At 40.5% G+C, this 144,179-nt stretch overlaps 3 protein-coding genes and 1 long non-coding RNA gene across 9 annotated transcripts; 3 read left to right on the top strand and 1 right to left on the bottom strand.

The window, feature by feature from the left end:
* The first annotated feature begins 23,114 nt into the window (after positions 1-23,114).
* Positions 23,115-75,328, top strand: TNKS1BP1 (tankyrase 1 binding protein 1). Of its 6 annotated transcripts, none has more exons than XM_081316607.1 (12): positions 23,115-23,233; positions 30,970-31,108; positions 32,273-33,038; positions 34,447-34,516; positions 36,018-37,436; positions 40,345-42,065; positions 48,794-49,178; positions 49,339-49,480; positions 50,338-50,471; positions 50,763-50,911; positions 57,197-57,275; positions 73,772-75,328. In XM_081316607.1, the coding sequence occupies exons 1-11, from the start codon at positions 23,171-23,173 to the stop codon at positions 57,255-57,257; spliced, it is 5,049 nt and encodes a 1,682-aa protein (XP_081172733.1). In that variant the 5' UTR covers positions 23,115-23,170; the 3' UTR covers positions 57,258-57,275; positions 73,772-75,328. The 6 variants fall into 6 exon arrangements, with proteins under 6 accessions (XP_081172733.1, XP_081172734.1, XP_081172732.1 ...); XM_081316608.1 differs by lacking the exon at positions 73,772-75,328 and adding an exon at positions 60,670-61,058; XM_081316606.1 differs by lacking the exon at positions 73,772-75,328 and adding an exon at positions 59,155-59,589.
* APLNR (apelin receptor) lies at positions 67,483-71,529 on the top strand. Its single transcript, XM_081316665.1, has one exon. The coding sequence runs from the start codon at positions 69,284-69,286 to the stop codon at positions 70,400-70,402; it is 1,119 nt and encodes a 372-aa protein (XP_081172791.1). The 5' UTR covers positions 67,483-69,283; the 3' UTR covers positions 70,403-71,529.
* Positions 75,329-77,942: 2,614 nt separating the features above from the next.
* LOC308660271 lies at positions 77,943-100,754 on the top strand. The gene is made up of 3 exons (XR_014024686.1): positions 77,943-78,314; positions 79,409-79,462; positions 99,686-100,754. It is a non-coding gene; the product is annotated as an uncharacterized lncRNA (long non-coding RNA).
* Positions 100,755-121,981: 21,227 nt separating this feature from the next.
* LRRC55 (leucine rich repeat containing 55) lies at positions 121,982-131,937 on the bottom strand (the record flags this gene model as incomplete). Its single annotated transcript, XM_081314526.1, has 2 exons — positions 121,982-122,481; positions 131,268-131,937. 2 exons carry the CDS (start codon positions 131,935-131,937, stop codon positions 122,246-122,248), a joined length of 906 nt encoding a protein of 301 aa, XP_081170652.1. The 3' UTR covers positions 121,982-122,245.
* Between the last annotated feature and the right edge of the window lie 12,242 nt (positions 131,938-144,179).

Consider the following 144,179-nt stretch of genomic DNA (forward strand, 5'->3'; position numbering starts at 1 on the left):
GTAGGGGTGCTTTAAGATTGCTCCAGCAGCAAATAATCTTTTTAAATTCTCAAACGTGGTTTGGCATTCCATAGTCCATTGTAGTGGCTGACTACAGTGCCAGTTTTTAATAGATCTGTCAGGGGTAAAGCAATTGCAGCAAATGATGGGATGGGATGAATTGACGGTAGAAATTGGCAAACCCCAGGAAGCTTTGTAGCTGCTTTCAAGTCTTTGGAGGTTACCATTCAATTACAGCTTTCACTTTGGCTGGATCAATCTCAATACCCTTATTGGAGATTCTATAGCTCAAATAGTCCAGACGTGTCTGATGAAATTCACACTTTTTCATTACTTCTCACACCAAGCTTACACCGTCTGTCGTATTCTCGGTATATTTATTTATTTTATTTTATTATATTTATATACCGCCCTTTCCCGAAGGACTCAGGGCGGTTTACAGGGTGGTTAAAACAAAAAATACAAAAGTTAAAAACAGATTAAAAAAATTATATCCGTCCCTGAACAAATAAAACCCCAGTTAAAATTAAAATTAAAATTAAAATTCTCAGCCTGGGCCAGAGAGCTTGAAGAGCCAGGCCTTCAGGTCCCGGCGGAACGAACGGAGGTCGGGGGCGGTCCTAAGCTCCACTGGCAGCTGGTTCCAAAGGGCAGGCGCACCCACTGAGAAGGCCCTATCCCTGGGTGTTGTCCGCCGGCAGTCTCTTACCGGCAGTACCCTGAGAAGACCCTCCCTGTGGGAGCGCACTGGACAAAGGGAGCTTGATGCCGGCAGCAGGTGTTCCCTCAGATAAACTGGACCCAAGCCATTTAGGGCTTTATAGGTCATCACCAGCACCTTGAATCTCACCCAGAGGGCAACCGGGAGCCAATGCAGCTCGCAGAGTAGAGGTGTTACATGGGAGTATCGGGAAACCCCCATCACAACTCGCGCGGCCGCATTCTGCACCAGCTGAAGCCTCCGAGTGGTCCTCAAGGGCAGCCCCATGTAGAGAGTGTTGCAGTAGTCTAAATGGGAGGTCACGAGTGCATGAGTGACTGTGCGTAGGGCATCTCGGTCCAGATAGGGTCGCAACTGGCGCACCAGGCGAACCTGGGCAAAAGCCCCCCTGGTCACGGCTCCTATATGGTCTTCAAAATTGAGTCGTGAATCCAGGAGGACGCCCAAGTTGCGAGCCCTATCAACGGGGGGGTAACACCTCACCCCCCATCGTTAGAGGTGGAATAGTCTGGTTAGCCCGAGATGCCGATATGCACAGCCACTCAATCTTGGCAGGATTGAGACGAAGCCATCCAGATCTGGACCGCGTCCAGGCAGCGGGACATCACGGCGAGGGCATCACTGGGTTGGTTCGGGGTGGAAAGAAAAAGTTGGGTATCATCAGCGTACTGATGATACCCCACCCCAAAACCACGAATGATCTCACCCAGCGGCTTCATATAGATGTTGAACAGGAGGGGCGAGAGAACCGACCCCTGAGGAACTCCACAAACGAGAGGCCTCGGGGCGGATCTCTGCCCTCCCGTCAACACCGACTGCGAACGGCCCAGGAGATAGGAGGAGAACCACCGTAAAACGGTGCCTCCCACTCCCAACCCCCTGAGACGCCGCAGTAGGATACCATGGTCGATGGTATCAAAAGCCGCTGAGAGATCTAATAGGACCAGGACAGAGGATCAACCCCTGTCCCGAGCCCGCCAGAGATCATTCACCAGCGCGACCAATGCCGTCTCCGTGCTGTATCCGGGCCTGAAACCCGATTGGTACGGGTCCAGATAATCAGTTTCCTCCAGGAACAGAGGAAGCTGATGCGCCACCACACTCTCAACAACCTTCGCCAAAAAGCGAAGGTTGGAGACTGGACGATAGTTATTTAAAACAGATTAGGATGTCATCAAGATACACCAAAACACAGCCCGACACGGCTGAAGTCATGCTACTAACAAACACTAAGCCAATACATATATAAACAGCTGCCTGGGATAAGGTCTTCAACAGAAAGGAGCCCACTGGAGTTAAGCAGCCAATAAATTGAAATAAATGCAAAGATCTGCTTTGTACCGTGGTGACTTGGCTTCCAACTTTTCGGGATGGCATTGTCAGCCAAGAAGATCTTAAGAGAATGGGGAAATGGAAAGGCAGTGGTTTACCAAGTCTCTATCACAATTTCACAGCTTTTAGAATATTCTGTTGGTGTATCAACTGTCCTGTTGGCTGTCAGCCTTCCTGATCTAGCCATGATTCTCTTGGATGAAAACCTCCAATATTCTTGATTTCAACATATGCAAGATAACCTGCTGTATTCCATATTTCACAGCATATGCATTATATGTGCCCTTCTCTCTTGGCATGCAGTGTTGGATGTGAAGTTTAAAGGAAGACAGGGGAGGCAATTTGCCCTTTCCTCTTTCCTATTCAAGCCTTGAGTGCCTTGAAAACTCTACTTTATAAAAGAGGAGGTGAAGTCCACCCTCCAGAATAGTTTTTTGAAATGGCATGGAGCAAGGGCACATGGCAATTTTGTATCTAGCAGGAGATTTTACTGGATCTTGTTCTTTTCCATGAATTAAAGCAATTCTGGATTCAACCATCTTATGAAAATGCAGGAGATGGCTGCATAAGAAGAATATTAACCTAATATAAATATTCTAATTTTCCAACATGAATCATCATGCGAAGTCACTTGGTCTTTTATTAACATGTGATGATGGCAGTTCAATGCATTTAAGATTGAATTGCCCTCAATCACATATAAAGAAAGTAGGAATGTGCCTTTGCAAGTGCATGAAAAAATTTTTTTTGCACATATAAAGAAAGTAGGAATGTGCCTTTGTAAGTGCATAAGATTGTTTTTTGAAGTCTTGAACTTTTTGTGGGGGTTTTCTTTATGGCTTCTTTTATCTTGAATGATTTTCTGCATCTGGTTTTGCAGTGGGGGGGAATACCTTTGGGGAAAAGGAAAGGAAGACATACACATTCTCTCCCCCCACAATTATGGAATGAATGTAGCATTTTAGTTATCTTCACATATATATTTTTATAGTTACTAAATGTAAATGCCTGTCCAACAATGATAGCTAAACCTACACACTTATTATGGTCATATCTAGTTTATGTTTTCAGCAATTTTGATCAATACGCGTATTTGTAGAATATCATCCAATAAGGGATATACAATATTTGATGGTCCTTAGGATTTGGTCAGTCCTTGCAGAAAAGCTTCTTTTAATGCCTATTTTCCCGTCCGTTTCTCCTGTCATTGCTTTCCATCTCTAGAGGTTTTTTTGTCTCTTGTAACTGCTTGGTGATAATGGATATTCAACCTACTATATCATAGTTAGAACACCTGAAGTGGCTCTGCTTCTTTTTTCCCCTCTGCTAGGATAATACATTTGAGGGGGGGGGAAAGGAGGGGTGTCTCAGAGGCATGATCCAATTAGAGTGGATTACCTGATTTCAGCCATCCATTTAAAAGGATGTAGAAAACCTCAGAGACTCTCTTCCAGTCACCTGCCTGTCAGATCACATTTTCTGCTATGGGATAATTTAATAAGTACTGAATTGTTTTGCTGGAAGCTATCAGGGAAGAGTCTGTTCTTTCCTCTGCTCCTTGGTGAGGGCAAGACTTCAGGGCTGCAATAGCTGGCTTAAGAAGGATACAATGGAAATCAGACACAAATCCTTCGTGGTGTAACTGGAAGCAAAACAAATATAGAATCCCTTCCTCTACCCCAAGTTTGGTGTTTCTTGCATTCATTGGGAATGTACAGATCAGTAGCCAAAAATAAATTGGGACATGCTTCCTTCACCTGCTTGGTGGCTCAATCTAAATGATAAGGTTGGGCAAACGGGAGCTATCAACATCCTATTGCATGGCCTTAATAGCTCTTTTACTGGACTAGCATCTTCATCTTTCCTGTTTTGATTGGCAACCATTTTAATGAAAAGAGTTAGCTCAGCTTGCAGTTGCAAGGCTAGCCTAATTTTGTTGACCTACTGGGGACAGCCCATCCATCTTTTTTTGCATAGGAGAGCAAGACACCTGCCATTTAAAAAACATTCCCAGATAGGCAGAAACTAGTATTTAGTGGAGAAGGGATTATGGAATGGTGTAGACCAGGGGTGTCAAACTTCCAGCCTGCGGGCCATATGTATCATGCCAAAACCATGCCCACCCCAGCTCCGGAAACGGGGGAAAAGGCATGATATGTCGCGACACGTGACTTGGCGAGTTTGACACCCCTGATGTAGACATATTAAGTGGCAAACTTTGCTTCACTTTGCATGCTCTTCTGCCATCTCTGACTGTTTTTATTTTTGAACAAAAGGAATATTTGGTGTCATAGTAACTTAAAAGATAAACTGCATTATTATAGCATGAATTTTTGCAAGTTATTGGTTCATCAAATGCATATCAGAGGCTAAAAATGGTAGGGCAATTATCTGAATTTTAAAAATGCTAGCTAGTAAAGCAGTAGATTGTTTTTACAGGTACCATGTCAATTAGTCCTAAACCTATTCAGGCTCACTTAGCTGTAAAAACACATACAGTTTAGAGCACAAAAACAAGAAGCACAGGTAGTCCTTGACCTATGATCACAATTGAGCCCAAAATATCTGTTGCTAAGTGAGACAATTGTTAAGGGAGTTTTGCCCCATTTTACGACCTTTCTTGCCACAGTTGTTAAGTGAATTACTGCAATTGTTAATTAGTAACACAGATGTTAAGTGAATCTGGCTTCCCCATTGACTTTGCTTATCAGAAGGTTGCAGATGATCACATCATCCTAGGACAGTGTAACCGCCATAAATATGGTTCAGTTGCCAAGTATCTGAATTTTGATCACATGACCGTGGGGATGCTGCAACAACCATGTGAAACAACTTTAACTGCCAATTCATAAGTCACTTTTTTCAGTGCCGTTGTAATTTTGGTCACTAAATAAATTGTTGTAAGTTGAGGACTACCTGTATTGAGAAATAAAAAATAGATCTTAGTACTTGAATATATGAGTAGTCTTGAAAATAATAGGTTACACACGAACTAGGCCACAGACCAACTCATGACCCCCTGGTGTTTTGTATGACATTCCCCCAAAATGATTGTCAACTATCCCTTGAAATTGGGAGTACTGTACTCCAACCATTTCCCCTTATCTTAGTTGTTGTCTTTGAAAACCTCATGTCTCAGTTTGGCTTTATCCCATGATATTTTTCAGTCCACTTACTTGCCAAAACTGGATGTATCCTCCAATTTTTCCCCTAGTAACAAGCCTATCAACTTCTAGGGTTGAGGGGAAACATGAACCAGGATCTCCCAGCTCCCAAGCAACACTTTTATTCCTACACCACAGCCAGCCTTCTATTACAGCAATTCTTTTTTTTTTGTAGCTAATCTCAATTCTTGTTCACAGAATCTTACAACACTTAGCTCTATTCACAAGTGAGACATAAAGTCTGAAGAAAAAGCAGGAATTTGGTGACATGTTTGTACTCCTTGCCATTGGTACTAAGCACCAAAATATCCATTCCACCAAGGCCTTTATAAAAATATGGGACTTTATAAACAATCTTTTGGATTGATTAGAGAATTTTTGTTTGGAATCTAAATAATATTGAAGAGTTGGTGGAAAGCTTTCAATTATTCTCACAGGCTTGCTCACTAGCCAGGATGCAATTGTACATATTCCCTATATAGTTAGGTATTGCTGAATTGGGTTCACGCCTGTTGATTATATGAACAAATGCTCATTCCCTTGGCTTGTCTTTAGTGATAATTTGTAGCTTTTACAAGGACAATTTGGTAATTCCTTTAATCCTAGCAATTCTTCCCAATATACTTCCTTTTTACTTCTTCATCCTGCCAAACATAACATTTTTTTCTAGTTCATCTGTTCACATCCCATGTCTAAAATACACAGCATGATTATCTACTTGCTAATTGTTTCCTAAGGGGGCAGTCAACTATTATTTGGTCCAGAACTGATAAATTTTCCCTGCAATCCATGGTACTCTTATAATAGTTGTCTTCAAATTCATAATTCAAAAGCATTTAAAGTCTTTCTTCCTCAGTGTTCAGCTTTCATAATTATGCATTACTATTAAGCAGACCATTAGTTTAACTATTTTAATTGCTGTCAGTGTAAAGAATATCTTTATTCTTCATGATGTTGTCTATGCTCACCATTGCCTTCTTTTCTAAAATTAAATTTTACTTTTCCAAATTTCTGTGTACCTTTAGAGTCAAAGTTATCAAATACCTTTCCACCATCAAGTGTGAATTCACAAAGCATGCAGGCTGACATTAGTTTGTTCGTATAATGTATAATATTAAGGCAGTTTAATAATAAATTTTATGATAACGTCTTTATTTTTAACTAATGTTAATGTTTCCACTTCCAATTTTGATTCCAGCTGTCATGTTTTCCCATCCTGCCATTTTTAATGCATCCCTTTCTCAGTTCCTGTCCTGTTGTTTTTTTCCCCAAATCCCATTTTTATGGTAGCACCTTCTAAATTAAAAAGATCCCCCAGTAGAATAATCAAGTTTTCTGGTGTATTCATTAGTCTTAATGGGTTCCACATTCTGGCACACTCCACATAGCCAAAGGCCCTGAAGTTGCCCATGAAATTGAAGACAAACCTCCTTTGTATAGTCTCTTGTCCTTTCTAACATCTATCTTAGTTACTTGATTTTGGGTAGCTCTGTTGTTTATAAACCTACCTGTTTGGCATTTTCCCTCCCATTTATTATGATTGCATTCCTCTTAAGCAAAACTCTGTATGAGGAACTAATGATTTGATAATGTGAACATTTCTTGTTGTACCTTCCTGCTTCGAAGTCTGATATACACCATACTAATTTGTCCCATATTTGTTCATACCAAGTTAACATTTTTACACTGTGGTTTCCACAAAAGGGTATCCATATTTCGTTGTAGTTGTCCATATATAATCTATGTCTGTAAACAACTCCTTCATAAATTACAGCTAATATGTTCAATCCATTCAGTAATTAGGACCATAAATACTATGCAACTTTCCAATGTAAAAGGACAAGTCTCTTAGCAGTAAGAAGGACATGGAGAATATATTTCCATTATATGTTGTTCCAAAAAATATGGATGTTCCAAAATATTAAATTTTGTCCCAAAAACAAATGAATATATATCATTACATCTCCTCAGAAGACAAGTTTAGAACATTACAACATGTGCTTTAATGATTATTTTCACTAAATCTCCAACAACATAACAATTTATTCATTTCGTTTCAATACAAATGTAATTGGATCCAATAAGCCCAAAGTATAACTTTTTTGTTGACTAGGACTTAAGTTTATGATTTACTGAAATGTTTGATTCTAAGGTTAAAACAGTTTGGATATTAAATTGATTTATCAATAACAACTTATTTATAGAAATAAATTGCAGGCTTTTTATTTCATAAGGTTCAATGATCACTTCTAATAATTGAGGTGCCTCTAAAATTGAAAATGACATTAGTTCAAATTAAGATGTCAATATTATGAGTGACAATTACGGACAAATGGTATTTATCCTCTGACAAAGAAAATGATTTTAAAAGAATAATCATTGTCCAATAATTGATCTAAAGTTAAAAATCCAAACATATATCTAAATCTATATAATGTACTTTTAACCAACTTTAAAGTCTAGATTTTGAAACTCAAATACTTTGGCCACCTAATGAGAAGGAAGGACTCACCGGAGAAGAGCCTAATGCTGGGAAGGATTGAGGGCAATAGAAGAAGGGGACGACAGAGAATGAGGTGGCTGGATGGAGTCACTGAAGCAGTAGGCATGAGCTTAAATGGACTCCAGAGGATGGTAGAGGAAAGGAAGGCCTGGAGGAACGTTGTCCATGGGGTCGCGATGGGTCGGACACAACTTCACAAGTAACAACAATAAAAAAGTCTAGATTAGCCCATAATGTTAAGTTAGCATGAGAAAAAAGAGTAAAATGCAATTTGCAAGAATATAGTCCAGGATAAAAAGATAAGAGGGAAAGGTTTCCCCTGCCATTGTGTCTGATTCTAAGAGACGGTACTTAACTCCAATTCACAGCCTAGTCCAGTATACCACATTTTTTTAAATCTACAGAATAGTGACGAGTTAGGTTTAATTCATTATACTATATTCTATCATATCGTATTTCAAATACAAAACATTCGAATTATCAAAAGATCCTTTGTGTGTCTGGGAAGGAGAATTATACTATGCAAAGTCTCCAGAATGTAATACTATTCAAAATATATGCATATTTCAAAATTTGAGAAACTGAAACTTCTGTTGACAACTATATGTTTTTCAAATTTATCTTCCAAACTGAAGAATCCTGTAGAAATTTATAGAACAGTATACTGAGTTTTTGAAAATATATCACACACACACACACACACACTTACTTCTCCACAAATGCATTTTTGTAATGTGCAACATTTTTTCCCCAGAACATCATAAATTTAGGTTACTGTAAAACATCTGCTTTAATTCAGTATTTTTCTCAATGCCTCTACAGCAACATGATGTACTTATTACGTTTCTTCACAAATACAATGGGGCCTTTGCAAAACTTCTTTTCATTATTGGTACCATCAGTAAACAGACTACTCTGTGTCTTTAGTCTGGATACATTATCATCTCCAGATCTTCTCAAGTACTGGAGGAGTGTCTTTCCAACTTGGATGGGGCAGTGGTGAGTGGTGTCTCAACATCTGACATCCAAACTTATCTCAATGTTGTAGCCATTGAGCAATCAAAAATATACAATACGAAAAGGCAACATTAAAACAGATTTAATAAAATGCAGCATTAATCATGTCTATGCCCATGTATTTATCTTGATGACAATATAAAAGTAGTTTGTTAAGGCTGCCTTCTAGGCCAGATTTTAGAGTTTCTTTTCCCAGATGTGTTGGCTTTTCTCACATCAGTTGTGGAATCCTTCTGGATAGACTACAAGGTTTGGGAGCCAGGGGTACTACAGGTAATCCTCGACTTACAACAATTCATTTAGTGACTGTTCAAAGTTACAACAGTACTGAAAAAGGTGTCTTACAACCATGTTTCACACTTATGGCCTTTGTATTCAGATGCTTGGCAGCTGGTTCATACTTAAGACCCTTGCTGTGTCCCAAGATCATACGATCACCTTTTGCAACCTTTTGACAAATAAAGTCAATGGGGAAGCCAGATTCACTTAACAACCATGTTACTACCTTATCAACTGTAGTGATTCACTTAACAATTATGTCAAGTAAGGTGGGGCAAACCTCACTAACAAATGTCACAATTAACAACAGAAACTTTGGGCTCAATTGTGGTCGTAAGTCGAGGACTACATGTATTCTATTGTAGTTCTGCTCTTCCTAAATGGTTAATTCCAGCCAGTGGTCATGGAAGGAAAGAGCTTGACTCCACGGGAATGCTAATATAGAGTTCCACAGGGCTCTGGGCTCCACCCGTGCTGCTCAACGTCTATAGAAACTCCTGGAAAAAGGTTATCCATTACTTCATTACTACATACTTTGACACCGCAGGATGAACTGAAGATGCCATAAAAGTCCTGAACCTGTGTCGAAGATTCAAATCATAAGTGTTGTGTAGTGAGTTCTTCATGCAGGAAACGAGACGAGGCAAGTGAGTTCAACAAAGCTCATGGTTTATTGCTTGCAGGATCTGAACTGAGAATTGGGCTGCATCTTGCAGCAATTTATAGCCTGGCCCCTAGGCGGCAGCCAATAGGTTTAAAGTAACCCATTGCCACCTAGGGGCAGCCAATAGCAGCATTGGAGACCTGGAGTCTGGGTTGCTGGAGAACCGTTAGCTGCTCCAGCTTACCACGTGGTGTTACAATGAGCCCAATACATAACACCCCTCCCATCTTAGATCAGACAAACATCATAGCAATAATTGGCAAATAGTACAAGTCACAAAACTCAACATCATAGCAACTTTTATAAAACCGTACAAGTTACATTAGAGTATCAGTTAGCCAGAATGAATAGACTTCCATTATAGCACACAAGACAGTTAACAACATAGCTCCAATACTGTTTCAGTACAGTGACAATTACAGTACATAAAACTTTATAGTTCCTTTATTTTACAACATAATCAGCTAGATAAGAAGGAGGCTTGTGTGCCCTTGTGGAACGCCTTGGGTTCCATTCACTTTCTGGTCTACCAGCTTACCCATCGGGCCAGGTAGACCAATGTCCCTTGATACACTTGAGTCAAAGGAATTAGATGCTCTCTGGCTGGCCTCTCCAGGTTGGCCCACCCCAGAGTCATACTGATGAGCAGAGTTGGCACAGCGGTTGTTAAAGTCTGGTTGGCTTGCTCCTTCAGGGGATCCATGTTGCACTGCTGAACTCCCCTCCTCTACGCCCAGTTCCTCATTGCTTAAGAAGGAAGAGTCTTGAGAGTCCATGTATGGGCTGGCTTGGCTGCCAGCTTGGGGACTTTGGGAGGGACTTATGACGCAGTCCTCACTTAGTGGCCGTTCTGGAAACCATTTTCTGAGTTGATCAATGTGGCATCTGACAACTCGCCCTCCCTCCAGACCCACTTCGTAAGAAAGGGGACCAGATGATTTGGTAATTTTACCAGGAACCCACAGATTCCCATGTCCATAGTTTCTGGCCCATACCCCATCACCCACTTGCAGCCCCCTTGGGGGTTTTGGTTGAGAGGCTTCTGCTGCCACTCTATCTGGATGCAACCTGTCCAGTTTAGTGATCAGTTGCCTCTCCCAACGAAGTTTTGCAGGACTTTTGCCTGTAGCAGTGCAGGGTGCAGAATGTTGGCAGAGTAAAAAATCTGCCAGTCTGTGATGCCAGTCACCTGTTACGATGCGTTTGAGTGATTCCTTAGTGGTCCTCACCATTCATTCAGCTTGACCATTAGAAGACAGGCGAAAAGGGGCAGACGTTGCATGTCTGATAAGATTTGCTCTTAGGAAGGCCTGAAATTCAGCAGCAGTGAATTGGGTCCCATTGTCTGAAACTAAGACATCTGGCAACCCATGTGTGGCAAAGAGTTTTCTCAGCATCTGGATGGTTCTAGCAGTAGTCATGTTTGCAACTGGGATTACTTCCAGCCATTTGGAGTGTCCACCACTATGAGAAAGAGCTGTCCCTGAAAGGGCCCAGCGTAGTCTATGTGAATTCTAGACCAGGGAGTGTGTGTTACTTCCCACCTGTGAACTGGGGCATGTGGCAACAACCATGTACCTGTGCCTCAATGTCCTTGTCAAGGCCAGGCCACCAAAGGTAGCTTCTTGCTAAAGCTTTCATTCTGACAATGCCTGGATGGCCCTCATGTAATGACTGTAAAACCCTGTCTTTCAGTGAAGAGGGACTTATGACTCTGTTTCCCCATAGGATGCACCCCTTGTGAGCTGATAGCTCATGTCTTCTAACAAAATAACTCTGAAACTTAGAGCCTGGGCTTTTATCTAACCACCCAGTGTGCACCCATGAAAGCACTCTACTAAGTGTTCTATCTGTAGCAGTTTCTGCAGCAATGTCCCCAGCATGGAGGGGAAATTCTGGTAGGTCCTAAATGGACAGAATTCTGGCCGCAGGGGCCGGGTCTGGTTCCGTTAGAGGCAGTGGAAGTCTGCTGAGGCCATTAGCATGGCCCATTTCTTTACCAGATTTGTGAACCAATTTAAACGTGTATGCAGATAAGAAAATAGACCATCTCAACATTCTTGGGGAAAGTATGTGGGGGGTTTGTTTGTCTGTTTGTGAAGAGTCCCAACAGTGGTTTGTGGTCTGTAAAGACCGTGAAGTCCCTGCCATATAAATAGTCATGGAATTTTTTTATTCCAGCTACAATGGCTAGTGCCTCTTTGTCAATCTGAGTGTAGTTACGCTCAGCAGAAGACAGTGTCCTTGAATAAAATGCAATAGGAACTTGTGTTCCATTCTTTTCTAAATGACTCAAGACTGCCTCCACCCCATACGGAGATGCATCACATGCTAAACAGACTGGTTTAGACTCCCTAAAATGAGTTACAGTGGATTTAACTGACAATAGTGCCTTTAAGTACTGGAAGCTTTTTTCATGAATGCTGGTCCATTTCCATGGAGCTTTCTTATCTAAGAGCCTGTGAAGAGGCTCTGCCAATGCAGCCTTGTTAGGCAGGAAAGCATGGTAGAAGTTGAGGAGGCCCAAGAATGCTTATAGCTCTCCTTTGGATTTAGGACTAGGAGCCAATTGAATGGCCTTCACTTTGGATTCAGCAGGGTGAATACTGTTAGCATCAATTCGAAATCCTAGAAATTCCGTTGAAAGAACCCCCAATACTACATTTACTCTTCTTTAATTTGAGGCCTGCTTCTCGAAGCCTCTGTAAGACAGCCCTGAGCCTGCTGGCTAACACTTCTGTAGATTCTCCAGCAATAAGTACATCATCAAAATAAGGGCAAACACCCTGAATGCCTTTAAGTGTGCGTTCCATGATTCCCTGAAAAATGCCTGGAGCAACGCTAACTCCAAATTGTAAATGCTTTACTTTGAAAGCCCCCGTGAATCACGATCATCTGAGCCGCGGCTGTGGCCTCATCGACCGGCAGTTGCTGATAGGCCTGTGCTAAATCTAATTTAGCAATAATAGTTCCCCCTTGCAAAGAAGCTAAAATGTGGTTCACCACTGGAACAGGGTAAGCGTGTTGTTTAAGGGCTTTGTTAATTGTACATTTATAGTCTGCACATATTCTGATTTCTCCGTTGGCCTTTAGTGGAGTGACTATAGGAGTTTCCCACTCCCCACCATCAACTGGTTGTAAAACGCCCTGTTCTACAAGCTTGTCTATTTCTGAGTCAATTTTATGTTTGAGGGCAAAAGGGACCCTCGAGGCTTAATCCTAATGGGAACTACGTTGGGATCTAGCTTGAATGAGATAGGCGGGCCTGTGTATGTTCCTAGGGCTGAATCAAAAATGTCTGCAAAGTCCTCACAAACTGACGAAAGGTTTGCAGCTTGTGTCCGGTTGATACCAGTTATTTGAATGCCTAAAGCATCAAACCAATCGAGTCCTATGAGACTCACTCTCTGGCCCCCTACTACTATGACATCCAGGTGCCCATAAAACCCCTTAAATTTTACGGCCAAGGTGGCTTCCCCCTTAACTTTGACTTCAGCGTTTTGAAAGTCAGTTAAAATTATGTCGGAGGGCCTTAGCTTGGCCCATTTTCTACTGCGACTGCACATGAAATTGAAGGTGTCCAGGGAAATAATGGAGACAGCAGAGCCAGAGTCCAACTCCATTTTACAGGGGACTCCTTGTAGCTCTACCTGCAGTTTGAGTTTAGGTTTGAGGGGGCATCGGGCCCCAGTGCGGCATACACTTCTACAGCTTCTACAAAACCCACACTAAACAGACCTTGGCCCCGGTACCTCTCCTGGTCGGATCTTCCGACTGGTGTTTGGGTGGCCGGTCCCTCTGGCGAGCTCTGCAAACTGCTGCGATGTGGCCTGTTTTGCCACAGGCCCTGCACATGGCTGACTGGAATCTGCAATCAGCGCATTGGTGGTTGCCGCTGCAATCTTTACATCTAGGTAAGAGAACTGCCTTGTAAGTGTTCTCTTGCTGTTTGCTGCTGCGGTGCTGTGTGTCGGGTTGCTTGTGAAGCTTGTTGACTTCAGGATCTTCTTCCTCTGATGATTCTTCTGAGCATTTGGCGTCCTCGTGGTGGACTGTTTCATCTTGTTTCATTGTTTTGGCAGGCTGGACTGTTTGGACTGCACCCCCAGTGGTTTCGTCAGCCATTACTTTGTCTTGGGCTTCGATGAAGGTTAAATTCGGTCTGGCAAAAAGTCTTTGCTGGAGCGTTCAGTTTGTAGGCCGCAGACGAGCCGGTCTCGCTCCTCTACGTTGGAAAATTTACAGAGGCGTGCGGCCTGCCTCAAGACCGCGATGTATTCTGACGCTGTTTCACCGGGCTGCTGCATTTGCTGTTCAAACTTGAAATGCCAAGCAATCACCGACATCTTTGGCTGGAAATGCTCTCCCAGCTTTTTCTTGAGGTCCGCGTAGGAAACTGCCTCCAGCGGTGTCGGGGTGAAGAGGTTTTTGGCCAGGTTGAATGTATCCAGCCCATCTACTGTGACTTGGTTTGCCCGGAGGTAGTTTTCTACCTGGCACAAGTAGGAAGGCCATCCCTCTGGATGCTTGACATCGAATTCGCATAGTCTTCTGACTTTCGGCATTCTGTCTTCGGCTGGTTCCTGCGGTTTTCGATTCTGCTTCTCCAAGGCTCAGGGACTGAATCCGCTGAGCATGTGGTCGCTAGTGTGGCTTGCTAGCTGACCGGGGGGGGGAAATGCCTTTTCCCTCCAGGCATGAGCTGCCTCTCCCCCAGTGAACTTCAGCTCTTTTGGAGAAGCAGGATCCCACCTTCGTTGCCAGTGTTGTGTAGTGAGTTCTTCGCGCAGGAAAGGAGACAAGGCAAGTGAGTTCAACAAAGCTCATAGTTTATTGCTTGCAGGATCTGAACTGAGAATTGGGCTGCAGCTTGCAGCAATTTATAACCTGGCCCCTAGGCGGCAGCCAATAGGTTTAAAGCAACTCATTGCCGCCTAGGGGCAGCCAAAAGCAGCACTGGAGACCTGGAGTCTGGGTTGCTGGAGAGCCGTTAGCTGCTCCAGCTTACCACGTGGTGTTACAATGAGCCCAATACATAACAATGAGGATTTGAATAGACTAAAAGAAGTTTGAATTAAGAAGACAAAATTGCATCAGTAAATGTGTATATCACCTCATAACACTAGCTTTAGTAGTTACTCTGGATGGAGTAACTCCCTCTGAAGAATGTAGTTTGCAACTAGGTGTGTGTGTGTGTACACATCTTAGCTCACAGTACAACGCTATCCAAGGATGGCCTGACATTGATAAGTTATACCAGGAGTGTCAAACTCGCAACATCACGTGACGTGTTGCGACGTAGCGTGACTTTTTTTCCATTGCAGGCAATGGGGTGGGGGCGGTTTCGCCATGATGCATCCAGTTTGACACCCCTGAGTTACACCTTGATCGTCACCTGATTATACCCAGGGCTGTCTTTGGAGAAGAGCTGCAGCAGATAGAGAATGGAGTAGTCTGTGGGATAACTGGTGGAACAACTCTCCAATTCTGAAGTCACCACATTGATTGCTAGTAGGTTTCTAGGTTCAGCTGAAAGTGCTGGTTAGCACTTAGAAAGTCTCTTTTTGGTTTAGCACCAGATAATGAAGGTATACCTCACCAGAACTAAATTTGCTGATTTGATCTTTTAAAGAAGACCTGTTGAAAATCCCACCTGAGGAGAATACTGGGGTGGGGTGGGAGGAACCAAAAGACAGCCTTCTCCATGGCAGCTCCACTTCTGGAACACCCTGTTCCCAGAGATGGATACCTCTTAGTTTCTATAAATAAGTAAACACTATTTCAATAAAACTTTTGCTCCAACTGGTTTGATTGCGGGTGTAGAGGAAAACAGAAATGAAGTTGAAGTAGGTGAGAGTTGTTAATTAATAAGAGACAGTAAATAACATTCCAGCTCCTGAGAAAGGAGGGAACATGAGAAAGAGGCTCAAAATAACCCAGCTTTGATTCTGTTGGGATAAGAAGGGGCAAAGGGAAACTCTGGTAGGATTTCAAGATATTGTTATTATAGCCTGTAACAATAAGAAGAGTCCTAGTAGTGTCTGTGGTGTCTGTTTCTGGACCTGCCTTAACATAAAGGGCTGGCAGAGGGTAATTATCGTATGTTTGTTGAGTAGAGGACTTTGCTGTCATTTTTCTTTGTGAGACCCAGCATGCTTTAGAATTAGGGTAGGTTATAAATATTGCAAATAAATAAATCTCACCCTCTTCCCTTTGTGAATTACTTTTAGATTCCACCTGGGAGGCACTGTCAGGCATCAGAGAATTCACATGCAACAGATACAGAGGCTGTTCTGCTTGACAGAACTGCTTACGCTGCTTTTTGCTGATAGGTTTTCCTCATCTTGTGAAAGCATTTGTATTTATGAGGAAAAGAGAATGGAAGACAGTTCAGAGGAATGAGCAAGAAAGTAAGACTAAACAAATCACTGTGCTGATGATAAGGAGTGTAACTGCCAAAATCTTTTAATAGAGGATCAGCTAGATAGTAGTTGCCAGCTGACTTTAAAAAGGGAACCAAGGTCATGTTGTCAAGAAAACATCACAGACACATCTGCCTATGAAATCACCAAGAGTAGAGCCTGACTGAGGCACTCCTTTAAGGAAGGGTTCCTCAAAATGGGTTCTGTGAGAACTTACTGGGATTCTATGAGAGACTCAGAAAAAATAATAATTTACTCAGACCCAGCCAACTTTCCATCACTAGAACTTGGCCTCTTGACTAGGGTTTCCAGGAATTCCAACCTCCCCCCTCCAACTAATAGCATCTGTGGTCTGACAAAGTTTAAAAACCCATTTTAAGGTGTTACGTCTCCATCTGGTGGCCACATTTATACAGTATTATGGCTTCTTAAATACATAGCATCTTCGTATTGCATACAAAAAGAAGGCAATTAGCCATGTGTTTTTCTCTGCTGCTCACAGCATATTTTGAAAATATAGCTGCCAGTTTGTCATATGTAATAACAGTTCACAACTGTAGTGCATGTCTAAAATCATAATCTTTACAAACATATAATATGTACATTCTCCAAACTGCTTTGCAATTTATAGAGGAGGATGTCTTTTCATCCTTGTAACATCAAGCCTTTTACAATATTAACAACATACAGGGTCCATTTTTATCATACGTAATTTAGTTTCCAAACCATGTGCTTTCCTACATATCATCCCTCCTCACAGTCTGGAGGAATGTCCAAGACCCTCCAAGGTCCAGCTGTCATCGTTTGCTTCATGATTTAATGTGGGTAAAGCCCACAGAATCCTAAATGTGCATTTCAGTAGCGTCCATAAGAATACTGAAATATGGCCAAGACCCTTAGGGTCTTCAATAGCATGTTGTGAGGCTGTCTACATCAAGGATTCTGTGATAAAGCAGGGTGTCACTTGTCAGTAGCTCCTTAAAGTAGGTGTACCTTTTCCTGGGATCAAAGACTGCTTTCTGCAGCTGCAATACAATGCCAGGTAAAATGTACTTGGTTTAAACAGCTGCAGACAGATACTATATATGGACTCGTGGGAACTCTGAACTATTTTTTCTCTGAATTTGAAGTGTTGCACAGCCCTAATCTTTTATACCCTTCCAGAGGGAACAATGGGCTGATAAGAATACATGACAAGGAAAGGAAAGGGAGAAAATTATTTTCAACAGCAACGGATAAACGGTATTTTTCAGGCAGATGAGACTGAAAGCCAAGCAATGATTGGTTTCAGAAATGTGAATTAAAGAGCAGTAGATTCCTGCTTCTTAGATCTCTTTCAGTTATCTTCTGTAACTAATTTACACAGTAACAAAACAAAAATACAAGAAAATAAGACATTTAAAAAATATATATCAGGGAAGGTAATTTGGTTCAGCAGCTGTTGTACTACTGAGAGTAGCACTTGCCAGCATGTGCAATGTGGGAGAACGATGGAATGTATTACTTTCCCAACACAACAATTAAGGCTGTGATTGTATACAAACACAGCTAGAAATAAGCATATAACTGAACTAAATAAGACATTTCCCCACCTGTTTCTATAGCACTGTCCTGAAAATATGAATAATTAATGTTTTATCCCTAGAAGAATATAACACCATAGAGTAGGTGTTGGAGATTGCTTCATCTCTTGCTTCTATGAGCTGTTTTGTCAACTGAAGTAAGCAGCAAGATAAGGGGAGAGAGCAACTGTGGTGTAGTTATGACAATGATAGCCTTGGATCCTGAAGACCCAGCTTCTAATTTTCTGAGGCATAGAAACCAACTGGGTGTCTTTGGGCCAGTCACTACCTATCAGCCGTAGACTGGGAAATTCAGAAACATCTACCCACTAACCTGCATTGAACTGGTGTGGCAGATTATAGTTCATAATCTCAGGGAAATAATCATTATTTTGCAGTGGATTGACATGGGATGATAATAATAGATAAGGCTCTGAGACCCTGATCTATTATTATCAGCCCATGTCAACCACTGCAATTTTTATTATTATTTTTGTCCCTGTGCTTCTTGCTCACCTATTGTTAATGAAATGAATCTCTTGTGTTTTAAAGAACAAAGGACCCGTGCTTCTTACTCTTCAAGGTATAGCTGAGATAGGAGTAAGGCTTTTCTATCATTTTACTACAAAGATAATGAACATTTATTAGTATCCAATGATAGACTCAAATCCAAGACAGCCATACTATGAACTGACTTTATTCTTTTTATGGAAGTTCTGCTGCTTAATTACTCTGTATTTTTCTACTACTCTGCTTGGGTTCAGGAGCACTTCTCTAACAATGGCTTCCAATCCAAAATCTCTCAGAATGTTACAGGCCCATATTAACTTCCAAGCTGCAAGCTGCAAGCAGCTGAATAATCCAGAGTAAAGAATTACAGAAGAGAGTATAAGTATCCCTGGAGTAAACATAGAGAAGCAAGACAGACAGCTAAGATGGTTTTAGTTTGATGGGTTGCCCTGCCCTGCCCTGTCCTGCAAGGGGCAAAGAAACAGATTCCAAAAGACAACACATCCCAGACCTTTTTATCTTCATAGATTAGATTTGGGAAGAGTAGGATTATTGTGTAATGTTTTTAGAAACTCTTGAATTATGGCAAGTCCTGGAAACACAAAACATTTCTGCAGATAAGGAGCAACAAGCCTGATAAGGCAAAAATGGGAAAGCCTATCTGCATAACTCTGAATATGTAAGTAGCAATGTGTTTGTATGAGAGAATGAAGACAGTGGTTTAGGTCAAATTAAAGAAAGCTTACCATACAAAGACTATTGGCTCTATTGTGTATCTGACTGAAAGAATGACCTCTTTAAGAATGCGAGCATCTCCTCAGACAAAGAGGCAAATCTCTGAACTGAGCAGGCCATACACCAAGAGAATGATCTAGACCAGGGATGTCAAACTCCCAGCCCATGGGTTGGATGCATCATGCAGAAGCCGCACCCACCCCAGCTCTGACAAGGGGGAAAAAAGTCACAATATGTCGCAACACATCACGTGACATGGCGAGTTTGACACCCCTGATCTAGACAATGATTTTTCAACAGATTTGCAAAAAAGAGATTTACTAAAGTCTCAAAGATAGAAAGAAAAAAAATAGAGAAATCAAATCCTATGATAACATCTGGATGAATTAAAGATTATTAGAAGTATAAGGAGGGAATATACACTTGGATTTGTTTGACCAGGGCTAATAAAAGACATGTTTCTGTGAAGTTCTAATAAAATGTATGGAGTTTTTGCTGATCCTGGGACTAAAATGTTGAGGATTTATGGATTTGCATATAGAGAAGTGATAGATTACGGGAAGAAAAGATGTTTGTTTGTAACCTTATAGGTAGTGAAGATGTATCAAATGTCAGTCCTCAAGAACCAAGAAAGATATGTATAATTACCTCTGAGCAATTTCCTTTATTCTTCATCTATATACAGAAATCTTGCCAAGATAAAGCAGCTACTTGCATAATTAAAGATATACTTTGAGAATTGCTAGGGAAGAGCCTTTTAACTCTCTACCAAACTATCTAAGCTTTACAGTATTTGGCCCTCTGGAGTGCAGTCCCTCCCTCCCTCCTGGGAATCCAGACTATATTCCACCACATCCAATTTGTTTATATTTCTTGTGACGAGGACCGGAAGTCACTTCTTTATGTATTACTTTTCTTTCCTTTTTTATGTTCTTTTTCATTTTCTTTCTTTGCACTTTTTATTGTATTTTTCCTTCTCACTGAGTTTAGTTTGCATTTGCTTTTACTGTTATAATTAAAATCTGCAATATACATGATTTTAAAAATGGTGATGATGTTCTAGATTCTTTTGTCTCTGCCATTGTGTTTTATTGTACTGAAACAAGCAATAATCAAGATTATAATACCCAAAATACATGAGCAGGAATACCTAGTGGAAACAATGACATTCTCCGAAGCCTCTAATTTCTAGGCTAGAGAAAAATGGAGATCACATCTGAGGGCATTTTGACCCAAGCGGGAAAAGTCCTCCCCTAACCCCACCCCCAATGCTTCAGAGATGCAAATGAGAATTAGGGAGAATGAGCCAAGAGGGAGGCTTATTTTCTGAAAGGAAGGCAAAATAGACAAGATGAAAAAGGCAGGACTACCACCCTAAAGGACAGGAAATGACACCTGTTGGGATGAAGAAAGTGATGTCTTCTGTTGTGTACTGGTTTCTTTGTTGCAAGCAGGAGACGAGGCGAGAGAGTTCAGGCAGGAACATGCTTTACTGAATGCAGGAACTGAACTGTTAACCAAGGCTTCTATGCAGCTATTTATACTGCTGGCCACTAGGCGGCGGCCAATAGGTTTGAAGGAGCGTATTGCCGCCCTAGAGCCAACCAATGGTGGTCCTGGAGACTGCTTGTCTGAGGAGCCAGTGACCGTTACCCAACTCCCTGATTAAGCAATCTCAAACAGCATTCAAAGACACATGGTACAGTTCAAGTAAAACAATCCCAATACATTACATCTTCCTCAGATGTTTTACTGCTAGAGACTCCAAAGAGGGCAGCCAACTTAACTCTATCCAGGTAAACAACTAGGATAGTGGAGCAACTGTTCCAATGTTTAAAAACTTTGTTGATCTTGATTCAGGTTGCAAAGGGCAGATTATGGTGGCAAATAGGAAGCAAATATGTTCGCAGAGGACTGGGGAGGCTGGAACATAGACCAGACTGAGTGATGAAGATACATTTTTGTGTGTGGAGGATGCATTGGACTCCCTAGATTTGGACTCCATTTTACTAAGCATGAGTTATATAGTCCTGAAGGAACAGTCAGCTGAATTTGCTAATAGAGGTTGCTCAAGAACAAGTAAAGATGGAGATCCACTTTGGAAGAAACACCGTCGGAATCTGGACTTTTCAGAATGGATTCCCCAAAGGATTGCAAATTCTCTGGCAGAAGAGAATCCATTGAAGTTGGAAAGCTAGCAAAGCAATAAAGGAGGCATTGCCTTGAATTTTGATTCAGAAAATAGGGACATCAGAATTTTGAGCAAATCGGGTTGATACAAAGGGAAGAATCGGCTATAAATTGCAAAACCACAAACTGGAAGCGTGCCAGTCAGCACATATGCAGAGTTTATGGAAGAAATGTCTGAGAGAATCAAATATTAAAATTACTGAAAATATGGAAAATATAGAAAATGTGCTACACAACAGCATTTAGCGGGTAAGGAAATTTAGACTGCCCATTGAGTCAAATGGAGGAAACAGCCATTTTTAAAATTTTCTTGGACTAAAAACAGTAAAGGAACTAGCAATCCAGAAATATACCACAGACTAACACTTGGAAGGCCTTGGGCAGGCTACTCAGATGCCCGGAGGTGTCTATATAAAGATCAGAATTGGGCTAGCAATGGTTTCCCCATGTTGGATTTTGAACAAGCGGGACAGAAAGAGTGTTTAAGTTTTTGAACTTTGGGGCTGCAGAACTTTGGGCTTGCATAGCATGGAAAGCTATGAAAATAAAGAAATGGCTTATAGAACAAATCAATTCAAAACTCTCACTCAAGGCATAAATGATCAGGCTCAAGTTATCATACTTTGGACACATTGTGTAAAGACCTAGCTATAAATCTGGGGTACTAGCAGATGGATGAACTGAGTTACTGTACAAGACTGATGGATCTACTATATGGATCAGCCGAACCAAAGAATCCCTAAGACCGCCCCCACCCACACAGACAGGCTAGTCACCAGAATATAAACTGACAGCAAACAGTACCCATTACTACTCTACCATTGATGTTGTTATCTAATTTGGGTAATGAAACATCTACAAGAAAACAAGCTGAGAGCACCAAGGACCCCACATTTCAACACTGAGCTACAAATATTCTCCTTCAGTGGAGCTACTATTGGTAGACCAGATCGGGGACATATCATACCAGAGATAATCTGGCTACTGAGTCCACACCAACCTGATGGCACACAGCAAGCTGACTACTAAAATTAGTTAACAGAGGCTGAGTTCATGCAACGCAAAGTACTAAAACCCAACGGGCTTAATGTGGTTCAGCGGCCCTGCTAATAGTACGGGGACTACGTTAACAGCGCACATGTACTGTGTAGACAGGCTTTCTCAAAAGTAACTCATATTCCGTTCAGCGGACTTTACTTTTGGAGAATATGGGGTTTAGCCTAAAAGAGAAAAAATAGGAAAGAGTGGCGTCCCAGCCAGTCCCTATCCCAAAATAGTTGCCCGGGCAGGCTGTTATTAATTACGTTCTTCAATCCGAAACCTTCACGTCTCAGATCCCAGAGCAGGAGGAGCCTCACCCACAGAGTTGCGATCATCGGTATCTGGGCGGGGCTTTAAGGAACAAGGGACCGCCTTCCTTTTTGGAGTGGGTGGGGTGCCTGTTAGAATACTGCTTGTTCCGTTTCTGTTGTAGGGGAGAGTGGAAATTAGTTACGCAGTCGATATATATCTATATCTATATCTATATCTATATCTATATCTATATCTATATCTATATCTATATCTATATCTATATGTATGTATGTATGTATGTATGTATGCATGCATGCATACTGGTACTTGTCGAATAAGAAAAGCCGCGCGGGTTGGAGGCTTGCGCGGGCAGGGACTTGCTTTCAAAGTTTTGCTCATTAGTCATAACTACAGGAGAACGCAACAAGCCAGAATGAACATCGCATATTTATTGCGCATACTTCAAATGCAAATCACAGGCTCATTAGCATCCATGCTTATCGGGCGGGGAATCATGTTTGCAGATACGCTTCAGGTTACAAAAGGGAGGCGCATTTGCACAGCCCCACCCTTCAGCCGTTCTCGTAGACCAGTTTTTTCCTTAATAAGGCGGCAGGCAACGGGTTCTCGTCCAACGGAAGCTGAGACTCCCTCGCTAGCCCGGCCTTTCCCTAAGCACTCTGACCTCCTCGCTGTGACACGTGGGGTTGGGTGTCACCGCGGCCATGAATATGAAATAGAGCGGGCGTGGCCAGCCTGGGCCTTGATTGCGAACGTCATGAATATGCAAACAGTGCGAGGATCGTCGGAGCCTCCATCGGGCCCCGGATCGCGGAGCCTGGTAAGAAGGCGTCCGCGGACGCCCCCCCCCCGAGAAGGTGGGGAGCCGCGCGGTGAAATTGCGGCTTGCAGAAAATGGTGGTGGGCTGCCGGAGGCTCTGGGCGGGAGAGGTAGGGGGAGGGTGGAGGCCGGTGGATAAGGGGGGGGGGCAAAAAAGGGGGAAGGAGCCCGAAGGTACGGTGAGCGCGTGTGAAAAGGGGGGGCAGGCCGAGACCACCCCCAAATGTTAAGAGTTGGGGGTCTTGGAAACGGGACGGTTACGAGGGAGGTCGCTTGCGAGCAGTCGAGCCATCGCGGCGGCGATCTGTTCTAAAAATCGTAATTGCTGCGAGGGTTTGTAAAAGGCCTGGTCTGAAGACCTGACCGGCTAACAGTACGGGCAAGGATGGCGGACTGGCTGCAGCGGGAAGGCCAGTGAGGTTAGTGCCATATGGTATGGGGCTGCGCTACTTTGTGTGTCGCCTGGACTCCCGGGGGCTGTTCCTTGCCCTGGTTTTTTGCCGAAATTTGGAACCGTGTGGTGCCTCGTTTTCCTGTAGCTGGGATCCCTCTTATATTTAATCTTTCCTCTTCCTCTTGCCTGCCTGGAGTACTTTGCAACGCTACCTCTTTCCAACCACTCCCTCTCTTGGCTGAGGTTCCAGGTACACACACACACACACACACACACACACACACACACGTCCTTTTAAAACTTACTGAATAGCAATTAGTGCAGACAGTGACCCTAAAATACACCCTCTGACCTGTTCTTGAATCACATTCTTTCCCAGTCCCTGCCTGCCTTGGGAAAAGAATGGTCTGAGTCAGTCTAGGATAATTCTTCAAATGACATTTTGGCATCATCATTTCTGCCTTTTTGTTTACAATGCAGCTCCTTCCCTGATAGGAATAATCTGTTCTCTTTGTCTCCTTGAGTAAATTACTTGCTAGAAATCTTCTATACACCTTCCAGTTTTTAAAACCACGTTCTTATCTGCTTAACTGAATTGTATCCTTTGATACTTTTTTTAACTTTGCTTTCAAAATCTTGTGATAACCTCCTACATCTGCCCTGTTTTTATTTGGATCTGTTGCTGAGAAATTAGTTTGAACTAAAAGAGCCACCAAGTGTTCCTTCCCAGGAAGGAGGGGGGAAACCACAACAAGGGGGTAGTGGCTCAAGAGACTGGTTCCTCCACCAGCCAGAAGGAACATCAGATCCTAAGCACAGTTAGGACTGGAAGTATGGTAACACTTTGGTGGTTCTGGACTCATTTTTAAGCTGAAGGAACAAGAGGCGCATGTTGCTTTGCAAGGGAGAATGTCTGGAAGCCAAGATCAGCCCAGTTTAAATTACACATAAATGCCAGCATATTGCTCTTCCTTTCCTTTCCACTCCCTGTCTCTTGTGTGTGTCTTTCTGGGTTGTGAACTAGTGGGCAGGGCCTTTCTCTTACTTTTGGTGAATGTCAACAGCTTTGGAAGAGAGTTATTTTATTTTATTTATTTTAATTCCATTTATATCCCGCCCTTCTCCGAAGACTCAGGGCGGCTTACAAGCTTAGCAGTATGAAAAGCAATGTTGGAATAAACCCATCAGTCTTTACCATAAAATTTATGCTTGTGTTTTTATTAAGCAATGTTAAAATAAGCCTAATAGTCTTGGGTTTTTATTAAGCCAGTGTGGTTTCATCTAAAACCCCTATTCTTGCAAGTTTTTTAAAAGTCCATCTGCACTTACTTATTCTTCTCTACGTCTCTACCACTGTCCTTTCCCTAAGGAGGCCCCTCTTGGTTAACCATCCCATGACAGCTTTTAATCCTTGTTCTTATAACAATCCTGTGTGTGCTGTGATCAGTCTTCTCTAACTGTGGGCATCATCCAGGTGTATGGACTTCAATTCCCACTAGATTTCTTTTTTCCCCATTTTTTATTAATTTTCCAATATTACAATATTATCTTTAAAAAGCAAGGTGGTGTCTGGGTTACAATATTTCCATTTCAGACAAATACATATTATTACAAATCTCCAAATTGTTGTAACCAATACATCCTCTCTCTTTTTTCCTTTAATACATCTAAATTAACATACTTCTCATTGCTAGCCATCAGTCATTTAATAGTTTTCTTATATTTATCAATACTTTAGTATATTTTAACATTTCATCTTTAAAACATCAAACACCTGATATATTTTTCTAGCTTTAATTTTACATTGATATTAAAATTAAACGTTTTAAATTTCTCATTTTCATATTGCTAAATAACCTTTCCCTTTACATAATTTTCTCCAATACCTAATAATGTAATACACTTCTTATTTATCTCATTTCCATATCACTCCCACTAGATTTCTTATCAGGGGTGTTCTCAATGGAAAAGCCAGAGTTGGTACACTCACATCTGGAAATTCCCCCAGTTCAGGAAGGCTTTTACATATAATAGAGATCAATGCCCTCTGCCAGCATTTTATAAATAGGATATAATGTAAAACAAGAATCCATAAATGGCAAGGGATTTACTTGAATGTATATTATATTTCAGACTGTATTGCATGTTGGGGGCTCTTGAAAGACATGGTGATAACTTTTCTTTCTCTTTTTATCAGTTTATTAATTTAGAGAATTTATATGGCTGCCCATTCATTCTCAGTGACTCTGAGCTGCTTATAAAAAGTAAAAACCCAATTTACAAATAATACCCTCCCCCGCGGACAGCAATTAATCAAACCACTTGGTGGACTCCATCCCACTCTGGGTTCCCCAAGCCCATTGGCAAAACTGGATTTTCAGAGCCTTGCGCAAGAGTGTCAAAGTGGAAGCCAGTCTAATTTCCATGGGGATGCTATTCCAAAGGGGGGGAGCACCACAGAGAAGGCCTTTCTTCTGAGTCCCACGAGACGTACCTCCCTAGGAGAGGGGACCATTGTCATTACTTTCCTTCAATGAAGAAGTAACTTCCTTGCCTCACTCCTTTACGAGATATGTGACCAAAGGACGAATGGTTTTAGATGATGAGATCTACAATTGGTAACCTGGTTGAGTACTAATTGCACAAGATGAGTTCCCACATAATGAAGACTTTTGGAAGAGATAGTTGTGCTGAGAAAACATCACTTATTCTCCACATCTGGAGTACTTATCACTACTATGGAGGGAATCCCAATCCACTCAGCCCTTTCCCTCTAGGGCCTCCCACATGCCTGCTAATGTTCTATGGAAGGAAAATTCAATGTTACCCTTTTTTTGGCAAGGGTTTTCTATTTTTATCTATTTCCTTTTAGCATAGAGTTGCTGAAAGATGTAAATGGGAGTTGGGAAAATGTTTAGTATGTTTACTTCTCTATGTCCATCCACTCCTGAAGAGTGCTTATATAAATAACTTCTAGAGGGGTTCGGATTTTTTAAAAGTACAGTGGAAAAAATATCAATTTTAGTTGTGGTTTTGGAGCTAAATGTATCTGAAATGAATAGAGTTTGTTAATTTCACCCATTTTTCTTGTCGTTTTTAGAGCTTCAAATTCTGGATAGATTGCATTTAGAACACAGTGCAGGGATACTCCTTAGAGTAGTTAGAGGCAGAATTTACACATTGTGAGTCACATTTTCAAACCAAATGGAACAACTAGGTTAGTTCAGTACAAGCTTGTAAGAATTATCTATTGCAATAGGTTTATTTCTATATTATAAGAGATATTTCAGTTACTGTTGATCAGCATTTTTAAATAGTTAAAAAAGAATTAGAATGCAATAATTTGGAGAAACTTGTTTAAATTCCTGGGAGCAAGTAAGGAACAAGCCTTTTTGTTAGAGAAGGCAACTAGCATAAGAAGCATTCTATACAACTGTGTGTGTCAGTGATCGTCTTGGACTATCATACTTTACCATGCTCATTGCCTGTGCTGATTTAGGACAGTTAGAATTGACATCTAAATGACCTGCAGGCCAAATGTCCCCATCTCTGCTCAAGAAAAATGAAACAGTTCTATTTCAATTTGGTTTTGAACTAGTTGATCACTAGTTATACCGGGACTGATGGCCCTGGATGCTTAATCCACCAGTAGTATAAAGAAGGTCTACAACAGAGGTCCCCAACCTTTTGGGCACCAGGGACCAGTTCTGTGGAGAAAGGTTTTTCCATGGACCGGAGAGTGTGTGGTTTTGTGTGTTGCCTGCATCCCACAGATGGGGCTTTGCTTGTTTGTGTGGACCAGTTGCTGGCATGCCATGGCCCGGTACTGGTCCGTGGACCAGCGGTTGGGGACCCCTGGTCTACAAGATACTTATTTGGATTTTTCTGTAGGAGATGTTTTATTGAATATCTTAAAGGTATGAATATTTTATAACAGGAGTTTACGTAGATATTTAACAGTGCCCTTTGGGCATTCTGTCATTTCTGTTTCTTGGCTCAGTTTTTACACTTGCTGCCTTCTTACATGTACATTTTTGGCGTCTCTGTGTCTCAAGTTTCTTTCCTTCTGTATTTTCTCTGCTATTTGCTTGTTCCCCAGGATTTCCTCAATCAGATCCTTCTTATAATCCCAATGGGAGGGGGGAGGAGTTCTTGTGTAATTTAAAGTTGCAGTGTCTCAAATTGTAGTTAAGTGTTGATTCTGATTCAAGTTCTAAGAATTCCTTTTTTCTCCAATTGCTTGTCATGTAATCACTAGATCAGGGGTAGGCAACCTTGCTCTTTTATGACTTGTGGACTTCAATTCCCAGAATTCCTGAGTCAGCATGGCTGGACCAGGACTTCTGGGTATTGAAGTCCACAAGTCATAAAAGAGCCAAGGTTGCCTACCCCTGCACTAGATGATTTAGATGCTTCAATTGAATTTTATGCTTAGCTATTATTTAATTTATCTGCCTTGGGTAAATCACTGTCTCTCTTGTTTTAGTTCCCTAAACAGAAGGAACTAATTTTGTCTTACATCACCAAATTCTAAGAAGTATAATGAACATTTCTAAATTGAAAGCAATAATTACTCTGCTTTAGAAGTAACTTTTTTTCTTTGCATACTGAGCCTTTCTTTGGTCCTTGCAGTTTGCTTGTCATTCTAAACATTTATTTTCCGCTTTTCATCACTGTAGCCCAAGGCTCATTTGGATAATACGATGTATTTCCTTGTCTAAAAATTTTCTTTAAAGATGCATTACAATTAATTTTAAGGAACCCCCCCACCAACATTTTTTTTCTATGAGAAAGTACTTACAGGTAGTCTTCAACTTAAGATCACAATTGAGCCCAAAATTTCTGTTGCTAAGCAATACAATTGTTAAGTGATTCATGTCTCATTTTACAACCTTTTTTGCTATGGTTGTTAAGTGAATCACTAAAGTTGTTGACTGAGTCAAGTGGTCATTTAGTAAATCTGGCTTCCTCTATTGACTTTGCTTGCTTGTCAGATGTTCCCTAAGAAGGTTGCAAATGACAATTCCAAGATCCCAGGATGCTGCAATCATCGTAAATACATGCTGGTTGCATGTATTTGATCATGTGACTGTAGGGATGCTGCAATTGTCATAACTGTGAAAACTGATCATAAGTCACATTTTCAGTGCCATTGTAATTCTGAATGGTCATTAAGCAAATGGTTGCACACTGAGGACTACCTGCATAGAAAAATTGGGGGTTAGAGTTAGGGTTAGATTTTGCATCTACTTGAGAGATTGTAATAGAAAAAAATGGTTTGTTTTAAAGGCTTCGAAGCCAAAATGTGGAACACGTATGAAAGAAAGCCTCTTTCATCCCCTGACCCCCACCCACAGGGTTCTTCCACTTGAAAAACTCTGAGGAAAAGAATTTTGCTGTGATAATTTCTACCTATTTCTACCTATTGAAAAACTCCATAAATTCTTTTCATCGTGTGATATTCTCAGCCAGAGTCCCAGTTCTTTGTTTACTCATTGTGCATATTTTCCCGAAGTATGTACTTCCTCTTTGAAGGGTTACTTCATACTTATTTTATATGGATTTTCAGTGCAGGAAGAAAAGTAAGCCATCTAATAACATGAATGCATTTCTCTCTTTCTCCAAATATGTTACTTTTCAGAGACAGGTAACATTTATGTAGATCAACCTTATGTGCGCACTGGACTGGACTGTTTGATAAAATGCTGTTACATTACCTTATATTTGGAATGTTTCTCAGTTTTACCCTGGTTGACAAATATTTTCTACAACCTGATTCTGTAGATATATTGGGACTACAACCATCATATCTGCTGGGTCCCTTTATGGATCAAAGCAGATTGAGTAGTCTGTATTGGATGGTAGTTCAAGAGCCAAGTCTTTGCATAATTGGAATTAAGATTAAGAAAAGAGAAAAGGGTAGAAAAAATTAGTACAGATAATCCTCGTTTATAACCAGTCTTTGCATATACAGTCTTTGCACGTTTGTAAGGCCAAGAAAAACGTAGGTACTGTGTGGTTTCACTTAGCAAATGCTTCATTTGATGATTGTGTTTCTGATCCCAATTCTGGTTGCTAAACAAGCACTACCTGTATGTGGATAATACAAAGATTCAACTTGAGTCAGTGTTATCCGCAGAAGAGGTTGGCTTGCAGATACAAAGGGGTGAGATGAAGGGCTAAGCAGCAAGCGGAGAGCTGTCAATCTGCTCTTCAGTCTCCTTCATTCATTCAGGCATGGAAGAAGTTGCTTGCTGGTCCCCAAGAGGCAGACTGAGAATGGAGGTGTCTTTAGAGTCTTTCAGGGATACCTTGTTCTCCTCCCTTTGTCGATTGTGGCATTTTTTTTTCCTGACTAAAGGGAAGCTCTTACGAGCCCTTCTTTGGCCTCATTCTGGGTCCACTTCTGCTTCGAATATAGCCAGTTGGAACAGTTTCTGCTACACACACTCTTCGTAATGCTGTTTCCCTTCTTAGAGAGAGTTTGGCCCATTGTTGAAATCTAGTGGGAGGTCGTTGCTGTAGTGATGGGAGCAGGCCCCAGCTTTACCTCATTGAATTCCAGTGGCTCTGCCAAGTGATTGAGAAATCAGGAGAGGGGAAGCACTCCAGATGTTTACTCCTTACCCTGCACAGTCTGGTTGGGAACATACAGCTGGGATGGCGCTGAGCTGGATTTCTCCCATTACTGGGGGTGGGGGGGAGAAGGAGGTAGCTGAAAGGAACTTGGAAGGAAGAGAATGGCTCCGATTAGAATAGCAGCCAAATGGGAGTGCTGTGGTGAAATGACAAGAGCTGACAACAGAAAGAAAGAAAGAAGGAAAGAAAGAAAAAAGAATGAAAGAAAGAAACAAAGAAAGCACAGGAGTGAAAGCATTAAATGGAGAGAATAGCAAGTTGGCAGAGGAGGAGAGGGTGTGACAAAGGTGGTGCAAGTACTGTGCAGAACAGGACAGCAGCACAGGTTAGGAAATCTAAAATCTTGATGCATTGATGGTTTTCTACTTTCAGTGTGAGTCATGGCCTGTGAGAGCTGTGCTCCCTTCATCCTTGTTCCAGCCTGCCCTGGGAGTGGCTTAAAATAATCTCTCCCTCCCTCCCTCCCCCTCTCTCCCTCTCTGTTTCTCTCTGTCTCTCTCTTTGTCTCTCTCTCTCACTCTCTCTGAGAGAAAGACAATGAATGGTACCTCGTATTAAAATAGTAAGCAAAAGTATTGGGGAAATTTCATTTTGATGGTTTAATATCAGTGCTGTGCCATTAGATAAGAAACCTTGGTTATCTCTTGAGAGGATTTTGCAAATTGCCTAATTTTCTTTTTGTGCCTGTGTGTGTATGTCCTAGGGGCTGGCCTTTATGCTGACTTCTGAGTCGCAGCCTGATGTGATGGATTCTAAGCCTCAGTCGCTGTGTTCTTCATTTTCCATCACCGCTGCCAATGGCCGTAAAGACACTAAACTACCATCAAGCAGCCCTGAGATAGGTATATCCCAAACGACAGCAGAACTGGGTTCCTTACCACGTGGCAATCGGCCAGGTTTTCTTTTGCTAATAAGAAAGTGGTTCTCCTAAGAATTAAGTGCTGAATGTTAATATGAAATGGCTCTTTCTGTAGTACTGCAGATTGCACATATGGGAAGACATTTTCTGATGTACTCTTATGCATAATTTTCCTTCCCACCTCTGAAATATTGAACACTAAAGGCCACTTTTTGCTAACATTCTATGTTGTAGGTTCAGGAAGATTTTTTTGTTGTTGTTCCTTCTTTCAGGACACAAATTGGGACTCCAAAATTTCGTTCCTCCTATAGTCTAAAGTAGTGCTCCTTATACCTGGGTAAACCCAACATTAAAATGGGTAAAAATGTATTTTTCTTTGGGTAATGGGTTCATGTGTTGATATCCAGTAACAACAAGGATATTTAAATTGATTTAAAATGTTTTCCCTATGTTGGGTAATAGGACTTTCTGATAAATGGTTTTGGATAATGAAGGAAAAAAATTGCTGGTCTAAAATGAAATAATCTTCCAGGAGCTTTAACCGTGTGAATTTGGTAGTCTATCAAGGATTGATTTTACTTTTTTAGCCTGAGACTCTTGCACCTTAAAATGCAGCCCGCAGAGTCTTTCATGGGCTGTGCTGTATTTTTCTTTTGTCACTAGAGATTTGCAGGCTTGGTAAGCTGTCCAGTGTGACCTGTGTCCCAAGTTGCATACAGTCTTCATGGAAAATGTTAACAAATTATGCCCACTTTATTCCCCTCTCCGCTCTGCTGCCACTCCATTTTCAGCACAGCATGCTTATAGCTTTTTATCAGAGGAAAAAGAATGATGTTTGAAATACATGCATGTTATTGCACTTGCCTAATCATAAATTCTTATAATCGCTGAACGAGCTTCTACTGCTAAAAGGATAAGAGGACTTAAATCTTTTCCAAAGCAAGCTACTCTAGCTTTGCCAGGAAGACAGTGGACTGTTAAACCTTTCCTCATCGTAGAGCACAGATTCAATAATAACCCCTGATAATTGGGAAATTAAGCATAAAGGGCATTAGTAACACTAATTTAGGCTAAGAATTTTTGTATTGGAGCCTTACAATGTAATGGCTATGTGTTTTAACAATTTCCTATTAAATGCTTCTTTCAGGGGATGCCCGTCCAAAGCCACCTGTGAAACCCAAGCCTTGTGTTCTTCCTAAGCCAGCTGTTCCAGTGAAGCCTGTGCCTGCACAGCGCCAGACTCTTTCTGAGGTGCCTTCTGCAGAAAAGATCAACTTGTTGGCTGGGCCTAAGCCGTATAGCAGTGGAGCTGGCAATGCTGTAAAGCGCCTTTCCTTTAACCTGAAGTGCTCTTCAAGAGAGGTTACCAATGGGAAAGAGGTTCCATCTCCTTTCTCCACTGCAAGCAAGTCTTCTGAAGATAAAGAAGATGCTGAGCCCACAAAAAAATCCAGTGCTATTGAAAAAGCTTCTGAGGAGGAATGTAGAGAATCCTCTAGTATAGTCAGGTGCACACTCCCCTTCAAAGTGAAACCGGTGCCAGTAGCAACTAAGCCAGAGCGTTTTCCTGGAACCACAGTGGAGGAAATCTTGGCCAAAATAGAAAAACCCAATGAGAGTTCACCCAGCTCGGACCGGCCTCGGCTAGTACGCTCTTTCTTCAGCCAAGATGGTGGTTCAACTGTTCACCTAGGGCCTAAGGGTTATGTTGCTTTCCGGAGAAGTTCCAGTGGAGAAGAAGGAGTAGGAACGGATCCAGAAGGGTCTGCTTACCGAGTCTCCTGTGAAATTAAGGAGAGGAGTTTGTCAAGGAACAAGGAATTAAAGGAAGAAGACGGGAACTCAAAGGTGTCTGAATCTCAGCAGCCAGAGACAGAGGTCAAAAGAAATGAGATTTTCCTTCTTGCAGACAGGTGAGGTACATATAATCACAGCGGACCATTATGGAAGTTCAGCTTTACTGTGTGACTCATCAAGTACATTCTTAGCATAGATATTGATTGTAGATTAGTAGGTGTTCTATTTATTGTTAGCATTCCCAGAAAAATGAAATTAATGCACCAAATGTATCTGACAGTTTCTTTGTTCTTTTACATTTGGCATTAGTGGGGGCAAACGTTGTCTTCAGTCTAAGACTAAAAGATTAGGTTGCTACATTTTTAAGATTCCAGCCCTCTCATATAGGTATACTTGGATCAGTCTCAATTCGACTTGATGTGACTTTTCTCTGAATAATCATGTCTGGAATTGAGCATATTTCTCATAGTTCCATCTTTGCCAGATCACAGATGCAAAGAATATAAGGTTGCAAGAAATAGCAGCTATTGGATTTAAGTGATATGTTGGTAAGGAAGAGGAGATTTTTATTTATTTTATTTTTATTTTTATTATATTTGTATACCGCCCTTCTCCCGAAGGACTCAGGGCGGTGAACAGGGCAATACATGTTAAAAAACAAGAATACAAAAGTTAAAAAAGATTAAACAAGATGCCCAAAAACTATAACAATAAGTTAAGTTAAAATACATAAAAACAATAAAACCCAAACCCATCACCCATCAGGCATCTGATGAAATAGAAGATGCTTGGAATATTCAGCAAGATTTAAAATTTCCATAATTTTTGCTTTTGACATTATAATCAGTTCATATAGATCAGGCATGAAGAGCTTCCTCATTCTTATGTAGATTGCACATGTGTTCAGCATGATGCCCTTAATGTTTGCATTTAACAGTATAATCCATTTATTTAGATTAGGCATGAATAGCTTCTCCATTGTTAAGTAGATTATACATGTGATAGGCACAATGCCCTTAAAATAGGGATGGTCCATTTCTATGGGCTTTGAGAGCTAGCCTTTGGACACCCCCTTGTGCCTGGAGCAAGAAGATGTAAAATAAAGTGGCTGTTTCCCACTGCTGCTAGAATTGAAAAAAAAGTGATATTCAGGATAGTTTAAATTGGAGGAACTTTTAAGTCACTCCACTATTTATCCTTGAAGATGATGAGGAAGAAGGATGATTCTTCTCATTTTTTGGAAGCTTGTGCAACAACTTAGGAGTGTCATCTTCACATGCCCACTTCCTTTGTACAATGGCTGTGGTAGTATGTATGTGGAGAAGGTCACATTCCAAAGAGTTTAAGGTAAATTCTGGAAGACCTTTGAGGGCTTCAGGGTTGGCTATATGTGTTTTAGATTCAGGATCCCTATTTCTCTTTTTGTGGTTGTTGATTTACTTGGTATTCATCCTGCCTGTATAATAATAGAAATAATAGAAGGTGGTTCTGTTCTGTAATAACAATACATCTTTCTGTTGGCAGCTCCAGCCAGCCTAGCATGAGCTGCAAAGAAGACCAACTTGAATCCAGCAGTCCACCATCTTCTCCTGTTGTGAGTTATCTGCAGCTCGGCAATTCCTCCATTGGTCTCTCTCCTTCCAGGCTCTCTTCTGTCTCAGGGGTATCTGCCACCTCTCTCCTTCCAGGCTCCCTCCCTGTAGGGTGCGTGTCTCCTTTCTCTACTAATGCTTCTCTTCAAGAAGAAGTAACCCTAGCAGGAGCTTTCATGCATCAGTATTGGTTGTCCCTGCCCAAACCTGTTGCTCTTTGGGGCATAGGTTATGGCATTGTAAACAAAGAAACACACAATTCTGTATGCTGATATGTCCAGATGCTTGATGTTTCAAAGTGAAATATTCAACTCTGCAAACTGTGTTAGATGTTAACATCTGCAGTTTATATTTTTCCATCCTGGATGGCATTACCCGGAGTGTAAAAATCTTAGTTACGCTGGTTAGTAGAGCATGAGAGTCTAGATCAGGGGTGTCAAACTGCCGGCCCATGGGCCGGACACATCATCCGGAAGCCACGCCCACCCCTTTGCCGGCAATGGCAAAACCCTCCCAATACGTTGCGCGATGTCACATGATGTCGCGGGTTTGACATGTCTGGTCTAGATAGTTAGTTCAGTACTTTTTTTTTTAAACTAACCACGTCTAAGCCAGGAAGAATAAAGCAGTGTTTCTTCAGATCTTAAAAAAAAAAAAGCTGAAGCTAACTACACAGAACCAAAGCTAATTCAAAATTACGGGGCCATGGCCAGAGGGAAGGGAGCAGTTGTGACTCAGAGTATATAGTTCAATGACCTGCAAGGTATGTATGAAACAATTCCCACTGCTCGCCCTGCAGCCAAATCTGTTAGGGAAAGCACAGCAGCCTCTTGCTGGGTGCCCTGAATGGGTGATGGTAATGATTAACTCCATTTGCCTTAACTTAAAGAAAAAGAGCCATCAGCTCATTGGGTGTGTTTTATTTGATAACGCTGCTTTGTTTTGCTCCTCTCTCTCTTTGTAAACCTAATCCAAGAGAAGGCAAAGGCTGAGGTGGGTGGAGCAGGCACTTTTGTAGTTACTGGACAGTGTTGACTGATTTCTTCAGCTTCTCTTTTCCCCTTCCTGTTCCACTCTTTGCATTTCATTTATCTTCTGGCTTCAACAATAAAGGGGTGATACTTTGGGGAGGGGCTTTCAAGGTGTAGGATGTTTTTTTGTTTTTTGTTTACAATATTTTAGTAGTTTTCTATGTTCACAATTCATAGGTGCTTGGTAAGCAACATGTTGTCTGGGTCCATTTGTTTTACTTGGTAATACATATTAAAGTAAGGTATAGGATCGTTTTTTTGATACGTAAAAGCAGGAAGATGCTGCCTGTGGACTGATTCAAGGAAAAGGGACACAGTTGGGCCAGATACTCTTATAGTATATTCTAAATAATAATCCTTGGGTTGTAGGATGCCAGACAATCAAGTTCTAAGATTTTGCTAGCTTGTTTTGGAAGTTTTCAGGAAAAGTAAGTAATTTAATTTTTTTTTCCTGTGTGTCTTTTTCCCCCAGACCAAGTTCTCTTCCAGAGTCACGCCTGGATCTCCCGATGCCCCTTCTGAAACAACCCAACCCCCTGGTGCTCCATACCTTCCGACAGATGTCCCATGTAGTGAAGCTTTGCTTCCACCAGGCTCCCCTGATGGATCTGCTAAATCCTCCGGAAGTCCTCTGGTAGACTCTGTCAGTCACGTTCAGTTTGCAGATTCCCCTGTAAGCATTGCAGATACCTGGCCTCCAGGATCCCCTGTTAAGACTTCTCCAGGACAGCCCTTGCTTTCAGACTTGGCAAAGGTTTCTGCAAGATACCCTGAGCTCCCTCTTGTCCCCGAGCAGGCTGCCAGTTTGATCCCTTCGCCCATTGAATATAATCTGCAGCCTCACCAATGTCTTACGGGAGTCTCAGAATCCCCTGGCTCCCCTAGCATTCTTTCCAAATGCCATGTTGGTTCTGATCAGCCTCCAGGGTCCCCTTCATGCATACCAGACACCCTACTCAACAGGGGAAAAGATGATCTCAAAAATCGAGCACAAATTCTTCCTCTTGAGGATGAGGCTCCCCTGCTAAGTCAGCGGCGTGCTTCAGAGGGGGTGGTGCAACCCCAGGGTAAAAAAATGATTAGGGAAGAACTAGGAGGCTCCTTAGCTGCACTGCCAAGAGAGAAGGACCCATCAGTGGTGCAGACTTTAGGAGGAGAGTCTAGTTGGAGTCTGTCACAGTCATTTGAATGGTCGTTCCCTAATCAGGGACTGGAGTTGGGTGGGAAGAGATTACTGTCTCCTCCCAACTCTCCCATTCAGGAACACGATGATGACAACCTCCTGGAAGCAGAACTGGGGGGAGAAATCCCTCCCCTTCAAGGATCGTATCAAGAGGCAGGTTCAGAGGGACAAATTGGGAAGGAGGAGGTGACTGAGGCTAGTGAGCACAGTGGCAGTAAGGAATCTGAAAGGAACTGGAAGAAGATTGAGGGGCAGCTAGAAACCCAATCTACTCTTGAGTTGTCAGCACCTGGTGGTCCCTCTGTTCAGAGAAAGATTGGTAGCCCTAATCTAAAGGACCCAGTGGTGGCTGAAGAGGTTACTTTGCAGGAGGATCATGATGACTTCCTCCAGTTTCCCCCAAACCACGAGGAAGAGGCTCTACGAGTGATGGAGCCATTGCCAAGTGTAGAGCAAAGTGCTCCTCCTGCAGAGCCTTGCATCTTGTTCTCAGAAGGTGCCCAGGTGCAGACTGCTGATTCCTGTCAGGAAGAAAGTGATGCCCTGGGTATGGCACAGGAAGCCAAGATGGGTAACTCTGACCTAGGTGGAGTTGAACCTAACCCTAGTTCACATTGGCTAGATGAGCTTCTGGCATCTCCTCCACCTAGCGCTGATGATACAAAGAGAAGAAGTACACCCAAGGTGGAAGACCCCACAGGACCACAGGTAAAAACATTGTACTCGGTATTAATTTTATGGAAGGCAGTATTCTATTTAAAAAGAGTTATGACTAGAAAATCTTACTGGCATCAAACTTCCTGCGTGCCTAAGAACGTGGCATATAAGGCGTTAAATGGACACAAGCATATTTAGATGAGTAAACATTCCTGCCCAGTTAGGTGACTGAGCAGGGGCTTGTCTTTAAGAACAGCAGGCTGCCTTTTTTAAGTAAGCTACAAAGTAGTTAAACTGGTTGGGTGGCTGCAGAATGTACAAGAGCAGAGTCTGAGGCAAAAGGTGCTGCCATATGAGATAATCCTCCAGTCATCTGGGTGAAGTTAACTTTCCTCATCCCAGACCCAGTTCTCTTTGTGCATCAAAGATACTCTTGATTGCTGGACTTCTTGGTTATTAAGAAGTTACAGTTTGGATCCGTTACACTCTTGTCCAAAAGTGAATGTAGTTGTTCTTAGTTAACAAGATTTAAGTTATATACAGTGCGTCAATTACTGAGCGAAACTTGATTTCATTAAGGTCCCGTTGATGTCGTTCTGAAAGCGGAAAAATCAAGTGGGCTGATAGATTTAGGACTTGATTAATTTCCAGTGGAAATTAACCTTCCAATTGGAAATTGGAAATTTCAGTTGGGCTATATAAACTCCTCTATATTTTCCTCACCTTTCTTGCCAAAATATCTGAATTATTTCTTAAAGGAGATTGTTTATTTTTATTGGCATATTTCATCTTTACATTTTTTTATACCTCATAGTGCTTTTCTATTTCAGAACATGAGCATTAGTTGTATCTTTGATATTTGTAATATATTGCATCTATGCATGATAGGATATAGCTTTCAAACCTATCAATACATGTCTAATGGTAAATAGGATCGTAATACATGAATCACATGTGGAGATAATATGATCTTATTGTGGGAAGTGGCTTCCATTAACAAACAGTTCATGCAAAGCTTGGGCATGTAGAAAGATACTGCAAAAAATCAGAGCCCTTTTGTCCATCTAGTTCAGTATTGTCTCATCAGTACTTTTGAACTTTTCACAACTGGGGCTAATTTTTATTTCTAATCTTTACTTTTGGATCAAATGTTTAAGGTTTTACCAAACATTTATATGTTAGACTGTCCTAGTTGTTGATCCTGATTCGTTAGTTCAGGGCTTTTCAACCTTTTCACCCATTGTACCACTTTTAGGATGTGGCAACATCCGAGTACCACCAGTCGCCTAGCAAGGTGTCAAAAACTTGATGACCAAAAAAGAAAAAAAGTGATGAAGTACAGGTAGTCCTCAACTTATAACAGTTTGCTTAGTGACTGTTTGAAGTTACAATGGCACTGAAAAAAGTGCCCCCCAAGCCACAGCTGAGCAAGACACCTGCCTGCCCACCCGGCGGCGCTCTTCCTCCTGTCTGAGGTTTTCATTCTTGTGAGCATTTCTGTTGAGGATTGGCGGTGGGGGCGGTGTTTGGTTTTTATTTCCCCCCCCCTCTGCTGGGTGGTTGTGGCAGGTTTTGGTCACTTCACATGACTCTGGGACACTGTGACCGTCATAAATATGAATCAGTTGCCAAGCATCTGAATGTAAATCACAAGACCCCGGAGATGCTGCAACATTCCAGCTGATCGGCGCTTCTTCTGGGCTCAGAAGTGCCAGGATCAGCGCCGAGCTCCAGTTGGAGCTTGCCACTGATCCTGGCACTTCCACTGAGCCCTGATAGCCCTGCAGCTCCAGCCGTCTCTCGCTCAGGCTTGTGCTGTGCTGCCACTGGTTCCGCTCATTCCCCTCCCCCGCTACCACTTTTCTAGGATGGTCGTGTATCACCTGCCAGGTGCCAATGTACCACAGGTGGTACCCGTACCACTGGTTGAAAAGCCCTGCCCTAGTTGAAAGTCAGTGGTCCATATGCAAGGTGGAGAATTTGTAATTCTCATTATGTTGAACTATAACTCTTGAGCAGCCCCAGTAACATTTCCCATTATTTTATTTTATTTATTTATTTATTTATTACATTTATATCCCGCCCTTCTCCGAAGACTCAGGGCGGCTTACAAGCTTAGCAGTAGCCTTCATTCTATGTATATGCCTGCTTATTAGGGCTTTCACACACACCCCCAAGCGGCATTATTACAAGGTCAGCTTAATTGCCCCCAACAATCTGGGTCCTCATTTACATTATGAAATTGCTGGGAATTATAGTTCGGCAATATTTGGAGAAACACATTTTTACCTCTTAATATCTGAATGATTTAAAAATTGCTGTCAAAGGACTTTTCTAGCTCCAAGTAGTTCTCAACTTAAAACTGTTTGTTTAGTGGCCATTCGCAGTGACAACAGCCCTGGAAAAAGTGACTTGATCAGTTTTCTCATGACTGTTGCAGCATCCCCATGGTCACGTGATCCATATTCAGGCGCCTGGCAACTGGTTCCTATTTATGATGGTTGCATGGGTTCCGGGGTCATTTGATTCCCCTTTTGCGACCTTCTGATCACCTTCTGACAAAGTCAGTGGGGAAGCCGACCATGTTATTAACTTGACAGTTGCAGTGATTCACTTAACAGCTGTGGCAAGAAAGATCACAAAATGGGGCAAAACTCACTTGCTTAGCAATAGAAATTTTGGGCTCAGTTGTGGTCGTATGTCGAGGACTACTTGTATACCAGGCTGAAACTAGGATCTTTTGTGTTTAAAATATGGACTTTGGCTAAAATATTTTTTTAAAAAAAGTAAAATATGAATAGTTCCTAGGTTATTTTTCTTCACTTTGTATAATGTGTACTTCTTGTGATTCACATCCGTCTAATTTATTATCCCAACCCTTTGTCCATAACAATCTCATTCAATTTTCCCATTTGCCTTGTTTTTTTTTCCTCTTTTCCTCTTTTTCTCTTTTTTTTAGGATCTTCTGGGATGGTCACGGAAGGACCTTCACAGTGAGTTTGGCATTGTAGGTGCTGATCGTTCTGATACCTTTCGCTTAGGTTGGACTGCCGATGTAACTGAAATGAAATGGCTCGGAGAAACAGAACAGGATCGAGAGTTTGGCACTGGCTTACAGGACTGGCCAAACTCATATACTGTTGATAATGCCAAAAGTCAGGATATGGAATTTGGTACCAGCCCGCAAGAATGGGCAGGAGGATCACCCTTACTGGGCAATTCTGGTCCAGGGCAGGAAGAGTGGCTTGCTTCTTATGGTAGCCATTGTGCTGATCATCCAGCCGAGGAATCAGATTGGAGCAGCACATACACCATCAGTGCTGCTGAGGTTCAGGACACAGAACCCTACACGAGGAAGCCGGGCTGGCCTAGACTCTGCAGCGCTGGCAGTGATCAACAGAGTAGTGAGTTTGTTGCAGTTGAGAAGACAGATTGGAACAGCCAATATCATGATGCTGCTGCTGAAACATCTGACTGGCCCAAATACCATATGGAAAATATCAGCTGTCCAGAATCAGATGTCAGCCCCAAATCAGCAAAGGTGCCTAGCGAATCCACTATTGAGAGCCAGCTGGAAACAGAGTTCAGTGTCAAACATTCAGATGACAGCACCCCGGTTTCTGTGTTCAGTGCCAGCCACTTGGGCTGGCCTAGTGAATCTGATTCTGGCAGTGGTACCAGTCAACCACAAAGAGAGAGCAGTGCTCATCAAGTGGAACAGTCTAGTGAACCTCAGAACAATCCAGAATCTCAGCTTAGTTTTCAGCAGGACTCAAGACCAGAGACATATGGTTTTGATGATGGCAGCTATCCAGAGTCTAAATTGAATGTCAAACAGTTTGACTGGCCTAGTAGATGTGAAACAGGAATTGCTCAAAACCAAGGTGATGAGTTCAGTTCTGATAAACCTGACGAAGTCAAAGAAAACAATGGTGAAATAGGTTGTAGAATTGAAAAAGACAGTGGCATCAAAGGCAGTAACTCTCAAATGGAGGTGGACAATCAACAGTTCTATACTCAAAGACCAATCTGGTCTGATGAATATAGCCTGAATAAATTTGAACCAGAAGAAGATTGTTTTGCTCCTGGTGGAGGAGATTGGATCAAAGACTCTAATTTCTCAGAAACTGAACAGAACGATACTACCAGACAAGATCTAATAGCTGGATTTGGCTCACTAGGTTTGTCTGATCAAAAAGTCACAGTCAATTTAGAGGAATCAACTGACAACCTAATACATCAGGCTGGGAATTTAACAAATTTGGCCATGGACGAGCCCCGAGGAATTGGAGAAGGTGAATCTGAATGCATTCAACATCTTGACATTGGGGATTTGGCTATATCCAGTGACTTAAAAGTTAAGAGCTTAGAAGCTTATAAAAAACCTGTGGAGAAGCAGCTTGACTGGGTCCTTCCTTTTGACATGGAAACTTCATCTGCTGCATCAAATACAAGATCGGTGAATGCAGAAGGAGGCAGAGAACCCGATGTTGGACAAGCAGATTTAATTAACAATATGGATGTATCTGATACTAAAAAGGCAGATGTATCTGATTTGAGACCTAAGACTTTGGATGGGACTGAAGTGGCATGTAGGGATGAAAGCTATCACTTGGAGGTTACTGGCTTAGAAGATGATGTAATGCAGCATCAAGGAGGAACATCAGTATCTGGAGAGAGGTAAAGACTGTTACAATTATTTGATAGCTGAGATGCAAAGAAGGAAAGGATGGACTAACACAAGGAATTAAAATAGCAATTAATTTTGCTCTTGCATTTATTTGTTAATCAACTATGGTAAATGATGACTAATTGCTCATGTTTTATTGTATTTGGCTGTGCTTCCTTTCATCCCTGCAAGTAACCAATTATTAGTGTATGCAGTGCTATATAGTTCTTTGTAATGTAGACTTGATGAAATATGTTGCAACTTGGTCTGAAAGTCAGACAACGTTGGAAGAACCTAAATCTGCAATGCCGATATTGCAGTTCTGTGGAAACACAGTTCAGTTCACACTTAAGATGGTTGCTATTTCAGTCCTAGTCTTGTCTAAAACAGCCTACCCCAACTGGACACAAAGTTGTGTGATTTCAATTTCTAGAATTCTCAGTAAGGCTCTGATGAATTGAAACTCTAGAAATTGAAGGCCACATCTCTGATTAATGTGTAGGCTGAGGAATGTTGTTTTAAGCCAAGTGGGAAATAACTTGTATTTTTCACTTGTTGTTAAACTACAATTGCTAGCTAGGGTCATTGGGAACTGTTTAAAATCCATAAATTGTCCATTAAATAATAAAACAAGGATGTAAGAGTGATTGGATAACCACAAGTGGAAAGCTAATATATATCCTCTTTGTTAATGTGGAGAGAGGCAAGCATAGAGAAATAATGGTATCTAATGAGTCTTGAAGCTGTGTTTTCTGGCATTCTATGTAATCTGGCCAAAAGCCCCAATTGTAGATTTAGTAGTTATGGTTAATATTTCTCTGATTTTCTTTCTACTTGAGAAAATGTAGCAGAATACCAAGTTTGCTGCAAAATGAATACACAGATGTCAGTTTGAGTTGCTCCAAATGTAAATGTAAAGTTAGTCTTGGATTTTCTGCAAGAACTGTTCTATTTGCTGTAGTATGATCAGTAGTTCATGAATTGTACTGTTTTGTCTTGGGTAGCTGCCATATTCAGCAAAAGGGATGGCAAGGGGACTTAAATTACATTCAATGCTTGAGTTTAGCTGTCTGTATCTGCTGGGTCTAGTCTTTTTTGCACAATATCAGCCAACTTTTTCTCTCTGAAGGTGATCTCTCCTGTCTCGTTCTTGTATTCTCTGAGGTGAATGCAAGATAATATCCATTTTCCCCCTGTAATGTATCCTTGTTCATTTTTATCTCTTCTCAGCATATTTTACCTACAATAAGACCCACATCTCACCTTGATCTTGCTGATATTTTTCCATTTTCCACAATGCTTGAATTTTGATTCTTAAAGTTGATGGATCATAGTTCAAAAGCAATATTAATCAGTAATTTCTGGCTAATAGTGTCAAATTTCCTCTGCATTCTACTAGCAAGTGTATAAATTCTTCTCAAAATGTATAAGGTATTAGTAACACCTAGGAATCTCAGAATCCATTCTCTTAAGCAGATCATGACATTATTTCTTTTTAATACATATATTTTGACTATTATTGACTTTCCTATTTTCCTGATCATAGATCATCTTACATGACAGCTTCTCAGTGATTAGTTTCATTAGCACCCTTCCTCACATTCCAGTTTTGATCTACTGCTACTTAGGCTACTCGACATGAAATGTCACATGGCTTCCAGTAAAAAAATGTATAATGTAATGTTGCGAGACTGATGACAACAAGGAGTGTATTGCAAGGACTCATAGCTAATGTAAATGTTCATTGAACTGTATCCTGATATGACCTTAATATATCTTTTCTTGTTGAATCCCCTGGACCTTGATGGAGGTTAAGTATGGCTGAAGATTTAGAGCAGCTGTGGAGTAATGTTGCAGTAGGAATTTTTCACCTATCCTGAGGAGTTGTTCATTTTATATTTAGTAGGTTGTTCTGCGGTAACATATCCAAAGGGAGAAATAATCGGGATGGTAAGAAATACGGAACAATTTTGGCTTTTGCCAGAGTAGTAGAACAGAACTACCCTATGGAGATTCTCAATTCTAGAACCATGACTATTGCTTTTACTGAAGAAATAACATTTTTGAAAACAAGTTAGCTTGACAGGAATGCAGAATTATAGCCCGCTATTTTTAACTCTGTCATTCTCTTTTTCTCAGTCTTGCACTAACATTGGGCCCATTTTCTGCTTGCATACTGTATGTACCATTCATGTTTCTACCCCATTTTCTGTGACTTGTAATCGATTTTTCCCTGTATCCTACTGTTAGAGGAATTCATCTCATTTCAAGGAATAAGGCATATAGATTCTTGGCTTATTCTTCCATAATGCCCTCACATTATGAAAGGAAGAGCATATGAGAAAGTGCTTCTGCATAATTTTATAAAGAAATCTATATAGCAGTAAAAATGCAGCACATTTCTAGATGTCATCAAATCATGTTCTCCATGTATTTCTAGATATTGGAGAGGAAATGTTAATCAATTTTAAATAGTTGAAAATTGCCACCATGTAGCTCATGATACTTATGATGCTTAAAGATTTATTCAGGAGAGGTACTGGCTGAATTGGTTTGAATAGGTAGGGAAGAAGAAGACTTCTGTATATTGTTAAGGCCATCCTGCTCCTCTTTCCAACTCAAAGTCTGGATTGGTAAGATATTTTCAAATTGTGCTATATTGAGAGGTATATTTTGGCAGCTTAATTTAAACGTGTCAAAGTTCACTCTGTTAATTATGTCAGTCCTCCCCTCTCAATCACCCTCCAGATTGTATTTCCAAGAAATCATAACCAGTTTTTCCTGTCTTATTAACAGGTGGCGTATACTGTTCCATATACATAATACAATCTTAACAGTTAAAGGAAAACTGCTCAAGAGGAAATTATTTTCAGAATAAAATGATGAGGGAAACGAGTAAGGGTGAAGAGAGAGACTTTAATTCTAATCTGCCAAAAAAAATATGTTTCCCCTATTCTTGAGACTTTTTAGGAGAGCGATGTCCAATTTTGTATAATCAGATTAAGAGCATAATAACCTTCAGAAAGAGAATCCTGAACAGCTACTTTACATATTATGCCAAATTTAATGTGGCACACCTGGAATCAGATGGGCTTTCAATTTGTTATTAGACCTGCTGTTAGAGGAGTATTATGGCAAACACTATATAAAGCAAGGGTCTTCAAACTCGGCCTTTTTAAGACTCATGGACTTCAACTCCCAGAATTCCTCAGCCAGCATGCCTTGGTGAGGAATTCTGGGAGTTGAAGTCCGTGAGTCATAAAAGGGCCGAGTTTGAAGACCCATGATATAAAGAATGGAATCAATTAGCCATCAGACAACGGACACATTTTTTATTTTATTTTATTTATTTAAAAGATGGCTGCCCATCTTAAATAACTCTGAGCAGCTCACAAGAAGTGTGGGTTCCTGGATTTTGTATTGTAAGGCTCCCTTCATAAAATGTCTTACAAGCATAGGACACAAAGAATCTTCCATAAGTAGAGAATACAACTTCTGATACAGAATTGTAGTGCTAACTAAAGGTAAATTGTAAAGGTTTCCCTGTCAATTGTGTCTGACTCTAGAGCATGGTGCTCATCTCCGTTTCTTGGCTGAGGGAGCCAGCATTGTCTGAAGACAATTTCCACGGTCATGTGGCCAGCATGACTATATGTTAAAGGTGCACGGAACACTGTTACCTTCTCACCAGAGTGGTTCCTGTTTATCTACTTGCGCATGTTCATCCTTTCAAGCTGCTAGGTGGACAGTGCTAACTGTAGTTGCATAAATTGCTATACATGTTGAAAATCTCTTTGTTTGGTATTTGAACATTTAAAAACCCTCAGAGTCTTCAAAAACTTTTCATGGTTAAAGATGATAGTAATTCATTCAATATAAAAAATTCTCTGGAAAAAAAAATCCTTGTCTTTCATTTCTTTTCCTTTTCATCTTTAAGATTTGTGCAGCCTGACTTCCATTTTCCATATTATTACAGTATCTGACTAAAAAAATTCTAAAGTGTAGGAATATATCTGCACTGCAAACTTTATTCTAACTCCTTAATTAAGGCTTACTGAATTCTGCCTTTTGTTTAAATACAGCATTTTCACTTTCTCCTTGCTTAGAATGGGCCTGAATATTGTATGCTATCACCATTAGACCAGTGGTTCTTATAATTGGCCATTTGGAAATTCAGTAAAGTTGAAGACTAGGATTGCAGCCCCATTGAATAGTGTAGGGACTTAACAATTCTATGCTTGATACAGAGTATCAGTATCTATTGTTTGGCTGTTCTGGAAAAAAAATAGTCAAGAAGACTTTAAGCCAGCATATTGCAAGCTTGTGATATGTAGTTACAAACTACATATAAAGGGTTGATATTGTAATTATAGTTCACTGTGGAAGTCACGCTTCTAAAGTCACTATTATATTTTGCTTGAGGGTAAAATGAAGTATAAATTTTTATTTTCTTCTGCTTTCTGTGTAATATTTAGTTGTCTTGGATTTTTTGAATCTTACCTGCATTTTTTTAATTAGTTTTCCAATATTACAATAGTATCTTTAAAAGGCAACGTGGTGTCTGGGTTACAATAGTTCCATTTCAGACAAATACATATTATTACAAATCTCCAATTTGTTTTTCCTTTAATACATACTATCTCTTATCTAAATTAACATATTTCTCATTGCTATACATCAGTCATTTAATAGTTTTCTTATATTTATCAATACTTTAGTATATTTTATATTTTAACATTCCATCTTTAAAACATCAAACACCTTATATATTTTTCTAACTTTAATTTTACATTGATATTAAAATTAAACGTTTAAAATTTCTCATTTTCATATTGCTAAATAACCTCCTTTCCCTTTACACAAATTTCTCTAATACCTAGTAATGTAATACACTTCTTATTTATCTCATTTCCATATCAATATTAGTAGTACAATATTAGAATAGTAGTCATTAGAATACCAATTGCAAGGAGGAGAAAGAGGACAATATAATATTCTTGTTTCTCATTTAAAGTTTCCACATATTAAAAATTAACCAAAATTTCTTCCGTTTCAACATTTAATACATCCGCTCATGTCACTACATCCAAGTATATTAGTTACATTCTATCATTTTTAACATATATACATCTTAATCCATATCATTTAAGGAACTCAATTTTTCAAAGTTAGTATTCATACATTTGTGTTTTATTTTTATTTTTTTTAATTAGTATTTTTATCTACTCATCAAAACAATCTCTCGTAATCCAAGTACGATCCTGCCTATTTTGGTATTATCTATTTCAGGCCTCTTAAGTATGTCCATATTTTTTCAATCTTACTCTTGCTTTCTTCCTTTGCCATGTCATTTTTCGCTTCTTTGCCTCAGGATCATCAAAGCATTCTTGTGTTGTTATATCATATTGAAGTGGCCACTTTTGAAGGATTGAGGAGTCTGTTAACAGCACCAAATCTTCTCCTTATTTTCGCCTCTTGATATAATTGTCCTGGTCTGAATAGATTTTTTTCCACCTTTTTTCCATTATAATCTTCAAAAGTCTGTATTTGTTGAATATTTAATTCTTCTGCCAATGTATTTAATTGTTCAATTTCTTCTGTTAAGTTCTGTCCCAATAAAATATTAGTTTTAGTCACAGTTTGAGTCTGTTTCTTCAAGATGTTTTCTAGTTCTTTCCCAAAAGCTCTTATTTCATCGCCAGCTGAAGAAAGGAACTGATAAGTTTGGTAAGCTATTTCCCACATAGCATAGATTTGTTTGTGAAACTCTTCCATAGTGAAGTTTCACATGTGGTGTTCAAGGTTAATCTTATCTTGTTTTTCTTAAATATTTTCTTGATTTGTTTAAAAGAGAAAGTCAGATTGCAATTTCAGGTTTAGCCACTGGGTGTTCTCCAAGTATTTTGAAAATTCTTTTCTTTTAGTCTGTTTCTTTTTTCAACGTTTTTTTTAAACACTCCTGGGCTTGCTCACCGCTTATTTGAAGGGAGGATTGAATTTCCCCCTCCCTCTCCACAGGGGGGAAGGTACTTAGCAGCTTATTTAGGTGAAAAGAAGATGATTAAGGTATAAGAGAAGAATCTTACCCCCGTCTCTTCCACGCTGCTTTAATGTTGCCTGATGGTAAGTTTGACTTTGGCTGTCTGCAGCCTAGTAACTGGCCATACTACTATGGCCAGTCTTTCGTTCGCCGGTATGAAGGGAATGCAGGCACTAACGGGGGTTGCGGCTCCCCGCGTTTCTGCAAAAGCCCCTTCTTTCTGGTCACCCCTGCAGGGTGACTCTTCGGCCCTTTTAGGACACCCCCCCCCAGCGATGCGAAACTGGATGTGGAAGATGAGAGCCGTCCTCCAGACGTCTATGTTGGCTGACTTGGCAAACCGGAAGCCTCTTACCTGCATTTTTGAAGTGGTACAACCTTATAAAAGATTCATGATTTTTGTAATGATTCATCTTCGATATGCTTATTCTGCTTTTGTTATTGATAAGCATATGTTTGAATCCTCTCTTGTCCACTTCAGTATATCTCTTTATTATATCTGGAAAGTCCTCCCTTTCCCTTGGACCGTGCAGCTTAGTCGTACATACATTTTCATTACTCTTACATTGAGAAAACATTTTTTTAAAAAGGGAGCAGCTGAACTTGGGGCACGTTGATGACAGAGAAGCAAGTACAGCAAACTAAATGAAATGAAACCTTGTTAAGAATTCTATTTTGTCTCTCTATCTCAAACTGAAGCAGAAAATGCCATAGTCAGCGCCTGTCCAGTCCCAGCTGCCTGTTGGAAGGAATGGTTTCCAAAAGTGCAAACAGACCAGAGGCCCAGCAGAAGAGGCCTGCCTCCTTCCATAGCTGCCATTTGGAAGAAAAAAGGAAGCTGAATAACTTGCCCAGTGAGCTGGTGCCGGCTGCTGAAAAGATTAGGCCATCTCCATTTCCACTGGAGGATGTAGGAGAGGTCTTATCTGACACAGATGGTGGCATCAGCCAGCTGAACAGTGGAAATGGGAGGCAGCCACCTGAAAAGGAAAGTGAAAGTCAAGCCACACAACCCATTTCCCAGGACGATTGTGCTTTGGAGGGAGCTGAAGCATTAACAAGAGAGAATTTCACCTTCTTGGAGGCAAGTACTACCAGGAGTGGCGACTTGAAAGTTAAGAAGGCTCTATGGTAACATTGGTGCAGCAATGTGGGAATTATGATAGTAGTAGTAATGTAGTAATTAAATCCTAAATAACACCATCTTACGAATATGTCCTATTTTTACTTCTTTATGCTTGCAGGATACGGAAGTTCTTGATAATAGTGCACATCGGGACCGTGCAAGTTTGGGGCGCAAGCGGGGTCATCGAGCCCCAATCACCCGAGCAGGAGGTACTGTGTTAGAGAATGATAGGAACAGCTGGATGTTCAGAGATTCTACAGGTAAAATGCCACCAGGCTGTTCTGGGGATGAATTACTGATTTTCGTTACCAGTGTTATGTCTATATGCTTGGCTTGGTTCTGTCATTTGTGCAGCATGTTTCTTGAAGCTATTGTGTATGTTAATGTCATCCTTGTGAGATAGTCCAGAGATGAAGCACATCAAGAAGTACAAGCCCTTTCTTTATTTTAAGGTTTCTTTAACATAATCTTGCAAGTCTAAAAGTGCATCTCTTTCGCTGCCCCCCCCCCCTGCTTTTACAGTTCAAGAAACTAGAGAGGTGCCTTCTGAGATGTTTGCCACACCCTCATTCCCTCTGTGGGCTTGGCTACCTCTTATATGACCTTTGCCTAGCGTGCAGCTCTTCCTCCTTTCTCCCAAGATCATTCCCACTTACTATTACAGTTAAATGTTAGTTATGTATTTACCTGTTTCCAAAAGAAGGCACCACCTGTACTTTGCCTAAGTCAGGACTTACCAATCATAGTGCATTAATAATGATTTACTGAAGTTCTGAAATCTGTTCTTTTCCAATGCCATTGCTGTACTTGATATTTGAAGGAGTCCATGAAGGCAGGTCTCTTGCCTAATGATCTAGAAATAGCCAATAAATAAATAAATAAATAAATAAATAAATAAATAAATAAATAAATAAATAAATAAATAAATAAAATCTAAAAATAGAGGAGAATTGGAGGTGAGGGATAAAACGTTTAAGTATTCGCAGTTTCAGACAACTCCCTTGGAGCATTTTACTATAGGCTCCAAATTTTTTCCAAGTTGCCTGCCATTATTTTGGTTTTATGCTTCGTTTGTGCATTAATTTTTGTGGATTTTTCTCTCCTCGCCCCTCCCCAGAGCACCAGTTAGTTTCTGCAGTCTCTGATGAAGAAGTCCACGAGGAGTCAAAGAGCAAGAAGTCACGAAGCTCTCCATTGTCCAAGGGGGTAAAGGTAGCCCTCTTCCCGGGCCTCAGTCCTTCAGCTTTGAAGGTAAGCTGTAAAAGGAGTGGAGGATAAAACAGAAGAAATTAGAATATATTGTCAGATTGGAAATTGGATTGTTAAGATCATCCTAAGGTGAAATCAAGTTCACCTTGATTGGGATTGGGAGATTAAGGTATAACAGGGACCCAAGCCTCTGATCTCCTAAACCTGTTAAGGTGTAATGAAAGTAAGAGGAGGATAATGAAGAACTGGGAGGGGAAGTATGGGATAGCGTGTTAGCAAAGGCTTGGAGCTTTGCTGGGGCCTGCTTGTAATTCTTTTGCTCTTGATCCCTAGGCTAAATTGCGAGGGAGAAACCGCTCGGCTGAGGAAGGGGAACAGGGTGAAGCAAAGGAGGCTGCTGTACAGCGTTCAAAATCATGCAAGATGGGCAGCACTAGTGGGAAGCCTCTGGTGCTGCCACCCAAGCCAGAGAAATCCTCAGGGTAGGTTTGGTTGTACAGGAAGGGGCTGGAGAATTGCAGGTAAAGGAATCCTGGAGGCTATAGAAGCACATTTGGCGTCACTATTCTAGGATCCTTGTGTGATAGCAGGTGATCAACGTAGGACTCTGCCAGATAGGACTCTGCCAGGCATGGAAATCTTAAGATTTCACCCTAGGGTAAGATTTGAACCTATGACTTAGTGCCAGCCCTACTGCAACGGCAAAGGGGATCTTTTTGAACCTACTTTTGAGAACTACTGGTGGTAAGGGTATCACATTATATTAACTTGGAATCTCTGTGGCATTTGTGAGCTATGTGTGTTTCCAGGATCTTTTTCTTATAGTTTCTCAGCTCGTAAAAATTTGAATAAGTTCAATCTGGAATTCTTTGCTTAAGCTTTGCAATGTTTTGCTGTTAGTTCAAGGCCAGAAGCATATTCATAGTGGTGCAATGTGTCAACAATGCCATATTTCTAGGAATATTGTTAATTATTGTTCTGAGTTTGAGGGCCTTCTGGAAGACAAAATAGCTTTGGATGATGATGATTTAACTTATCCATACTCTGGTTCTACTTTATCCTGCTCTGGTTCTATATGGAATGTCACAATGAAATGCACTGAGCAACCTGGAAAAAAAAAAGGTCTTTAGAAATTTAGATTGAGAAGGCTTCTAGTGTGAGTCCTGGCTGACAGAAGACATCTCTGCAAACAAGCAGAGATGATGGCCACTGTGCAGAAGGAAAGACTGGCGAGTGGACCAGATCTTTGAATTTGTCCAAAGACATTGGGAGATCACCCACAAGTGCTCTGAATGGCAGTTTCCCTGAGGAGACTGTAAAACAGCAGTCTTCCATGGGTTTAAGTGCCAGGAGTTGAAGGAGACATAAGAGATTTGGAATATTCATCATTTTTGTTGTAAGATTTGAAAAAAACAAGTATATAATCAAATAATATGCTCATGGGGAACAACTGAAATGGAACGAAATCCCTGTTAAGAACTGAGGCTTGCTGAAGATTGCAGATGGATACCAGAGGGAATTAAAAGACCAGGCAGAAAAGAGGTAAAATGACTAAGCTGGCTATAACTTTTTCTTATCATATTTTTTTTTACATGGGCTGAAATATTAATAACTAACATCTTTTAGAAGACAATGAGAAAAAACAACAACTTTTACCTAACATAGACATTATAGAGTTTGAGAGTATGGAAGACAACAAAATTCACATGAGCAAAATGGGAATACAAAAGATAAATCAAGAAAAGGATCTGGATATGGAACAGCCACAACAAGAAATTCTGGACGGTGCCTCTTTATGAGAAGAAAAGGATGTTTTCTGGAACAGTTGCAATAAGAAATCCTTTGCCTCTATGCTATGGGATTTACAAAATAGGCTGGTGAAAGCTTTTGAAGACTTCTTTTAAATTCTAGAGAATAATGAAACATTAAATCCTACATTCCTAATGCCATAGGAATGATTTAAAGATTGTGCAGAGCAAAAAGAAAGAATATAAACTTAGACTATTGGACCAGAGATAAACTATTTTTTTTTATATTTTATGTTAACTTCTGACATAAAAAGATTTCTGGGCAACATATAGATAGATAATAGTTAGGCTTTGGGGAGAAGAATTTTTTCTATTTGTAACTTTAGAAGAGATTCAAAAAATAGTATGTTAGCTTATACTCAATGTGATGAAGGTTGGAAGCCTCTTATTGTTTTTACTATGTATGTAAAAAACCTCCGTAACGTTTTTTTAAAAAAAATTAGACTGTCCTTTCCTCAGTTTAGCAAAATTGGTGCAGAGGTTTAATTGTGTCCCGTAGATATGTTGGGTAATTCTTCTGATCAGTTTGTCAACTTCTGTTTGGTTTTATATCCGAAGCTGTACTATATGCACATCTTTAAAGATTCTGAGAAATCCCTGTTTTAACAAAAGAACCACACACAGAAATAAAAACAGATCTTGGAAATAGTCTTATGAAGTAGGAATGGCAGGTGGGAAATGGGGAGATCAAGGTGCTCAGAATGTAATGAAATCCCTGGAATGCTGAATTTATTGCACATTTGAAATACCTGTCCAATTATTATTGCTTAGTTTCAGGTGTTTTGAAGGCTGCTTGGTGAGACGGGTAGTTTTATATCCAATAGCTTCATATAGGTTTCTTCCTTTTAAATCTGCACAAAATTCTGCAGTTGCTTGTTTTTTGCCTAAAAATTCCGTGACAGTTTGTGATGAAAGTGCTGTGACAGAATGGAACATTATATGTATTTTTTATATATTTTTTTTTATTGTTATTATATCAAAAATTCCATTTCTGTATTGAACAGTGTGTTGTCTAGGTATAAAAATATTAGAATATAATAATCATCACATTCATCGTAATCTTATCAAAATACAATCATATACTGGGAAATAGCAATCATATTGTTAAAAATAGTATTTTCTGCATTGACATTAATTGTATAACAAAACATTTACTAATCTGCTATAGATCTTCCTCATATAATCCACATTTTAATCATATTTCCAACTTTCTAACTTCTGTTTCTGTCAGCTAACCATTGGTAAAACAACTCTCATGTCATAGAGTATTCAGTTTCTTCTTTTTCTTTAATTTTAAATATTAACCTATCCATTTCTGCACACTCCAGTATTTTTTTTAATTATATTTCTCTCTGTAGGGGTTTCTTCATTTTTTCCAATGTTGTGCATATAGTAACCTAGCTGCCGTTAATACATGTAAAACTAAATATGTAATGCCTTGATTGAGAATACTGAGAGGAGCTCTGTGGCACAAGAGAACCTCTGAGAAAGTTCAGACGGAGAATGTCATTCTAAAAAAAAAATACATATATTCCTATTGGGCATTATATGTATTTTTTTAGAATCGTGTTCTCCCATCTGAACTTCCTCAGAGGTTCTGCCTCAGCTCCTCTCAGTATTCTTTGGTTTGTCAGCGAGCCCAAGGAAGATTGAGTGTGTTTTCCTGTCTAGAAGCATTTCTCACTAACTGCCACTCTCCAATGTGGGTGCTGGCAGAAAGCTGCCAGATTAAAGAGCACCACCAACTTCTTTGCTGCCTCAGCACCAAAAAAGAAAGCCCAGAGGGAAAGAGGCAAGAACGTTTCCTTTTATCTGGCTTATTAGCAGAAGAGACCTGTGCTTCCACTGTCAGTTCTCCCACCTCACAGAGTGATCCCATACAGTGATCACAACACTGGGAGTGAGGAACCATTTTTATCCCCCCCCCCCTTCCCTTTCTCTTGCCCTGCTTCTCATGTACCAGGCAAGAGGGCAGGCAGGCGAGAAGAGACCATGTTCCCTTCTCCTCTGCTTTTCTTGCCTTGGGGGAAGAAGGCTGAAGTAAATCTTCTTGATGTCACTTTGGCATCAAAGAACTGGCATCAAAGAAGCTGTTCACACAGCACTCTTTCTCTTACTGTTCTCCTGCCACCCATGCTGAAATACCTCCTGGACTTTACTTTTCAGGGATTAAGCTTTGAATATAAAACATAGATCCACCCAATCATTTCCAGCGCTGCACCTTCCTGTGATACGTTTTCCTCACTGCACTCACCCTTTAGAAATTCTTTTTTTGTAAGTTATAAGCCTTTGAGAGGCCTGTCAGTATCTTTAGCATAGTGCCAAAGTTCAGGATTTAGGGATTTGCCATTTGGACAGTCCTTCTGTTGAAAATCCAAGGCTGTTGTGAAATCTGTAGTACGTAACAGTGGTGATTCCAGATTACTTGTTGCATAGCACAGATCTAATCCGTTAAAATTATTTTTCTTATAATCTAGCAGCCATTTTGCTTTATAAGCTTGTCTTTCATTTATCTTTTTCCATTTACCTTTCCCTTCTAAACTTTTATCTAATGATTCTCCTTTTCCAGTTTTTATACTTCCTGTCACTTGTTCTAGGAGGGGAAAATGGCAGAACTGTTGTCGTTTTACTGGTCCTTTGGTGAACCAATGAAACAAAGGAAATAAATAAATAAATTAGAGAGTCACCATTTTGCAAGTCCACTGACCAAACAAACAGCAAGTATAAAAACACCAGCAAAGGAAGGTGCTTTCAGGAGAGAGCTGTCAGGCTAGCAGCTCAGGATGAAATAGGCATAGTGAGCAGAATCAGTGACTATAGGGAGGTTGGTGTTTCTGCTGTAGCAAAATGAAAGTGATGGCATTTATCCACAGTGAACTGAAGCAAAGCGGGTTGACAACTGCACTTCTTTCAGGAGAAATCAGAAAACATGCTTTTGATGCAGAGAAAGATGAGACAGGCAGTTTTTGCCTTTATGGAGAGCTGGTTGAGGTTGATTTGGTTTGTTTCTGTCCTTGCGAAGTAGTTTGTGGGCCACTAATGTGCAGAACCATATCGCGTTTAAGGTACCAGTCGAGAAACCAGGATAACGTAAGTGTTGTGATTCAGGATCAGCCTGTGGGTTCGGCAGTTGGGTCGGACAACTCAGAGGAGGAGGAGGGGGGTGGTGAAGAGCTTGCTGAGGGGATTGGACAGCTTGATGAGAGCCCCCAGCAAGGCCCCTCTCATCTGGTCACGATGCAGACCCAGCTGTGTGAGCCTGACAGCGTGGATGAAGATGACCCACAGCTGGCCCTGTTCAAGGACGCCCGACGCAGGAGGCAGTAAGTCAGGAGTAAACAGAGGAAGGCAATGGGGCACCTCGGAAGGAGGCACAGAGAGGCCACGCCTTGAACTGTATTTAAGGGGAATGTGTGGGAGGGCTGGTTTGCTGAAGGCAACCGCTTGGATTGTTCCTGCTTCTTAGCTCGTGTTTTATGGTTGGTGTCTTGTCTTGCTCTGTTTTATGTGAATAAATTGGCAGGCGTAATTCCAGCCTCTTGCCGTTTGTAAAGGGGTTGTCCCTACCTTTTCTGCAGGGCCGGTAGCAGGCTGGTACAGAACAGTAAGTTCTAGTCCTGCCTTGGGCGCAAAGCCAGTGTATCACCATTCTCTTCAGCTCTAGGAAGGAGGAGGCCATGGCAAACCACTTCTGAAAACCCTTGCCAAGAAAACTGCAAGAATTTGTCCAGGCAATTGCCAGGAGTCAACACTGATTGAAGGCACAAAAAACAAGTGTGCAGAGGAGCCCTCAAAGGGCGTGTTTGGTTTCTTCGTTGTCTGCCTTTCAGAAGGGAGATTGCTTTAGAGAGCATTCACAAATCTAGTTTTTCATTAAGTTGTTGGTTTGATTTATTTTGTTGATTTCTGTTTGTGGTTTCTATTGTTATACTGGGCTTTATTATAAGTCCCTTCAGTACACTTTAGTAAACTAAAGTGGAAAAGAAATAAATATAAGTGTTACCAAATTTTTTGTTCAGTCTATACTGCAATGTCTGCATAGTCGACATACTGAATGTTCTTTCTAGAGGTTCTCCTTGGCTACTTGGTCAACATTTGAAAACTATTTTCTGAAGAGAGGAGAAGGGTAGGGTAGAGTGGAATGGAATGGAGGGTCCATTTGTGCATTTATGTTGGGTGAAAAGGAAAATCCACACATGCTCAAGCTTGCTTCCAAACCATAAAATCATTTTTCGTATTGTATGCCACAGAGCCACACTATTACTTTTGTGTTTATTTTTTATTTTCCATCAATAATGGAAGAGAAAAATATAATAACCAAGGGGGGAAAAATAAAAATAATAATGCAGAGAGAAAAATGAAATAAACTGGAAAATTTATTGAAAATTATAATTAAAAATAGCATATAACTAAACCAGATGTGAGAGCCAGTTTGGCCTAGTCTAGTGGTTAAGGCATCAGGCTAGAGACTGGGAGGATGGCGAGTTCTAGTTCCACCTTAGGCACAAAGCCACCCAGGAGACTGTGGACCGGTCACTTCCTCTCAGCCCAAGAAGGAGGCAGCGACAACCTTTCTTGGCAAGATTTTTCAGATTTCAGTGAAATCTTGCCAAAAAAACTGTAGGGACTTGTCCAGCCAGTCTCTTGAGAATCACGCACAAATGAACAGAAGGGGAGGCGGGGAAGCAAATATACTGTATGACAGTGTTTAAATCCTAAACAAATTAATTTTAACTAGGTGGTATCTTCTATCTAGGATTTTAAGTCAGAAGGCATAGGATCTTTCCACCAGAGTAAAAGAATCTCTTTAGCTGCTGCCCATGAATCAAGTTCTTCATTCTTTGATGGGCTCTAAAGTTTTAGAATGTAATTAATTCAACATTAACATTCGCATTTTGGCCCTTGTATTTTCCATTCCTCTTTTTTTTTAAAAAAAAAAAACTATTTTCTGATTTTCAGATCAGAAACCTCCTCACCCAACTGGCTGCAGGTTCTGAAGCTGAAAAAGAAGAAAAGCTGAGATCCAGCCAATCTTCAGGCAAGTATTTTGTCTCGGGAGGAGATTTGAATCTGGCTTCCCAAGAACGCATTTGAGCCTGCAGTTGTGTAGTGGAATCATATTAAATATGCTCCATACTGCACACTTGGGCATTTTGGTTCTGCAGCTGCAAATAATGTTTGTGGAATTTGGCAGCTTGGGCCAGGGTTCCCACAGCAAAATGCTTATGGCTGCTCTAAGACCTGGAACTGCTGTCCCTAAGAAAGATCAGGCACTAAAACTCCCAACATTTTTCATAGCTGACAAGTTTGGAAGAATCACAAGAGTATCTGTTAGATTTCTGAATTGTCATTATCCATAAATCCTAAATTATCTCTTCCATGTGCTTCCTCACATTCTGACTTGAGATACATTTGCAGTGTCAAAAAGTTTTCATTAGCATTCCATAGTTGAGATTACAGGTTTTTTTAAATGAATTGATTCTGGGGGAATATTTGCATCCTCTGATACAATGTAGCAATGTGAATTGGGTTAATGTCTTTGCTCTCACTGGGCTCATCCCATTTCTTTGAAGATCATAGATAACTTTCTGGGCAAAACTTTGCACTGTCTATATTCTCCTTTGGCTTTTACTAAAACAGTGCTGTGAAATTGGGCTTCTTATATATTTCTCTCAACTTTTTGTTCCGATGGAAGCCCCAGCATTACTAGAGGACAGATTTTTTTCTTAGAATTGCTTGAGCGGGGGTGGGGGGAAGACTACATTAATATATTATTTTAGATGCATTGCAGCTGAGCCTAAGATGGCACTCTTGCATCCTAAATAGATATATTATTCTCTGGATTCATTATGTTCTTGCTTTTACTTGTTTGAGTCTCTGCAGTTAGGCACAATGGAATAGCCTAAGTTTTTCTTTTACCAGCAGCCAGATACCAGTATCCATATCTTGACAGAATTGAGACATGGTGACATTTACAGACCCTCTTTGTGATTTTTCTTTGTGAATAGCCTGGGTAAAAAAAAAAACAATCCTGGAGCTCATCATATGATGTGACCCAAAGGAAACGTGCTTGGAAATAGTTCTGCATGAATCAGCATTCTGCTGGTTTATGCAGTTATTATATTATCGTTCCCTACCATGCAAATGCATGAATAATGTCCCCCAGTGCAGAGTAGCCTGATAAATCACCCTGTATTTTACTTGCCCTTCTTTGATTGACTCGCTTTTAACTGAATTTTCATGCTAGCGGTTTGTCCAGTTAAGTCAGTTCCTGCCAAAGCACCCAGTGTAATAGTGGTAGTAGTAGCAATAGTAGCAATAATAGGAATAAAATATTATCAAATTTCCACTGAATCTTGAATGGGAATGCCAAGAGCTCACAAGATGCCATAATTTCAGTTAGAGAAGAGGTGTCAAACTGCTGGCCCGCAGGCCGGATACATCACCAGGAAACCGTGCCCACCCCATTGCCGGCAATGGCGAAAAAGCTCCCATACGTTGCACGACATCACATGACGTCATGAATTTGACATGTCTGAGTTAGAGCTAATTGGTTTTGCGCTAAAATATTTTGAGGTGGTGTTTGGGTAGCAGAGGCTGAAAAAATCACTAGCCCTTGATTTAAATTATTTTGTTGCAGAGTCTTTTTCCCATATAAGCCCTTGTCCCAAAGGCACTGCACAGGGGATCTGACACAATGCATAACTGAAAAGAGTTGAAAAAAGTCACCTGGCTACATACAATTAAATTGTCTCAAGGAGTGTGCTGGTTTGCAGGGGAGACTAAACCATTTGCCCATGAACTAGACTCGAGTGACTAATCCCAATTCTGTAGGTGGGATCGAGTGCTTCAGCAGACGGCCCTGCCAATTTTTGTAATTCTTGTCATTTTTGTTGTTGTTGTTGTTGTTGTTGCAGATATGCTGTCCTACTTCTGGGGCCTTAACATCAGATGTTCCGGTCAGCATTTTATGGGTTAGAGACGGAGTTCCCATTTAACATCTTGGAGGGATTTAGGGGAGGGAAGGGATTTGAGGGAAGAGGGAGGACGAAGCACATTTATGCACTTTGTATCACATTCACTCACTCATGCATACGGCGGTCGATTCTCTTTGCCATTATATTTTCCATTTCTTCCCCCCCCTTCTTGTGCTCCATATAAATTTATGAAATCTTTTTTTGTATAATCAAAATGCTTGGCACTAGCCCCTTTTCTTTCACACTAAGATAGGGAGGCAAGACAAGAAAGTGAGGCTTTCGCGCTCTCTCTGCTGCCATATATTGCATTTCAGACAAAGAGGAAAGGATTGTTTCCCCCTCGGTCACTTGAAATAAATAAAGGTTTTATGGCTACGAAGGCCCTGCTGTCGTATTTGCTTAAATGTAATCCTCTGATCTGTCTCCAGAGCCAACCTTGTTACTTGGCAACATAGTCTAGAGCTGGGCAGCCTACAAGGCTATAGCAAAATGCTGGTGGAGGGAGGTTTTCCCTTTTGTGGATGAAATGGTATGCTCTTCGAGATTTCTTATTTCTTACTTTAAAGCACAGGAGCAGACTGTTTGTTTGTTGGGAATTTAGGAGGAATGTGTTTGGATTCCCTGAAAGCTTTCAGCATAGTGAGTGTTTGATTTGGGAGGAGATTGACATACCCCTTGCAGGCATTTGAAGGATGTAGAAGTACATAACAAGAACTGTTACCCTTTCAATCAAATTGCATACTTGTTTCCTGTTCTTGGGAAATGACGCTTCTTGAAGCCTGAGGGCACCTACACCTGCACGTGCTGATGTCAATGTGCTTACACACCCACATAGCCAGTCCCTCTCTTCTCCCATGTACGCACATGTCGACGCAAAAGTACAATTTCCTCCTGATACCAAAGCAATAGCTGTACACTGTCTCAGGCATCATCTTCATTTATGCACACCTATGACTTAAAAGCCACTCATACATCTAGGGAAGAAAAAAAACTTAATAGGTGAAAGGCACCTCGATGCCACTAGATCTTGGCTTGTTCTACTTTGCAGTAAATAAGGTTGGAGGAATAATTTGGGTCCTGGCTGGAAGTCTGGTGGACTCAGATGCACTGCAGGGAGGCACTTCATGGCTAAGCAGACTCATTCTCCAAGAATCTTGGGTAGCCAAAAGATATTTCACTTTCACTGTAAGGACATTTAAGCAGTCTTCCCAAAACCCAAGTGTTTTAAAGGTAAAAGTAAAGGTTCCCCCGCACATGCGTGCTAGTCGTTTCCGACTCTAGGGGCCGGTGCTCATCTCCCTTTCAAAGCCGAAGAGCCAGCGCTTGTCCGAGGACGTCTCCGTGGTCATGTGGCCGGCATGACTAGACGCCAAAGGTGCACGGAACGCTGTTACCTTCCCACCGTAGTGGTCCCTCTTTTTCTACTTGCATTTTTACGTGCTTTCAAACTGCTAGGTTGGCAGAAGCTGGGACGAGTAACAGGCGCTCACTCTGTTACGCGGCACTCGGGATTCCACCTGCCAAACTGCCGACCATCTGATCGACAAGCTCAGCGTCCTAACCCACTGGTGTCTTAACATCGAAGGAACTCTGCTAAATAGATTTGAGCACACTAGATGGAGGTGTGGATGACTAGCTGGTTATGACCTGACCCTGGGGTACATCATATTGCAAGTTGTTTTCTTTTTGCAAATTCCATTATCTTTGAGTAATCCTTCTCTGGGCTAATGTTGGCAAAAGAACTAGGCCTTGTGGGTTCCACTTTACGAAGAAGAGCTTTGCTGAGTTTTAGTTTGATTAAACACCTGATTGTTTATTCATAATATTTATTCAATAAAGTACTTAATGAACAGGTGCTTGATTCTTTAAATAGCCAACACTATAGACGGATGCATGGATAGATGCACAAATAAACAATGTGTGGTTAATTCAAGAGTAGCACGGTGTGAGACACAACTCTTGTGGCTGAATCAGCCAAGGAATTGATGGTAAGTACATGTGATAGACACATTTTTTAAAATGTGCATTTGTATATACTGTCTTTTCACACAGACTTTCCTTTGTGTTTCCTGGATTTTTAACCAGGAATGTAATTCCTTAGTCACAATATAATGAGGAACTTGATGTATTACATTACACAAGAAACCACACCTTTAGTGTATGCATGCTAACCAACTTCAAAATGTATTTGTACATTTTATGAAATTTTGTTTTTTCCTCTCAACAATGTTTGAGCTCCTAAACTGGGAATACATAGTACTGTTGGAAATAGGGCATGCTCTGTTGATCCTACCTGTCTTATATAAGGATACAAATAGGTTTCTTATATATGGTTTTTAAAAAGATGCTTCTATTCAGTCTGACTTGGAATCAACCAGCTTGATGACTGCAATGAAGAATTCTGAACTTTGGTTCCTATATATTGGCATTCTTCATCTGTTAAATTTAGGAAAAAAATATAGCTGAGAGATGACTTGTTTCTATTTTGCCCTTAATTTTAATTGAAGATGGGGTGGAGTTCCATACTGTAGCATCCATCTCATTGCTTACTTCTGTATGCAATTTCTGAATTGCAGGTTTTGCCTGTAACTGTTAATTTCAGTCAGCAGAGGCCACTGCTGTACGTGCTAAACTTAACTGCAAGTACATCTTGCTCTGCATTTAGGGAATGCAAACAGACAAATTAGTGGTGAGAGGAAAAAAAGGTCGTCTCTAGAAAAGAAGAAAGGCTAGCAGCAGCAGCCCACATTTCTGGGTTTAAATAGAAAATATCTGCTAAGGTGATTCTCTTAACATCTTGTGCTAGACACCGAAATAACAGGTTATTTTTAAATGGAATTAAGTTGAAGTGTTAATAACACATTAGCAGGGATCCTGTAGCATCCAGATGATCAATCGCAGTGCCAACCAAATAGAGTTGTCAGGATGGGAATGGTAGTCCCCTATTCAACCTATGAGATTATGTGGGTAATTGCAGAGTCTACATCTTCATTTTTCAATCTAAAGCTAATGGCAAATCCCAAGCAATTATGTCAAACTTAAATGCAACGATCTGGGCTTATATTTCCATCCATCATTACAGCCAGTATTATAGTTAGCAGCTGTATTTACCCACAAAGTCTCAATTTTCCATATCTAAAGAATATTGTTTTCTCCATTTGGACACTTCTAACTCATAACTTAATAAATCTTATTAATTATAAAAAGTATAATTATTTTATAAATCTTTAAAGATTTATAATTTGAATGCTATTGAATAATAATAGTATTATTATTAGTATGATCAGTGTTATTTTCTTCCTTCCAGGGGCATTTTTGAAAAATGCTGCATAGATTTAGGTGTTCTAGTTAACGGTTTCTGCCTTTAGTCTTGTGCATTTAGTCCACAGAATTTCCTGCTAGAATCTCTGCAGGGATTTCCAGATGAAATATGAGAAATAGCGTCACAGATGTATGTCAGATATGACCATATGGAAGCATGATATTGCTAGCCATCAGGGTCAATGGATTTCTCAGCGGAAAATAAACTAGTTCATCCAGGGGCATCTTTTCTACATAACTTTTACATTAGTATTAAAGCAGCTTCGTATGAAATAATACCTTTTATGCCCCCATTCACACAACCTTACGTACAGTATTCAATTTATACTAAGAATGCTATCATAAGTAAACAAAAAAGCTCCAGACATTCCACCAGTATGGTTTGCAAACCACATACATTGTGGTAGTCTATAAGAGGATATAATGGCATCAATTTGGAAAAGTTTTCAAGCTCTTTTCCTGTTGGTAGTGATTATCAAACTTTTTCCCATAAGCTGGTGCAGGTTTTGGACAACACTAATAATATATTTAACTCTCCATTTTGAAATAATTCTCGTGCACTAAAGTGGCTAGCAGAATGTCACTGAAGAAACTGCCTGTATGCACTGTATGCAAAACTTCAACTATTCAAACATATTTTTGATTGCTTAACAGAAAGTGACCATCTGGTCAATATAATTCAATTTAACCAGCAATCCATTTCCATCTTGCACAAATAGCATGTTCCTTTATTCTGTAATTGTTAAGAAGTATAGCTGCATCACTGTCATAAACCATTGAGGATTATAATATGCAGGTTTGCTGTTGACATAAAACTGCTGGTCTTGCTGCATGCCTGATAATATTAAAAGCTGAAAAAAGCCATTATTTAGAGGCTGCTCAGAAAGAAGATGAGGTCAGGTCAAGGGCCCTGTTGTCCATTTCAAACGTTTCATCCATTTTTCACCTCTGATATACAACGCAAAGCAAACCACCTAGTGTTTTGCGCTCACCAAAGGCAGATACTGAACTGAATTTGATTAACCATTCATCTGTTATCCTTAAATTAATTACATCCATAAGATTTGGAAAAATCCAGTGTCTGTGATCCTATAGTTGCTTAGGTAGTCATGGCTTTGCACACTGTACTGGCTGGGTTCTCCCAGTAAAATACTTAACATGAAGTTGACCTATTTAGTGTCTCATGTAATAACAGGTAGTCCTCAACTTACAACAGTTCATTTAGTGACCGTTCAAAGTTACAATGGCACTGGGAAAAGTGACTTATGACCATTTTTCACACCTATGACCGTTGCAGCATCCCCGTGATCATGTGGTTTACATTCGGATGCTTGACAACTGGTTCATATTTATGACGGTTGCAGTGTTCTGGGGTCACGAGATCATCTTTTGCGACCTTTTGACAAGCAAAGTCAGTGGGCAAGCCAGATTCATTTAACAACCATGTTACTAATTTTACCACTGCAGCGATTCACTTAAGTGCAATAAGAAAAGTGGTAAAATGGGGCAAAACTCACTTAACAAATGTCTCACTTTGCAACATAAATTCTGGGCTCAATTATGGCCGTAAGTCAAGGACTACCTGTAATTAAGGTGTTCGACTGGGAAAGTGAAGAGACAGAATCGAGCCCATCTGGATTCCCATGGTTGCTGACAGAAGCTCAGAGGAAAGGCAGATAATTAAATTCCTGTTATCTCCACCAGCATGGCAATGGCAAGGGTTCATATTATAATTTAAGACGGCTAAGAGACAGAATGTTTCCTTGCTGTGAACAATATGGCTGGATTATGGCTTGTTTGTCATCAGATGTTTTAACTGTATTGCGATTTACTGAGCTCCTAAAGGAAGACACAGGCATTTAAAAAGCTTTCTTACTATCTTAAGTCACTTCTCATCCAGAATGGGATTCTCTGCTATTCATATCCCCTTATTGTTACAGTGAGACAGACTATAAATATTTTGCTTGCTATGTCCTGGGCTCAGAACCCATTTCTTCTTTTCCTGACTTCCCTTCCTGTCTCCATCCCATTTCCTCTCCCCACCCCCATCTCTTGTCAGGGTTTTTTTTTCTTTCTTTCTTACATTGCACATTTGGAGCACAAAGTTTAAAGTGACATAAATAGAAAGGTGATGGATCGAAGGAAAAAAGGTTGACCAACTTTCAGCTGAATAGCAAATCTTTCCATACAGAAACCTTTCCCTTTATGCTGTTCCATGAACAGGGAAGTATGACTTCTAAACAAACTAACAAAAAAATCTCCCGTTCTTTTCGATTTACAGCACTCTGTTTATATTCAGTAAGGGTATCAGGTAGTTTATCCCATTAAACCACTTGGGTAAAATCAGCCATGCTTCTTTTCCTTGCGTTTTCCATACCTTTTTAACCTTAAATACCTCATATGAAAAATAATGAACAGCTATTCTCATTTATGGATTTTAAAGGAATGATATAACTTTCCAATATTGAAGGAGTTGTAAGAACAATAACAGCAGCTGTGCTATCAATTCTTGTTAAAACAAATCTATTCTATTAAAGCCTGATGGAGCTTTCAGGTGTCGGTGCCCCCCCCCACATCCTTTTCAACTAGCAGGAGTTCTAATTTGTGCAACCTTTTTGTAATTTTATGCAAAATCTCAGCATTATTGCACACATTTTAATATTTTGGCCTTGCTTTCAGTTTATAGATTAAAACTCGGGCTCACACTCACCAAGTTTGACCGAGAAGTAACATCTCATTCTTGAATCATATTAACTCTTTGGTTCACAAAGCCACTAGGCTTAGTTTAAAGGTCACATGCAGGTCTTAAAATGGTGTTATGCATGCTTATTAATCAAGCTTTCTGGTTTATACGCTTAATCATATGAACATAGCCTATTGTCAGGCTTTTTCCATAACGTAAATTCTAGTAACCTGAGCCATATGACCAGGGGTGTCAAACTGCCGGCCCATTGGCCAGTTGCATCATACGGAGGCCCCGCCCACCCGAGCTCCAGCAATGCAAAAACGTCATGATACGTTGAGACACGTCACATGACGCAGCTAGTTTGACATCCGTGCATATGACCATTGGAGGATACTGGGATCTATAGCTTAACAACAATTTGTGGGGGCTGCTAATAGAGAATATGGATGATTTCAAACTTTATGGTGTGGACTTCCTTTTTTCAAGTATTCCCCAGAAATAAATATAATAGGCTGACCTAGTCAGGATAACATATTCTAGTCTGTAGGGTCTACCAAGAACTTCAGCCTGCCTCTGGGAAACAGACTGCTTTCTAAAGAACTAATTGTATATTCAATATTTTACTCACTGATCTACATTATAGAGTTGTTAATGACTACTGAAATAAAGCATGGAATATTCTGAATATTCTAAAGCAGCATCAAAATGTTAAATTATAGTTACTTGAGATCATCCAAAATTTAAAAGTGCAGCTAGGAACACTTGAAAAAATATTTGGAAGATGTGCTTTGAGCCTCATACACAAGCATATCATCTCTCTGCACTTCATTAATGTAGCCCATGCTTTTTCAAACTTCTGTTCAGTGAGACTGAACACATTGTTCTAAACCCAATGTAGGCTGTTTGGTTTTAACTTAGAAGGCTGAGCAAATCCAGTCACCATTTGTAACATGGTTTATGGTTTAGTGCAATGTCTGAACAAGCCAGCTAATCTGACTCATTCAACAAACTAAGAAATATGGTCTAGTACAACTTCTTTTATTTAGGGTTTGAGACAGACCTAGATAACTTTTAGATTTTATTTTTTTCAAACTTGGGTGATCAAATTACCTACTGTGTGACTTTGTCCAAGCATAACTGCTGGTAACCTGAAACCAACATAGCATCTGGCAGGAAAGCATAACTCAATGAACTTGTCACCTTTTCTGTACTCCATCTGAAGATGGTCATCAGAGCAGGTTTTTATGGCTTCTACACTATTCCAGTTTTCTCCTAGCCAGCATTTTGCATTCTATTTATTTTGACAAGGACTCTTGGAAAATTAAAAACTTGCTGATTATCTCAACATTTCCGTTGGTCCCACTGAGGGTTCTGACTGATCACACGTTCTCCAAGAATTTAAACTGATATTTATTAACTTAACAATAGATATTTGTATGATTTGAGCACATGTCCTAGTTTTAAACCAGACATACTTGCTTTAATTTCTAAACTAATCCCAGTGAGAAGAGTGGTGGTTATCTGGATCTGAGAGGCCTGGATTCAAATCCCCCTTCATTTACTGTGTGACTTAATGCCTGTCATTTAGTCTTAGCCTAATCTACCTTCCAGGATGGCTGCATAGACTAAATGAGGGAATTATAAATGTCATTTTTGGGGCCTCTGAAGGATGCAGGTCACAGAGATTTTGGAGTTGTTCTGGAATGTTTTGTTTTTCCTACTTTTAACCAAGGGAGAATTCTAACATTTCAAAGAGTTGGGACAGGCCTGAATTACTTGCTAGTTGCTTTGTTATTCTGATGATAGTGCCACACAGAACTCCTTATGTCATAAACACAGACACTTGGATGATAACCAGGATAGCTGACAGAAATTATCAGGCTGATCAGTAAAGCACAAAGAGAAGATTAAATACCAAAGCCATAAATGGCTTGTAAGAGTGGGTGCTATGTTCAGCACGAAGCCATTTTCTAATCCAGCAAGCCAGATATTCCTGGGAAGGCAGATAAAACCCATCAAAAGGCAAGCTAGGTGGCTAGCAGTTCCATTGCTGCAGGTACTTCAAAAGAGCTGGTTATAGCTTTACAGACAGATACGGGTAGCAACTATGGCCTGGTTCTATCCAGTAGAGACTGGAATATCAGAAGTTGCCTGGTTTCAGGTTGTTCTTTCATATAGTTTCTATATCTGATGTTTTGACCATGTCAGATTGAATCGTCCAACTGTCCTAAAGCTGCAAGAAATAAATTAACAGACTATAAAGACAGTGACAATTTTTCATTAGTGAATATGCAGTCTTATTAGACATTGTACAGCTTATTTAATTTGTAAACTGCTTTACTCTTTGATATGAGCTTCATATAGAGGCCGTGTTTTCTGTGGGAACTGCACAAAGACATTTCTTTGGGAACTGAGCATAAACTGGGATTGGAGCATTTTAGATGCAGTGCCAGAGATTTAGATCAGCTATAATGAATTCCTAATAATCTCTTTTTTGTTGTTTTTTAAGTTGATAGAAGACTTTAATTCAGGTTTGCTTTTTTTAGAAAAAAATATCTACAGGTAGTCCTCAACTTACAGTTTGTTTAAGGACTATTCAAAGTTACAACAGTACTGAAAAAAGTGACTTACTTATGACCATTTTTCACGCTTATGACCATTGCAGCATCCCCACAGCCATGTGATTTACATTCAGGTGCCTGACAACTGATTCATATTTATGACAGTTGCAATATCCCGGGGTCATGTGACCATCTTTTGCAACCTTCTAACAAGCAGAGTCAATGGGGAAGCCAAATTAACCACGTTACTAATTTAACAACTGCAGCGATTCACTTAACAAATGCGGCAAGAAAAGTCGTAAAATGGGACAAAATCACATAACAAATTTCTCACTTTGTAACAAATTCTGGACTCAGTTGTGATCGTACATTGAGGACTACCTGTATTTTAGTATACGTATATAGTATCCTCAGTGTTATAAATTATTTATCAAATTTTTAAAACTCAGGAACTTTGATTTTAGTCTACAGTTTGGCAAATTTCCAAAATATTTTTCAAGTGATTGGATCGTCTAGAAATATCCCATGGATCTAAAGTTTCGACAATTCACCACCAATGATCTCTGCAGACCAAAGAATGACTTAATTATCTCCCCCCCTCTTTCTCTCCCCCCCACATGCTTCTCTCTGAGATGTTTGCTGGGAGTCCCAACACCTTGGCTGCATTCTTCCCAGCTCTGCCCCCACCACCTTAGTTTTCAAAGCCTTTCAAGGAGCCAAGCAGAATAATGTTCAACTTGCTTAATAAAAGCTTATTTACGTATACGTATGAACACACCACGTCTTTTTCATTGACAAACTTTTCTTAATATGCTACTATTATAATGTGATCACAGAATGTCTTAAAGTCAATGATGGTTCGTTCTGGGGGGGGGGGGAAACCTGCTTAGATCACTTGGCTGCTGAAACTGAAAAAAGTTCATAATTGTGAAACCGAGTCTTTAGGCAAGGGTGATCAGGTTAGCAGGGCGTCTGGGAACCCTGGTATTTGGATTATCACTCCATGCCACCCACCCAGCATTTCTGCTTGTCTTAAGCCACATTCCTTTCCTTGGTCTGAGAAGCTTAGGCTGAGAGCACATGTAGAGAGTGTTGCTGAAGGGGAGGGTCCAAATGGCAGATGGAGCTGCCCAGCACCACAGGGGTCAATTCATCCAATTCACATAAGGATGTTGAGTGAAAGCAAGGGGAGGACTGGGAGAAGGGGGCTGGGATATACAAAGATTTTAAGACAAGTCAAAAGGAAACTACTACTACAGTAGGAGTGAGTGGTGTGTGAGAGAGATGACACAGACTGAGGAAGGCACTGGCCAGATCTGTCTACAGCTTTGAAAAGAAGGAGGTAACAGAAAGACACAAATGAGCTGAGAGACCCAGCAAATTTTTTTTTTTTTGCTCTTCTTTCTACACAAGAACTTTGCCAAGATTTATCCTGCTGAGTGATCTGGAAATTAAAAAAAGGAACTTCTTCAGAGCATATTCTTCTCTTCTTCCAGCAGAAATGGAATTTGGCAACGATACTGATAATAACTCAAGCAACTATGAATGCGACTACGATGACTGGAGTTCTTCCAAAATCCTAATTCCTTCAATCTATTTGCTTGTTTTCTTTCTGGGCACCACTGGCAATGGTTTGGTGCTATGGACTGTTTTCCGAGGAGGACAAGAAAAGCGACGTTCAGCAGATACATTCATTGCAAACCTGGCAATAGCTGACCTGACTTTTGTGGTCACTTTGCCACTATGGGCTACCTACGTGGTCCTGGACTACCATTGGTCTTTTGGCTCTTTTGCCTGCAAACTCAGTAGCTACCTGGTCTTTGTCAATATGTACGCCAGTGTCTTCTGCCTCACAGGGCTCAGCTTTGACCGCTACTTGGCTATTGTTCGCCCTATAGCCAATGCCAAGCTGAGGTCAAAAGCTAGTGGGCTTCTAATGACCATTGTGCTCTGGACCATGGCAGCTCTCTTAGCCCTGCCAGCCATGATTTTCCGGAGAACCGGAGTATTCAATGGGAATGACAAAGTGACATGTTTCATGGATTATTCAAGTGTGGCAACCAACAGTACTGAGGCAGCCTGGGAAGCAGGGCTTGGCTTGTCCTCTACCCTGATGGGATTTGTAATCCCCTTTGCCATCATGCTGACTTGCTACTTCTTCATTGCCCGTACAATTGCAGGCCACTTTCGAAAGGAGCGCAGTGAAGGATTGAGGAAGCGGAAGCGCCTGCTAACCATCATCATTGTGCTCGTGACCACTTTCGCAATCTGCTGGCTCCCCTTCCACTTGGTGAAAACCATCTACATGCTAATGGACTGGGAGGTGATGCCGTTGTCCTGCAGCTTCCATGCCTTTCTGAGCAATCTCCACCCGTACTGCAGCTGCTTGGCCTATGTCAACAGCTGCCTCAATCCTTTTCTCTATGCCTTCTTTGATCCTCGTTTCCGACAAGCTTGTGCGGCTGTCCTCTGCTGCACATCAGGGCACTTGCCTGGAGCTACAGGAGACAAATCAGCCAGCTATTCATCTGGTCATAGCCAGAACCATTTAGGGAAGAACATGGAAGCAGGACAGGAGAAACAGTGTCCTGACAGCCAAGAGACTTTGCTTCATGGGTAAAAATGGAATAATGTCAAGCAGCCATGATAAACTGCATACAACGAGTCTCTCCTCTCTCCCCTTTTAATTTTTTTCCCTTGCATCATTCTAGCATCAGATTTTCTTTCTTTTCTTAATGTTACATTTTTAATTTTTTAAATTGGTAAGTCTGTTTTAACAGACATAATATTCATCCCTTCCTTCTTTATTCTGCTCGGTTGTCCACTGTTAACAATGTCTATGTTATATAGGGATTATGCTAGGAGGTGGAAAAAGTATTTCATCCTGTTCTGAAACACAATGCTGCATACACAGCTGGTGGTTCTTCTAATGAAATTTACATGGACTTTTAAATGGACTTGTAAAGGCTTGTGCTGGTTATTGGTTGACCTGAGCTTTGAAGTGTTTTGAAAACTTGCAATAGGTTTTTGAAATGTTCAGTGAAATAGTAGAACTATGTACAAGTTGCATGAAATCAGGGAGTTCATTTTTAAGGGAATGCACTTGGAAGCTTGCTGCATATCTGCTGTCTATAGTCATTCTTTGGTGTTTCGAGCCAGCTCTGTTGAACAATTCCTGTTTAAGAAATGCTTCTATCCTACACCCCAGATTTTCTTACTTTTTCTTATCATGTCACTGAGGCATGGTTCCTTGGCAACTTCAAATTCCTTCATTTTCCTTGTTCTATGGAAAGAAATGATTGCAGCCCCAGAAATTTTGAGTTTTAATATTCATCACAATGGAGAACTGGCACCATGGACAGAAAACTTTAGTCTGCAAGCCTATTTCTTCCTATGTATGAAGACAGCTTCTTCAAACATAGCAATTGTACTTTGTTCTTTGCTCTAACATCTGTCCTATCAAAGTAAAGGCCCTCAATTCAAAACTATTATTTTGTTTAAAAAAACAAAACACTTGAATGGTTCAGCAGCAAAATCTAGCTTTCTTTCTTTCTTTCTTTCTTTCTTTCTTTCTTTCTTTCTTTCTTTCTTTCTTCCTTCCTTCCTTCCTTCCTTCCTTCCTTCCTTCCTTCCTTCCTTCCTTCTTTCTTTCTTTCTTTCTTTCTTTCTTTCTTTCTTTCTTTCTTTCTTTCTTTCTTTCTTTCTTTCTTTCTTTCTTTCTTTCTTTCTTTCTTTCTTTCTTTTTCTTTCGACAATTCAGAGGGAGCTGGTTTCTCCCAGAATAAAATGTAATATTCTTACTGCTTAATACACAATCTTAAGAGAGGCTGGGAAACAATATCATGCTTGCATTGATAAAAATGTTTTCTTTGTAAGGATTGGGTCCATTACTCAACTTGCCTATACTTTATTCACTTTATTCAGTACATTTATGTCATAAAAGTGCTGAATAAAATTTTAAGTCATGCAGAAAAATGCTTTGAGTTTCTCTTATTGAATTGATCTGCTGATTAAGATTTTTTAAATATATACAGCTTTTTAAAGGTGCATCCTTTATTATTAATAACTAAGGGGCAGTGTAAAACTGGACAAGAAGTTGTACATTTATACAGACTTAATGATTTTTTTAAAAAACAATCACAAATCCTTTTTACTTTAATTTTTTTTGTTGCAATTAAATTTGCAAGGAAGTGCTGTAAATTGAAAAGTGGTTTTGAACATTAAAATATTCTTTCTGAATTAAAAAAATAATTAGGATATTCAAATGTGTTCATATTATCCTATTATTATTATTATTATTCCCTATATCATTTTTTTAGATTCTAGAATTTATTCTGAATCTGAATTGCTGGGATAGAATTATAGATTTAAAATGTTTGTAATCTGTTTGCCAGTTTTCTTTATACAAGATAAAACATTCTTATCAGTTAGTAAAACATGGCTGGACATGTTATTGCTCATCACTATGACATATACATGTGAAAGAATGAAGAGATAAGTTTGCCCAGGACTGTTCCATTTTAGGGTAAAAATAGAAAGTTTAAATTTTAAATGTACCCTTGAGAGTAAACACTGCCTTTCCAAATTTAGAAAATAGCATTTCATAAAAGCATTTCCCCTGTCATTTTAGCTTTGTAGGCATAAGGTAGGCTTTAAATGCAAGCAACTACAATTAGAAGTGATATAGGCCAACTGCCCCTCCCCCCAAATACGTCTTGATTCTGTTGAATGTATAAAATGACCTTGGGTGTGTCTTACTCTTTTTAGCTTTCAACGCAATATAAAATGATAGATTTTTTAGATTCCTTATTTAGTGTGTTGAATGACTATTGACTGGGCCTAAAAGTACCACAGAAGGAACAGAGTATAGGATCCTCAGTGAGGGAGAGGAATGGTCAGATAATTGCCTTTGAATTCCTCTGTTATGTACAGGTATGAATATGCATAATGCAAAACAAAAAGCTGGATAGTGTTTTTATTGTTTTGATTAATATAAGTGGGCTTCATTTTCAAAAATTCCTATATCATCTGCATTGTGATGGGAGCCGAACAGCTGGGGTGGATCTCAGGAAAATCACAGATACTGATTCAGAATGTGGATCCAGCTAGGCAGTATTGCCCACACTGAGTGGTGTCAACTGTCAAAGGTTACAGCTCTGACTCTTTTCAGCCCTAGATGGAGATGTTGGGAACCCCAACTGGGTCCTCTTGTATGCAAAACATATTTTCTGCTACTGAGCTGCAGTCTCCCACCTAACTTCTGAAGATGGTCAAAAGAAATAAAGAGCGTTTAACTGGAGAATTAAATAAAACCTCAATGAATGTGTACCTCAGAGTTTTTATTGAAAAGATTATGGTTTGAATGTTTTCCTTCCTTCCCTCTTTATTCTGTGAGGCAGAAGAAAAACTGACATACATATGCATATAATGAAAGTCTTGGGGGGGGAGAAGGAGATGGAGGGGGTTGTCAGTTCTTCTGCAACTCTGGTTATAAAACAGAATATGTCCCAGATTCATAAGGCCCTGTCTACTTATACCTATCAACCTGTCAGGGAACCATTTTGATTCCACATTAGAGCCCCAAAGTTAGAAACTTAACAGGTAAGCTTTGGAATTTCCAAAAATGTTTTGTCATGCGAGCTGATAAATGAAAAGAAAGAGGACAAAGAAGAGAAGAAAAAAGTAGTTAAGGTTCATGGTAGAGGGATAATATTTAATTATTTCTGAGGTGAAACAGGGGAGATACATTGCAGATGTTCAAATTAGATTCTGTCAAATGCTACATGGCTTTCAGGTTGCACCTGAAAATCTCCCATGGGTGGCTGAGAAGAAGCTAATTAACAATTATAGATTTCTTCCTCCATTTGAAAATATAAAATACAGCTGTTAGAACTATGTTTATCCTTAGTTGAAATACATATTTCAATTCTGTGTTTGATTGAAATTGTATAAAGCGAATACACAAAACATGTTTATTGTTTTTTTACAGGTGAACGACCTTGAAAATATGCTAATACTGAAAATTTGAAATGTGCATATTATCAAGGGTAATGAGATAAGGAAAATATCCAGAACAGATATACGTATGGGTTGAATGGATTAGCAAATGGGGAAGACAGAAGAACCATTGTCAGAGAAAATTATATAATGTCAGGGATGAAATGACAAATTTTGTTCTACACCATGATGCAAACTCCTTTTTGTAGCTCTCCAGAAGATTCTTGTGCTAAAGAAGAATCCTTTCTTTCTAGAAGGAATGGATTTGATTTTTTCCCCAAAGAGACACTAACATTTGCAATCATAAGAATGAGCACATTGGTGCAATATTTTTTTGTTTGTTTGTTTGGAGTTGGGGCAGGTTTATCATTTTTTAATGGGGAGGGTTATCCTTGTGTATGCTGCTATCTATCCCTTACATATAGGTGTGTGTGAAGTGAGCTGCTGACATCCTCTACTCCAGGCAATTATGGCCTCTTTATAACATGTGGACTTCAACTCTCAGAATTCCTGAACCAGCCACGTTGGTTCATGGGGGTTGAAGTCTATAGGTTGTAAAGGGGCCATAGTTACCCACTCCTTCTTTAATCTGTAATATTTTCACAAACAAATTCACTTAACTTTGCACGGTCCCTGGCCTGCTTTGCCAGATTTATAATAAATGAGGGGGCTGTAGCCAGACTGGGAAAGATTCAGACCACAGGGTTTGAAACTCAACACTGTATAGGAATAACATCTGGAGATTATGAAAGCTTGTTTTGTTTCAGGTCAGTTCTCTTCATTTTTCTTAAGGTTGCTTTACTGCTGCAATTGAAGTGTAGGCATTGCAGGTTGTAGCTGGGCAATATAGCAATAGCACTTAGAATTATATACTGCTTCACAATGCTTTACAGCCCTCTCTAAGCGGTTTACAGAGTCAGCATATTGCCCCCAACAATCTGGGTCCTCATTTTACTGATCTCGGAAGTTTGGAAGGTTGAGTCAGTCAACCTTGAGCCGGTCAGGATCGAACTGCTGGCAACTGGCAATCAGCAGAATTAGCCTGCAATACTGCATTCTAACCACTGCACCACCAGGACTCCAGTATGCTATAGAGGCAGACTCTCCAGGTATTTTTTTGCTTCTCAAACACATTAATCTCATTTGCAGAATAATCTGGTTGGGTTTGACTTTGACCTCAGACTTATGGTGGTATTGGATTATGGCGAGATTAGTTTTGTGAAGGCCATGAAATAGGTTGAGGTTGGTCATAGCTACTGAGCCATGTGGAAAAGTAACTTCAGAAGCCAAGAGGCATCTTTAAAATGATTAAGGGTGGTACCTGTGGTGAAAGTAAGGATCTTCTTGGAAGCCCACCCAGAGTTATAAGACCAGGAAAGGAGCAACTCAGGAAAATCTCCCTTGATTACCTATGCAGGTGTGCTCTAGTGGGACAAGTTAGGCTTAGATAGTAAGAATCATGAGGTGATTTTGGCATTTAAGCATATTCCGGCATTATTAGAGTGCTAAAGGTTTTGTTTTTGATAAATAAATGTGTCACCCAAACTTACCATGTCTTGTCTCTTTATTTGCTGGGAGATTCCTAATGAGCCTTTCTCTCTAGTCTCCCCACTGTGCCCATTTTGAAAATTAAGAGGGACAAATGGTGAAGAAGGTGCCAACCCCCTGATTCATTTAAGTGGTGGGATTGTGTAAAGCCAACTGTGATTGTGGGAAATCTGGATGTAGAGCTGACAAAAGAAAACTAATTTCATCTCCTTTGCAAGTTCATTCCTTTCATGGGATAGGATGACTGAAAAGAACATCAAAGAAGCTTCCCAACCTCAAAAAACCCCTCCAAAGTATTTTTTTTGGCTTTAGTTTCTTCCTTGGGAAAAATCCTATCAGAAGCCATTTCCTCCAATAGGATCTATTTGTAAGAATCCCTAAATTATCTGAAATCCGATACTGATATTGATCTGATAACTCTCACTGGCTTCTTTCAACTTGACTATAATCTGACAATGATATTGGATAAATGGAAATCAAAAATTGTTCCTTCAGGTCACAGGAGTTATGCTGACAATCTAAAAGAGGACCAGGTAACAATCTGATTGCTATTGCACATCTTTTAGGAAGTGGAAAGATAGATTTTGTTCTGGCTAATAGAGCTGAGGCACTCCAGTAGCTTTTCCCTGGAGGTGTTCCTTATTTTTAATGTTTATTGACATTTCTCATATGTTCTTGTAATTTGTATTTCCTAATCAATTTAGATTTAACTGCTACGTTTGAATAAGACCCAGAAGGCAAATTGTATCAAATACAGTTGTTTGGAATACATAAATATTGGCTGAGGAGAAATTTGGGGAAATCCTTATTTACCAAAGCTTACAAAAACTAAACATTGCTATCGGGAGCTGGAGAAATATTATCCATTGGTACAGATACAGTGGGAAGAGGATTGATAATCCCTTTTGGATAACCTTAAAAAATAGTATGAGAACATGAAAAAGACACAGAATTCAATATCTGTAACAAGACAATGGTGCTTTTATTAAGCCAAATCAAATGGCACAAACATTATATCAGGAAGATGTTATAATAAACAGGTGATGGGGAGAAAAAAGAGAGAGCCCCAAAATTAGATCAGATGCTACAGTCTGAGGTTTAAAGTCAGTGTTAGGATGAGATTTAGTAAGTGATAGATTTTACTGAGTTTGATTACACTTTGTCTCTCTTAGATTAATGGTTCAACTGTACTTTCCCAGGTCCATAAATACAAAAACAATTTGGTCTTAGGTGCATCGCCTCTAGCTGCATCCAAAAAGGGGGTATTTCTGAGTTGTCTTCTGAAATCTTAATAGGTACAAATTGCAGCCAAGGTCTTCTGAGATGCACAAGAAGAGCTGACTCTTCAGTTTGGTGAGATTACAAACTAAAAACAAAACAAAACACACACCAACCCTGACAGCTGATTTACTTCCCCCCTGCTCTGAAATTCAATCTCTTTACCTTTGTTCTGTTTAGTTTTCACATTACATGTTGCAAAATGTTAATTTCTTCTTGGAGTTTTGTAAACAGTGCAATTGGCAAAAAGATCAAAGCAGCTGAACATGGTGTAATAGTGTCTCCTAAATGTAACACAAACGTTTCAAACCCTGAATTGCAAGATCAAGGCAGAGCTCTTTCCAGAGCTATCACTGTTGCAAGATAAATAAAATAAATGTTGTAAAACTGAAATGATAAGGGTTACGGCTTAAGGTTTTCTGGGAAAATTTGCTGCAAGACATTTTACTGGAGAAAACAAGAGATGCTAAAATTAGACTTCCTTAGGAAAGTTAGATCTTCGATCTTAACATATGATAATGAAGCACTTTTCAAGGTGTGTGGGCATACATACATACACAATATAGAGTGATACAAGTAATACAGTATATTGGATCTGTTTGACTCCATTTCACATCTCAGTTCAAGTAAAGTAATGGACATAATAATGGACCCATACAGTTGAAAAGTTCACAGTCTGCAGGAGACTGGAGTGAATCACAGCTGTCTATCACAATCTTCCTCTGCTTGATGAACTCCAATTGTCTTGGATTACAATTTCCACAATCCTCAAGATGTTCCCAGTTTACTGCATCTGAAAGGCAGCAAGATAGGAAAAACATATTTACTCAAAAATGATGGCCAGGTGATCACTACATATTAGTATCAGGTGGGCAATAGAGTATTTATCCCTTGTCAGAGGGTTACACATGATGGAGATGCTCTAGGTCAGACATGTCAAACTCGTGATGTCATGTGACATCGCATGACGTATCGGAGCTTTTTCCCCATTGCCAGCAATGGGGTGAGCGCGGTTTTGTTGTGATGCGTCCAGCCTGTGGGCCGGCAGTTTGACAACCCTGCTCTAGGTGACAGAATATACCACAGGTTACATTGATAAAATTTTCTGCCCTAGAAATTCCAAGTTAAAAACAGGGAACTAAAATCAGCATGCACAATTACATAGATTTTTAAGTGCATTTTTCTGGGTGTTCTTGCAACTATATGTTGGTCAAAATGAACTATTAGATTACTTGGATCGTCTAGTGAAGAATATTCTAGTGCGGATGTATGTTTTATGTGCCAAATGTTGATTTATGCTTAATTTTCCTTCCTCCATTTTTTTTCAGTTACAATTTTAATAATTCAAGTTAATTATGAAAAAATGTCATTGGATCTTGAAGGGGGCAGTGTCTATATTATTTATGATATATTTAGGCCAATATTTGTATTGAAATATATGAGTATATTTACCTCTCTCTCTTTCTTTTTACTAACTGAGCTCCAATTCACACATTCATATCAATAAGAAATTGGGATTTTTAACTTCAGCCTCATAGCAAAAATGTGGAAATTACTTCTCCAGAAACAATTGAAAAAAATGGATACCAATGACAACTTTAGCAAATTCTGTGATAAAAATCTCCTTGGCAGGCTGCAGGATCACTAACACAGATGTGCCAGCTGTGATAATGGAGGCCTTGCTACTTTCCCTTTGCAAAGAGCCATAGGTAAGAGATTGGTGTCTGGCTACCTCCAAGAGCCACACACATGAAAGACAAGTGAGAAAATAAAAGCAATGCTGAGTTGAGTCTTAATAGTATATCACACAATCATAAAGTTAGAAGGGATCTCAATGGTTCTCCACTCCAACCTCAGCTTAGTACAGATCCACTAAAGCATGTTAGACATATGGTTATCCACCCACTGAAGATCTCCAGTAAAAAATACTACACCACTTAATGAGGCAATACACCTAATGTGTATTGAGTCGCATGTATAGGTAGCAAAGAAATGTGGGTGTCAATAGATATATTCTACTGAGTGAAAAACCTTCAGTACATTCCTCCTGATAGCTACTCTAATTACCCACAGTTTCAACCCACGGCATGAAAGAGAAGAAGTTCACTTCCTTTTCCAGAAGGCAATCTATTCAAAATCTGAAAGTTGCTATCATTTCTCCCTTCAGTGGTCTCTTTTGCAGGTTAAATGTACCTATCTCCTTTATTTACTCCTACCAGAAGTTGGTCATTAGTTCTCTTACTATCTGAACGTTCCAGCTATTGAAGCCCTCTTTAGACTGTAAAGCTCAGAACTGGATACAGTATTCTCAGTGGGGTCCAACCAAGTTAGATCATGCCTTTCTATGTTCTGGACTGTATGTTAATATATTTCCAAATACGATTTGCCATTTGCCTTGTGCTTTTAGTTCTTGGATGTAGTGAGTGTAGAGCATGGGTGTCAAACTCGATTGCGTCATGTGACGTATCATGACATATCATAAAGCTTTTTTTCTTTATGGAGCTGGAATGGCGTGGCCTATGCCTGACACATCTGGCCCGGAGGCCACCAGTTTGACACCCCTGCTATAGAGGATGAAGGACAGAGGGAAAATCTCCTACCAAGGCAATGATCAGAGCCCAGGCCAAAGGAATGGTTTATGAAAAAGCCCCAGACAGCACCTCTCCACTCTCATTCACATGAAGATAAAAGAGGAAGGAAGGGAAGCATATTCAGACTTGCAAGATTGTGTTGCTATTGTTGCTTTAACAGAAAAGTAGCTTTAGGTCTACAAATATGTTTCTTACTCTGGTCTTTCTTGTAGAGGTTACTGTTCAACTTGAGATGAGCTAAAAATCCCAGATGCTCCTCACTACTGGTAAGCCAGGTGCCCTTCATCCTAGACTTCTCCTTTCCATTTTTTCTCCCCTGATGCAGGCAGTTGCATTTCTCCTGTTACATTTCATGGCATTGAATCCCACCAAGATCTGTATGAGCCTTCCCTTTCTCTTCCAAAAGGTTAGCCACTCCTTCTTGTGCAGAAGCCCTAGCTTTGTACTCAAGGTGGTGAGCTGGTACATAAAATTAAACTTTGCAAATTGTCTTGATTTGCTGGAGTATACAACCACAAAGCAATTCGACTGTTAATAAAGTTGTCGCTAAGTGAAACCATGACCGTGCTTATGATCTCATTTCAGCTTTTCTTTGCTTTACAGACCTAAGAAGGTCATAATTATGAGGATTGGCCACAAAGTTACTTTTCCCCCCACCATCATAAGGTTAATAAATGAGGATTAACTATGCATCAAACAGCTATAAACGATAAGTTCCTCCCTTCCCTCTTATGCAGGGGTGTCAAACTGCCAGCCTACCCCAGCTCTGGCAGTGGGGAAAAAGTCACAATATGTCGCGACACATCACGTGACGTTGTGAGTTTGACACCCCTGTTCTTATGCAATGAACCACTTTAACTCAGGAGTTTGCCAGAAGTCTTGCTGCAAAAGCCAATCCTTAAAAGCTTAGAAGTCCTCTCCTCAGTGTAAGGCAGGAATCTGAAACAAGTTCATGGAAAAACCCAAGAATCAGTATAGGTTTGTTTATTTGGCCCTGTTTGCAATCTCTGAATAGGTCAGTCTGTTTATGCCTGATGGAACCTGGTCAGGCAATTATGATCCATTCTTGTAAGAACTGAACTGGCTGTGAAATGAGTTTGTGCCTCGTGTTGAGAAAGGAGTACAAAAAAAGAAGAAGCCAGAACTCATTAATTAAAACGTCCTTTGTATGTATGTGCGTGGAATAAGTAAACTAAATGTGGGTGGGTGGGGAATCACCCTGAGAGTTGTTTAGGGAAATCAAACTAAAGATAGCAGCCGGAAAAGGAAGACAAAAACATTGCCTCCTGAAACCTAATAAGGCCATGAGGCCTCAACAGGATTTCATGCCAAGCTTGTTGGTCGAAGCTGGAGAGCCACTATAAAAACCGTTTTGAAGTAAATGTAGCTATTGATAGATTTACTGCATGTAAATCCTGGCTGCTGATTGAAAGGAACAAACTGGAGTTATTTGTGAATTCCTGGCAGGGCTACAGTAGCTGGGCTGTAAAATTCAGGACGGCCTCGTTGTTGTTGTTAGCTGCGAAGTTGCGTCCGACCCATCGTGACCCTGTGGACAACGTTCCTCCAGGCCTTCCTGTCCTCTACATTCCTCCAGGCCTTCCTGTCCTCTACCATCTCCTGGAGTCCATTTAAGCTCACGCCTACTGCTTCAGTGACTCCATCCAGCCACCTCATTCTCTGTCGTCCCCTTCTTCTCTTGCCCTCAATCTTTCCCAGCATTAGGCTCTTCTCCAGTGAGTCCTTCCTTCTCATTAGATGGCCAAAGTATTTGAGTTTTAGCTTCAGGATCTGGCCTTCTAAAGAGCAGTCAGGGTTGATCTCCTCTAGGACTGACCAGTTTGATCGCTTTGCAGTCCAAGGGACTCGCAGGAGTCTTCTCCAGCACCACAGTTCAAAGGCCTCAATTCTTTGGCACTCAGCCTTTTTTATGATCCAGCTTTCACTGCCATACATTGCAACTGGGAAGACCATAGCTGTTGTGACTCAGGGCCAGCCTGTGGGTCCGGCAGCCGGCTCAGATGTCTCGGATGACTCAGATGAGGGGGAGGAGGAGGGTGTGGAAGACGAACTGGCTGATGACGGCTTGGAGGCTTCGCAGAGCCCCCAGCCGGGGCCCTCTTCTCAGCTGCGTGAGCCCGATAGTGCGGAGGATGATGACCCACAGCTTGCCCTGTTCAAGGACGCCCGACGCAGGAGGCAGTCGAGCAGGACCAAGCAGAGAAAGGCTGTGGGACTCCTCGGGAGGAGGCACAGGGAGACCACGCCCTGAACTCTAAATAAAAGGAGTGTTTGGGGAGGGGCTGGTTGCTGAAAGCAACCCTTCCGTTTGAGGATTCAAGTTCCCGTGTTTTGTTTCTTGTCCTGTTGTTTGAGTAATAAATCTTGGCAGACGCTTTCCAGTCTCAGACGCTCTCCAGTCTCTACTGTTTGAACAGGGGTTTGCCTTATTGCAAGGCCGGTAGCAGGCTGGTTCAGAACAGTTTGCTTTCAGCCTCCCACCCCTTACTACTACGATGGAGCAGCTACGTGCCGAGAATGCTCAGCTCACCCAGCAACTCACTTTGCTGGCAGCTCAGGTGGCTCAACTGCAAGCTCAGGTACATGCTGCACCCCCACCCAGGAGGAAATGTCAGATAGCAATGCCGGATAAATTTGCTGGCAATCCAGAACTGTTTCCTGCCTTCTTGGGACAATGCCAGCTTTTTATCAGCGTGAGAGCAGCTGATTTCCCCACTGACCGGGATAAGGTGGGATTCGTGTTAAGCCTTCTTTCGGGGGATGCAGCTCGTTGGGGCACGCCTCTGCTGGCACAACCTAGCCCTTTGTTGGATAACTTTGGGGGGTTTTGTGACCATATGCGCCTAATGTACGAGGACCCAATTAAGGCGCAGACTGCCACCCGACGCCTGAAAGCTCTGAGGCAGGGTCAGCGCCCCCTACAGGCCTATATCAGCGATTTCCGGCTGCTTAGCCAGGATTCCGCCTGGAATGAGGCTGCGCTCGTGGATGCCTTCCAGGATGGATTGTCGGAGGAGATGTTGGATGAGCTGGCCCGCGTGGACATTCCCTCAGACCTGAATGGGCTGATCCATCTTTGTCTGCGGATCGATGCCCGGCTGCAGCAGCGAAAGAGTCGCCGTGCCACCCCACAGACCCCTGCCGCCCCTGTTGAGCGTGAGCCCCCAGTCCAGAGGGAGGAGCCAATGGAGCTGGGTGCCGCCAGGTCCCGTCTATCGGTGACGGAAATGGACAGACGACGATCGGGGGGGTTGTGTTTTTACTGTGGGGACCCTGGACATTTGGCTGCTTCTTGCCCAAAGAAGCGTCAGCGGGCATCAGTGACCAAGCCTGCCCCGAGAAAGTCCCCTACTTTGCTGTTGGGAAACGGCCCGAGCCCGATCTAGACGGTGTGATAGATCGGGCGACCCACAACGACCACACCGAGCGACGCCGTTCCGACGGTGCCTGTGAACCTCCACAGCATTTGATTTTGGAGGCACGTCTGATCCTTCCTGGCAAGCCAGAGGGGATTCCGGTCCATGCCTTAATTGACTCTGGGGCTACCACAAACTTTATGGACTCGGCCTTTGTGGCCAAATGGGCTGTTCCCCAGTGTCCGGTGGATCCGCCCATGCTAGTGGAGACTATCGATGGTCGAGTGCTCCTGTCCGGGCCTATTACGGCCGCCACGCAACCAGTGTGTATGGCCATCAGTTCCCATGTGGAGGCCATCCAGTTCTACATCACTTCGGATCTGCACTTCCCCGTGGTCTTGGGACTGGCGTGGCTCCGGGCGCATGATCCACAGATCTATTGGTCTCAGAACTTGGTCACCTTCCCAAGTTTGCAGTGCGTGGACCACACCCGCCATATCTGTGCCGGCCAGGTGGAGGGTTCCTCAGGGGTTTCCTTGCCTCCTGAACTGTCCGACTTTGCTGATGTGTTCAGCGAGTCAGAGGCGGATCAATTACCCCCGCACAGGCCCTACGACTGCTCCATTGATCTAGTCCCTGATGCGCCTCTCCCAGTGGGGCGTTTGTACTCCATGTCGGAGCCCGAGTTGGCTGCATTGCGGGACTTCCTGACAAAGAATTTGGCTCGTGGTTTCATCCGGCCCTCGTCCTCGCCAGTGTCTGCGCCCGTGCTCTTCGTCAAAAAGAAGTCGGGCGAGTTACGGCTTTGCTGTGACTACCGGAAACTCAACGCCATCACGGTGCGTAACCGTTACCCGCTGCCCCTCATCCCCGAGCTCTTGGACCGACTCCGGGAGGCTAAGATCTTCACGAAACTGGACCTGCGTGGAGCTTACAACCTCGTCAGGGTTCGGCCGGGTGATGAGTGGAAGACGGCGTTTGGTACTCGCTATGGACATTTCGAGTACACGGTGATGCCGTTTGGCCTGACCAACGCCCCCGCTGTGTTTCAGCATTTTATGAACGACATCTTTCGGGATCTGTTGGACCAGTTTGTCGTGATTTACCTGGACGACATCCTGATTTACTCCCCGTCGCGTGAAGTGCATCATCAGCATCTCCGTCAGGTCCTGCAGCGCCTCCGGGAACATCGGCTGTTTGCCAAGTTGGAGAAGTGTCAGTTCTACCAGGTGACCATCGATTTCCTGGGACACCGCATTTCTCCTGAGGGCATCGCCACGGAGCCGAGTAAGGTCGAGTCGTTGCAGAGTTGGCAACCCCCGCGTTGCGTGAAGGATGTTCAGCGACTTCTTGGATTTGCCAACTACTATCGAACATTCATCCCTGGCTTTGCTGCCTTGACAGCCCCCCTCACCCGGCTCCTGCAGAAGAAGACTCGGTTCCAGTGGAACGCCCCCGAACAACAGGCGTTCCAGGCTTTGAAGGACGCCTTCATGAAGGAGCCCATCTTGAAGCATCCTGACCCGCAACGGCCGTTTGTCGTGGAGGCGGACGCCTCCGACATTGCCATTGGGGCCGTGTTACTCCAGGCAACGACGCCCAGCGGTACCCTTTTCCCTTGCGCGTATCACTCTCGGAAATTGAACCCCTCGGAGCGCAACTATACCATCTGGGAGAAGGAGCTGCTGGCCATCAAGGCGGCGTTCGAGGCTTGGAGGCATCATCTGGAGGGGGCGCGGCATCAAATCGAGGTCCGGACGGACCACAAGAATCTGGAAAGCCTGCAGACCGCTCGGAATTTGAACCAACGCCAGATCCGGTGGTTCCTTTTCTTTGCGAGGTTTGACTTCCGGGTGCGGTACATACCAAGCGGGCACAATCAGAGAGCGGATGCTCTGTCCAGGAAGCCCGAATACACCCGAGCGGAAGACAAGCTTCTGCCCAGGACAGTGATCCCCGTCGAGTCTTTTGCTGCGGTGCGGGAGCCGGTTGATTTACGGGCTCGGATCCGGGAGGCGCAGCAGCAGGAGGCGTGGGTGGCTCAGCGGAAGGAAGAGGTGGGGCCAGATTCGCCTTGGTCGGTCACGGATGGACTTTTGTATTATCGTGACCGGCTCTATGTTCCGGGAGGGCCACTCAGGGGACTCGTCCTCAGCCAGTGTCATGATAACCCGGCTGCGGGGCATTTTGGCCTGTTCAAGACTCTGAACCTGGTCTCCCGTACCTTCTGGTGGCCCCGAGTCCGACACGACGTCCAGTCTTATGTCACCTCCTGCATCCCATGCAGGCAGGCCAAGTCAACGACAGGGGCCCCGCCTGGTTTACTGCAGCCCTTGCCAACACCCAAGAGACCCTGGGGGGCTGTGTCCATGGACTTTTTGACGGATCTACCCCCATCCTCCGGCTTCACGACAGTGTTTGTGGTGGTGGACATGCTGACCAAGATGGCGCACTTCATCCCCTGTCGCGGCTTACCGTCAGCTCGCGCCACTAGTCGCATGTTCATCCAACAGGTGTTTCGGCTGCACGGCCTTCCCGATAGAGTCGTCTCCGATAGGGGGGCCCAGTTTACAGCCCGCTTCTGGCAGGAGTTGATGCGTGCGTTGGACATTAAGGTTTGCCTCTCGTCCGCGCATCATCCTCAAACTGACGGGGGTACCGAGAAGGTCATCGGTATCTTAGAGCAGTATCTGCGCTGCTACGTCAACCTGCAGCAGGACAATTGGGTGGACTATTTGGCCATAGCCGAGTTTGCCTTTAACAACTCGCAGCACACCTCCACGCAGATGACACCGTTCTTGGCCAATGTGGGTTATCACCCCCGGTTTTTCCCCCTTTCTCCCGTGGACTCACCGGAGCCGGCAGCGAACGACTTCATGGCGGAGTTACAGGCGATCCATCGGTTGGTGCGACGGCAGCTGGAGAAGGCCAAGGCCGACTACAAGAGGTTCGCCGATCGGTCGAGACGGGATACGCCTCCACTATCGGTGGGGGATCGGGTCTGGCTGTCCACCAGGAACCTACCATCCACACGGCCGGCGAGGAAGCTGGACCACCGTTACCTTGGACCGTTCCCAGTCGAGGCTGTCATCAATCCGGTCGCCTATCGTTTAACTCTGCCACGTTCCCTGCGCGTGCACCCCGTCTTCCATCGGTCCTTGTTGGTCCCCGAACAACTGGCTTGTCCACTTCGCCAAGCGGAACCTCCCCCATCAGGACCTCGTGATGGAGGCAGCACCCCCGAGTACGAGGTCGCCAGCATCAGGGATTCCCGTTGGTTGAAAGGTCGCTTCCAGTACCTGATCGAGTGGAAAGGGTACGGGCCGGAGGACTTCACATGGGAAGACGCGACCGCCGTTCATGCCCCTGCGTTGGTGACTGCTTTTCACGAACAATTCCCATCCCGACCGCATCCGGATCGGCAGCCCCGGGGGAAGGGCCCTGCGGTGCGGGATAGTGTTGTGACTCAGGGCCAGCCTGTGGGTCCGGCAGCCGGCTCAGATGTCTCGGATGACTCAGATGAGGGGGAGGAGGAGGGTGTGGAAGACGAACTGGCTGATGACGGCTTGGAGGCTTCGCAGAGCCCCCAGCCGGGGCCCTCTTCTCAGCTGCGTGAGCCCGATAGTGCGGAGGATGATGACCCACAGCTGGCCCTGTTCAAGGACGCCCGACGCAGGAGGCAGTCGAGCAGGACCAAGCAGAGAAAGGCTGTGGGACTCCTCGGGAGGAGGCACAGGGAGACCACGCCCTGAACTCTAAATAAAAGGAGTGTTTGGGGAGGGGCTGGTTGCTGAAAGCAACCCTTCCGTTTGAGGATTCAAGTTCCCGTGTTTTGTTTCTTGTCCTGTTGTTTGAGTAATAAATCTTGGCAGACGCTTTCCAGTCTCAGACGCTCTCCAGTCTCTACTGTTTGAACAGGGGTTTGCCTTATTGCAAGGCCGGTAGCAGGCTGGTTCAGAACAATAGCCTTTACTATACACACTTTTGCTGACAGGGTGATGTCTCTGCTTTTTAGTGTGCTGTCTAGATTTGCCATGGCTTTCCTCCCCAGGAGCAAGCGTCTTTTAATTTCTTGGCTACAGTCCCCATCTGCAGTGACAGCCTCTAGAGAGTAACAAAAGGTTCCTCGTTGAGCTCTAGTGGCCATCCAGATATTACAGCCAGGTATGGAAGCTTACAGGTGTAAAAGATGCCCCCTCCATCCTCTCTTCCATTTGTAGATAAAGGGCATTGGAGAGTTAACTTCTCTCTTCTTAGCCAATGTTTAAAACACATAAACATTTACAGTTGTGATCTCGACCTGTTTTTAGTTTGGGTGTCTTCAGCCAATCCCAGTTTAATCCTCGACTTATGACCACAATTGAGCCCCAAATTTTTGTTGCTCAGTGAGACATTTGTTAAGTGAACTTTGCCCCATTTTCCGACCGTTCGTGCCAAAGCTATTAAATGAATCACTGCGCTTGTTAAATTAGTATCATGGTTGTTAAGCGAATCTGGATTTCCCATTGACTTTGCTTATCAATGCAAAGGTTGTAAAACGGGCACTGATCCCGGGACACTAGAACCGTCATAAACATGACTCAGTTGCCAAGCATCTGAATTTTGATCACATGACCATAGGGATACTGTAATGGTTCTGTGTGAAAAGCAGTCATAAGTCGCTTTTTTCAGTGATGTTGCAACTTTGAGTGGTCACTAAATTAACTGTTGTAAGTTGAGGACTACCTGTATAACAAAACATAATTCCTTTCCCTTGGCACCCTCTGTACTGTTTGCATAATTGCAAAGGGAAAGCTGTTTAGTTTATTCTTTCAGCCTGAAATTTCTGATGATAATCCCTGGTGAATCGGAGGATTGTGTAACATCATTGTTTCAGCCTTATAGAATTACAGTTTTGGGATGGTACAGCAGGACTGTATGTGTTGGCTTTTGGCAACCCTGTAAAGATGTTATTTTGTGCTGTGTGTTGAAAGATCAGCACCGATAGAACAAAAGTAAGAATATTCCAAAATACTAAAATGAATTGGGAAACCCAGAACCAAAATAAAAATAAAAATAGAAATCACATACAGTACATCTCACATGTGGACAATTACATAAACCTGAAACAAAGTTAAAACCAGTGAAATAACCACTTCCCTCTTGGCCTCAAGCCCCAAACCACCCTGGGATTTGCCACTTTTAAAAGCATCTGAAAGGAAATCCCAAATCAAGTCAGAGGTCAGTGCGGTTCTATTTATTTTACTTATTTTTGTGATTTGTATTGTCTCTTTGTGCCCATATGGCACCCTATCCTTCCATCTCCATGTACTGTATACTTGCAAATTATGTTATTCCCCTCCCTGCTTATAAGCAGAACAAATGCAAAACTTAATACCATCTGGAAGCTTTCCTTTGTTGAGTCTTGTTTGTGTGACCTTTCTTATCATAAGGATCTCATGTGCAGTTTGTGTCAAGTTTTTAACTCCACCAGGAGTAGTAAGATTTATGACCTAACCCACATTAAAGAAAAAAAAATTAAGGAAAGGCCACGGTAGATTGTTTTATTTTTAAGCTACTGTACTTGGGTCAGAGCCAGACGAAATCTGAGGGCTGACTCACATTCTTTCTCCTCTTCAGTTGTTGCAGGCATGTAGACTAGTCTAGGCAAACTTTCTGTGGCTGGCTGGGGTGGGGTGAGTTTTGGGGAGACGGCCAAGCATTGGTGGATGAGGCAATGATGCCACTGTGCAAGACCACATCATACATTTGGGCAGGGATGGGGTGTGTCCCTTCTGGAGCACTTCTGTGGGATGTTGGATTGTAAGCTGTACAGCGTTAGGGAGTGTTGCAGCTCAGAGTTTGTGTGAAGTTGGAGGAGCCTAAGGGGATAGAAAAAGTGCATGAGCCTCAAGTTGATCAGCAAATAAAAAGATACTCTACCTATTGATTTTATGTAAAGAGCTAACATTCCTCTATAACATGTATATCACAGGAATAATTAATTATCTTCCATTCTGGCATTTATCCATGACATTTGAAGGCTATTCTATTTTATAGCATTCACCCTCACCCCAAATCCTGCTGCATATCTGGCAAGGGTCTGTCATACAATGTGTGACATGAGCATTGGTTTCATCCCTACTTCTTCTACCATATCATTTACATGAATTAATTCATTGACTCTGGTCAACTACTTGTTTCAGAGATGTATGGTGTCATTCCCAGGTGCTCTGTAAAATGACTTATTTTGGTGTGAGTTTTCAGATTCACTCGAAACATGATGGGAAAATGGGTGACAATTTTTAAGAGGGGTACGTACTGGCAGAAAGGGAATGGATAGGATAATTCTGCTGTGATGGATGAATGTTGAAGGATGTTTATGCTTCTCACGTATTTGTTATAGGAAAGTGAGAGCTAGTTATTTATTTATTTATTTATTTTATTTTAATTCCATTTATATCCCGCCCTTCTCCGAAGACTCAGGGCGGCTTACAAGCTTAGCAGTAGCCTTCATTCTATGTATATGCCTGCTTATTAGGGCTTTCACACACACCCCAAGCAGCATTATTACAAAGTCAGGTTATTGCCCCCAACAATCTGGGTCCTCATTTTACCTACCTCGGAAGGATGGAAGGCTGAGTCAACCTTGAGCCTGGTGGGATGCGAACCTGCACTAATTGCAGGCAGCTGGTGTTACTTAAGGAGGCATTAGCCCACTGCTCCACCAAGGTTATGTCAAGAGAAACAAAATAAAATTGAATGCAGAGGGCTTGGGTTTCTTAAGACGTACGTGTGATTTCTTTCAACTGGAGCTTTGTAGGTTTCCTTGCTTGTTAGCCCTTCCTTCATTTTGCAGTAAGCATCCTTGTAGCTCCTTTACAAGCTGCCTACTCCGTTTCATTGGTTCCTTTAGATGCCTACTGACTGCTTCTTTGCTAGCGTTGTATGACACTATGTTAACCTCAATTTCCTTTTCAAGGAGTCCCAGCCAGCTAAAGCACTTTTCCCTTTCAGATTTTCTTCCTTACTATTTTTGTCTTGATTTATCTATAAAAACTCTGTTTTTCTAAAATTTATGATTAAACTGTCATTTGCCTTAGTTTTTCTAAGAATCAAGAACTCTAATATAATGCATGTTCATTTGCACTCAAAGTTCCCTCTGTTTTAATGTCTTTAGTCATGTCCTTCCTGTTAGTAAGCCCAAACTCAAGGCAGATTGTCTAGTGCCCCACCTCAATCTTTTGAAAGAATGATGGAAAATGATAACCAAATGTAAGAAGTTAATATCTTGAATTTTGCAGAATTAGTCTTCTGATAGATAAAATTTCCCATCACACCCACTTCAGATCTTTTTGAGGTTTCAGATTATCTGCTTGAATAAAGTTTCCTCTTCCTCTTCTGACTGAGTGGATGGCTGTAGTACACTCCAAGCAAGATATCCCTCTCTTACTTTTCATTCTATCTTAACCCAGTTACTCTTAATACTTCTGCTACTATCAGTCTAGGGCAGGGGTCCCCAAACCCTGGTTTGTGGACCGGCACCAGTCCACGGCATGCCAGAAATGGGGCCCTGCAAACAAGTATAGCATGCAAAACCACACACCCCTCCAGTCCACAGAAAAACTTCTCTCCATGAAACTGGTCCCTGGTGTCCAAAAGGTTGGGGGCTACTGGTCTAGGGAACCTCAATAGATGTAAATTTATTCTTGTAACGCAGTGTGATGGAGGAATGAATGGATCAAGAGGAGAGGAGCCTGAGAAAAATTGTGCTCATTTGGAGCTGATGAGTTCCTCAAAACAAGTTTGGATGTTAAAGACAGAAACACAATGTGTGGTGTGATAAGTGAATGTGATTGAAGCAAGGAAGTGCTGCAGGGAGATAAAGCAATGGAGACATAGTGAATTATGTTAGTGTTTGTATAGGTTGTATGTTATGTAACTTATGTTATATAAATTGCTTATATGTTGTGTGTTCCTTTTTTCTTTTGAAGCCTTTAATTTCTCTGTTTTACTATTTTTTATTCCCTTTCTGATCTTTACTTAGCTCAAAAGGGGATAGTATGTTGGACACACACACACACACACACACACACACACACACACACACACACACACTATTGTGCTTGAGGAAATTACTTTCAGCATAGACAGGCCTGTTGTTACCCTGAGAGGCCTGCTTTTGTTTGAATACAGCCATCTAGGAGGAGAAACAACGGAGCGCCTCCTTGCCTGACATTGTTTTGCATTCTGTCAAAGAGAGAAGCTATTTTCATTGGATAGCTCTTAGACGTTTTTGCAACTATTTATGAAGGATGAATAAAATTGGGAGAGACAAGATTGCCCATTGTTTTCCTTGCAGAAGTAGGGATGTGATGCTACAATACTTTTCAGCTCAGGAGCTGCATCTATTCAATTTGTCAGGTCGCCACCTCATTTTCCATTTCCCTTCAAGGAGGGAAATGGCCAAATTGCCCTCAAAACAGAAGGACTCTGCTTCCAGATTCGGAGGGTGGAGAAGAGGAAGCAACAGGAGCATGCAAGCAAAATGTTAGGAAGAGATAAGAGTGGTGTCAACATGCAGACCATTGTTGAAAACCGTGTCTGGGGGACGTGCAAGGAGAAACCATATATTGCAGAATGAATGCAGTTTTGTCCACTATTGGCAGCATCTGCTCCTGCTATGTATGGGTTCACTGCAAACGGCACATACAGATACAACACGCATACATATACTGTACATACATGGGATTTCATCAGATTCCTAGTTTGTTAGAGTAATGGGAAAAATCTGAACCAATACAGTTTGATCCTGTATAAAAAGAGGTCAGCCAAAAAAAAAAGAAAAAAACACCTAAAGAAAAGGTAAAAAAGGGCATTAAAGTCATTAATTGTTACCATCTGTGCCACTTGCTGTTCCTCAGGTTTATCTAGGAGTAGGAGAGACAATTCTGACTTGCAAATCCCACACATTTCAGATGATGTTGAATGTTTCTTCTTGTGTGGTTTCACAAACTGCATAAACAGTTCTCTCACAATGACTTTTTTTCTGTTTTTTCCTGACTTTTTCCCCTTTTCTGTGTTTTGTAAAAATGAACAGAAGACATGTTGGCAGCTGCAGGAACAAATCTGGCACAGCATTGGAAAAGAGGAACCTTGGTGATGATATCTGTAAAAGTGGAAACTAGGCAGCAATTGACCATATACAGTAGATCCCTAATAGAACAAATTTAAATAGGAAGGGTTCCTTTATAAACTGCACAGCAAGGCAAATTTGGACATTGGAAAAATGGTTTCTAGAATAAAAATTATAAAACCAGTCAAAAATAATAGACAAAGGGGCTTAAGCAGATACTATCAATCCTCTTTAATGTTCCTATGCAGGAATGGTCTGTGCTGGCTACATAAATATTTTGATAAAAATCTTCCTTTACTTGATGAATATTAACTCAGTGAAGTTCATAACTGGTAGTGGTTTTTCTTTTCTTTTCTTGTATGCATCCTCATTCTGTTCATTTACTATTGTGTTCATGTATCTTTGTGAATATTCACACTTTTATATTATGTGTTCTGTATATTTTTGACATGCTCAATTTTATGAACAGGTTCTATAGAACTTGTTAAAATCCCATTACAGCCAGTCCTCATTTAGCAACTACTTCAGTTAGCAAGCATTCACAAATACAATGGTAATAAACTGTAGTTTAAAAAAATAATTTTATGACCAATGTGTGCACTCTCCTACCATCGGGCAGGAGAAATAGAAGCGTAGCCAGCTGCACCAACAGGCTGAAGAACAGTTTCTATCCATGGGCTGTCAGACTCCTGAACAGGAAATAACTCCATGTATGATAGACTTGCGCGTTGTGCAATAAGTTCACATGGTGTAACAAGATGGTGGGTTTGTTGTCACTGTGAGTTGTGGTTGGGGTGCATGAAGGGAAGCTCAGCTAATCTCATTGTTCATATGTTGTACTTTGACAATAAAGCTGAAATTGAATTGAAATTTCTTTGCCCAATCACAACGCATATCAGTGTGAGAGTAACATTGGTATTGCTGCACAAGGGAACTTTATGTAAATGAGTTATCAGCAACCAGTTATCTTTGCAGAGTCTCTCTCTCTCTCTCTCTCTCTCTCTCTCTCTCTCTCTCTCTCTCTCTCTCTCTCTCTCTCTCTCTCTCTCTCTCTCTCTCTCTCTCTCTCTCTTGGCTGGAATGGGACAGTGGTTGCTAAATGAGGACTGGCTGTACATACATTTGTGTGTATGCAAGGGCAAAAGCAGTAATTTACTTAATAAACATGGAATGACATGGGGAAAAAACATGTTTTCCCTTTCTGTTGAAGTGTGGAGAAGACTTACATGGAGGTCGCTGATTCATGTTGATACTCTTGAGACAGATCCTGTCCCTCACATGCATTCAGCAGAACCCTAAAAATGATATTACCTGATGGTAAACTTAGACAAATACAAAGAAAAAGAAGAAAAAAAAGCTTTGTAAAATTACTGGAAATAAGAAACTATGCTAAGCATTTGAAGGGATGCTTTGCATGGTGAGTTGGGGGTAGCACTCTTCCAAACACTTTGTCTAAACCTGATACAGGTGACCATCATGCAAACTTAAGCATACAAATATGCATACCAACATCTATGCACACAGAGCAACTTAATGACACAACCTATCCATCCTATGGACACAGAGTTCCCTCAACATTTCATATGCTTGTTTTGTTTAATCTTATTTATGGAATTTATATACCACCTTTATCCAACTGGGCTCATGGCCCAGTTGCAGGATTTGGGGCATGGCCTCAATTAAGGCACCCTGCTCAGTTCCTCCTCCACTGTTTCACCCAGTCAGACCGCATCCAAAATTAAGCTGGAGAAGAACTCGCACCTCTCTAACAGCTATTTACGCCTTTGCAAGTTGATTCTCATTTTCACACACAGGCTGAAAGCTGTGGAAACAAAAAATGCAGATGTGCACAGTGATAATTAGTTCTTGACAGAAGCTGTGGTAGCCTGTGTAATCCAAGCTGTTGAAAAAGAGTTGTTGTGCTTCATCATGACCCAATGGGGGGGGGGACATCTGGAAGTAGGGAAAGAAGGCAGCTTTGCGGGGGTTGGGGAAAAGAATAGAAGTTATGGTCTCTATTGAATTGAAATGTTCCCCCCCCCCCCCGTAAAAGTGTAGGAAACTTTCAAACCATGTTAGATTCAGTTGCAAATAATTGTGGGGAGGGGAAAATGCAAATTGAGAAGGAAGAGGATATGTGACCCACAGGTCCTTTAAGAATTAAAAAAACAACAACTCTGCTTAGGTAAGTAATATACACAAATCGCTAGGAAATAGTCAAGGTTGGCCTATCTTTCTATTTAGCCAATGCAGACCTGTTTGAATTAGCCAAAAAATCCTTGAGCACTCAGTTCTGGTTTTGCAAAACTTTCCAGTGCAAAGAATTTGAGAGCCAAATTTGAAGCCAAAGAGAAAATTTCAAAATAAGTACAGGTTGGCAATCTAGGCTAGAAACCGGGAGATGGTGAGTTCTAGTCCTTCCTTAGTACCAGCTGAATAATTTTGGTCTCAGCCCAATTCACTTCACAGGGTTGTTGTTATGGGGAAAATAGGAGGAAGGAGTATATATATGTGTGTGTGTGTTTTATATATATATACTGTATATATATATATATATATATATATATATATATATATATATATATATATATATATATATATATATATATATATATATATATATATATATATATATATATATATATATATATATATATATATATATATATATATATATATATATATATATATATATATATATATATATATATATATATATATATATATATATATATATATATATATATATATATATATATATATATATATATATATATATATATATATATATATATATATATATATATATATATATATATATATATATATATATATATATATATATATATATATATATATATATAATCTACAAAAGAATATCAGAAATTAAAATATATGTGTGTGTGTGTTATATATATATAACACACCTGATGATGTGTTAGCCTGATGATGATGGATGGGATTCTGTCGAAATGTTGCTCCTACACCTTTAGTTCTACGCGGGGAAAAACCCGAATGACCAAAGATCCACAAACCTCAGAAAACAAATATATATATATATATATATATATATATATTCTACAAAAGAATATACCCAGATTTAGTTTACTAGTTAAGGATGGCATTTCTAAGTGGGTGAATACTTGTAACTATAGCCTGAATTTTGCAAGCACAGATGTGTTATCTCCTGGCTGCTACAAGATACTTTCCATCCTCCGGGTTGCATCAAATATATAGGTAATGACCTATAAAGCCCTAAATGGCTTGGGTCCGGGATATTTGAGGGAACACCTGCTGCCAGCATCAAGCTCCCTTCGTCCAGTGCGCTCGCAGAGAGAGGGTCTTCTCAGGGTGCCGCCGGTAAAAGATTGCCGGCGGATAACACCCAGGGGGAGGGCCTTTTCTGTGGGTGCGCCTGCCCTCTGGAACCAGCTGCCCGTGGAGCTCAGGACTGCCCCTGACCTTTGTTCATTCCGCCGGGACCTGAAGACTTGGCTCTTTGAGCTCTCCGGCCCAGGCTGAGAATTTTAACTGGGTTTTATTTTCAGGGATAATTTAATCTTTTATTTGTCTTTTAACTTTGTATTTTGTATTGGTATGATTTTAAAATGTCCTGTAAACCGCCCTGAGTCCTTCGGGAAAGGGCGGTATATAAATCTAATAAAATCTAAATCTAAATCAGGCAAATGAAGAGTAGTGGAGTCCTGAGGTAACTGCCAAGTTTGCCTTCTGGGATGCTAAACTCTGCTGGATGAAGTAAACATCACGCTCCAGATTTTAGCTGGTTACATTAATCAGTGTTTTTTGGTTGATGTAAGGCAAATTTCCAGGTGGATTACAATTGCCTTAACCATTTGGAAGTCCCTTCTTGTCATTTATTTTTATTACCGCTGACTTCAACAGATTTTCCTTCATCTCAGCTTTCAGATTTGTGGTGAACAACATGTTTACATACAGCTCATTTCAACCTTATAGATGGCCTTAGATGACCTTTGATTGGCAATTGGATTCAGAACAGACAAGCCAGAGTAATTCTTCATCCAACATGTAATAATTACTTTATGGCAACACTTTTCAGAAAAGGTGTAGTAATGGCTGCTGTACAGTCTTAGAGGGCAAGTCCAGATTCCAGTAAGCTCAAGGGAAAGTGCAATAGAGGAGCCTCTTGTCTTATGGAAATCTTCGTGAATAGCTAGGAGCAGTGATATTTTAATTTCTGATAATGCCTTGGAGCACCTAGCATTATGTTTCAAGGATTTGGGGCCATCATTTCCTTGATTTTAAGATGAAAAATCAGCTATGCAAGTCAGCATGTTGCTTTGATGTATCCCTTTGAGAGTATTCTACATTTAACTGATAACATGCCAGTAACTATGGCTCTTTGCTCATCAAAAGTAATATATGTATATGGAAAAAAGTCTTTCTATGGAGATGACCAAATGAGGCAGATCAGGCAATCTTGCATCATGGAGGCCCAGTGACTCACCTCCATGAAATTCTTTGCTATATCATTTTGTAGGCCACACAAGTGGGAAATAGAATAGGATTTTTTAGAATAGAAAAGAGCTGGAAGGGACCTTGGAGGTCTTCTAGTCCAGCTCCCTGCTCAAGCAGGAGAACCTATATCATCTCAGACAGGTGAATGTCTAGTCTCTTCTTAAAAATCTCCAGTGATGGAGTGCCCACGATTTTTTGGAGTAAGCTGTTCCACTGGTTGATTGTCCTCACTGTCAGGAAGCTTCTCCTTAATTCCAGGTTGCTTCTCTCTTTGATCAGTTTCCAATCATTGTTTCTCGTCCTTCCCTCTGGTGCTTTGGTGAACAACCTGGCCCCCTCTGCCTTGTGGTAGCCCCTCAGATACTGGAATACTGCTATTATGTCTCCCCTATTCTTTTCTTTAGACTAGCCAAACCAAATAGTCCCGTATCCGTTCTTTGTATGTTTTAGTCTTTGTTGCTCTTCTCTGAATTATCTTTGTTGCTCTTCTCTGAATTTTTTCTAAGCTCTCAGCATCTTTTTTGTGATATGGTGACCAAAATTGGCTGCAGTATTCCAGGTGTGGTCTCACTAGGGTTTTATAAAGTAGTACTAATACTTCATGTGATCTTGATTTTATGCCTCTGTTTATACAACCCAGGATTGTATTAGCTTTTTTGGCGGCTGCTGCACACTGCTTATGCTCTCCATGTGGATGTAGTGCCATTGAGGACTACTCATTGAGTATGGTTTGTCAGCCAGCTACAGATCCATCTGGTGGTGATGTTATCTAATATTCCACCTTTTCCTAGCTTACCAAGGAATAGGTTGTGGTTTACTTTGTCAAATGCCTTACTGAAATCTTACTTATTTTAATTTTTTTTTCTAGTATGTCTTTTGCAGTGGGTTTTTTTGGTATGTTGGGCTATAGTTTCTTTTTGTGTGAAAACTGATGCAAAGTATAAGTTAAGCAGCTCTGCTTTCTCCCTGTTGCCTATAATTTCCTTGCCATCTTCTCTCTTTAGTGGGCCTACAGTTTCCTTGACTTTTTGTTGTTGTTAATATGTTGGAAGAAACTTTTTTTTATTGTCCTTGATTTCTGTTGCAAGTCTTTGTTCATTCTGAGCCTTTGCTTTCCTGACTTAGTCTTTGCATGTTCTGCCTGTCTGCTGATAATTGGCCTTAGTTATGTGCCCCTCTTTCCATTTTTTTGTATTTGTCCTTTTTCTCTTTCAGTTTGTTAGAGAAATCTTTGTGCAGCCATGCTGGTTTCTTCTTGAAATTCTTGTTTTTCTTTCTCAATGGTATTGTTCTGGTCTGGGCTTTTGTGATCACATTTTTCAGGGTTTCCCATGCTTCTTGGGTTGTTTTCCCCTTTATGATTTTCATCCATGGGATCTTTTCTAGGTTCTCTCTGAGTTTGTTAAAGTCGGCTCTTTTGAGGTTTAAGACATTGTTTGGATTGTTTTCTATTGCTAGTGTTTGCATTATATTAAATTTCAGTATGACGTGGTCACTTTCACCTAAGGTTCTGGCAATTTTGATCCCCTCCCATTACTACTGTGGTATGCTTCCTACATGCATTTGTTAACTGGTTGGCAAAGAGTTCATCTATTTCTTCTGATTGGTTGGGTGGCCTGTAATATACACCTATGGTAATGTCACTATTTTTTCTCTTTTATATTGATTCATATACATTCTGGAGATTTTATCTTTGATCATGTGCATTTCTGCAGATATGTAGTGTTCTCTTACATATAGTGCAACTTCCCCTCCTCTTTTTGTAGACCTGTTTCTTTTGAACAATTTGTATCCATCCATCAGTCCATTCCATTCATGGGTTTCATTCCACCAGGTTTCTGTTATGCCAACTATGTCATACCCTCCCTCATGTACTATTGTTCCTAACTCACCCTGTTTGTTCCCCACGCTTTGAGCCTTAGTATATAAGCAGTTATGCCTGTCCATGGATGTGTTTCCTGTATCTCCTGATTGTTGATTGAGTTTTTATTTTTTTTCATCACTGCCTACCTCATTGTTCGATTTGTTTTCTTGGGATTTGTGATTGGTTTTGGGTTCTGGAGATTTTAGAGATTGGTTTTAGTTTAAAGCCCTCCTGATGAGTTGGGGCAGTCTTTTTCCAAGTCCCTTTTTTCCTGTTTTCGTGAGGTGCAGCCCATTCCTTGCCAATAGTCCTTCATGTAGGAAATGCAGTCTATGATCCAGGAAACCAAAGTTTTCTTGGTGACACCAACCCTTTAGCCAATGGTTTATTTCTAAAATTCTCTTTTCCCTTAATGGGTGCTGGCCTTTCAGTGGGAGTACTGATGAGAACACTACTTGTGCTCCTAGCTTCTTAACTTTGTTGCCTAGTTGTTTGCAAACACTCACTATTGTACACAGGTTTTTTGTTGTGTTGTTCGTCTCAATGCGGTGGTGGAGGAGGGAGTAGTAATGTGTGGGCCTAATTATTTTGGTTAGGTTCTCAGCCACATCTTTGATTTTTGCTCAAGGGAGACAGCATACCTCCCTAGATTGTATTTCTGTCTGCAAATGGATGGTTCTGTTCCTTTCATGATAGAATCTCCTATTACCAACACTCCCCTTCCTTTTTTTGGGGGGGAGGGTGAAGTCGGGTGCTTTTCTGTTTATCTCAGGTGTGTTTGTTGATGTGGCTTTTTAAAGGGATATTTGAAGTGACTTTTGGGGGGATATTTGAAGTTGTTTCTTTGCTAGGTGTCTGCATGTCTTCTATGGGGGGGTTGTGGGTCTGCGTGTTTCCATCTAAGGGGAGAAATCGATTGCTCAGTTTTAATGGGGCTTCTTCTGGTTGGGTAGGATTGGGCAGAAGGGGATTGTTTGTTGTATGCTGTTCCTTTCTTTGGGTATTGTGCTTCCTTCTATGTGTCATATACCTCCATTTGTCTTCCTCCAAGGGTTTATCAGTAAGGTCAAGTCCTCTGGGAGTTATTTGTTTGTTGTTTGGTTCAGTTTGGGTGGAGCTTTCTTTCGTACGTTGGGGTTTCGCTAGAGTTGCCTCTAAGTTCCTAATCTTCTCCTGTAGTAGTTCACATAATTTGTATCTAATGCATGTATAGTTTGGGTGTTCTTTGGGCATCAGTGCATACATGGAACATGTATTGCATATCACAATGGTATCAGTCACCTGTTCCACGAGTTTGGTGTTTGATAGTCCCTCTTTTTGGTTGGTGGATGTGCTTTGCTGTTGGCCTTCTTTCTAGCTTCTCTGTTCTGGGTAATTATGCCTATTTTGGGTAATTATGCCTTTTCTTCTGCCTGTTTGTTCTTGTTTTTGTGCCTTGTTATTTTGGTGTAGATGAAGTATGAGGTAGTTTATATTGAGGTTAAAGGTTACTGTTTTCTTGATTTGTTCCTTATTTAACTCTGTCCTCTCTGCCTTAGTTTTCTGACTGCCTTTCTGTACTCAGCCGGTCTTTCTGATTGCCCTCAGTTGCCTCTAGCCATTGCTCCATCTCTGACATTCGGCCATGTTTTTTCAGGCTGCCGGTTGAGTCCTCCGCTGCTTTGCTGTCTCTGTCGTGCTGCCTTGCCACTGCCTGCAGGCCTCCAGTCTGCCGCTGCTGCCTCGCCTCCACCTGCAGGCTTCCTGGTTCATAGAAAAGAACGCCGTCGCCTACAGGCCTCCCAGTTCACCGCTGCTGCCTCGCTGCCGCCTGCAGGCCTCCCAGTTCACCGCTGCTAATGAACCTTAGGATGAGTTTTGCCATTTCTGTAGTATTATAATATCCCAAGCTACAGTAAACAGCATTCATTTTGCACAGCTGTAAAAATGTCTTATGTCTTGAGCATAAAAGAAAATAATAACAGTATTCCAGGTTCTTGGATTCTATAGGTGGAAAAAATGCCAAATCCAGTCTAAATATTGGCTGACTTTGTGACCAAGCATAGCACTATAGAGACTATTAGCATTCTCTATTGATCCAATAAAAAAGTCCAATATATGTTTTCTAAATAGCAAGAATAGCGTAAAGGAGAATAAATAAATAGCATAAAGGAGAAAAACAAAAATGACCTTAAACAGAGGGAATAATTAAACAGAGTACATGATGAAGAAGTAACGTCTGTGAAAACACTAAACAAAAAGTAAGACCAGGGATGTATCAGAGTAATGCAGTTTAATGGGTCCTAACACTAAAGATAATAAATAAAATAAATAACATTAATAAAAATGGTATTTATAGCCTCATTTTAGTTGTTGGAAAATTCCCTGTGGGCCACCATGGCTTTATCTATTCTTGCTTCTTCTGTTGTATCTAGTTTGCAAAGTTAAATGGAATTGTGTCTCTTGGGTGTAATAATATTTTCTAAAATAAAGGCAAGGAGACATCATGAAATCAGCCTCACATAATCAGATGCATGCTGGCAGCGCTGGATTGTAATCCCCACTGATTTCACTCCTCCTTATGAGAGCAAATGCAGCCCAACACATGTAGGCAGCATTAAATCAGGAAAGATTGTCCTGGAGGTACCTAATTCTAGTTAGCTAATATACATCGATGATCAGGGCCTAACCTGGATAAGCTGACTCTTACTGTCTATGGTTTGCCTAACCAGAGTTTTTGGCAATATGGAATTCAATCAAATTAGGTGTTGTGCTCTCAAATGCTGCCTAAAAAGGACACCCGTTACTACTTTTTTCTTTCCTTCTTTGCAAGAGACAAGGAATGTCAAGTCTCCTTTTACATTTCTTTTCCTTCATCAAAGGGCTCCACAGCCCACCCCATGTTGTGTCCAGCTGTTTGGGATCACACTTTTCTAGGAGAAGAGAAAGGGCCAAGTGTAAACCAGGAAAGATGACCCAATAAAATGAGTTTTTAGGCATCTCACTTACAGAAACAGGAAATACAAATATTGCTCAGCAGGATAAATAACATGCAGATGGTGAGAGAGGGAGCTGCTCCAGTTAATTGGGAGAAACAGTGATAAATCCTGTTATTCAGGATGAAATTGTAACACTGACGAGATGAAGGTCTTCCAGTAAAGCCCCAATAAAAAGATTTTTTTTAAAAAATATCAAATGACATACTGTATTCTACATTTCCATAGATTAACTCACTTCAGTGTTTGCTAATTTTGCACTGCCAACGGTCTAAGCCTAAAGTGGGTCTGAGGCTGGTTTATAAGTACAACACATTATGGCTTAACTGTTGAATGGTGCCTGCTACGGCCTTAGAATGCACTCCATGATTGCTGGATTATTTTTCTCCATGTCTCTTCAAATGAGTGCTGCAAATGGGGAAAGGGTGACTTTATTCCACTCATCACTCCTACATTTTGTTACCGAAGAAAAATACAGTTTTTGATAGCAACTTCTCACAGCCACTAACATGCATTCCATATCTGAGATCATGCCTGTGAATATAGGTGCTATTTCCCCATTGAAAATAAATGATGACAATAGCATTCTATTATACTCATTGTTGCATTGAATGGCCAACTTCCTATGCTTCCAACAGCAAGGAAGTATATAAACTCATAAACATATTTCTTTTTCTTAAGGATTACTTAGGGTTTTACATATGAGGGCAATTCGGAAATAAACCTCTGTTTGGTTATCAATGGCAGAGAGCAACACCACATCAGAAGTCAGCATGCCCCGATGCTTGTTATGGATGGTTCGTCTGAGTTTTCATAACTTTTCACAGTAGACTTCTGAATTGATGGATGAACCACGCTCCATGAACTTCACTAGCAATATTCCTTTGGCATCTTCACATTTGGTGGGAGTTTTTATGGCACCACCTTCTGGTGTGATGTTGGTTCATGATAATGCTCACCCACACACCGCTAGACGCACTCAAGAACTTTTGAAGCAGTTCCATTGAGATGTTTTTGATCACCTCCCCCCGCTCCCCAGAATAGCTCAGATTTGGCACCGAGTGACGATTACTAAGGAATTTCAAACCTTGTAAGACATTATGACAAGTGCCTCAATTTGAATGGCGATTATGTCAAAAAGTAATGTAATGTAGTTTTCTAATGCGTATAATAAAAGTTCTGTATCTGCGAGTGTCTGTCATTGATAACCTTGTATATACAAGGAACTTCTTTCATCACTCCTTTATTCTTATAACTAACATTACAGCTACATGCAGGTAACAACTTGCATTACTTACATCCCTTCTGGATTTTTAAGAATTTAACTTAACATACAGAAACTATAAGTTTCAAGTTACAGCTAGACACTATTGCAACTGGTTTATTATTATTTTCCCATTCCAATTTGCCCCAGGTTATTGAAGATTTGCTGTGATAATTTTTGCTTTTGCCAGCTAAAAGTTTAGCTTCCTTCCACTTTCTTGTACATTGTTGATTTTTCACTCAGCTGCATGTAAAGAATAGTTATCATGAATTTCTTAGCCCAAAACGTTCACTGATAGGAAGAAGGCATCTTCTTCTTTGCATATCTAGCTTGAACTTTGCATATCCTGAGTCAACAACTTTGCAAATGCTGAGTTACCATGAATGATCAAAAGCAAGGCTACAACATGGCCATGACATTTCAGACAGTAGAGATTAAGAGGGCAGTAGATGTGCTAAATGAACTCTGGCTAAAGACACAATTCTTGAAAATGTTGGCATGGAATATTATGAAAAGGAAATCTCCTTTAGGTCTTGCTTATAAACTATTCTCTCTGTAAGAATTCTCTCTTTGATCAGTTTCCAACCATTGTTTCTTGTCCTGCCCTCTGGTGCTTTGGAGAATAATGTGACCCCCTCATTTTTGTGGCAACCCCTCAAATACTGGAATACTGCTATCATGTCAATCCGTTTCTTCTTTTCTTTAGACTAGCCAAACCCAGTGCTACAGCCGTTGTTCATATGTTTTAGTGTTTTAGTTGTTTTAGTTTATTAAACAGTTTATTTAATGATTAGTCTTACAACTATATTGAAAAGTTATATATCCCATAGAACAGAAGAACGTAGCAAAACTTTTGTTAACTGGAAACATCTTAATAAAAGAAACATTTATCTATTTATGCACCTTATTCACTCAGTAAAAACAGTTGCATTTTGAAGCTGGGCTCTCTGACCAAGGACCTCAGTGGATAGCAGTGAGAAAAGATATGTAAATTAATTGCCTACTTAGGGAACATCGTTATTTGTTGTTTCACTTCAGACAGCCAAATGGATTAGGTCTCCTTTTATTAGGAAACCCAAAACTAACCCAACAAGCCAGCAACTCATTTATTCTCTCATTTGATTCTCTTTGATCATAATGTTCAGAAGCATTTTGTGCCCTGGGAAGTCATAAAGGGAGAAAATACTCAAAAATATCCTCAATCTATTCTGGTGAACTTAAAATAGTGTTCTCTTGTACACTGCTCATCCTTAGTTGAGTCAGGATGGTCAGTGATTCCGTAAACAGCAATCAATGATTTTTTTTAAAAAAAAACCCAGTATCAGAGGTGGCCAATTTGTTCTTAGGTAGAGTTGGTGATTCTAAATTAGATAATTTGGAATGTCATATTCTTACGAAGTGTCCAGAATCATACATGTTAATATATATTTCTGCTTTGGAAATCCAGTCATGCAAAGGCTGTGAGCATTGCCCCTCAACTGTTCACTTCTCTTGTGTTTCCCCTCTTTTGTTGCAACAAATAAAAATAGCATCTCCTTCAGTAGCCTTTGGACCATATTGGCTAACCCTACAGGGGAAATGATTGACACAACCTTTGGCATGCTTGCAATAAGAACTGTCTGCTATGGTCCTTCAATTGTTGACTACTTTGGCATCATAGAAGCTTCTATGTCTCATTAAAAATTGGAAAAAAAGAACTAGAAAATGGATTTAAAATCTCCCTTAATATGCATACCAACTAATTTGATAAGTTCACAATCTGTTTTTTGCTATGTGTGTTTCCGTTGCTGGTACATGATGTTGCTTTCTGAAGGTAAATTTTAACAGTTCCATAGGTAACTGAAGGTTCTTAACTATGTTTGCTGAAATTTAGATTTCTGCAAAATTTATGCTCCCATTCTTGCATTTTGTCTGTTTACATTTCATCATTCCATACATCCTGAATGACTACTGATATTTCAAACTGGGATCCTATTACCTGACATCTTATAAGCAAAGTTCTTGTAATGTATGGCAAACATTTATCTCAATTGTACATTGTTTTGTTGCTCAAACTTTGTGCTTTGTATAGGATTTGCACATTTAGAAATCACATATTCAGACTAGAGTGTTACTAGGTACACCAAAAGAAAATTATGCTGAATCTTTTGTTTCAACTTTATTGAACTTTAACACTTTTTGAGAGGTTATCTGCTGGAAAGACTTTATGTTGCCACATTTGTGATTTACAGGGAAAAATGACAAGTTAAAAACTGCATTAATGTTAAATGTTAACAAAAATAAGACAAAGGTAATATCAACTAGCAAGTTATAAGTATCAGTGTACTTATAGTTGGTAATAAAGAAGTATAAATGGTGGAATTGGACTTGAGAGTTGATAAAGAGGGATGTATGCAAGTACAATAACAAAAGTAAACCTAGAGTGGAAGACAGTGAGAAAAGACTTATGGCAGCTCAGGGAATGAATACTGATGATTTGATGTTTTTTCTACTCTCCTACTAATTAGCTGGAGGAAGTGCTGATTAGCTCATGATGCTTTTAACCTTTTGAAGCCAAAGAGGGGACAATGATAGCAAGTCAGGTTCAAATTGTCTCATGAGGGATTAGAAATGAAAACAATGTGGTGTGAAGGTACTTGTGAGTTGGATAATCCTTCAAACAGAGTAGGGTCCTCTGCAACGTAGAATATGATCTTATGGACATAGAGTGTGTAAAAAATCTGAGTATGTGGGCATCTTTTTAACCGACAAATTTTATTAAAAGATATAAAGTTTTGTGAGCTGCAGCTTAGTATAAGACATGCACACCAAGGGGAGAATGTGTGGGCATTTTTATCAGCCAATGAAGACTACGGAGCATGTATTAATATATTATGCTGTTCCAATGCACATTACCTGATAGTCTTTTTTTTTTTACAACTTTCTAGTCTATTGCTGAAACAGAGGCACTGACTGGCATTTGTGCCTGAGGACTAGAATTGGGTTTCTCTGTTCCTAGTGCAGGATATTAACTGCTATACTTGCATTTCCCTTGTGTCTATCTCTGTCTGTCTCTGTGAATGCTTCTTAGGCCAAGCAGGGAAAAATGAAATTTTCTTCTTAGACTATTCCTTTGGTTTCTGATGTTTTTTTGAAGAGTGGTGTTACCAGTGAGTTATGGGGGCAAGAAGATCGAATGTTGGCCTAATCCAAGTTTACATTAATTAGGTAATCTAATATTATCTCCAGAAGGTAGATTTAAGATTGAATTGGGAGTCAGTTTAGTATTAAAAAGATACAGGAGGAAGCATTCCAAAAAACAACAAGTAAAGAAACAGCTTAAGATTCCCTGTGCCTCCTTTCTTTCCTTTTTCTTTTAGTATTTCCTCCGAGCTTATTGCCTTTTGCTCTAGAGATGGAGAGGTCTGATCTAGATGAATGAATGTTGGACATGTGAATGAATCTGAGGCCAGCATCTGTGGGTGATATCACATATATTGTTTTTGTCTTGAGGGGTGAACGCAGAGTAAAGACATCCTAGTAAGGTAACCTTCTCCAGGACATGAATGCCAGCTGCTATTTGACCTCTGAGTCTTTTAGCTTCCAAAGGCACAATGTTTACAGTGACCTCTGACTTCTCCTAATGTTCAAATCCTTGTCTAAGTCCAGAGTAGGAGGAAATGTTAAAATAGAAACCAGCCACTCTCCACCTTCCTGGCTTATCTTACATTTCCCAAAGTCTGCAACATGAACAGCCTGTGGACGTTTCTGGGCTAATGAGGAACAATCAGCAGCCTTAGACATTTTGATCTTTTGAAAAGTAGCTATTTTTCAAAGTAGTCTTTTGAAGCAGTATACAGTAGCAGTATGCAAACAAGTAGTATTGTTTAACATCTTTATTTTATGCTCTTTGGAACAGGCACAGTACATTATAGACTTCATTAAGCCATTTCATTTTCCAGATTCCCACTTTTTTGCCTTAAAAATGTAAGCTTATAATTTGGTAAAATAATGTCAAGTTCCATAATATCAAGAAGGGTGACAGAACATATCAGGAAGTTTCTTTCCCCACATGCACTGTCCACATAGCCTCTTGATTATGAATGCATTGGACACGTGAAGGACTTCTATGCCTACATTTCAGGGCTTCTTCCCTTGGGCTCGGAAAGCACAGCTTATGCTGAGTACGTGGCTGGGCTGTGTGGAACCAATGGGGAATGAGATGAGGTCCAATGCTGCAACAGCTTCACATGTTTATGCAAATGTATAATGGGCTTCAAGCAAACATCCTTAAACTTTGAGAGACTAGAGCAAGGGTCTTCAAACTTGGTCCTTTTATGACTTGTGGAGTTCAACTCCCAGAATTCCTCAGGCAGCATGCCTGGCTGAGGAATTCTGGGAGTTGAACTCCACAAGTCATAAAAGGACCAAGTTTGAGACCCCTGGACTAGAACCATTCTGTCTTGAAGCTAAGCTGCTCAATTTCCCCAGGGCGCAGTGGGTTGCAGACAGACAGGAGAAGACAGGGAGGTGGACATATCTTTTATTCCTTTCCTTTTAAAAATGTTTTTCCTCTCATTGTATTACTTTTAAATTATGGTAGTCTGATTTTGATTCAGTTTGGGGTGTAATAGAAGAGAGAGATTACATTTGGATCCTTCCCATCATGAACATTTCCTGCCCTGCTCCTACCTATACCTGCTATACCAACTTTCCCGAATTCTGGTGCTCAGGAATTTTAAATTCACAAATTCCCAACCACGGCAGCATGCTGTCTGAGGAATTCTGAGAGCTGAAGTCCACAAGTCATAAAAGGGCCTGTCTTAGATAGTATATGGATTAACCTTTTCCAGAGATATGTAGACTGTAAAGAGCAGACTGCAATTATTTTGTTTAAGTTTCTATAAGGGAATTGAAAATATAGTTTATAACATTTTGGAAAACAATATTCTCACATGTATCTTGGAGCCAATTAGCATTTTGAAAGAATCCAAACAATGCCAAAGTAGGGCTCTGGAAGCTGAGGAAAAAGATCAGCTAAATCCATTCATTCCAACTTTTTCTTTTTCAGCCGTGCTTATCAGTAATCTGGCAATATTAACCAATTAACTCTTTACTATGTCGCCATCTTGATTGTAGTGATTCTCTCTACTCCAAACTGTCTTCTTCCATGTATCCTACCAGCTCTTATGTTGCTCTGAAGGAACCCTTGATTTGGGGAAAGATTTCCGAGACCACCACAGACAGCCTGGAGAATACAGAGATGGGATAATTTATTTATTTGTATCTCACTGTTATTGTTTTTATAAATAACTCAATAATTGATAAACATGCCCAACACACATTTCTCCTCTTCTTTTTCCCACAACAACAATCCTGCGAGGTGGGTTGGGCTGAGAGAGTGACTTTTCTTAAATTAGCAGAAAGTTCCTCATAGATCCAAATCAATGCTAGCTGTAATGTATTGGGCCTTTTACTTGAACTGTTTTCATGTGTCTTTTGAATTAAGCTTAAGGTAAAGGTAAAGGTAAAGGTTCCCCCGCACGAGGCTTCTGGTGGCGACGCGACGCCGAAGACAGCCGTTTTCGGGCTGCCCGCTCCGCAGCTGTGTTTTTCCATCGTAAACAGCGCCGATCAGCTGTTTAGATGGATTTGAAGCCCCCTCCTCGGGAGAAGAGGAGGGGGTGAGGCCCCAGGTAGGGGTTGAGCTCTCTGGGGCCGCCTGAGCTGAGAGTTTGGGCGGCTGAAGGATTGAGCCCCCCCGAAGCCTGGGTTGCTCCGAGCTGCGCAGCGCCCCTGCTCCGGGATTTATGGAGCAGAGCCAGGCGTTAGCAACCACCCCTGCCAAAAGGAAATACTTTTGATTATCAAGATGCAGGCAGAGCGGTACAGGAGGTCAAGGTGATGTGGACTCTTATCTTTACTCTCTAGCTCAATGGATTTTATAGCTTTAAAGTGAAAGTGCGCAATAAGTGAAAGTGGGGGAAGATGGCGGCTAAAACTTCTAAAGCTCTTCGGAGTGCGGGGTCTTCCCTGGTGCAACAGACCTCATTGCAAGCTTTGCTTCCTCCTGCACCTCCTCCGGCATTGACGCTTAAGGATTTACAAGATGCTCTTGGAAAGCATTCACAATTGATGTCTGACATGATGGATGAAAAGCTGAAAAAGTTGGAGGAGAAACTGGAGAAGAAGATGGGAGAGAAGTTTAGAGCAATGAGGGTGGACATGTTGTCTATGATTGAATCTGTAGCTGAATGTGTGCAACAGCTGGATGAAAAAGTGAAGGATCTCAGTCAAAAGAACTCTATATTAGAAGCAAAGGTATCAGAAAATGAAAATATAAGGGATAAAATGGACGGAGAATTGAGCCTTGCTCAGTATCATCAGATGCAGTATGCTATTAGAATCAGGGGTTTAAAGGAGAACTGTAAAGAAGATTTAAAGCAGCTGATTTCTGAGGCTCTGGAAGGGGTATTGGGCCAGCCAGCATCTGAAATTGAGGGAAATATGGACAAAATTTTTCGTGTAAATTCATGGATTGCAAGACAAAGGAAGTTACCCAGAGATGTGGTGGTCTATTTTACAAAGAGAGTAATTAGAGATGAAGTTATTCAAGCTGCCTATGATACTAAACTGGTAGTGGCTGAGCAAGAAGTCTTGGTTTTAAAAGAGATTCCTCCGAAGATTTTAAGGAGAAGGAAAGATTTTGCATTTTTAGTACAGGAACTTAAGAAATGTGATATTAAGTTTAGATGGGAGATTCCAGTTGGACTGGTGGTGACGCATGAAGGTAAAAGACATCGTCTGGTTACTGTGGCCCAGGCACGTGATTTTTATAGCAATGTGTTAAAAGCAACCCCCCTATCATTTTTGGAAGCTGTTAAGGGATACGGCGAGGGAAAGCTTCAAGATGTTGCAGACAGACAGATAGAGGACAATGGTGTTGGAGGGGATCAAGATACAGTTTCATTGGATGTTGCAGGAGGCCAGAGGAAGACGCGTGCCGCCCTAAGAAGAGCGAGACGAGAGCAAGAGCAAGACCAGCAGATAGTTATGGAATCTCCAAAGTGTATTTACAGTGAAGATGTGGGAGGGGCGCGGTCCAAAGAAGTTTTGGGGGTCATGACAGACGTGCTCCAAAAGTTTTGGAGCGTTAAGATTGGTGATTAAATTTTTAAATTAGTATCTTAATGGATTAAATTTATCATAGAGGAGAAAGAAAGTTTTTTTTAAATATTTAACACAATTTAAGATGGATGTTATTTGCTTGTTAGAAAAGTATATTAGGGTTATGGACTAAAAGTGTGTGTTGAACTAAGAAGGGGTATGCAAGCTCCTAATTAACAACAAGTTGTCTTACAGACTGCTTAACCCCCTTTTTTTTAACTCTTTTTATTTGAATTCAAGGATGACTTGGAACTGCGAGACATTTGGTGTGATACATGCAAGAATTATTTTTGATTATGGTTTAGTTTGGTTGGAGATTATTAAGGTTAATAGATAGGCGCTTTTGGCGCGTAATTGAGAATTTGTTTATTTTTTTTCTTTAAAATTAATATGAATAAGGACTGGGATTAAGAAAATCTATTCTGAGTAAAGCTCTTTTCTGTTTTTCTCTTTTTCTTTTTTACTTTATTTCTAATATTAATATTGTTTGTATTCATTTTACATGAGCTAGAGGGAGATAGAACTAATAGTTTATTGCTGATAACATAGGGGTGCTTATGTTTGTTTTTTGATTTTATACCCTGTATTTAGCTCTGGGAAGTCGGGGGGGGGGAGGAGGGAATGGGGGGAAGGGATAGGGAGGGTTGGGTGGGGGTGGGGGAGGGGGAGGGGGGATTAAAGTCAAAATGTATTGTAAAACTTTTTAAATAAAAAAAAAAGGTTCCCCCGCACATGCGTGCTAGTCGTTTCCGACTCTAGGGGCCGGTGCTCATCTCCGTTTCATAGCCGAAGAGCCAGCGTTTGTCCGAGGACGTCTCCGTGGTCATGTGGCCGGCATGACTAGACGCCAAAGGCGCACGGAACGCTGTTACCTTCCCACCGGAGTGGTCCCTATTTTTCTACTTGCATTTTTTACGTGCTTTCGAACTGCTAGGTGGGCAGAAGCTGGGACGAGTAACAGGCGCTCACTCTGCTACGCGGCACTCGGGATTCGACCCGCCAAACTGCCGACCCTCTGATCAACAAGCTCAGCGTCCTAACCCACTGAGCCACCGCGTCCCTGAATTAAGCTTACGATTGCTTAATTAGGGTGTCTGTGTAACGGTCACTGACTGCCCAGACATGCAGTCTCTAGGATGATCATTGGTTGGCTCTGAATTGATGTGAGACAGCAGTACTATCTGTTGGATCCTTTAAACCTATTGGCCGCCGCCTAGTGGCCAACCGTATAAGTAGCTGCGCAGAAGCCTCTGGTTCAGTTCGGTTCCTATTACTTCAATAAAGCAATGTTCCTGTTTGAACCCTCTCGTCTCGCCTCCTGCTTCCAAAGAACACACTACACAACACTAACTGAAGTCTCAACTTCTCAAACACAGTGCTTTCTAAAACGTATACTTAATTTTAAAACCAATGTCAGTTTTAATTAAGCAGCATCTTTCAAAACCTGTTGCTGAAGAAGATGACTGGAAAATTTTTATTCTGCTCCAAGCCTTTTTTGTGAAATTCCCATCAGTATCTGATTGGCCACTGTGGCATTGAAAAGCTGGGTTTGGTGGGCCATTTCTTGGCCTCAACAGAGTTTTTCTGTTGGGGGCTTAAAATGCTGATATTCAAAAATTAGATATGGAGATGAGACGGAGCTGAAGCACAGAGTTATCTCCACAGAAAGAAGCATAATCTGCTTTCAGAGGACAATGTTTATTTTAACAAGAAGAAAAATAAATTGTTAAAATATTAATATTGTCTTTGCTAACTCCTTCTCTGTGGGATATTTTGGGGATATCTGTTTATAACTCTTTTCATATTGGCTTACTGGAGTCAACAGGATGGAGAAGATAAAATAAGATTTGCCTGGAATACTACTGAGACCCAGTGGTGAGTCAAGATCCACTGTTCGAGAAATGTTGTGCTATAAATTAACAGGGGAAGAATATTAAACAGATACATTATTTAATATCTCCACCTAGCAAAATTAAAAACAATCCCTCAGGGGAAAGGAGACATAATAATTTCTACATCCCTTTCCTGCTTTCTTCCTATTTTTCTACTCTAAAAGGAAATTATGGAGGGGAAAGGAACCAGCAATTTAATTAACCCACTCAATGAAAGCTGATGAAGTTTTCAGACTAGCTTCTGCAGATTTTGAGACTGAAATTCTGTGAGACAGCAGTACTATCTGTTGGATCCATCTAGTTCCTTTTGAGTTTGGTTATGATTATGGGGCTCTGCTGCAGAATAACAGGAAGTGTGATTAGGAGAAAGGATCAGAGAAAATGTTTCTAATTCCTTCTCCAGATTGCATTTAGGCTTTTGTTTTTTCCCTTTCTTGCTACAGAAAGACTTTTCTTTCCTGTTGGCTCTTGGGATGCTCTGCAAGCAGGAAGACGCACGTACTGTAAGGAAAAATCTGCATGATCCTTCTTGGCGTTGGCTTCTTTGAACATCCTCTTGCTCACCAAAGCTACAAGGCCACAAGTGTGTAAAAAAAAACAACATGTATCTATATACAGTATGTAGATATTGTAGACAGTCTTCTGGTTGGATAGGCAGATGCAGAGGCAGAGACACAAAACACTCCTGCATAGGTATAAATAGAAAAGAATCCCCTAGACCAGACATGTCAAACACAAGGCCCGGGGGCCAGATTTGGCCCGCGAAGTGGTTTCATGTGGCCCGCGAAGCCATCCTGGAAACAGTGAGGGAACGGCCCCCACTGCCTTGGCCCTGGCCCAGAGACCCTCCTTCTGCCAGAGACCCCCAGATCTGTCCCACTCCTGCCCAGGCCCCCATAGGCACCCTTGATGCGAATGATGTAGAGCTGGCCATGCCCACCCAGTAGGCCATACGCACTCTAGCCACGCCCACCCAGTAGGCCACACCCACCCAGGCCACGCCCACCCGGCCCCCTGAGGGCAACTGCAATGCTGATACGGCCCGCAATGAAATTGAGTTTGACACCTCTGCCCTAGACCTTTTACCTGTATTACATACTCTGTGAGGTGGGTATTCAATTTTCTTTACAGAAGCATATCACAAAGTAAATGCACTAAGGCTTGCTTGTGGTATGCTGTGCTCATCACATGATCACTCACAGATGGCCATGTGAATGAATTCAGTCATAAAAAGTCTTTCTGAGCAGACCTAAAATAATGTGAATATTCTGTTTGTGACATTTGGTCTTTGATGGTGCATTCATGCATGAAAACCACTCGTCTGCAGTTTCACTCAAGTCAAAATGAACAATTTGGTTGTCTTCAATAAAAAGATACGACTAAATATACATAAAATGTCTTTTTTTTAAAAAAGGGAAAAATAACTCTAACTCTCCTATTTGGTCTTATATCTACATTTTGCACCCAAAAAGTGACATTAGTAAACAAACCAACAAACAAAAACCATACGGCATATTAACTCACAACTACTAACTTATTAAATGATTTTTTTTTATTCTTATGAAAAAACATTCACACAATTATAGGGAAAAATTACATTAATAATATCTGTGTATGTTTATGTTCTTCTGTCCCATTTACTCCAACATTGGCTATAACGCAAAAAGGTCTTAAAAAACAGGACAATTCCACAGAACTCCCCCTGTCTAACTAGAATGTATTCAACAGAGGCTCATTTCTATATATTTACTTGCCAAGAGCTTTTAGATCAGATTTTTCCATGTGAATGAAAAAATCAATCCCTTGGACAACAGGATTGAAGTAAAATTCCTTCAACCATTACTAATAGCTCTAGGAATCCTGTTGTCTAGTGAACCCATTGTCTGCATTCTGAAGGCCTCTTTATTTATTTTTTTAGATTTAATGAAGAAATATTGACCAAAGCTACATTAGAAATATTCTGAAATCCTCATTTTAAAAATGTAGTTTTAATTTCATTTTCTAAAACTGAAATTGTATCTTTATTATGAAAATGTTTTTGCCTTCTTTTTTTCCTTGTCATAGGAAAGGAGGGACAAAAATAAATTTAAAATGGATAAGCTTTTTTAAAAGTGCAATTTAGTAGCTTTCTTTTTTATTTTCCAGTAATTAAGATTGTAAATCTATGCAGCCTTACTTGGAAGACCAATTACAGTTATTCCATAGACTTGCCTACATGCATCCTTTAAACTGTATAGAATTTATTTCTAAAATAGACAAACTTTGCACTTGTTCCATGGAATATACTTCCAGATTATTTGTACTGGATTGCACCTTGAAATTTTCTGTGAAAATGCCTTGTAGTCCTTTTTTATAAACTACAGTATATTAAAAAAACCTTCTTTATTATAATGGGAAAGGGATAATTTGGTGATGTGGAAGACAGCTGGCTTGATGAAAAATTATTATATAACAAGCACAAAAATTCATCAAGCAGAAATTTATTTGCTCAGCAAAAACAGCAAAATAGTTATTTGAAAATGCAGGAATATGATTTTTTTTAAAAAACAAAAACACCTCCAACTCCTTTGTTTTACCTTTTCTATTGCAAAAACAAAAGAATTATGTTTTTATATAAAATTAGACTTCTGGCTTAAAGCTCATAGATTTTCTGATTTAATTTTTATTTGAGTTATTGTAGGAATACTGTTTTAAGTCAATTACTTTGATTACAGCAGCTACAAAGAAAGAAAATAAACAGATTAATCCTATTTGCCTAAGCAAAGACCACTTGGTTTTTCAAGTCCCTCCCCCACATTTGCATAATTCTAGGAGATGGAAAGCAAACAACTGAACTGGATATTTTTTAATCACAGACTTTGCCTCCCTCAGTTGGGAAATTTGCATAAAATAAGGAGTAGAAAACGTGATTTCTTCATCTTAGATGTTTGATCTTCAACTGCGGAAGACCGTAAAACAAAAGAAGTGGCTATGTAGGAAATACCCAAACTTTTCCATACGCATTTGATGTTCAACTGTGGAAGAGAGCAAAGAAGGAGAAATGGCTAGGTAGGAAATACCCCAACTTTCCTGCACTTTCCTGTTTCTGTGTCGGAAAGTAGACTTAAGAAAAACTACTAACACAAAATTATATTGAAAAATCTACCCAACTATCCAAATAATAAATAATAAAAGTTACTATTTGCCCTAATATTAAGGGATGTGCAAGAATACAGACACATGTTGCTCTGCAGGACAGTGAACCAGGCAGGATAATACTCACTAGTATTATCCCATAATCAGGGTTGGTGATGTGGGAAGTTCCAACACATTTGCGCAGGACTTATTTCAATGGGCATAAGCAGTGTGCCCAATACAGTACAGACTATGCATTCAGGCCTCTTATTTACCTTTATAGGCTTAAAACTGTTTTGATCTTCTTCAGTTCTCACATGGCAAAAGTTAAGGCCACTGGATATGATATGGATTTTCTGTCCCATAAATATACAACATGTATTCTATACTGTTGGAATTACTGCATGAGCTTCAGGGAATGCCTTCTGTATTTTCTAATACTGTAATATGGAGGAACTCTAGAGGAGAAGTTAATTCACCATGGAGGATATTGACATGTTTTAAAGGTGCTTGATACTACCTACCAAAAGCCATTGTGTAGTTGTTCCACATTTCCATCCTCAATGCTTTCTAATGCAGTAAGAGATGCAATAAAGGAAATAAAGGAACAATATGAAACATGGCAAGCCCTGGGCACCCCATATAATTCTATAAATAAAAAAAAGTTTTCTGGACGCATCCAAACTAGAAGGGAAAGTGGGAAAGTGAAACTTAAAAATGAGCACTAATAGAAAGTTGAGGAAACAGTGGGTATGACAAAATGAAATCCAAAGCATAACAAAACCCATTTTTGTATTTTGTTTTTGATAGAGTGATTAGAAAAATTAAGTACACACCACATAAAAATTTAGCTGCAATATTATATATATTCCTGGCAACTAAAAGTGCCAGATTTTATAATTTTATAATTTATAATTTTATAATTTTATATTTAGCAATGTGTGTGTACATATGGGTGTGTGGTGTATATTCACACATATTCATATAACACATGAGGTGTGATATATGTAAATATTTGTCTAGCCAAGGAAAATTGTAGTTTTGGGTTCAAAAGTTAAAACAATATTTACCCCCCTCAAAATCATCCTTCAAACCTGGTATACTTATCTTCAAAAGTGTTTTAAGATGGTCTATTTAAATTAGTCTACTCTGATATGGTCTTGTCATTTGAGTATGAAAGGAGTTGAATTTCAAGATATATGGAGGGCACCAATTGGGGAAGGCTAGCAGAATCCCAATGAAACCAACTAATTTGGTTAAGGAAATTTTGCACAGTCCTTGTTTTGCTATTCTTGAAGAGGGTTCTAGCCTCTGCTGAATGTATGAGATACAGACCAATAACCTTCATTTTTTAAAAAAGCTTTTAGAAATTTCAAAAAGTTTTTTGAAGCAGGCAAAGATAAAGTTGTCCATTACTCTTCCCAGGTTGTTTGACCTGAAGTCTTCCTTTGTTGGGCAAAAGATTTGCATGCATCATCTCTTTTCCTCTTTAAATAACGTGAAAACGTATCATTGCTTTTTTAAAATAAGAGATTCCCCTTTTCTCTCCATCAGTCGAGGTCTGAATTATTTCTGATAGACTCTGTAATGTGGACTCTATTAATGCTTTTGATTGGTAAGGTGGTGAGAAACTCTTAAACAGACAGATGGGAGAAATAATTGATGAACCAGTATTCAACCAGAATTCATTGTCTCATATTTTTTTCCTTTTCTGGATTTATTTCTAAAACCATTGTACCCCTCTCTAACACTACCTGGATAAGATTTCTGAGGTTTCTGCAGATTTCTGATGAAAGTATGTGTTGTGTGTGTGTCTATAAGTGTATCTATGTATTGTGGCTTGCTTGTGTTGATGGGAATGTGGTTATATTTCCATGAATTAAAGCAGGCTGTATGATATATCCATGCTTACTTTATATGAATTTGGCTTGATTCACAATTTAATACAAGGGAGTTTGGTGATATCATATAATATTCCACTTGACTTTTTAGACGAACATTTTTATTAAATTAAAAATCTTTCCATTAAGCAGCTTGTTTTGAAAATTCACAAATCTTCTTTGAACTTCTAGGCTTTTTCTGCCATAGTCATAAAATGTGTCATGAAATAACAGATTGGCAAATAGTGACTCAAGGGCTGCCTGTGGCTCTTGGCCTCAAAAACAGCATCATGACAAAGCAAAGATGACCACCCATTTTCTTTCCTGATCAGGTAGATCGTGCGAAAAAAAAGAGATTGAGAGAAATAAATATCTCAGAAAATATTTTGCCCATATATTTAATATTTCCCCATGCGCAATAATGTTATGTGAATGCAAAATGTTAGACAATCCTAAATTCTACATACAAAATCTAATGACTGGAAGTTACTGATTTGGTCATGCATTTAAGATTGTTGATGACTAATCCTTAAAGTTGAGTTTCATATCAACATTTTAATTTTAATCTTAAAAAAGGCCTATACACATTTTAACTTAGCTTTACAATATTACTTAAGTGCTACGAAAGGCACTATGACTATTTATTCCATTTGCTTCCAACAAACAAACAGTCCACATCTCCTTATTATTTTTAAAACACATGTTCATAAATCTATACATCTATGGCCAGATGTAGCTTTACCTGACTGAAGTGCTAGGGCTGGTAGCATTGAAAGAAGTAGGCAACTGCCAAAAGTGTTGTGTGCTTGGAGGATGTGGCAAGTTCCCAATCATTCCTCCTGAAACACTTGGCCATTCCTTCCTCTGTGTATGGCACCCAGCCTGTGACAGAAGATTTAATTGCCAGTCCATTTGGCTTCTGTTTAAAGGGTGAAAAAGAACTATATCATTCATTGAAAGCAAAATGCCTTACATTGGCTCTGTATGTCGGATAGGGTAAATTAGATACCACAAATAATATATATGGCTTGGTGACATAATAAGGTCTTTCTCCAAAAGCATAATGTAAAATTGGGACTGGCAAAAAAGAAGTCTCTGTGTTAATGAGACACAAAAATATTTGCTCTGAAAATGTAGATTAGCTGAATTTTCTAAAGAATTACCAACAATTTTCTAAATAAAGCTTACGTAGATATGCAAAAAGAAACTGAAGAACATCCAACAACTTTCCACTAACTGGAGCAAGGCTTCCTTTGTGACTCAGAATACATTCATACCTTGTAATTTACTTGGTTGTATTAAATGGTGCTTTTAGGGACATCTTCCATTTAAGAGTTGAAAGTGAGTTGGGTGAATTGGCAGAAAATGATATTAGCATGCAATGTGCCGCTCCCATTGCTGCTGCCTATCCTATCTTCCATTGCCTGTTTCAAATTAATCCAGACACTTGACTTTCCTCCAAGGTAAAGATGACAAAGCTTAATAGGTTTTGCATAATTTGAGACTGCCCTTGGTTAGCAGCAAAAGAAGCGGGGGGAATACAAGTTTAACACTGATGCAGTTAAATTGGGGACAAGACAAAGGTAAGGCCATAGGCATGTGGCAGAAAAAAAAGCACAGCCAAAGGATCTAACTGAAGTTGAAACCAAGGCTAAGTTGAGAGAAACACCATGTTCTCTCATACAGGCTGAGAGAACCACTAGTATCTGATCATCTATTATCAGTAGTCATGAAAAGCTGAAAGTGGTTCTCAGGGCAGAGTCAGCATTCTGGTTAGGGGACCTTGACTACCATTTACACTCAAATTATTCAGATTCAACAATATACTCTTGTGCTTGATAAGCATGCACTGTATGTAGGCTCCATAACTTCATAAATAACACGGGCTTACTTGAAAAAGAATTTTCACTTCTTAATTTGCCAAGGGCACACAAGGTGAGCTTTTTATGTGACCTTCAGCTACAAGATTCATGTTCAAATGTTGCTAAATGGACATTCGAAAAAGATATTGTTGTCTACCAACTCTTGAAAATACAGGTAATGTGTGGTGAAAAAAGAACAGCGTGGGAAGGAATAGCATAATTTATTTTCTTCATGATTTTCCATAAAAATCACTTTTTTAATCCTCTTTTCAGAACCATAATGGCAATGTGAGAGAATATGCCTTTAAGAGACAGGTGTATGAGAAATAGATCGCAATCACTGGGATTTGGTTATTAACATGTTCTTTCTAAAAGATTCTCAGAGCTATGGCTATCCCAACTGGAACAGCCCATAATTTATGCTAAGCTTCTACAAGCTGGGTGCTCTTCAGAAGTGTGGACTTCTGATCCAAGAATTCCTTAAAAAGCAGAGCAAGTATGTATTCTTAGAGTTGAGGTCTGCCTCTATGAGAATGTCGAGGTTGACTATAGAATTATTCCACAAGAGCTGAGTTGTTAGAAGATGGCAACTGCCATTGATTTCTCTAGAATTCATTCAATTGACACAACTGGAATTTGAGAGAATATCTGTGGAGTTCAGTGTGTGTTAATTTTCATATACAATGAAAGTTCTGCATGAGAATTCAGAAGCCAGTTTTCATTTTACCTTATTCAGTTCACTTTTACCTGTTTTGCCAGCTGCAAATGTGGAGAATTGCAGGTTAACATACCACAAAGAATCATATGACTTTCTCATCACCAGCTGGACTTCTAAAAATACTTGTTTAGATCATCCCCCCCACCACTAACCTCTGCAAAGATGAAATTACAAACTGAAAGGCACCTTGATGCTTGTTATAGGAACAATTTTAGATTAGCTTGGACAGAAATCAAGCAAGCTCAAGGAGTGGTGGAATCTACTCTTTTGATCGCAGTTGTGTAAAACCTCAAGACATAAAATGATGTATTTCTCATTGGCCAGTAGATATGTACTGTGTTCAATACTGAGAATAGAAAACTGTTATTAGAAGTTCAATAATGATTTTTTTCCTTCCATCTCTATTTGCTTGTTAATTAGAATAGAAAAGTTAACACCAGTACAGATTGCTCTGCAACTGGGACCCTTAAATATAACCTGAACATTTCTTTGTGCAGTTCATGATAAGTCAACACAGGCAAGTTACACAAAGTTTGAGAACAATTCACATGATATAATTGTGTCTTACAAACGAACATCTACGGTATATAATTTTAGCCCTGTACAAACTGGTTTCCAGGTATTTCCAAAAGCCTCATAAAAACAAACATTTAGAGCTGTTTAACAATTAGTCTCTCTTCTGTCCAATCCTCCCATCACAGTGTTATATTGTTTCCCCAAGTTACTCATGATGAGATCAGTGTCAAGATACGATTTTTGAACATCTTTATTTGTAGGTTTCCTAAATGGATGATCGTGTCAGGGACAATTTGGCATCTGGGAATGAAAACTGTAATGGTTCCTTAACAGCAATAGCAACAGCAACAAATCTAAATAATCAACCATTTTATTTTCTGCCAGATGCAAGCTGCTTCATTTTGACTAACGGCAGTTGGCTCTTTATGCGAGATCTCAGATCTTCATGTGTCTCACCTGGTAGATCTCCTCATGAAACGGTCAGGATAAAAAACCTCAAGTACATAAAAGAAGGAGAAGACCACTGATAAGGATACATTTTAAAATGATTTTGCCGTTGAATGACAACTTCACATGCCACTTTCTTGATTTTAGTAGGAGTAATTGAGAACAACGGGATTTTATTCTCCCTTCTCTCCGCCAAGCCCCTCTCCCCCAATAGCAGCATTCAGTATCTTGTTTGGTCCTATATCTATGCAAAAAAAAAAGTTGAAATATATAATCAGAAGACATAAATTTCTATGAGATAGTTATAGGCTTTATAAGGTGCTTCCTGTGGCAGGAATATCAACTATAGTTTATGTATTGTTAACTATAGTTATAGTCTGATATGCCCACTTGTCATTTGAATCTTCATGTCCAGCATTGCACTGTAGATCTAAATGCAGAAGTTATGTTGCCAATCAATGTTCTTGGTGGTGTTCATCTGATTTTTACATTTATTTCTAGAAACTGGGTTTGTAAAATGTGTAAATAGTAGCTGAAATAATGAAGTATTTGGTTCTATTCCCTTCCCTGATTTTGGCTTCTTCTGTTGCTTAAGGAAATTAATTTTCTCCATTTGTTCTAATTGTTCTATTATGGACACTTCTCTAATAATTTCTTCCTGTACTTATGGCTTTGTTATGTTGTGAAAATAAAGACAATACATGTTTTTATGATGGATATTGAAAGATGCTGAATGTGTTAGAATAGCAAAGGAATGTAGCAATGAGACAGATGTCAACATCACCCTCATCACTTAAATGCAAATTATTTTTCAATTCAGTTCAATGAGATCAGGAGAAATAATCTTTGTAATACTAAATGTGGCTTTTTTCAAATCTCCCATGTGTCTCTTGCAATTCTGACTTTTAGCACCATCTAGTGCTAGTGATCTCAGTAAGGCAATCTAAATAATCTTTCTCCCCCTTGCTACTGTATAAATTTGCTACATTCTTCATTACTAAGATTCTCTAAAGGAGAACATTTAGCACCCTCATTCTTTAGAGAAAACCAGTTAAGTGGATATAAAAACTGACTCTGAGGTGTAGATATGGTTTGAAAAATAGTGAAAAACAAACAAAGCAGCCCATATGTTGAAAAAAAATTGCCAGATAGGGTGATTCTCTGCAATATCTATGGGAGAAACATCTTATACTTTTTAATCCTCCACAAACATTATTTCCAACAAGTACCTGCATTTTTTATTTCCCCCCTTCCCCCCCTTTTCAGGCTAGTCTAGTTCCACCCAACCCCAAACACGATCATCCTTCTATGTTCACTTCAACGTTCACACCTATCAAAACTCTATAATTCTTTGGGAACTCACCTGGCTGCCTTACACTACTTCTATCTATTTTTTATGAGCAATACATTAAAGCCTTATTCTATAATGGTACTTATTTTAATTATTTAAGGTTTTACAGTCCTGTAATGTAGTATAGTAATTCTCTGCATATCTGCCATATTTGAAGCTCAGGTCAGTAACCGTCTTTGCAGGCCATTCCAGCTAAAATCTGTTTGGTTAGCATGAGGCTGATCATAAAACCAAGAGACATTTGTGTAAATTGTAGCACCATCTATACTAAAATAATTAGCAACTGGGATGAAAAATAGTCTATCTGCCCTTCTTTTTTTGTCTCCAAATATTTGTGGGGGGTTTTTTTGGGGGGGAATTATTGATAAAACTGCAAGCTCTGAATGTATAAATATGTCCAAAGGATGGCCACTGGAACTTGGGGAAGAATCTCAAAGGACATTTCTTTCATGCTTGAGAATGAACCTTCTTCAAACAACCTTCCTTGATGTAGTTATGGGATGGAATGATCTGGAGGGCAGAATTCTTCAGGCTTCCCAAAAGGAAAGTCTTGGGTTTTTCTCTCTCTCTCTCATCGGTCAGTAGTCAGATGGATATGCATTGAAAGTGGATCTTTGAGTGAGTCTATGCTCCACTTATGAATGTAAAGAATATGCAACAAGCACAGAGGAGGAAAAAAAAGATCTAAATATGTGTTAAGCGGAAGCAAAGAAGAGAAAGCAAAGGATGAAAGGTGGTCTGAGCATGTGTTTTTGTCATTTTTCAGGACTTGTCTGGCTGTTTCCAGCACAAACAGAATTGTACAAGGCACACTTCAGTCTCCCTATCCCTAACAGGCCCTGTCTCCAAACAACCAAATAGGTGGATGGGTGGTAGTCTGATGCTACCTGCAGGTGAGGAGGAAGGCTCAGGAAAACAGCCTAGTGGGGAAAAGACAACCTTCCTCATCTTCCCTGAGCATGACAGTCCTTGTCCCCTCTCCCTTCCTTGGCTGTGAGCGATGCGGGAGCCGGAAGGATCAGGCCAGCTGACTATATCTCCTCATCCTCACTTGCCTTGCTCCAACGGTGGCAGCAATTGGCAGTGATGCCCAGCAGGAAGTTGGTAGCAACAGAAGCAATGGAAACCACAAAGCCCACAAAGGCAATGAAGAGATAATCATCCAGGCTCAAGGTCAAGTGGCAAGCCTTGAAGCTCTCCTCTGTCAGCGAAAGCAAAGAAGCACCCTCCATTTCGGGTGGCTCCCGGCACTCTGCCAGTTGGGTATCTGAAACAAGAGGAATCTGGTAAGTCAAACATGCCTAGCTCTGTCACAAGACTTGAAACGGTGAGCAGTTTCCTCATCCCACCCCTTTTACTGTTCATTTCTCTCAGACCCTATCAGAAATTCCTAAACTGACTTAAGGGATGGGGAAAAATAGTACCTGTATTAGGATATCCTTAACTCTGATTTGATATTAAGTAGAAGCCAACAATGCATTTTGGAGGAGGGAGGAACATTCCCCAGACCCAAGCCACTGAGTCTTCATTTTCCAGAGCAGATTTTGAAAGCATCTGGGGGTTGCAGAGGAAGGGGCACAAGGGAAAGTCTTGCTGCATGAGTGAATATCTTTTCAAATGTTGGATTATATCCAGTGCATAGAAGCCTACATACTCTCCTAAATAAGTGAGTGCTAGCCCATCACAGCTCATGCTGGGATATCAGTTAATGAACTACATTTTTATACTTGCTCCTCTAAGAGCTGAATCGCTGAATAATTCCGCAAACAGAACTACCAACAGCAAAATACAAAGCATAATAACAAATAAAAATAAAACATTACTTTCCACAGCCCTTTTGGAACTATTCCATTTTTCCATTATTGCTCATAATTAATTTTCAATCACTGGCCTCACTCATCCACGTTTTTTTATTTTTGTAAAGCTAATGGCAGGAACTACTTTACACATGCAGTGGAATCACACTCTGCAGCTGTTTTTGGATTAAACATTTTAGAGTGCAGAGTCCATGTATTTCTGGATGCCTCCTCATGACCAATTTCTTTGTTTATTAAAAAACATTAGTTTATTTTAAAAAATAGTGTGATAAGTAGTTACATCCTAAGTTAGTAGTTTCTGCTGAGTTTAAAGATGCTCTGAATGGATGGCTGGAGAGAGGTTGATATGAAGCCTTTATATTTTCAAGCCCACTCTCTGCATTCTTAATGAAAATTAGGTGCTATTGAATTGGGTCTAATTCCTGGCAAAAGCAGGGCTTTTTTTTGGTCATAGAACGCTTAGAACGGAGTTCTGGCACCTTTTTTGGATTGAACCTTGTAGGGTAGGCAAGGTGGGTTGTATGACATGTGTGAGTTCCGGCACTTTTTTCTTTTACAAAAAAAGCACTGGATTAAAGTCACACTTCCACCTGTCCTTAATAATAACTTATAGATACACATGATTTCATTGTGGTCTTCTACGAACTGTTTCTAAGAATACTGGGTTCTCTACAGATCTTGGATAGATACTACCATACGATAAAGAGTAATCGAGTGATAAGTAGCAGATGTACTAATGGAAATCCCCTAGAAAACCCCCCCTTTCAGCTTGGAGACATTTCCCTAAAAAAAGACCTAAGCCTTGCTGATCCAAGTGATTAAGGAGACCAAATCAGTTTAACCTGCATTTCCTTGCTTCCAGATGCTGGATAACACCCTCTCCTTCATTATCTGGTCCACCATCACTCGCACCGTAGATGCAAATTTTAAAAAAATACACCTAGCCTCAATTGTATAAGTGCACTTAAGGAGATGAAGGTGCTGTTAAAGCAGGGCTGCCATAGGCTGTCATTGCTTGAACGAGATTTCCTGTCCTCAGGCCCTCACATTTGCAGCGTTGAAGATAAGCAAAAAGGTCAGAAAAAGACTAGTGTCAGGAAAAAAGAAAGCATACAGATTGGGAGAGGGTGCTGATGTATGATTATGCAAGCTGGGGATCTTCCACTAGAAGGACACAGAAAGGGCAGAGAGGCAATGTGGTACGTCCCAGAGCCCTTTCTTATGCATTGCACTTCTCCTTCTCATCCAGTTCTGACAATGTTTCACTTTGGAAGGACATCACACCTCTGAGTGCTTCCAAAAGAGTTTTCGATTCATAGTGTGATGGTATTTGAAATACTCCTCACATAATGACTGCAATAAACTCCCGCAATGTCACAATAAACATTGACACTGTTGTCCATGTTGTCCATGTTTTTTTAAAAAAATTTCCTCTCTGTTTCTCTCTCCTTCTCTCCTCCTCTTTCAAAACTTCCCTGCATGGGTTTTTTTGCATAAGGGCGGAGGACAATCGTCTGCAGCCTCCAGTTAAGTGTGATGTGGCCATTTAGGTCTTGGTAATTGACAGAAATGAAGAATTTGTGGGTAGTAAATCTCTATTCATAACATCCTAAGAGAGTAAGGATGGACAACTCATGTGCCTGGGTTGTGCTCCCTCAAAAAAGAGAACAGTGTCTCTGTCATAGCTGGAAGATTAAGGGTAGCAGTGGTGAATTGCGGGAAGTACTTACTGACATTCCCACCCACCCTGTCCTTTGGAAGTGACCTGGCCACAGTACAAATCGTCAAGGTGTATGGGCATTTTGGAAAGCCATACACGGAATCAGTTCACTCTGATGCTTATCCTAAGAACCAGACTGAACTGATGGATTCCCTGCACATCTGCTGGCCACCTGAGTGGGCTTTCTTCACAATCAGGCATTTGGGTGAGACAATGAGTGCAGAGACTCGCTGTGCTGCAGATGCAGATATTATATTAATAGTCAGCATTAGAACAATGCTTTGCTTTGAGGAAGGGTCACAGAACGCTGACAGAAGAAGCAATAGGGATTACCGTACTGGTTTTCAGCATAATACTCTTGATTTTTTCCCCAAAGAACCTCTTGAACCTTCGCACCCACACCTGGCATATAAACAAAATATAAATATGTGGATATTTATGCCCCCCTTCCCAACTTTAATAGCATTCACAAAAAGAGATGTGCAAACTATGACCAATAGGGCAACTTGCTGAAACAGGAATCATTTTGCTAATATGACCCAAACTCAAGGGGATGCTATATGTTGCTTGCTTTGTTTCACCTGGCAATACCCCAATATTCAGGTTTTGAAAACAGCCTCCCTCAAACATCACCTACCCCAGGAATCTAGACATGCAATCCAAGCAAGGATAAGGGGTTCTTCTCCCCCCAGGATTCCAAAACATCAAGGGAATTCCCTCTCATTATGTCTGGGGGGAGTTGCTTATAATCTACTTTCCTTGCCTTGCTGATGTGATCAGCCAGTTCAGGACCACTCCTAAGCCCGTTCCCACAGAAAGGATCGAAGCACAACTGGTGAATAAATTCACTTTTCTCAGTCAATTTGATCCACCAGTAAAACATTCCTCTTTAGTTTCATAACAGTGGGTACTTTTCAATTGACTCTCATTTGGGTGGGACACTGGGTGCTAAGGCAAGCAAGGAAAAGCAAGCAGTGCCTTAGTTCTTTCTGAACTATCTCCCAATCCCAATGCAACTTTCACCTATATGCACATGCACATATACACACAGAGATAAACTCTTTCTCATCTTGCTTCTGTCTAAGTGGCAATTCTTTACATGGTATATCCCATCAACACTCTGGGGAAAGAGTTTTGGTCCTGCCATTTTCTGACTTCATTCTGTGATGTACTCTCCCCACATGAGCTCTCTTCTCTTCTCTCTTCCCCATTCTGTTATCTTACTCCAGTGGTGGGATGCAGCCAGTTCACACCGGTTTGGCAGAAGCGGTAGGTAATTTTTTGTTGCACAGGCCCAGAATGGATTTCCAGAAGGGGCATCCAAACAGAGAACCGGTTATTCACATATTGTGAATCTCACCACTGTCTTACTCCCATGCATAATGCTATCATCATTTATGCAAAAGTCCTTTCCTGGCTTTTGCTCCATTTCCAGAGTAGCAATTACTTCTGTCAATTTAAGCAAGCCATTTTAAAAGGGAGAAATTGACCGTTAACTGTTTTGTTAACTGAGCATAATCTATATCTAATCTGATCTGAAATATCTCTTCAGGAGAGACAGAGAGATAGACAGAGAGACAGACACACACACGCATAGACACATGCATACATATGCTCATACAACTGGGAGTGCCAGTGTATATAATAGTTAAGATGCTGCAATAGAAGTGGGAAGAGCCAGCTGTAATCCTTCTAGTCTGACTTGAAGTTGGTCAGGTGACTTTTGAGCTAATTACTCTGAAAACTATATGGCAACCCACATTGTACCAGCATGGTGCATTCTATAATCATTCTGGTGGACCTGGTTGGAGTTTCTCTGAAGGCTTGGCACATGGTGAGACTGAAGCCTTGGTTGCCACTTGGAATAAAAGGCTGGCTGAGCTTTTGATCAGATTGTACCTGTGTAGCCTCTCTTCCTTTTTTCAATAGGAATTTTATTAAGAATTATAATTACAATAAAATTAAGATAAAACAAATACAAAAGGAAGTGACTTTCTATCTTTATTACCTTCTCTTAAAATACCACAAATGATCTCTTCTTTCCATATCTCATTTCTTATCTATAAATAAATCCATAAAACCTTGTCATTTCAATCGTGATGTTGGCAAAAGTCTAATAAAATTTAGCAAACAATATATCTACTTTAAGCTTGATTAAATAAACTGACTTTATATTCCTTCCATTTACTTCTTTAGTCCCTTCAAATAATATCCTAAAACTTGATTTCTTTTCATTTTTTTGCCCTTCTCACAAAATACTTCAAACTTTAACAAAATCTTTTTGTAAAGCCAATGTGGGAAAACTATCTGACTCATCCTCTTAGTCTATTGTTTAATTGTTAAGAGATCAATTGATTTCTTTTATAAGTTCAGTATAACATCTTTTTTTCATGCCATTCTTATAGTCTGTCATTTTTAAATTCACTTTCAACTCAAATCTCAATCTTGTGAAATAGATTTTTTTCTTATTCTATAACACGCCTTAGACCCAGTCTATCTATTGAGGCAGACACTATTAAAATTAACTTCTGAGATCATTGTTCAAAAATATCCTTCAATGTACCAAAAGTTAAAATATTTTGCTACATTGTATAATTATAAGTCAAATTTGAGTGTTCTTCTCCTTAAAGTGTAATCTTCAGTTCCTTCTTGTTCCCTCCAATGTCCAATTTTTAAAATCTTATCTATTGTGTAGTGGGTTCTGGGCAGCAGGAAAGATGCCGAGATGATGAGTACAGCATGGCAGATCTTTATTCGGTGGTAGTGACTGTACTGGGGAATAGGGGTTACCTGCCCTCCTTTTATACCTGGCCAGGAAAGCAGCTGGCCAATCGGTTTGAACCTCTGTTTCCCGCCGAAACTAGGTTCCTGCCAAAAGTCCAATGCCCCCTGGTGGTGACTGCTATGAACGTGTGTCTGTGTTCCCTTCACCTGGATACATAACATTATCTTTCTATTTATTTTTTAAAAAATCAAAACAAAAACATTTCCCCATTGAAATGATTTCTTTATAATTAATTCCAAAATTTTATTTCAGATTTAGTTGGACCTTTGGTCTATTTCTAATTTTCTAAAATTTAAGCTATAATCACCCTTTTGTTGTTTAGAAAAAAAATTCTGTTCTTAAACTTGTAGTTAAAACTACTTTCACTAAGGACTGTAGGAAATTCACCCAGTGTTGTAAAACCTATTGATCCAAAGATTGCTACTAGCTGAAAACCAGATAACAGTGTTTGAAAGTGATTAGAAAAGAAGCAAGCAAATGTTGTGTCTTTTCAGGTAGCAATAGCAGTTTGAGCAAGCTAGCTGTTTCTTTGTGTCCCAAAATTCTAAATCCTTGTGATCTGCAGGTTTTGTAGTTTCCTACTGAAAAACAACTGCCTGGATCACTTGTTGGTGATTTCAGAATCTGTCCTTGTCAGGAGAGAAATTATTGAAGAACCAGTGTACTTGTCAACTCTTCATTCTATCAACTCCAAGACAGCTTTTTATGGAGCTTGTTTTCAAGTCTGTGAAGTTCTGTCTTCAGTTCTGCACCTTTACTGATACATGGTAGACCCTAATAGCAGGCCTAGAATGGAATAGAATAGAATAGAATAGAATAGAATAGAATAGAATAGAATAGAATAGAATAGAATAGAATAGAATAGAATAGAATAGAATAGAATAGAATAGAATAGAATAGAATAGAATAGAATAGAATAGAATAGAATAGAGCTGGAAGGGACCTTGGAGGTCTTCTAGTCCAGCCCCCTGCTCAAGCAGGAGAACCTATACCATCTCAGACAAGTGGCTGTCCAATCTCTTCTTAAAAACCTCCAGTGATGGAGTGCCCACAATGTCTGAAGGCAAGCTGTACCACTGGTGATCTCCAGAAGCTCTCTAGATATCTCATAGCTCATTTCAGCTTCCTCTGCCTCATAGTAAACCAGGGAAAGCCTCGGGGTCCACAAGGGAAGAGAGGCTACATGATAGAGACTTCCAGGTAAGAAATGGTTTCTTAAAAGTGCATGTACTTTTCTGCCCTTATTACCTCCACAAAGTGTGGTCTGGCAGCCCTGTTTCAAGAGTTTCAAGCTATAGCGGTGGTGAATACATCTCTGAGAGAAGGGATGGACCCATTGAAGAAAGTAGTGGTCTGCTCTTTAAGACACCATTGCTAGAGGTCCAGTTGAGGGCAATTTTTAGTGAAGGTTGTGGAGAAGGAGGTCATGCTGCAGCTTCACAGAACCCCGAAGTAAGTAAACTATCTGGACTTGTTTTAGTTGTATTTCATGTCTAGGCATAGAACCAAAACAGTACTGATCATGCTTGTGGATGATCTCTGGTTGGAGCTGTATATATATATATCCGGCTCTTTTTGATTGCTCAGCAGCTTTCAGTACTATCCATCATGATATCCTTTTGCACTGACTTTGGGATCAGGAATTTGAGGCACAAACTTATGTTGGTTGTCCTCCTTCCTCTGGGGTCAGTCCTAGTCAGCACTGACAGTGGAGAAAGAGATTAAACCCATATCACCAGTTCTGTAGGGTTCCTCAAAGCTTGATGCTCATTCTACTCCTATTTAGCATCTGTAAGAACTGCTGAGTGAGGTTAATAAACAACACAAGTGTCATCACTATGCTGTGGTGGATGTGGGGTTTTTTTTTGATGAGTGAGTTATTGCTTATTCTTGGGTGTAGTCACCTGTGTAAGATGGGCAGCCATATAAATCATATAAGTAAATTAATAAAAGACACCCAGTTGTATATTTCTGCTGTGGGCCAGCTGAATGATGCTAAGTATGATCTGTCTTTGTGTCTGAAGGCTGTGAGGCTTTGTGTGGCAAAGAACAGACTTCAGTTTATCACAAACATGATTGAGGGTTTCAGGGCTCATTGACTTTCATCCCTAGTTCTGGATGGTATTGCTGCAGAAAGAACTGGTAAACAATTTGGGGGTCCTCCCGGATTCATGCCCCCTATTCAAAGTGCAGCCATAGGCAGGAGGGCTGTTGTTCAACTTGGTGTTTGTGTTCTCTTTCCTCAATCAGATGGTAGTGCACATTGTCTCTCATGCTTTGGTTAACTTCCAAGGGGATTAGTGCAATGTGCTATATGTGGGGCTGGCCTTGAAGAATATCTGGAAGCTACAAGTGGTCCAGAATGTAGCATTATGAACAATTAAGAATATGGTTTGGTACACCCATGTTTCCAATAAGCTTCTGAGTATAACTTAAGGGGCAGGTTGTCACTTACATAGTCTGAAATATTTGTAGTCTGTCTGTCTGTCTCATTACCTGCCCCATCAGATCTGGCAGAAGGTACATGTGCCAGGTCCTGTCAATTAAAGAGTGTCACTAAGCAGACTCAGGAAACATGGCTTTCCTGTATCAGAAAACCCATTTCTTGTGATTAGATTAACCCCAAACCAGTTGGTCTTTTATAAAGCTTCTAAGTACTTGTTTTTCCCCCCTCAAAGATGCGAAGTGATTGAATCTGAATTTGTTACTGACAAATTAACTGACAAACTTAGTTATCCTTTTTTTGTTTTCTTAAGTATTTTGTCTTTTGCATTTTGTTATTACATTGATGTTTTAATTGTGTTAGAGACCCAGAGCTGCTTTATGTGAGAGGACCAGTTATAAAAATGTAATGAAAAAAATAGACAAATAAAATAATTCAGGCTAATAATAAAAATAAATGTCAATATGCTTATAATGTGTGTGTGTGTTTGTGTGTTTGTGTGTGTGTGTCATTTGACATTTATTTTATTATTACCCTGAGTTTTTTTATTCAGTACTTATATTATGATAATTAGGTTTTAATATAACATATACATTAAATATATTAAATATTTATTTGATGGAATACCTGAAATATTTATTTTTTTCAGTACAGACATATACGCACATGTAATGTTGATTATTTAAAGACAGTCTGAAGTTCCAAATACACACACACACACACATTTCTGAAACTCTTGACATTTCACCTGAATCAAAATCCCTTTACCTGTTAATAAGCTTTATCCTTAACCTCACATTGTCTTTGAGATGAAATTAATTTTCTCTTATACTTGAGATGAAAGTTTAATATTCTGCCCAAAAGATCTTTCAGAGATGGCATGCTATGGGTACAATCAGTTAGGATCTACATTTGATGGGTCCCAGAAGACATGTCTTCTCTGCCTTGGCATCTGCTTTATGGAACATTCCCTCTCCTCCCCTCCTCCCAATTTAGATTAGCTCTGTTCCTAAGACATGCTTAGATGGCTCCATTGCTGAGCTGCTATTTTTATTCCCTAGGGTTTGTATGTCTGTCTTTAATAATATTTACTGTTTAGGTGATTTTTATATCTGGGATTTATATATGTGCTTTTATATGTGGTTTGTTGTGGGCTGCTCAGAGTTGCCTTTGATAAGATGGGTGACTAAACAGATTTGATTAACAAATGAATAAAGACTTCACAGCAAGATAAGTGACAAAATAAGAAATAAATCTGAGAATTGGACAATCACTTAAGTTCACCTACCTGACATACATCTCTGGATCCTATTTGTCAACCACTTCAGCAGTGGCTCCATGGTACAACCGCATATCCAGGGATTGCCTCCAATTTGAAGAGTCACCAGGCCCGTGAGACCTTCTAAGGCTTCAAGGCTAAGGAAAGACAGAGCCCCATAGCTGAGATCAAGATCACGTAGTTGGACCAAGCCTCGGAAAGCTTGGGAGTCTACCTTCTTCAGCCAAGGGTTGTGGCTTAAGTCAACATGTACCAGACTGTAGGCTTCCTGAAACATATCAGCCACCACCTGAGTCAAGTTATTGTAGCTCAAGTCTAAGTGGGAAAGGTGCTTAGATGTCAAAAAGAGTCCAACTGGTAGTTCAACAAGGGAGTTGTTCCGCAAATCCAATACTCTCAATTCCAAATAGCAGGTAAGGTATCCAGGAGGGATGCTTGTGAGGTGGTTGTGAGCCAAGCTTAGGTTTCTGGTGTCCAATGGAAGATCTGGTGGGACTGAAAACAGTCGTAGTCCACTGCAATCCACAGCCTGGCTGCGGCATGTGCACAGAACTGGGCAACCAGTGACAGCACTGGCAAAGACTACTACCACTGCTACAAGGAAAGGGCTTAATATCATGGCAGGAGAGCAGTGGTGTGCAAACTGCTCTCCTCCCAGCTGGACACAGTTTGCAGTCATTTTGGTAAGGTGGAAGCTACATGGCAAAGAGAGGCCAATCAGGAAAGGGCAGCAATGGGTGGAGACACAACCCAGCCAATTAGAATCACTGACAAAAAAAAACTGCTACATTATGGCTGGAGAAACATAGGACATTGAATCCAAGTTCATTAGATCTTGAGGCACTTATAGGACCTTAAAAGAGTTCTAATTAAGCAAGAAGCTGACAAGTTTTGGTAGCTTGTTTAGCTTCCTGAATAACCTTTTTCTATAGGAAGTAGAAGAGCGTAATCTACCTGCACACATGCATGTGTAATTTCTATGGAGAAGTTAAAAGATTATAATATAAAATGTAAACGAAGCTGATAACTTTTACCCAGGATCTGCTGATCACTAGATTTCTTGATCTTGCATTAAGATAAAATGTGCTCCTTGTTTTAGTGTATTTTATTTTGTGTTGGTGTGCTGGAGACATAATTTTCTGATGCCTTGCAGAAGTTTCTCATTGCACTAGAAAATATATATATAATCAGGCCATTGCTTTTTGCAGTCTCAGTAATTCTACCTGCAGTTCTACCAGACTGGGAAGAATTTATCCTGGAATCATTCAGGTGTTATTAAAATAAATGAAATATCTGTCTTCGACTGTTCTGATTTCTGTTTCCCAGAAAGCTAATGATCCTCTTGATAAGCTGCTGCTAAACTGGATCAAGTGAGTCCCTCTTGGAAAGGTCAGGAGAAACTAAGACTGGAGATGTGGAGCCACTTAGAAGTCCAAAATTTTGCTTGTCTGGGAAGATGGCTAGCCATTATCTTTCACTTTATGAGCAAAGTCCGTCCTCCAGAACTAGAGTGATTGCCAAGAACAATCATGTTTTCAGGGTCCAAAAAAAGGGTCAGGAGAAGGAGTGTAATGCTGTCCTTGAAGCTTTATCTTCTTCCCCAGACTAAAGTTCTTTCTGGAAAAACCTGTCAATGAAATATAATGAAGATCAAAGTGGGGAGTGGGATCATATACCCCTTGTGCATTCAACCTAGTTTTCCTTTTGCCATCTGTTTTTATAGTAATGCACACCCCACTTTCTTCCCAAATTACTGCGGAAGCCCTATTCTTTGTCCTCTGTTATAACATCATTCTGGGAATTCCACACGATTTTCTCAATGTACAATTGTTGTTGCATTTACCGTAGCACTGGACTGAGATGTGTAGGGAGAGGAAAGAAGGCTGAGGCACTGCTTGTTTGGCCAAAGAGTGAATTTATCTGCAAGGAAGGAAAAATATTCTGCTTTGGCTGAGAGGGAGGAAAAGCATGGTAGTTCAGCGTGAAGCCAGCTGAGTTAGATTCCACACCCATTACTTGCCCCACAGATCTGGAAGGCATTATTAGGTTGAAGAAAACTGCCTTAAACTGCCTTAAACCCTTTATGACAGTGCAAAGGCAGAAATCAAATTGTATCAATAAAAGATCAATCATTTTAAAAAGGTGAGAAATGGGAAGGAGTCTAGTTGAGTAGGTGTTTGGCAGTAACACCAAATTTCACTAGAAAAGGGAGTACACAGTTCTAAGACAAACTGTCTGGTAGTTAATCCCCCTTGAACATGGAGGATTTACTCAAAGGCAAAGTTTGTGAGGATGTACAGGCCATGATGGAAGATAAAAGGAAAGTGGAATCACTAGACTGGCTGGAAGACTTCTAACTTGGGATGTTCATCTGCTGCTTTGCTTAGTGTTTTCTTCACAAACACACCACAAATCGGCATTTGATCAACCTGATTGAGGGATGGCAAGTGAATTACAGAGTGAATGGCAATTAATTATTGAAACTCTTTAAATACACGAATTTCTTTTATTCCCTTTCATATCTACTGTTTTACAAGAACCCAAACCTTTTGAACTTGATCCCCAAGTGTGACTGTCCCTATTTTAAAATAACAAATAAGGAAGCTCAAAAATTTTGTAACAGGTCCTGGGATGGCATTCAACCTTGTGCCTGCATCTCTGCCTAAATAACATCCAGTTACTTCCTACTGTTCCGGGCCCAGCTGAAGGGCACCACCCATGCACAAGGTCTACTGAGGCTTCTTCTTCTGCAGCTATGAAGCAGTTTTGAGAGTTACTCCCATACAAAGAAAAAACAAACAAGCTGGTTTTTATTCCATTAAGGGGCTGGTGCTGTGCTTTGGCATCCCTATATTTCTTTCCATCCTTTGTGTACCCTTGAGGCAAGAATTCCTTGCATTTTCACTCTTCCTTTTTCTTTCTAATGCTATCTCCTTCCATGGTCATCTTTTTCTTGCATAGCCCCCTGTCCTCCTTTTCCCACTTCTCCTTATCTTTTGAAGATCAAGCAAGTCACAGAATTTACTCAAAAGCTCTACTGAGTTGGCATTCCTGCATGCTTTCTTGCAACTAGCCTTTCTCCGTATCCTTGCCCTTACTCTCCTCCCTGGACCCCTGGGAGATGCACATCTCCTCATCTTCTAGGACACGCCCTGTTCACATTTCTGAACCCAGAAATCTTACTTTCCTTAACTAAATGTTGTATGGCACCAAGCATGCTTTCCTTCTCCCCATCATTTCATTTTCATCTCACTAGCAAATATAATTACTTACTCTGAGCCGAAGGATTTTTTTAAAAAAAATGTTGCCTTAATCCATTAGAGATGCCTCTGCTTCATGTCAGATCAGCCTTCCCATTCCATGGAGTCTTCCTTGCCTCCTTTCCTCTTGAAACTAAGGACACTGAGGAAATTTCAGTCTCTCCTTGAACTGCAGCTTCTGCTTGTCTGTGAATGTGTGTGTGTGTGTGTGTGTGATTCCAACCAGGTCTTTCCCCACCTCCTTTCCCCTTCTTTCTTTCGCTCTCTCTTTCTTCCTCGAGGGCCAGGTACTGACGTTTCTCCGTCTCTTAGCAACTGCCTCCTCATCTCTGAGCAACAGGAGAGCGGAGGGGCTGCAGACCCCACCGAGCTGAGGCAGGGAGGCAGTAGCCAGGGCGGGGTGGAGTGTGAGGGGTGGGGGCGAGCAGGAGGCAATGGAAGCATAAAAAAATGCGCCCACAAGATCCTAGAGACAAGAGAGGGAGGACACGCATTCTGAGGTGGGGGAAGCAGAATCAGGCAGACAAGGGGGCGGCTGGAAAGCCGGGAGACAGACGTGGGCAGAAAAAGATCAGACAGGGACATGCCAGTGCATGCATGCATGCACAGAAGCACAGAAACGGGTGGGTGGGGAGGAACCAGGAATAAAGGAGGAGATGCCAGGGAAAGCAGTTTCTCCTTGCTAGCTCTCAAGAGGCAATCGCTTGCATCTTCCCACCACAGAAGGGCTTGAGAAGAAATAGACTTGCCTGACACACAACTCTTGTCTTTGCCTGGAACAGATGTTTTGCCCCAACAGCTGCATTAGCCTTCTTCTTAACCGCCCCATCCCCCTTCCCACCAATGGGGTTAACCACTTCCTCACTCTGGTGCTTTGGATTACTATAGTTATTTTTCACCACTCCCAGCCTCTTACAGGGATCTGTTTTCTTCTTTCTCTGTAGGGGAGTTTGGCACTTCCTTCGGGTGGTTTCATGTATGTTTTATGGTTGCTATCTTGCTGTCATCTGAGGGGTAGACAGCTGGTGCAAGCCTTCCAAAGGAGAGCTTGGTGTTCCTTTCTTGGGTGGCTGTTAATTGGTTTTTCTTTCAAGATCCCACTAGGTTGCAAAGGAAGCTCCTGTGTGAAATGGACTTCAGAAGGCAGATAGGATGCTAGCCAGCTGAAGCACAGCAGTCAGTAAATGCCTCCTTTCAGATGCACAATTTTAAGCCTCACCAGGTGCCACTCTGAAGGAAATTTGCTAAATGTCATGGACAGAGTGTCCTTGCTGGCTCTCTGCAACTTGTGACTTGAAAATTATAGTCAGGGCTTCAGTTTATCCCGGCGTTACCTTTAGCTTAAAGCTGGGGCTATAATTCTTTCTGCGCCATGGACCCTTCTGAGGGCCCAGTGAAATCTAGAGACCTCTCCTCCGAGATATGTCTTTAAATACATAAAACACCATTTTACAAAGGAAACCAATGATGCTGACATACAGCTATCGAAATATTTAGTTTTAATTTAATAATTTAAGCAATCAAAAATTAATTTAAACAATATGTACTGTATGTACCACAGTAATTATTCATGCTTCATTCATCAAGAAGAAGACCAGCTAAATCCAGAGGTGAGTGAAATTAAGGCTATATTTTTTTCCCCTCATCCAAGATCATGGAGCCCCCTGACATCTAGCCATTGACCCCAAATTAAAAATTCTTGCATTACAGGAAGATTGAAAAATTCACGATATCTCATGAGTCTCTGAACCCATAGGAAACATGAAAATGGACATCTCATAGGAACAAAACGTGTTTTCAGCTAATCTCCTTTGCCAAAGAAGGATTCAGGTTGCATGAGCAATGTTTGTCATGCCTAGGGCTATGTGAACTTTTTTTTGTTTTAAAATCTTATTTTGTACCAAAACAGCCCATGTTCCATGGAGGAAAATAAAAATTCTGAATACATAGTGTAAATGTATTCAGGAGACAGATGATCTTGTGCAGTGAAATAGCAAAAAATGGAAACAGCAGGAAAAATAATTAGGATATTGTCCCCAGTTTCGGTTCTTAAATCCTCTTGTATAGAAGGATCCTGAGGCAGGATCTAAGTATGGATATTTAGAATATCCTTATTATGGTGTTCAAGTTACAAACACATTTACAACTACAAATTGGGAGACCATGAGTTCTAGTCCTGCCTTGGGCACAAAACCAGCTGGCTGACCTTGGGCCAGCCACTGTCTCTCAGCTCAGGATGAATGGCAATCCAAAAACCTTGCTTAGAGTGCTTAGAGTTTGTTATGTTAATTTTCTCCATTTGCAACTAACGAACAAACATTTCTTTTAATAATACATTTATTTGCAACCATAGGTTTTAGCAAAATTCATATAAAATTTCAAGCACCCACATATTCAGTACATCCCTTCTAACATTAACAGAATTATCTGACATCTACTTTCTTATCTTCCTTGCGGCCATTGGAAACAATGCAACTTGCTTTGCTACATGTTCATCTACATTAGTCACCAGCAAAAAAGATTTTTTCTTCTATGCTAGGCTGATTCAGTTGGATTAACCAAAACAAGATGAATCTGGATCTAGGTTTCTGATATAATTCACAGTGTAGTAAGTAACAGATCAGATCTTCCTCATGTGAATTATTACAAATGCATAAACACTGTGCATTTGCTAGTCCTTTATATCTTCCACTCAAATAGGCTGTTGGCATTGTCTGACAGTGAAGTTCTATGAAAGTGTGTCTAGGGGAATGGGATGTATGTAATTGTAAATAGATGATATTGCTTGCCCATCTTTAGAAGACCGATACAACTGAAGCTTGCAAACCTACTTTTTATCTTCATCTTGTTCAAAATCTTTAAAGAATAAATGATCCATCAATAGTAAAGGTAAAGGTTTCCTTGTCCAGTTGTGTCTGACTCTAGGGCGCAGTGTTCATCTCTGTTTCTTGGCCAAGGAAGCCAGTGTTGTCCGAAGACATTTTCCATGGTTATGTGGCCAGGACGGCTATACTCCAAAGGTGTATGGAATGCTAATTGTACCTATTAAATTATTTGCATGCTTTTGAATTGCTAGGTGGGCAGGAGCTGGGGCAGGTAATGGGAGTTTACCCTGTTGTGTACCACTTGGGTCTTGAACCCAGGCTGTCAGCTTTCCAGTTGACAAGCTCAACAGCTACAGTATAACCGCTGAACCATCGCATTCCTTGGAACCATCAATAGTGAATGATAACCTATATCGTTCAATAGTTCTTGATCTAGTGAAAATTGTGAGAATAGTTTAAACAGATATTCACCCACCCATTACTGTTAAGTTGTTCATGGAGGCATTGCTTTGCCAAAAAGTGTCAGGCATGAAAATCTAGTCTTCTATAATATAAGATTATTTCTTTCTTTATTTAAGTTAATTAATGGAAGGACCACTTCTAATCTCAATATTGCTGCTGCTAAAGATAAGAGTAAGGTTAAAATTAATCTCTGGATTTATTTTGGACCCTCTCTAATTCTTTTAGTTTATTTAAACCCCATATTGGGGCATCATATGTCAACTGTGAGATTGTTTTCCCCTAGAAGATTGTGAGTCTGTACTAGCCAGTCTTCTTTTGAGTAGAAGGAGCAAATGGCTCTCATTAAGCTCATAGCCGTTGTTTTTGCTGATGCTATGTGTGGAGTACTTAGTGCTCTCTGAGCTTGGTGGTTTTATTGCAGATGTTTCAGTACCAAACTAGGTAACATCATCAGTGCCTGACACTATCTATATATGTTTTCCATGATGGTATTTCAGTAAAATGGATATCCAAATACTTGAATGACCTCACTTGTTCTATAGCCTTATCATCTAACATCCAATGATATCTCTTTGGTCTCTTAGCAAATACTAATATCTTGGTTTTGGAATAATTTGTATGTGTGGTAAATTCTGTCAGAATCCTTCTTATTCCAATTATTGTTGGCATCAGTACCATGTCATCTCTGTATAGCAATATTGGGACTTTCTACTTCCGACTGATGGAATGTAAAAATAAGGATTATTAAGCTCTTCTATAGTGTTGTTATATAAAAGTTAAGAGGGAGGGAGCCAGTGTGCAGCCAGTGTAGGTACACTTTATGGTTTTGAACTGCTTTGTTAAGGAGCCATTGTGATTTATTTGTACTTGTATGTAAGTGTCTTCATATAATTTGGATATTAGGTAATCTATTTGTACATTAGGTAATTTTATATTAGGTTATCTATATCAGTAACTAAAACTTCTCCCTATTTATTTATCATAGGCAGAAAATATATCAATAAATGCTGCATGATGTCATTTTGAGGGACCATTAATGAGTTGTGAATCAGATGTTCTAAAACGAAATACTGATCTATAGTACGATGTCCCTTTCTGAAGCCTGCCTGTCCTTCTATTAGCTGGCTATCATCACCTCAATCAATAAATCTGTTTAAAAGATACCTTGAATATAACTTACACTCTTTTGGAGTGAAAGTTAGCAGGGTTGTGGAATCTTCTTTTTTAAATATTGGAATTGCTACACTATTTTTCCAGCCTACAAGAATTTGCCCCATGGTACCGATATAAGTAAAAAAGGACATGAGTCTCGGAGCTTATCATAGAATGCCTTAAAAAATTTCTGGTGGTAACATATCTTCTCCCTTTGCCAGCTGCCTGCTGTGGAATTATTCTTTTCACTTCTGCAGCAGTGATTGGGGGTTATTTTAATTATGTTTTAATATATCTATGCCCATTAACTGCTGACTTGATATTCTAATATCCTCAAATTTATTTTTGAAATAAACTATCCAAAAATTAGATTAAATTTGTGCTTCTCTTATTATTTTATTATTACTCTCTGGCCTTGGGAAACTAATTCCCAGAATTTTGCATCGGTATTTTATAAACATGACATTCTTCGGTCTTCCCCTGGCTTTATAATACTCCCGTTTTCTTCTCCTTGTCAATGCTTGATATTTTCAGCATTTATCTCTCACCGCTTCTATTCTGTCAGATGATTTATCCTTTATAATTTCTTTTACTTACCTAATCAGTTCCTTTCTTTCAGTTCTGTGGTTAAGCCACGGGACTCTGGTTACAGTCCTTTTTCCTTGGTATTCAATGCTTTGAATATCATTGTTGGGCTATAGCAGTGATCTTGCAACTTTGGCCAAGGGGATGCCCACTTTAATTGTTTCTGATTCTTTGTAGTAGCTTTTATATTGTGACTCTCTTGTGCTATATTATTTCCACAAATCCACATAAAGTCCTATTCAAGTGGTAAGTGAACTCTTTGGTCAATGTATAATATCAAAACACTATGTTACTGGGATTATTGAGGATGATATGAATATATAATGAAAAACGGTAGCTACCCTCAGTGGCTGACAGATGTATTAGAACACCCAGGCTCGATCTCATTGTGACCCATGTACACTGGCCATTTGTAAATTATACATTAAGTAGTTAATCAGAAGGTCGGCAGTTTGGCGGGTCGAATCCCGAGTGCTGCGTAGCAGAGTGAGCGCCTGTTACTCGTCCCAGCTTCTGCCAACCTAGCAGTTCGAAAGCACGTAAAAATGCAAGTAGAAAAATAGGGACCACTACGGTGGGAAGGTAACAGCGTTCCGTGCGCCTTTGGTGTCCAGTCATGCCAGCCACATGACCACGGAGACGTCCTCGGACAAGCGCTGGCTCTTCGGCTTTGAAACGGAGATGAGCACCGGCCCCTAGAGTTGGAAACGACTAGCATGCATGTGCGGGGGAACCTTTACCTTTTTAGTTCTAGTCCACACTTGTTCTGGATCTTGTCATGTGAAATAGGAACTAGAGGAAAACTAGCCTCCATTAAAAAAAACAAACCACCTTTACCCTTTTATTTCCCTATTTTCAAACCTGAGCCAATTCTAACATTATAACCCCCACAAATAATTAAACCTGCACTTGAAATATATCAACTAATGTCTCTTTAAAGTTATCCCAATTTACTTGTTGTCAGGTGACATTCTCCTTTGACATTTCAGCCTCAGCATTTGAATTTCACATATTCCATAATTTCCAGGATTAATTTCTTCTTTTAAAAGATCAAGATATACTGTGAGTAGACTCTTTAAGCCCCCTTTAACATGTTCCATCTTTTGGTATTTCTTGGCCCATTTATAAAAATACCAGTAGCCAAGGAATGCTATCACACTATTTCCCATCAACCAAGTTTCTTGGAGAAAAATAATATCTTGTAGAAAAAAAAGACCCCCTTCTATGCATTTACTATTTGGTCTACTCCCTCTTCAAAGGGAATATGACATATTGTATCTATCTGCCTCTCGTCCTTTCTTCCTTTAAAGTGAATCTTCCTCTGGCTATTTCATTTGTTCCATTGAATTTAAAGCTCCCCGAGCATTTTTGCAAACATAATAATTTGTAAACCCAGGAATATTTGTTGTAAACTTCAGTAAGACTCCTGCACCACAATCTGTGAGGTAGGTTGGGCTAATGCAGAATGGTTCAAAGCTGAACCCATGGATGAGGAAGGGCTAGAAGCTGGCTCTACCCCGCCTTTGCCCAACATTTAGCCAGTATTTCTCAAAGAGAGACATAAATGTGCAAGCAAGAAAGAAAAAGTAAAAGAAAAATATTTCATTTTACTTTTTTCCTTCCTTACACAAATGCTTAACACTATACTAAAAAAACACTTTAAGAATAATATTTATAAGAAAACCTAGTTTTTAAGAACCATTATGATAGTTGGAATATAAACCTTTACAAGGGTGCCTAAGGTTGGATTTACATAGACATTATATTCCGTTAGTATGATTGTATCATAAAAGATATAATGCAGATTCTCCAACTTATCTTCCTGATTCTTTTGTCTCTCCAAAATCCATACCCCCCCCCAGCTGCTTTTATGATGAACCTTTAGAGTGGCTGTAGCTTCTGTGTGCTGCTGGGTATAATATATTTCAAACAGCAGTATTATCAATTTATCTGGAGGACCCTGCTAAGGGAAAGTGTGCACTATTAACTGGAGCAGCAAAAATCAAGCTGGGGAGATTTTCTAAATTGGCCTTAGGAAATTGTCTAATTTTGATTTGGATAAAATGGGTGGTAAAATCTATTAAGAGCCAGCAAGCATTAAGGGGTGATGGGAGAATAGAAACTGTAATCCAAAGGTAAGGGGAAAGGCAAGTTCTGGCTATTTTTTTTAAAAAGAAAATAATACAATAACATGTGCTGGAACAAAGGGATAATCCACAGTTGCAGGCAGAATATTGATCTTAAGAATTCCTGCAAACACTGCAGCATCTTTTCTTTTGTTATGAAAAAAGATGCCTGGTGGTTACCTTCTGAACAGAATGAAATTTGCTCTGTATTATTTGCCAAGAACTTATTAAGCAGCATTCCCATCCTAGAAAACTACCTCCACCATAGTGCCTTATATAATAGCTACTGACTAAATGCCCTTGAGAACATATAATACACTCTTACATTTTTGAGGATGTCCAAGGTTCCTTGTATTACTGGAACAATCATTATGCATGCCAAATATGGCTTTTAGAAATGCTCTTTTTTTCTCATTTAACCTTATAGAAAGAAGCAAAAGTGGGGTTTTAATGTTACAATTAATATGATTCTGATCTAGTCAGATCCCTTATAACTTACGTCTAATACCACACCACAACTTGTTATTATGTTAGCGTGGTTCACTTTTCCCCCATTATATTCCTTACTTGTTTAGTTTTCTATCCCCCTCTCTTTTCTCTAAGATGTACCCGTTGCTCTCCTTCATGGGCCAGCAGTTTTATGACAAGCCTGGAGAAACATGTCTGCTGGCATCAGCTAAAAGCCTTGAAAGCTTCAAGGTCTTCTGTGCAGGGACTTGTGGGGCCAAGGAGAAACAAGATTAAAAAAAGAGCAAGAGCAATTATAGGGGGTAAGAGAGTACAGAGCATGTGAGAGGTGGAATGAGATAAAGCAGCCGGAGAACCAACTCATGCTTACACAAATAAGAGAAATCTGAAGAAATCATCTGGTCTAGTTATCCTGTAGGGTAGAGGTAGATGGTGAATCTGCATCAAAAACTATTGTTTTGCAAGAGGCAAAATATTGGGCATACAGTATGTTTATCTTTAACCCTTCCCCATCTTTGGGTACAGGATTCAGGGTTCCCCTATACTTTCCCCTTCTCTGGTGCTGTAAACGTGACCAACGTTTAAGGCAGGGCTTTTCAACCTTTTCACCCATTGTATCACTTTTAGGATATGGCAACATCCGAGTACCACCAATGGCCTAGCAAGGTGTCAAAAACGTGATGACCCCCCCAAAAATGGAAATAAGTGATGAAGTACAGGTAGTCCTCGACTTACAACAGTTTGCTTAGTGACTGTTTGAAGTTTCAATGGCACTGAAAAAAGTGCCTCCCAAGCCACCACCAAGCAAGACACCTGCCTGCCCGCCCGGCGGCGCTCTTCCTCCTGTCTGAGGTTTTCATTGTTGTGAGCATTTTTTGTTGAGGATTGGCAGTGGGGGTGGGGAAGGTGTTTGCTTTTTATTCCCCCCGTCTGCTAGGTGGTTACAGGAGGTTTTGGTCACTTCACATGACCCTGGGACACTGTGACCGTCATAAATATGAATCAGTTGCCAAACATCTGAATGTAAATCACAAGACCCTGGAGATGCTGCAACATTCTAGCTGATTGGTGCTTCTTCTGGGCTCAGAAGTGCCAGGATCAGTGCCGAGCTCCAGCTGGAGCCTGGTGCTGATCCTGGCGCTTCCGCTGAGCCCTGACAGCCCTGAAGAAGCACTGATCCTGGCACTTCCATTGAGCCCTGACAGCCCTGCATCTCCAGCCGCCTCTTGCTCAGGCTTGTGTGGTGCTACCACTGGTTCAGCTCATTCCTCTCCCCCGCTACCACTTTTCTAGGATGGTCGCGTACCACCTGACAGGTGCCAATGTACCACAGGTGGTACCCGTACCACTGGTTGAAAAGCCCTGGTTTAAGGAAGAATGGCTACAAAACACCCCTTGTCATTTTGTGACAGTGAAGCTACATTGTCCTTGAAACTTCAGTTTTATTCAAAGAGTTAAATTTAAGTAATTACCCCTGACATACTCAAAAAAGCCCTTGTGATGTTGATGACTTTGGGCATTTCTGCAAACTTCAACTTTTTCTTCTCTTTAGCCTTTCTGACACAGATCTTACTGTTTCTGATAACTGGCTGCCTTGTATCCCCTTTGAGCTATACATTTCTCCTTATACCTTCTCTACATGTTCCTTTTTCTTCTCAATATTTTAGAAAGCTCTGTCTAGCCACCCTGTTCTCTTTCACTGCCTCCCACTTTCCCTTCTGGCAGGAATGGTCTCGACTGAGATATTAGTATCTTGCTTTGCAGGATTCCCCATTTTCTCTAGGCTCTTTACTCTTTCAGGATTTCAAGCCATTGGATATGGCTAATTTTCCTTTAAAGTTCTCCAAATCAGCTCTTCTAAAGTTGACAGGTCAGACAAGACTTTCTTCAATTTCTCCTTTTCCTTGGTATTATGAACTCAGGTTTTATGGTCAGTTCCCCCCACTCCCCAAGGTTCCAGTTACTTTACTTTTTCTTCAAACCCCCCCCCCCCAAACAATTTGGTCCAAGTTGTAGACTGCCTTATTTCCATATCTATCTTAT

This window comes from Vipera berus (assembly GCF_964194415.1).
Source record: "Vipera berus genome assembly, chromosome: 1".
In the NCBI taxonomy this organism is placed as follows: domain Eukaryota; kingdom Metazoa; phylum Chordata; class Lepidosauria; order Squamata; family Viperidae; genus Vipera; species Vipera berus.

Excerpts from the sequence above, each read along its gene's own strand:
- TNKS1BP1 (XM_081316607.1), top strand. The coding sequence starts at position 23,171 with ATGAATATGCAAACAGTGCGAGGATCGTCGGAGCCTCCATCGGGCCCC. Across the intron at positions 23,234-30,969 it reads GCCCCGGATCGCGGAGCCTG|GGGCTGGCCTTTATGCTGAC; the intron begins GTAAGAAGGCGT and ends TGTATGTCCTAG. Across the intron at positions 37,437-40,344 it reads AAGACCCCACAGGACCACAG|GATCTTCTGGGATGGTCACG; the intron begins GTAAAAACATTG and ends TCTTTTTTTTAG.
- APLNR (XM_081316665.1), top strand. The coding sequence starts at position 69,284 with ATGGAATTTGGCAACGATACTGATAATAACTCAAGCAACTATGAATGC.